Genomic DNA, 121896 nt, shown 5'->3' with positions numbered 1-121896 from the left:
CCAGTGTATTTGCACTCAGGGACTCCATTTGCATTCTAGGCCTCCCCCAAAGCTGAATTCCTTACCCCTATGTCTTGACCTGTGGCTAGGACCTATGCTCTATCCCCAGTCACTTCCCAAAATTGATTATACTGGCCAATGTCCTTTATCCTTTAGCCTTCAGACCTGGCTTCCCTATCATTCAGAATATTGATACCTTATGCCTCTGAACTTTAGCTTAGACATAACTACCTCAGTTTTCCATCCCATGAAGCCTATAGTGTCTTTTCAAGACTAAGTTATGGCTTTCCTTGAAGGCATTAACTGAAGTATTTAAAGGGCATTACTCAGATAAACAGAAGGCTTTCACTTTGTTCAATTTGTTACTAAATGTCATCAGAGTTCACCTCTTCTGAATCAGTTTATAAACTTAAAACCTGTCAAAGGAAGCAGAATACTCACTGGGAAGTATATTCCATCAAGGAAATTCACATGGAAATTATTAATATCAGAATATTCAGTGGTTAATATTCACTTTGTTTTTATAAAAACAAAGCATTAGTTTGGGATGTTTTAAATCTGACAGTCTGATGGTGTTGGCAAATGGATATTCTCTGGGTGTATTCCCATGATAAACGCAAACCCAGTTAGGGTACAGAATCCATGTTCTATAATGACAGGGAAATGTTTTGTTCAACTCCTATAATAGTGAATAAACAGTTATAGTCTGTTCATTTGGAGGATACTTTTAGAGGTAGTTTCACTTGCACTGCTATCTTCTGTGTAATGATTTAAGTGTAATACCCATTTAAGGGTCCTGATATCTTATGAATCTCTGACAGATACCCACTTTTGGATAAGTAATTCATAATAGATTCAGAAATTAAAAAATGATTTTATATCAAGATGATTCTCCAATTATTCTTAGGAGCTGAGTGTTAAAACAGAAGCAATGAGCTGAAATTCTATGTAGCCCCACACACCTTTCTTCTTGGCCGTCATTTGTCTGGTCATGGGCAAATAGAGTACTTAAATTAATACAGCTCTGTTTTTTTAAAAATATATATTATCAGGTAAGCAGGATGTAATGTTAATAGTGAGGGGCTAGAGCTAGTATAAGGGTTAAGGGTTAAGGGTAATTGCATGGCCCAATCACACTTCAATTTTCAGCAATGCATAAGGTCCCTGGAATAGCCATTGAGCACTGCTGGGTGTGCCTCCCCATATCCCTCCCCACCCCAGTTCACAGAATAGTGATAAGTGGTTAAAGTGCAACCCATGGGACAAACGCTTGAGTTAGGAAGTTTTAGTATGATCCTATGTTAAAGGACATTTCAAAAATCATATGGAATAAGGTTGGATTGAGGGAGCAAAGGTGGGTGGGGCTCAACACACCAGAAAATAAAATGTAGATCCTTTAAGTAATGAAAATAATGTGATAATGGTACAGGAATAAAGACAAATGATTCTCTGACTACCAACAAAGATGATCACTCAGCACAGAGCCAGGAGTAATCTCTTAGCATCCCAAGTATGGCTGCTGAACTATACAAACAAATACACACACACCCCCATATACATATATCATATATATACAAATAGTATATGCTGACACTTTTGGCAAAAATAAAAAATGAAACCATTTGGATATGCGTAAAGTATGGATGAGAACACAAAACCAAGAACTAGTTATTTATGTGAGGGAGTGGGGTGACCCCAATGACTTGGGCCAAGGACAGAAGGAATCTGGATATGCTACTGGATAGTTACATTTATGGGTTTTTAATTATGTGAATGTGCTATTTACTAAGTATATTTAATAAAAACCTTCAGAGTCAACACAAATCAAAGGATGGAACTCATTTTCTTTGAATAATAAGAGGTCAACTTCTAAAATAAGTGTAACATGTTTGAAGCAAAAACTCTGGTATCAGGATATCTGATTTCCAATTTTAGCCCTACAATCTAGAATTTGCAACTGTGGATAAGTTACTTAGTCTTTGTTATCCTCAGTTTTATTATTTATGAAACAGGTAATTGTAACTTTGAGTTCTGTCATGAAAATGAAATAATGTATCCATATCCTTTACTATGATGGCTACCAAGAATTGCATTTATAATGCTTAATTATTTTCTCCCTTCTCCAAAAATTATAATCAAATCTTAAAAAGGAAGCATTTAAAAGGGGGAAGCATTTACAAGGAAGAGAGTGAGCTTGCAGAAACATTAACTTTAATTCAATTTCTCAAATCTGGTGGGTACAATAGCAAATTATTTGGACATCTGTTCAATATCAGAGATGCACCTGTAGATGTTTAGAGTACACAGATGTTTGTGTCTGTCTGTTTTGTTTTACCAAATTATTTCCATGGGATGCTGCAGTCAGTCTATGTATTTTGGTGATTACGATGCGCTCAGTCTGTGTATTTTGGTGAGTAGCTATGGTTTCTGCAGGTACTTCAGTTTGTAAACTGCTGAGAGGTTTACTGTGAACTGTTTCCAAATTTCCAGCTGAAGGCAGTGCTGATGAAGATCAAAATAGCTGTTCTTATTTACAATGGCACCTAGGTAAAGTTGGAAGATATGGCACAGTACTTCATATACATAATTGTCACACTCATTACAAAGTATTGAATAATTCACAACTTAAAGATGTCAAAAAAAACATTTGATTAGTACATTTCAGAAATTTTGAAATTTTTCACCCTCCTCATAACCTAGGAACCAATATAGAAGAAACATGTACATTTGACCAATTTTAATATAAGAATATTCTTAAATTACATAGATGCCACTTAAGGAAAAATAAATCATGCTCTTGACAGAATATTTTCCTTTTCTTCACTTTCATTATTTCATCAGCTGGTACAATCATTTCTGTCAGTTATATTATCAAGTGCTGGATTTTTAAATTAGGTGATGAGATAAAAACAAAATGCCAAGACATATTACCAGCCAAGTATTTTCACAATGTAATCATTACCCTCTGAAATCATTTTACAACAAAAGGTATGTGAACTGGAAAAATAGTTTATATCACAAAGATTATAAAATATCACCAGGCTCAAAAACAACATTCCTACAGTTTATACAGTCATTTAAGATATACACACATACATGAAAATGTAGGCTACCCTTCACAACTTATGATAAAATTAAGTCAAATTTTAGCTTAAGAATACTTCATTTACTTATTTTCTTGGTAGAAAAGTTTAAATCCTGAACTTTACAATAGACCCTTTTAATTTTCCAGAACACACACACACACACACACACACACACACATATACCATATATATATGTTTTAAATAAATCACAGTAGAGCAATCAACAGAAATGACCAAGGATTTTCTCTAATCTAAAAGCCTTTATCTGTAAAACAGAATAAGTCTAAGATTTTTAAACTTAGAATAATAACAAAGTGCAAAACTTTCACATTTTCTTAAACTTTTAACACCAAGAATAAATCATATTAACTTACTAGGAAGGTTATTCACTTATTGGACAATTTTCTAGTAAGGGTCCACCTTCCTTACATATAATCTTTGCATCTCTAAAAATGAAAAGTGGAGAAGGCTAAACTTTAACCAGCCTTTTCCATTCAACCAAACAAAAGACACCTAACAATTAGTAACAATAAGAAGTCCCTGGGTCTATAAAGTTTAGAAATAAGGTAAGAAAATAGTGATATCTTATTACCTTCTCCAATCACATCCTCCATAAGGTGACTAAATTTTTTAAAAAGAGGGGTGAACTAGCTAAATGAAGCTTAAAATACACCACTAAGTCATTAATGAGTACATTTCAAACTTTGGCAGGGATGAGACGGGGGTTTAAGAGCACTTATTTATAAAAGACTGAAGAGTCTAAGGAAAAACTATTTAGTACCCGCATCACTTATACACAGACACATTCTTCTAAATTAATCACACTGTATCTATGAACATCTTTATAAGAATATTTTAAATATCAAGTACATGTAAATCCAGGTTTAGAAAAGAACAGTCTAGGAGTTATGAGCTATCTGTTGATACATGTCACATGAAATTCTACATGAACTAGATTATCTACAATGAACTAGAATGAAAAGGTTAGGAAACAGTAAGCTTAAAGAAGACATACTCTCTAAGGAAGCATAAATTATAGAAGAAAATCAAGTTGAGAGGATTGCATAGATTGTATTCTAACATAAAATTCTTTAAGAACACTTCAAAATGGTAATCTTGGTGTATATAACGATTTTAACTGGCATTATAAATCCACATAAGAACCATCCATATGTTCTCAAGATAGAAACAAAGTATTTATGCCATCTTTGCTTTCTTAAATGGAAATTTCTAGAATTGAAATAGGGACAGAATATATAAAATAAAAAGAAACATAAGATCAAAGATTGACATACAGGTTCTAAGTAAATAATCTTGATAGCATACCACCCACACATGAAATCTGGCGGGGTATCTTAGGGCACAGTACTTATTTACTGTTAACAAATTAGGCCCTAGGTCCTATACACCAAAACAAAGTAACAATAACATAGCAGCAGCAATTCAAAACCTGAAATCAATGAAACGGAAGCCCGGGGATTCTTACATAACTTGTCTAACTACACACTGAAAGGGCCAATGACCATACCGATAGTTTTGTATTACAAAAGATGACACAAACATAACTTATAGTAGGCTGAAAATAAACTGATAAATTTTTATCATTGATAACACCTTAAGCAACATTTGTGCCTTAGCCCTCCCTTTCTAGTCAGACAATAAAGAGTGTTAGAAGATGGAGATGCACAGGCATTTAAGTTTGACACTGGAAATAGCAGATAAAAGGATGAGAGCAAAACTGATTCTAAACAGATACAACAGCAGAGTACTCAACAAATGGAAACATGAAATTAAACACAATTAATATAACTTAGAGGTTTTAAAAGTATATACTTCAATTATAAATAGCTCTAATTTATAATCTACTAAAAACCATAAATATTCAAGTGAACATTTGAATTTTCTTTTTGACTGGATTCTTGAAGTCCTTGAAGATTAGTCTCCTTTGAATGTCCAAGACTAAAAGGCTTCACAGAGTCAGGTTACGTCTCTACCTAGACCTACTAAAGCTTTTATTACCTACTGTGTTGTAATAAGACTTTAAAATTCTGTAATTCTCTTATACTTGTAGAAAGCCTATGGAAGAAAAAAAAAGCAATTAGTATATCTAATGTGATATGTATGATTTCAAATTATTGATAGGTTTATGGGCTTTAATGTGAAAGCAGAATTCAAAATGAAAGTAGATAGCATTCTTAATGTTAAAATTTCCATTAACTTTACATAGACGTGATGTAATTACTTATTAAAGACCAACACGGCACTAAGATTCTCTAGTCTGGATTTAGATGGGGAAAAGGAAGCCAGTCACTTAAGAGCTTCTACATTAATGACAGGAACAGGGATATGATAAATTCAAAGCAATAAAGAATTTCAAATCAAAAACATAAACAAAAAAACTGCTCTCTATGGTTTCGGAATATTTTCTTTAAACTCTCAAAAGTTGTGGAAATAGTAGAATATTAATTACACTTTGTTTGTTTTGCTTTTGGGGCCACATCTGGCAGTGTTCAGGGGTTACTCCTGCCTTGGTGCTCTGGGTTCTCCTGGTAGTGGCTCCAGGCATCCTATGTAGTGCTGGAGCCACAACGCAGGCCTGCTGCATGCAAAGCATGCGCTCAGCCCACTGCGCTCTCCCTCCAACCCCAGAAAATGAATTCTTATTCCAATCCTCAAAATATTAAATGATTCAAATGTTTTTGTTAGAAAAAAAAGAGAATACGATAATTTAAGTAAATGTATAGGGCCATGTGCTATACCTCAAAGTACTTATTTAAAAATGTTGAAAAACAGACAGAAACAATATGAAGATACAGAAAGAGACTCAGACCATACCTAGAGAAAAGAGCTTCATAAACGGCATAGATGAGTGTTTCCCAAAGTGGGTGTGCCTGCCCCTGGGACAATCCAGGGATGATGGGAATAGCCTGGGGTGCAGCTAGGGACTTTTGATGGTTTGCTTACGGAAGGTATATTTCCAAGGATCACTGAGTGGGGTTCTGCTGTTATTTTTTCTAAAAACAGGGTGGTAGGCTAAATGAATTTGGGAACTCTGGCACAAATGTTCAGAATGAATAATGCATGCAACTTCTGTATTAAAAGCAAAATCATGAGAATCCAAGAAGTCAAAGGTTATTATACAAATTAACAACAGGGAGCTCTCTCTGCTTCCTCTTACCAAGGGAGCAGAAACTGTCCAGCACGATAAAGAACAATTATGAGGGGCTGGAGTGATAGCACAGCGGGTAGGGCATTTGCCTTGCACGCGGCCAACCCGGGTTCAAATCCCAGCATCCCATATGGTCCCCTGAGCACTGCCAGGGGTGATTCCTGAGTGCATGAGCCAGGAGTGACCCCTGTGCATTGCTGGGTGTGACCCAAAAAGCAAAAAAAAAAGAACAATTATGAAATGAAGTGGAGAGATATATTTCATATTAATACGTTTTTCAAAACATATCTTCTATGTTCTCTATTATAATCCTAAGATAAATTTATTTTTATTATTTATTTTGGGGCCTACAATGCTTGAGGGCCCCAAAGCTATCCTGGCAGAGGGGACAGGAGTATCAGTAACTGTACCTGGGGGCCATGGATGCGCCAGGTGTGCGATGTACCCCTAGCTCCCTGGCCTGAGATGAATTATCTTAAAGAGCTTTAAAAATCATTTCAGCTGTTATTATTGTTACCTTACTATTTGTTTCTTTATATTCCACATATGAGAGAGATCATAGTTTGTGTTTTTGGTCCCAGTAGCTATAGCACAGCGTTTGCCCTGCACGAGGCCAACCCAGGTTCGATTCCTATGTCCCTCTCAGAGAGCCTGGCAAGCTACTGAGAGTATCCCGCCCACACGGCAGAGCCTGGCAAGCTACCTGTGGCATATTCAATATGCCAAAAACAGTAAGAACAAGTCTCACAATGGAGAGGTTACTGGTGCCCGCCTGAGCAAATCAATGAACAACGGGACATCAGTGCTACATAAGTCAAAATCAACTACTTCTTCTAAACATAACAATGCATGTCAAGAAAACAGAAGAAATAATCTCTTAGTAGGGTTCCTATTTTCAGTTTCATAGGCAGGGGTGTAGTTTGGATGACAGGGCTTATTCCTAGCTTAGTGTTCAGGGATCACTCCAGGCAGTGTTGGGGAACCACATGCAGTGCTGGAATTAAACTAGAGTCAGCAGCATGCAAGGCTACCGCCTAACCCCTATACTATCTCTCTGATCCAGATCCCTTTTTAACAGACTTATCCTTGCCTTTAATTTCTTCCTAGAACAACACAGTACTATTTCCTTTTATTTTGTTTTCTCCTCCCTATTCACTAGTTAGATGTTATTACATGATCTCTTAGGCAAATTCAAATTCTTTTTGTTTTTTGCTTTTTGGGTCACACCCAGTGATGCACAGGGGTTACTCCTGGCTCTGCACTCAGGAATTACTCCTGGCAGTGCTTGGGGGACCATATGGGATGCCGGGGATTGAACCTGGGTTGGCCGCGTGCAAGGCAAATGCCCTACCCGCTGCGCTATCGCTCCGGCCCCAAATTCAAATTATTTTATAAACCATTTGTGGTATAAAAAAAAAAGCAACTATATATCCCAATGGACTGGAGCAACAGCACAGCGGGTAAGGCATTTGCCTTGCATATGGCCAACCTAGGTTCAATTTCTCTGTCCCTCTCGGAGAGCCCGGCAATCTACTGAGAATATCCTGCCCGCACGGCAGAGCCTGGCAAGCTACCTGTGGTGTATTCAATATGCCAAAAACAGTAAGAAGACTCACAATGGAGATGTTACTGGTGCCCACTCAAGCAAATCAATGAACAATGGGAGGACAGTGATACAGTGCTGTATCCCAATATGGAAATACTCCAGTTTGATCCCTGCACTGCAGATGGTTTCCCAACAGTGCCTGGAGTGATCCCTGAACATAAAGCTAGGAATAAGCCCTGTCATATATATCCCAATATGGAAAAAAAGATAGGATTAGAATGAACCAGAGGAAATAATGACTCCTCTGCTTAAAGAAAAAACAGCTGAAAATTTTCAATATCATTTTTATTTTCATCACCTTCTTAGCCAAGCATTCCTCAATCTTGCGATTGTGCTTGGATATACTGTAAATAAGCAAAAAGAGTATCGGGAGAATATTGTCCCTACAAAATTGAGAAGACAAACTCAAAACCACCAGTGATCTGAAATAATCTTTCCTATAACCTATAGAGAAATGGACTTCTCCTTATATGATCACTCTAAGTCATATGACTACAGAGATGTAATGTCTCTGTCAGTAAAACAGAATAGAACAAGCTACCTTAGTAGAAAAAATTGTATTTGTAATTTGCTGAAACCAGTAAATTAGCCAAAAGTTTTCACTCAGTAAACAGTTCTTACCTTCCAAAAGCATTTAAAAGAGCAACTATTTCCTGCCGAGTGAGTTGGAAGCCTTTAGATGGGCTGTGTTCTGGAAGCTTCTGTATTTCTTTTTCAGAAAACAGTATCTTCAGGGCAGTTCCTAAACCTTGAGTCTAAGGAAAGCAGCAACAAACGTACAATTAAATTTCTATAGTAACGACTATAAAGGCTTAACAATATACAATCATTGTGATGAAAATCAGGAAAATCCGTATCATCTAAACTCCCCCTACCCCAATCCCCTGGCCCAAAGCTGTTTTCAAGGGGCCCAGTGGCTACTTCTGACTCCTGGAAATACTCAGCCAGCCAGACCGGCTGTTCAGTGCTGGAACCTGAGGATACAGCACTGCTTAGGGCTACTCCAATGGTGCTTTGGTGCCACCAGGTCACAACCAGCTGTACTGGGAGCTTTGAGGGAGCTCTGAGCCAGTGATGCTGAGAGGGACGGGGTGAGACTCAACAGGGTGGGTGCATTCCCTCTACTATCTTCTCAGCCCTTCAATAAACTTCATAATTTACTAATTATTAGAACAAGAAAGAAAAGTCTGATTTTACTGTATTCCATTAAAATCTCTTAACTTGTTATTAGTTGTTATCATCCTTATAACAGATGAAGAAATAACCTAACACACTGAACAGTGATTAAACAACCTGAATTTTATACTATATTAATCTATAATATATTACCATATAGAGTAATGGACCTGTTTTTTTGTTTTGTTTTTTTTGCTTTTTGGGTCACATCTGGGGATGCACAGGGGTTACTCCTGGCTTTACATTCAGGGATTACTCCTGGCAGTGCTTGGGGGAACCATATGAAATGTTGGGATTTGAACCCAGGTCGGCTGCATGCAAAGCAAATGCCCTACCAGGTGTACTATAGCTCCAGCCCCAGTAATGGACCCATTTGGCAGAACATTCTTACTTCATGACTCTGAAAACTAAAACCAACTCTGTGCCCATAATTTGACAATGAATTCTTTAAACATTTGTTACTATATGTAAATTACTAATATAATATGTATATAAACAACATCAGAAATAAAATCAAGATTGTGCTAATGGAAATAAATGCAAAAACAAAAATCACTTATGCAGAATATTAATAACATCATTATAATACACATATGACAGCTTAGTATTAATCTTTTCATCAATAAAACATAATGTCTTTATAAACAAATTCAGTTAATAATGCGGATAATTTCATAAAAATTCCTTGGTGAAAAACAATTGTAACATTAGTTTCAAAACAGGCAATATCAAACAAACCTGTAATTTCCCCCATAACCTGCATTTGTCACATCCAACACAGTCCATTATACGAGAGATATTCTTGAAATGTAACCGGAATTCCTCCTGGAATGCAGAAAACGGTCTCATTACAATTAGACTTTACTTATCAAACTGCATTTGTCTGAATTAAGTGTTTAATTTTTAAATTTATTTTATCTAAGGTAATAAGTTTAACATGGTGTGGCCACTTATGATCTTGGCGTACATCTGTACCTCACCTCACCACAACTAAATTAATGTGTATTAATGATGAGTTGGAATTTTCAATTGAAGAAAATAGTTGAACTTGTAAGAGCGCAACATGACAAAAAACGAGTAATATTAAAGAAAATGAACAGCTCCTGCCGCTGCCGAGATGTGATCCCGGGGGCTGCACGCGTGTGCGGCCTCTCTGCAGCTGCACGAGCATGAATCCAGACCCAGCTAAACCACTTTCGACATGGGAAGCTCCTTGCAGAATGTCTCCAGCCTGAGAACTAAGCCTCGACCCCATGCCGGCCCAGGAGGGGAAAGGTATTTCTCTCTCTTGCCTCTCCCTTTCTGGGGATGAAGGGCGTGGGGACCACCATATTATGACGACCACAGATGGGGTTTACATGCTTGCAATGATCCAATATCCGGAAGAAATCTCCCTGGACTTAGTTGTTAAAGTACAGAAATCCAACCTCATTTCTCTTCACAACAGGTCTGACTCTAGTGGGGTACTCCTAACAATAATGGTGAGGTTTGTGTTGAAATATTGAATGTAACCAAAGTAAATAGAAAGTAAAGTGAAATTTATCAGTTACAAGGCGGGGAGGGGGTGTGGGGGTGGGCGGGATGGGAGGTGTGCTGTGGTTTTTTTTGGTGGTGGGATATGGGCACTGGTGAAGGGATGGTTGTTTCAGCATTGTATGACTAAGACTTAAGCCTGAAAGCATTGTAATTTTCCACATGGTGATTCAATAAAATAAAATTCTTATTAAAAAAAAGAAAGAAAGAAAATGAACAAAATTAAATCTGCACACTATTCAATAAAATTTTCATTGTGAAATTTTCATAACTTCATGCAATGTGCCAAAATGTATACTATGGGGGGAAATAAATTAATAAATAAATGATATTGGGGCTTGAAGAGATGATGCAAAGAGCTGGAGCACATGCAAATCATGCAGAGCCCCTGAGTTTAATCCTCAGCACACATGGGTCCCCCAAATCTTGGGAGCCACCTCAAAAAAAGTAAAGAATACATGATCTTTTATGTTTCTGGTATTTGATTTTCTATTTGGTATTCACATATCATAAATGGTCTAAATCAGAAAGATTGTGATTAATTGGTCAAAGTAGAAACTTAGAATGGAACTGAGAAGTATGAGTAGAATTAAAGTATAACTACTGAACTTATCCCACCCTCTTCTCCAATCAAAAACATTTTACCTTTAATGATTTGGCCCCCTTTTTGTCACCTGCAAACATGGATTTCTCATCAAAGTGCATGGGAAAGGACCTGATGAAATAACAATGTTTATAGTAAGTTACAAACAAAATACTCAAGTTTACTTTATAGAGTTTTTGTAAAACTTTTATCTGTTAATTCACTATTTATTCAATGTGTAAGGCTTAGCAATGTAAAAAGGTAATAAATAGTTCATATAATCTGTTCAATAAAAAACTAAAGCAAGATCTGAATATCTTTGATTTATACTAATATTTCATAGAAATTGAATGATAAAAAATATAAAACTTTAATGTGGGGGCTGGAGTGATAGCATAGCGGGTAGGGTGTTTGCCTTGCACACGGCCGACCTGGGTTCGATTCCCAGAATCCCATATGGTCCCCCAAGCACTGCCAGGAGTAATTCCTGAGTGCATGAGCCAGAAGTAACCCTTGTGCATCACTGGGTGTGACCCAAAAAGCAAAAATAAAAAACTTTAATGTGAGCAATATATAACTAAATATTTTAACACACTGTAAAACTTAATGTATAATTTACTTAAACATTTCTTAATTCATTTTTATACTCCATGCCTATTTTAACAAGCAGTAAATTTGTTTAATTTAGATGAGTATTTTTTAAAAGATTATAGTCTAGAAGAAAAGGTATTAATCTCAATGCTAGAACACTTAACAATACCATCTGAATTTAGACAACCACTAGAGCAATACAAAAGTCAGTAGGAAAAGAACATTAAAATAGCACCAAATTTTGCCATGACATAAAATTTAAAATTATAACTTAAAATAAAACATATTCTTAGGTGAAGGTTTCTACAACAAAACTTAATTTTTAGCCAACATTTTTAGAAAAACTTTAAATACTTCTGTTATACTAGCTCTTGCTTTTTCAGTTCCAAAATTCCCTTTCCTGGTTTTTGTTTCATTTGGGGGCCATATCTGGCAGTATTCAGGGGTCATTCTCGGTGATACTTGGGGAGCTGAATCCCTACGTGCAAAACATGCATCTCTGCACTCCAAATTCTTTAAGTGAAATTAAGTCAGTTTTAACTGTATCTCCAAGGACTGTTGCATTTAGCACTACATCTTGTTCAAATAAAGAGTAGAACATTCAAATACTGAATAGATCACTAATAATCAATTCTTACTTTGTATCTTGAAAGATATTTAGTAGAAGGGTTTTTGTGTCAGCATCATCTTCTACATTTCCAGTATAAAGATCGACAATTGAACGCTCAAAATATGGAGCCACCTTTGATAAAGCTCGAAGTTCAATTAAATATAGAAAGTAGAGATTCTTCAGTCTTCTTGGGCCTTCTCCCTTGGTTTCCACAGGATCAAAGCGGCGTTTAAATTCTTTGAGATTAGGTCCCCACCTAGGTTTACCCCAGGTTTCTAAAGAGAAATACATTACATATTTTAATATATAAATTTTCCTTAAGTTCACTGATTTTTATAATGATTGCAAGACAAAAATCTCTTTTAAAAATCTTATTACCTTCCAAAAGATAATTTGCACAAAGATGTAAGTTGATACTAGCATGAAGTCCTGATATAAGTTTATAGAAGACTCTTTTCTCCAGACATAAACCTATTCAGAAAAATATTCAAAAAGAAATCACATCCATTTATGTAACAGACATACTGAATCATAATTTATAAAAGATGCTCAACACCAATCATCAGAGAAGCATAAATCAAAATCCCAGTGAGGTATTTCCAAATACTGCTGGAATGGCAATGATCAACAGACAAGATAACTAGTGTTTTAAGTACGTAGAAAAGGAACTCTCATGAATACTGTGGGGCTGTGAGTTGGTGTAGCCATTACAGAAAAACAGTGTAACGGTCCCTCAAAAATTAAAAAGAGAAACAGAACATGATAGCAATTTCACATCTGGGTATTTATGTGAGAGAACTGAAAACACTAAACACGAAAAGTTGCAGATTGCCCGTCAATTGCAGCATTCATTTATAACAGCCAAGATATTGAAGTAACCTGTGCATAAACTGATATACAAATGTGTAAAGAAAATGTAACAGAGGAATATTATTTAGCCATAAAAAAAGAGATCCTGCCACTTATGACAGGATAAGTTTATCTCAGGATAAACCCTGAGAGCTCTCACACTATGTGAAATTAAGTCTGACAGACAAAACTAAACATCAGGTGATCTTACTTATATTCAAACTCTTTAAATAAACAAAACAAAAATGGAGCTCATAAGTACAGGTAACAGGTATGTAACTGCCAAAAATGGGGAGTGCAAGGGCTGTAAAATATGTGAAAGGAACCAAAAGGAACAAATTTACATTATAAAAATAAGAAAGTTATGGGGATTCAATATACAGTAAGGAGGTTATATCTGATTATATTTCATCATCTTGAAACTTATATTGTCAAAGTATGTAACTATATGTACTGCATGTGCATATATTATATATAAAAGCATACAGTTAACTGAAAACAAAGAGAAATCATGTTTGTATGACAACCAATAGACATAAAGAGAAATTAATTATATAGTAACTTTGTAGAATTACAAGGAAGTTGTGATTACAAAATATCAGTTTTCTTTCACCTAATTCGCTTATCTTTTGTCTTATCTTAACTTTTGGTGTTGTTAATTAATGGCAATTTGGTAAAATTTTAAAAGTGTATCATATATCCAGTTATTAACCAAAGTTGTTAAGGTCTTACATTTCTGCATTTAGCATTTAAAATTTTCAACATTATGTAAGCACGAAAGTTTGTAAGTCTGTAACTGTACCTCACAGTGATTAATTTTAAAAAGTTTTTTAAAATTAAAAATAAAATAAAAAGTTCAGCATTAGAATATATCAGTGAAAAATATCAAACATATTGAATTGATATTACTTTATTCTTTTAGGAAAGTTTAGAATATAGTAATAATGTTTAGATGCATGTTTATATGCACCTGAATTAAAAACAACTAAACTTAAATGTACCCTTTCTCAATTTATTATATTAAAATTTTATTATATTTTTCCTTTCCAAAATAATATTCAAATAATTGTATCTCAATATGTAATTACCTAAAAAATGTTATTTTCTTTCAAACTGCCAAAATTAATTATCTTGGTAATGAATCCTGGAACTTAGAAAGACATGTTAAATAAATACATTTTTATAAACATCCAATAAATTTAAAACACATTTAAATTTACCTTCTAGCCAGGTGTAGAATGATTCTCCTAAAAGAAAAGCCATATACACAGCATTCGGTTAGGATATTTTAAGTGGCCATCTATAAATTAGAACAAATAAAGTCTAAAAAATATTTTTATGACAGATGAAGAAATGTTTCTATAAATGAACATTTTTACATGAGATATATGCATATAATCCTAGAAAATTTAGCCCCAAAATAACCTTAGGAGAATGGTCTTATAAATGTGATATTTTGATTAATGAAATTACTTTAGAAAAATCTTTAATCAAAATGTTATATAAATCTTACTAGAGGCTAAAACAACCATAATTTGGGGAGAGAGAAGCTCAAAACTCTTATATCTGTTTTTGCAAATATAACTATAGCATATTTAGCACATAACTATAGCACTGTTGAAACTTTTGGAAAAAAACTAATTATACAAAAATCAAATTATTTTCATTTTTCCTGAACCAGGAAAATTAGATATATTTCCTCAATTATTTAAAGCTAAATTTTAAGAGATAGCTTAAATCTCCTTTAATTTTTAAGATAATGATTTCCCCCAAAATGTCTAAACAGAAAGAAGCCTGTCTTATTAATGTATTAATGCTAAAAGAACTATGTCTAGACCCCTACTGTTCGAAAATCAAAGCAGAAGAAAGTTAAGCAAGGAGTTTAGAGGACAAATATAGTAGGGGCGTTATCTTTCCTCTTAAAAGTCTTCATACTGTGGTGCCAGAGCAACAGTATAGCAGGCAGGGCACTTGCCTTGTCCATGGTCAACCTGGCTTCAATCCCTGGCACTCTACAGGATACCCTGAACATCACCAGGAGTCACAAGCACTGAGCAATGCCAGGTGTGGCCCAAAAGGAAAACAATTATTTTTCTTACTGCTTACAGAGTCTTAGAGTCATGCTTGATTTTTATTTCTCAATTTCTTGGTCCATGCCTTTTCTTCCAAATAGCACATACCATCCAACTTATAGGCCTAAATCTGTCCTGTCATTAAAAATTGATTTCAAATGTCACCTCTTCCACTAAACTTTCATTTACATTCCAACAGAACATTCCAGTGATATATGATTAGTCTTGTCTTTAAAGAACTGTATAGCACTATGTATAGTTATACTCTGTATGTAGTACTTCATCTTTTTCTTAGTACTTCATCTTTATTCATAATGCTTAACACTACTATAGTTCCTAAAAAGAAGGCATTGTTTCAAAATTATTTCTATTCTACACAATGCCCATCATATGCCCTCTTAAAAATTAAAAAAAATTATTTTATTAAATCATTGTGAGATATAGTTACAAGCTCTCATGTTTGAGTTATAATCATACAATGTTCAAACACCCATCCCTCCACCAGTGCACATTCCCCATCACCAATCTCCCCAGTATACCCCCCTTTCTCACCCTCCCCCTGCCTCCCTGGCAGAGAATTTCCCACATACTTTCTCTCTACTTTTGGGCTTTATGGTTTGCAACAAAGATACCGAGAGGCCATACTTTAGGTCCTTTATATATTTTCAGCACACATCTCCCATCCTGACTGACCCTTCCAACCATCATTTTCTTAATGATACTTTCTCTATTCTAGCTGCCTTCACCCCCACTTACAAGGCAGGCTTCTAACGCTGGCCCTTGTGTCTACCATCCTTGGGTGTCAGTCTCATGTTTATTTTATACTTCACAAATGAGTGCAGTCCTTCTATGTCTGTCTCTCTCTTACGTGTCTTTGAACACAGAAAACATCGACTTGAAATAACTTTTAGTTGTGTGGACCTTTTGACCCATGTTCACTCAGTGATTGGCAGTAACCAATTGTTGACAAATTAGTGCTTCTTAGAATAGGTATCATAATAGAAAATAAACTATAAATTTTAAAATAGAAATAAAAGTAGAAGACAAACTATCTGGCAAATTATTCTGACTTCTTTCTGTTTTTCAGGGCAAAAGGCAAATAAATTATAGAAAACGGAAAACCTGAAGTGCAATTTTGCTTTCTAAACTCAACTCTTAGGTAAAATAGCATTTATATATTTTCAAGCACAGGATACTTTTATATTATTAAAATAGATATTTATAATTTGGGGGGTCACCATTAATTGGTAGCTATTTTCAAGTGGGACAGAAGAAAAACTTCCTTTTTTGATTAGGGAGAGCAAAAGTTCTCACTGGGTTTCCAAACCTTGGTGCTGTCAGGAATATCCCAGCACAAGCAGCAGAATAAGGTTTAACCCCACGGCCTGGAGCTTGCCTAGCTGCTTTTTAAGCTACAGAACTATTTTCTGGGTACCCATCCGAAGCCCCAAACAGCAGAGCTGTCAATAATGAATGCCTCATAGCATTCAGAGAGCCCGGGGCTGGAACCTGTGGCCTTAAGATTGTCAGGTCAGTGCCTTCAGCCATCTTCCAGAGCCTGAGAGAATACCTTAATTTTTATTGTTAAAAACAATTTCTCCACACTAGAAACAAACACAAGAGTTTTCACTTACCATCATCTTCTCCTGAAAGAGAAAACAACAGATAGTTTTAGAAAATGTCTTGCAAAGTTCAGATTCCAAACCTATTAATTTTTATGAGGTTGAAATTTACCATGTTTTAAAGTATTAACTAGTCCATGAACCTTAGTATTCAGTTATCCTGAAAATAATATTTCTTAAGGATATTTCCAAAGATATTTCCAAATTGTCTTTAGAAAACAACTGAAAATAATCATATTGACCACTAGGGGCCAATAATTAAATACACAAAGTCAGTCCCTTTAGTTCACACAACCCTCTCTGAATGTTATTTTTCCATGATGGAATATTTTTCTCTCAATTCATGGTTCCTGGTCAAAGAGATATTTCAGTGACAGAGCATTACGAGATACTGGGTTTGATCCTCAAACCTCATCCCCCTGCAAATAAGAAATCAAATCCTCTTTTATCTTTCTATCCTCTTTCTACATAGTACTATCCTTACTTCATATTTCCAGCAGATTAATCTCTACTGTAATATGGAACTGAAGATTTCTTAGACTTGATGGTTCTACTAAATGAACAACTGTATTTTTCACTTAAAAAGTGCTTACAAAAAGTATTGAAGAATACCCTTTAAACTATGTGCTATGGAAGAAAAAAATGGAGGCAGAATGGGAGTAGGAGAATCTTGCCTCTTGTACTTTATATCATTTTTACATTCCTTGATTTCTATAAAAATTCTGAGTAATAAAATAGCTAAGGGCCCAGGAGATAGTGTCATCGTTAGAGCCATGAAATGCATGTACCAGAGTCTGATTCCCGAATTCACAATGTACCCCAAGCATCATCAGGTAGAGTCCTGGCAGCACCACCAGAGTGGTCTGGATGATCCCTAACATCATTGGGCAACATTGCATTTTAGACCTCTGCATTATTTGCGGGGGTCTGGGGGGAGAGGAGGTCAAGGGGAGACACCTGGCAGTGCTTGGGGCTTACTCCTGGATCTGTACTCCGGGATCCTCTTAAAGATCTCGTGGGACCATATGGGGTGTCAGGGATCAAACCTGGGCCAGCAGTGTGCAAGGCAAATGCCCTACCTGCTATGCTATCTTGCTGCTCCCCTTGGACCCTTCCTTGACCCACTGGCCCTCTTGGTTAAGAATTGCTGGTGGGGGCCTCTAAAGCCTCCTCAGAATGGCTTGGGAGCACCCCACCCCCCAAAAAAGGTTGAAAACAAAAAAGTTATGAGAAGAAAATAGTAAATTAAAAAAAGACAAGTAATAAGAAGTCATGCCCTTTTGTCATGATATAACCCCTTTCTCCTGACCATTTCAGAACAAATTTACAAAAAATACTGGCCACATTGTGACAGAATGAGCAAGTACATTCAACATTCTAAGTCTCTCTGGTATTCAGAAATATCCAAGGATGTGAATCTACTCTGGGGTATTTCTTAAAATCAATTTTCTGCTAAAAAAAATGAGAAAGCAAGTTAATTGTCAAGTATGGCTAATTTTATGCTGAATAACTTCCAACTATCTACAAAGCAAAGTCTTCCCATAGAAATAATGTCAGAACACAGAAAATATGTAACTTTTTTCTACTAGTCACACTTTAAACAGTAAAAGGGGAGAGGGGTAGATCTCAGTAGAGCGTCTGCCCTGCTGGCATGGGCTTGCACACTGGCTAGCCGGCTCTGCCACATGCTGAATGTGATCCCAGTGGCATTACTGTTTGGGATCATCCCCAGCACCACAGTGTGACCTGTGTGGGCCAAAAGGTACGCAATATTGGCAAGCATCCAAAATTAAGTGAGCAAGCACCGTAAGTAAGATTCCTACTGAGCACTGCAACCAAGTTATGTGTCTCCACTCATCACAAAACAACATCAGAAAAAAAAAAAAAACAACATCAGAGGGGAAGGGAGGCAGGAGAGAAAGTAAAAGGTACATACATGCATTGTAAGAAAAATATTGTGTGATGAAAAGTAACCCTACCAAAAAAATGAAAACCTACTTAGAGATAAAATGTTACTATTTTAGGACTTTTAAAACTAAACTAAAATGAAATAAAATGTACCATTTAGTTTTGTATTAGCCACATAAATGTGCTTAATTACTCCATGCGCCAAATGGCTTTCTCTTGGACACTACAGGTGAAAGCAGTGTTGCAGGTAATCTAATCTTCTGAAACCTCCACATCTTTACTACTCAAACACACTACATGTGTGTTTGAGTATCAGCACCCTGGGTATCACCTGAAGTTGTCTCTTGGACTTCACACAGGACCCAGAGAATCACAAGCTGATAGATTCACAACCCTAGGCTACTTGCACATACACACCAGGGTTCCTAGAAAACACTCCGTCCAAGCACTAGTTTTCAAACTTGGCTACAAGTTGGAATCATTTGACGAGTTTAAAATATACCAAACTCTGGGTCCCAATCCCAGAGATTCTGACTTATTCGGGATAGGATATGGACATACCAAGAAATCTCTGGTATATGCAGATTACTCACATATTATAATTTATCCTAAGGCAGGGCATACCACATATTAGGCCCTCAATGGATAAGAGTAGTTATATAAAACATGTAGAAAAATTGAAATTTAACCGAATGTTAACATTTTTGATCATTCAAATTAAGTAAAATATAGAAATGATTAAGGTTTATATTAATATGAAACTAAATTTTCCTCAATTTTACTTACAAAGCCATTTTATGGTTACTCCCATTAAGTATGAAAATTATGAAAAACATACCTCGGCTGGGTGCCAAAGGATTTAAAGGACGATAAACAGACCGAGGCCTGTAAAGGAAAATAAAAAAACCTCAAATGTAAATTGGCTTGACCATCTATGTTTGGTTTTGAAGCGGGGCACATCTGGCTGTGTGCTCTGGGCTTACTCCCAGCTCTGTGCTCAGAGATCGCTCCGGACAGGCTGGAAGACCTTATGGGGTGCCTGGGATCAAACTTAGGTCTGACACATACAAGGCAAGTGCCCTACTGGATGTACTATTGCTCAGACCCCCTATTTATATTTGTACAGGGGCCACACTCAATGGGGATGAGAATAGCTGAGGTTAGTGCTATTCCCAGAGATGCTTATCTGGCAAAGCAGGCCTGATGGTATGGTGCTGGACCCTACAGTGCTCAGGGCCACACCTGGAAGTGCTCAGAACATGTGTAGCAGGAAACTGAATCAGACCCTTGCACACACCAGGCATGTATTCTCCTATCTGAACCGTACCCCAGCCCCCAGCTTGGTTTTTAAAATCTAATTTTATACAACAGAAACTAACACACATGCATGCTCCTCCTCCCATCATCCTTTAAGTCACTGTTCCCTCTTCCCCAACCCCATATAATTACTTGAAACAGTTTTCTTCATAGATGCTATTCCACACTCTCCACGCAGAAGACCCTTTATAGCCAGTGTAACGCTCTGGGTTCAGCAACAGGTCCACGTACTGAGCAGTTGGAGATCGCTCATCTGAACAAGAAATAACTCATAAAAAACACAACTCACGGTTTATCTAACATGCAACATGTAATGCTACACTTTTCAAAAAATCTCTAACTCAAACAGTAGTGGTTAGTTTATATCTGACTGTTCCTGACCTGAATTTATAACAAATTGGGCTTTGGAAAAAGAACAACTCCTTGCTTTTCTATGGATAGTTTCATGCTCTCAAGTAGTATGACATCTATCATTTTATTGGAAGCATCAATAATTTTGTAAATTTTGTAGTACTCTAGATTAAAAAGACCTAACAGCATCATAGCCTGAGTATAGCCACCATCATTGTGAAAGAGATCATGTGGCTCCAAAGAATAAAATATGTACTATATGTTCATTTACATTAGTAAAATTTGTCAAACCTTGTCCTGTATAGACCCCATGACATTAGAGTGAGAAGTTCGTGTGCGTATGGTAGAAAGCAGACACAGATTGAGTCTCATATAAACATACCGGTGGTGCAGTATATATTTATATCTGGAGTCACCTATGATATTATTTCAATTAAGTCCTAGGTGTTTGTATGTATCAATCATTCCAATAATTCTCATTGGGTCTACCATCCTCTTCGCTCTTTCCCTCAAAAAAAAAATTCTTTCTTCCTCTACAAAGCTGCTCCAAAGCTTTTCTATTTGAACACAATAATCATTACGTATGAATTCAAAACATGAATAGAAATATCCAACTTTGAGGATTCAACAACATAAATTTATGTTTTATCCTCAAGTACACATTTTTCCTCCAAGTGAATTTTCTTTTCATTTCCTTAATATTGGTGTTATGCTAGGCAGTCACACCCAGAAACTGCCCCCAGCAGCATGTAATCCCATCAACGGCTAACATCCAGAGACTATAAAAACAAGCTCATGGAAGGAGACATCTTATAGCCTAGTTCTCCAAGAGGGAGAACTACCAAGAGTTTCCTGCCCGCATGGGAGAGCCTGGTAAGCTCCCCGTGGTGTATTCATATGCCAAAACCAGTAACAATGATGGGTCTCATTCCCCTGATCCTGAAAAAGCCTCCAATGCAGCACTGTTGGGAAGGAGGAGTAAAGAGAGGCTTCTAAAATCTCAGGGCTAGGATGAATGGAGACGTTACTGAGATCGCTCGAGAAAATCGACGATCAACAGGATGATGATGATGAGGAGGAGGATACAAAATATTTCTAGAAGCTAGATATTCCTTCCCACATCCTAACCCAAATGCCTCTCAGAACATAATGGCAGCATAAACTAAGTGTATAGATCTTTTTACTTATGGAGGAAAGTATTAAAATATTAAGCCAAGGACTTAATATTGAGTCTATAGTATTCTACCACCATATTTACTAAACTGTTAAATCACAAACAGCATATGATTTATTTGAATAAGTTGGATCAAATATCTATAGTTTATAACACTTCCTAGTAGTTTTGAGATACAGTCAGATCTAAAAACTGCTGCTTTAAGTATTTCTAATTTATTAGTGATCATGTCTTAATGGAGAAGTGAAAGTAATCACAAAATTCAGATCATTAATGGACTAGCTATAATCAGCAAATATTTATTGAGTCTGTACCAGGCATTGTCCCAGGAACTAGAGATACAGCATGAGTCGAAGAACAAGACCCTTGCTCTCAAATATTTCTCATAATGTAGTTGGAGAAGATGGAAACAAATAGGTACATCGAGCAACATGTTAAAACATTCTGAGAGTTTTTGGTGCTCTGAAAACATGAGGGCAGCAGTACATGCAAAATAGAGTGTGCCAGTTAGTTTATATTTTGAGGTTCTCAGCATGAGATGATATTTGAGCAGAAACCTGAAGCAAAGGAAGAAGCCAGTCATGCATAAAGACAATAAAATATAAGTATAGGGAGAACAATTAACTAAACCAACTAAATTATTTAAAAACCTGTTTGAATTACAGAGATTGACATTCCTTTTAAACGGACAGTGCAGTCTATGGCCATACCACCCTGAACGCACCTGATCTCGTCTAAACAGACAGTGCAAACAACAAAATATTCTTTTCTTGTGGATTATGGATATATTCCAATGAATTGCAGAATATATTCTTTGGATTTTTTCGTCTAAATTTTAATCAAAATCAAAACTCAAAATTTAATGATTTTAGATCTGAAGTATCTAAACTGACTCTACAACTACTCTACTATTTAAAAAAATTATATGTATAAATCACTAGAACGCACAAGAGGCTACCAAGTGAATAATGGTGACTTACCAGCAGCATTTATATTTAACAATTACATAAAATTCAAATTACTCATCATTTAAATGACACAATCCTAAATTCTTAAAGGGTGATTTTATGTAAATTATTAAAAAAAATCTCATCTATTTCTGTGAGATGATAGAAGCTGATATTAAGTAGTTAATATAACTTAGTGATAACCACTGATTGAGCAAACCAATTTAACCATAGCAAAGGATCACCTTGCAACTGATGACTTACATAACTTACTTAATTATATATAATTTATTTGTTATTTATAAATATTTAATACATCATATTAAAATTATATGAAGTGTTTCATTTTTGTTTAAATTTTTTAAATTTAAATTTAAAGTTTTTAATTTCATATAACATATGTATTTTAATTTTCTGGGATCAAATCTAGGGCTTCACATGTGATACATATACTCTACCACTGAGTTGCATACCCAATCCCAGATATGTGGTTTTCTTTTTGGCAGGAGGCCTGGGTCGGGGGGTAGGGTGCTGAGGGAAGGTTAAGTACTCAGGGCTTATTTCTGTGTGCTCAGGGATCACTCTTGGCATGCCTGGGGAACATATGTGGTGTCAGGGATTGAACTAGGATCAACTGCATGCAAAGCAAGCATCTTCACCCCTGTAACAACTCTCTGGTTTCATCAATGTCTTTCCTCTTAAAAGTTTGTTAAATAAACCCAGTTGAAAAAATTTTAACTTAGTCAACAGATATGTAAAATGGTAAGTTTGGAAGAACGTAAGTATCAAGCATTCTATAAATATTACCAGTATGACAGCAAAAGAGCACATGAAATAGTGTGCCAACCTAGTACTTGACATAGGTACAATACATTGCTTCTATCAATGATCTAAGTATCATTTGCTTAGTAAAATTTAATTATTAAATTAAGTTTTTGATTAATAAAAAACAAAAGAAACTACTTTCTTAAACCACAGTTAATAACATTTTTCTCAATTTATCTATTACTATTATCTAATACTATTACCTAATACTATTGTAGTAACTTATTCCATTAAAGACTAGACTATTAATAACACAAATTTCTGTACAGATCAATTCAAAATCTTTCAAAAGCAGTATGTCAATGCTTTTCAAGGCTTGAAGATTTCAAAAGATTTAGTGATTTTTCTAATTATTCACACTTGAACCGTAAATTATTTCCAACACCAAAAATATAATAAGGTAAAATGTAAATGAAGGTTAAATGAGTGACATACCTACACTGAATAATTTAGTAACATTATCTTAGAGATAAAGAAATTTTAGTGATTTCAATTATTTCTCATTAAGGAAAGTGATCACTCGAAGTTGGCATGGATTACCCCCCTACAATCTCCTTGTACTTCTGGAACTTCTGTTCCAGTGGTCACACTCATGAACCCCCTGTAGTGCCATGTAAGCTCATTCACTGGTCATGATCCAGGGACTCATAAATAAACCTCGAAAGAAATCAACAAGTTCCAGAAGAGTCTCCCGGATGCCCACGCAAGGTTTAGTCATCCAGGTGGTGGGGGCTGGGTCACCCAGGGCCCACCCAAACAGACACATGGCTCCTGTACTCCACAATCACCTCTGTGCTTCTGGGCAGACCCCACTGCTCCGAACAAGCCTCATACTGAAATTCATCTGCTGAAAAACTCTATATGTGGATTCAGTAGCTCTGTTACTGAAACCTCCAAGCTTCCACAGAGCTGGAATGGGTGCCCTCCCTCTATCTCCCTGTAGTTCCAGAAGCCCTAACAGTCATGCACACATCCCAGAGCCACCACCCAGTTAAAAATTTAACTCCAGCTGTATCACCCATTAAAAATTTTGGACTTCCTAGAGCAACATCTCAAACTCTACAACACTGATAAACTAGTAGTAGCACACACTAGATCGAATGGGATGTAACATAGAAACCAACTAATCTAAATTAACAAAATATAAGCACAGAAGGTTTAACCTGCAACATCATTTTAGTAATCTCTTATACAAGGACCTAATGGCTTCAAGGTGAGATAAAACAATATTCACTATCTTTCTTATAAGGAAACACTTTTTGATCATTCTCTTATCAAATTACTGATAACAAGCAATATTAAATAAATTACTGAGGGCCTGCAATGGGGGCAGGATTAAGGGGTGGCTGGAAAAATTTGGGACAACGGTGGAGGGAAGGTGTAATAGTGATGGGATTGGTGTTGAAATATTGGATACTTGTAACAAATCATGATGAACAACTCTATAAACCACAGTACTTATATTAAGTGTAAGGAAAAAATTTGAAAATATAAATTATAAATAAATTTTAAAAATTAAAAAGTGATTATTAATGATGACAGTGTCCTGTCTTTGTGTCACTCCAGGGGAATCTGAAAAGAGGGAAGGAGGGGAATAAAATTGGGTGCTCACTAAAATTTGGAGGTGTCTTTATGTTAATGTGGTGAGACTTCCAGTGAGAACATTTTTATAATATGTTCCAAGAACTATAGCTGTCATAGAACTGAAGGCCCATAGGACATGGTGTGCAATTAAAAGAAAGACAGAGGTTTGTATTTAGTCAGACCTAGGATTGAACTCTCTCTTAAGTCTTGCTACTGTGTGACATGGGTCATGTCCGTCTTTTTGAGATTCAGTTTTCTCATATATAACACATTAAGATAGTTTAAGGATCAGAAATGTAACTATGGCATTAGCAGAACATCTGAAACATGACATTATGATTGTTTGCCACTATGAATGTTAAGATCCACACAGCAAAGTCCAGGTGTATTAAAGCTGTAATTCTGATTATATTTTCTCTGGTTTCAAAGTTTTAAAAAAGGTAAGTCAAATAATTGTACTATAAAAGTTTATTTTATTACCATCAAGTTCACAAAAGTGATCTTGTGAATCATCATATCTTGCCCAGTCAATGAAAGCTTCTTTGCTTTGATTACTATGGGGAGGAAGAACAAAAAAGAAAAATGATTAAATATGAAGTTAAAATTCTTAACACTGTATTCCATATAACTAAAAATAGATCACCTGAGGTCATTTTATTACAGAACATGACAAATCTGCTTAGTAGTGACATGACAATGATGAAGTCATATGAAAACATATTAACTTTGGTGATTTATATTTCATATTAAAACCATTAATCCTAGTTCAGTAATAACACTTTGACTAGAAAATTAATTTGTATGTATAAAATGTAGTTAAACACAAAGTTTAAGTTGGCCTTTTCACAACTGATTTAGAAACTGTGGTAGTTTTTTACCTTACAATATAAAATTAATTTAGAATTATTCTAATATTAAATTGCTTCTTAAACTTTTAAGACCCAAAATGCCTACAATTACATAACTAGTAATGTCCTATTCAATATGGTAACACAAGTTACTTATCATAGTATATTATTCACATGCCTTACATATTACAAAATTATTGACTTGAGGTTCATATGACTAATAATTTGGGTGAGCCCTGCTAGCACCCCCACCAAAAAGAAAAAAATTTTAATTAAAAAAAATCAAAAGAAAATTCTGAACTGATAAAGGAAGAACTACATTCATTTCAATGAATTGGACCTACAGTCACTTTAACTATATTTTAGTTTTGAGGGTCCTATCTTTAATACAAAATGGCAATACTATAAGAAAATTATTATTACTCTTCTCTAATCACTACATTAAAGGAAAAAACAAGGTAAAAATTTTTGTACCAAGTATAAGACAGGTAATTCCTCACTGTAGTATTGTGACAGCCAAGAACTGATTTTGTACTTGAGAAACTGCTGAATATAATGATTACAGGAAGTTATAAGGCTGGTTGCAATACATCAACTTTATATCAATAAATTTTTCCAATTCAATTTACTGTGGGACTTTTTTTCTCCTATAGGAATAATTAATTTAACAAAAGTTAATAAAAATATGTATCATAGTGTCTCAATTTAAACATGATAACATAAAACAAAAATGCCTAAGTTCTAGTTATAGATAACTAATCAGATAAGTCTTCCATAAAAAAAAACAATAAAGAACAAAGCAAACATGTCATAAACTCCTATTTTCTTCCTAGACACTAATTTAGAAGAACTTATTTGATGAGATTTTACTATGTTTCATCTATTCCTGCCTATAACCATGGTAGTGGAACATATATTCTAATCCTAATGAAACTGGCAGGGCAGAGTGTATTTCATAATGAGTTAGAAGAAACCTTAGAGGTCATATAAATTTTTCAAAACTCAAACTGAAGATGGATTCCAAGCTACTAATATAAAAATCTTGGGAACTGAACACAGGCTTTCCTATAAACATGATACTGCGTTAAAGCAGTAGTCTTTGTTTGGGGCCATACCAAGAAGTGCTAAGGGGCTACTCCCAGCCTGGTGCTCAGAGAGACGATGCAGTACCTGGAATTAAATCAGGCCTCCTACCTGTAAAGCATGTGCTCCAATCTGCAAGGCATCTCTCCAGTCCTAGAGTAATGGGACTTTGAAGTGGAATACTTCCATTTTGGAGGGATAAGAAAGGATAAACTAGAGGGACTGCTTAAGGGCATGAGAAAACTTATGGGTAATATATACAACAATTTCAATGGTGCTCATTTTTTAATATATTATTAAATTGTACATTCTGAATTGGAGCAATATTATTATATGTCAATTATACTTCAATAAAGCTGCTTAAAAATTACAGTTCCAGAATCAGAGTGATAATACAATGGGTAGGACGTTTGCCTTGCATGCAGCCAACCCAGGTTTGATACCCAGTATCCCATATGGTCCCCTGAGATCTACCAGGAGTGATTCCTGAGCACAGAGCTAGGAGTAAAACCTGAGCACCACTGGTGTGACATCCCCAAAAAGTTACAGTTCCAAATATTGGAGAAGTTGTGGAATGTTAAACTCTTGTACTTTACTAACGGCAATGAATATAGATAGTCATTCTGGAAAACCACAGGTTATTACTGAACATCACTCTCCTAGATAAATTCTACAAGGAAATGCATATCAAAATACACCACTATCTATCAAAATAAATGATGAAATATCCCCCGTATGTAAAATATCCAGATTTCTACAAAAGGACTGTAACACTGTGGTACATTCTTACTATACAATAGTAGATACCAATTAAAAGTAACATATTCCACATTATTCCACTTATTAAGGTAGACAAAACTCATTGATCCTAACATAGCTCAAAGCCATGACTAAAGTTGCTGGGTGGCATATGACTAGGAAAACAAACTGTGTATCTGGATGCCTGACATCTTCAAATGGATATCTCAGAGGCAGCTCAAACTGATTAAGTCTAAGTCTGATACCTCACATCCAGTTCTTTGGCAAGTCCTATTCACTCTAATTTCAAAATTTATCCAGGGCCAGAGAATTAGTCTAGGGATTAAGGTATTTCCCTTGCATGCAGCCAACCTGGTTTAACCCTAAACCAGACTGTGAACCCTGGAGCTACCCATACGCATGGACCCAACAAGCACTGTTGGGTATGGCCCAACCCCATGCTAACATCTCCTAGATTTATCCAGAGTCTTACACTTCCACTGTTAGGCTGGTCAAAATGGGCAATAAAAAGACATGAGTCTTATCTAGAACACTGTAATAATCACACAACTGACTTCCACAACATAAATCCTGGCTTGCTCAAACGCTCAAAAACCTTTAGTGACTGTAATTTCCACTCATTCTATAAAAATCTCTGACCCACCCTACCTGTATCTCCAACTTAGCATCTTTTGACCCTATCCTCTAGTCATCTGTCCTTGATTATTACACTTTTAGTCACACTTGCCTTCCTGTGGTTCTTCAAACAGTCCAAAGCATACTCACATCTCAGGTCTTTTTACACATTTATACATGCCTGGAATACTATTCCCCCACACTGCCAAATTACAAGTCTTTAATTCATGAGCTCTTCACTCAAGGACAGTAACACTTTGGCCTTCCTCGATCACCAACTTTACAGAGTACAACAGAGGCCATGGGTTAGCACAGTAGGTAGACCATGTGGTCCCAGGGTTGATTCCCAGCACCACACAGTTCTTTCCAAGCATCACAGGTGTGGCTCTCCCAGCCCGAGATTGCTGTTGGTTGCTGGGTGTAGGATAACATTGGTTTGTCCTTTCTGCCTTGCTACAGGGAGCTTAGGATTTTTTGGTTGCTCCCATCACAGTACTCCCATTCGTCTGTGTTTATTTGTAACTTCTTTCTTTGTGCTCTGTTGACTTGTAAATATTGTTTATCTCTTCTCCCTAAGTCCTTTGCATAGTTAATTCAGAGAAATGTCCATTTTGTATGGACACAAGAAGACAGTTAATGCTATGCTTTCATAACTTGGGAGTTAATTGACTCTGAATGATATTTACCTCCTGGACATCTGTTCTCTCGACTTAAGCCTCAGTTGCCCTTACTTCCTAGCACCCCAAAAACAGGGTCCCGATGAGGGACTGGATGTACCCAGGGCAAGCTGTTAGCCATGTGCTACCTTGGCATCAAAATGGGCCTGGCGAAAGCACCATAATACTTAACTATAAGTTAAGAGCATGGTCATGGCCAAATGCTGTCATGATCCAAAAAGCAATAACTAATTTCAGACCCTGCTAAGGTTAGAAATGATTAATCTGGCCTGAGCACTGTAGTCTGAGTCTGTGGCAAGATGTCCCCAGGAGAGCCAACTTACAAGTTCAACATATCTCTTACTGTGTCCATACAAAATAACTACTATTAAGAAGTAGAATTAAGATGTTAATTAAGTTACTGGACTAAGAAAAGAAGAAAAAACCTTAAGTGGTATTTTGCAGGTGAGCAAAGGAAGGGCTTTCTTATGCTGATTTTGCTGCAGGATGGGGTGCAGCGTCTACCCCCAATGCTATGGAGTTGGGAAGAAGAAGCAGAGGGAGAGACAGAGGGAGAGACCGGGGCAGCAACATGGAGCGCGGAGTGACTAGCCAGGGGACAAAGGGAGAAGAATGTAGGGGAAGAATGCAGGAGCAGGTGCGTGGAGAGACGAGAGACAGGGCTGAGAGGGAGCGTGGAGAGATGGGCAGGAGAGACAGGAGGAGACAGGAATGAGGGGGAGTGTGAGACGAGGATGGGGGCTTAATGAGACTGGAACAGGCGCATGGGGAGAATGGAATGAACGACAACTGATCCATCAACTGGCTTTGCCCTCTCTTCCTCCTTAGTCCTTCCATGGCAGGGGCCGCCCCCCCAGCTCCCCCCCCATCTGGCGAGCGACCCAAGACCACGGAACCCAGGGGGTCAAGAGGGAGAGCTGCCCGGACCCTCCCTAGCTGCCCCAGAGATGATACAGCTGGGTATCCCTGGCACTGCAGGGCCTGAGCAGCATTATAACCCAAACCCTCGTGCTGAACCAATGGCCTTGTTGGCTGAGAATCACTAGTGAACCCCCTGGATCTTCTGAATAGCACCTGGGATGCCCCATCCCAAAGAAAAGATTCTTCACACCTAGACCTCTCTATACTCCTTCATGCTTCATTTTTCTCCCTGGAAATCACAGTATTACTTCTTTGTCATAAAATTTTAAATGTTTACTGTGTATCTCCCCTAAATAGAATAAAGCTGCACCAGGGCAGGAATTTATCATATGCATTGCCATACTCCTAGTAACTTAGAATAATGCTTGACATATTATAATATACTTTTGTTAAATGAACTCAGATGTTCGGTAGATTTAAAAAACAGCTTAAACTCACTAGTAATAAAGAAAACATATTTAAAAACTATATATTCTTTTACACTAATCAAACTATCAACTTTTGGCAGGATGTGGATGACAAAACAGGTTTTCAATGCCAGAGACATATTTCCACACAAGGGCTTTGGAAAGCAAATAGGCAATTTCAAAAACAGTTGTACATGGGAAATAAAGATTTAGCACTTTTACTTTGTGCTCATGCAAAAAAATAAATGATGAATCAACCTAAAAGTTTACTGGTAGGTAAACAAAAATGATAAATTTATATGATGAATATAATTCATTAGTAAAAAGAAGAGACAAATCTCTATGTTTTGTCACGGACAGATTTGAAAACAAAATGTACAGTGTGCAAGTTTAGTATATGTGTTACCAAAGTGAGAATGTGTAAGAAACTGCAGAATATTAAATGTTGTACTGCATAAACTTCACTTACATAAAGGAAAAATAAAATTGTGTATAGACATACACACAAAAAAACATGAATTAGATATACATTCAAATCACGACAGCAGCAACCATTACCAAAGAAGTAATAAAAGCAGGAGAGGGGAACAGGGGGTTTCTGTTTATCTTTGTTATTTTTCTCTTCTCAAAAACATGATAGAGGAATCAGAGTGACAGGACAGCGGTTATGGCGTTTGCCTTGGAATGTGGCTGGTCCAGGTTCAGTTCCTGGAACCCCATATGCCCCAGAGCCAGGTGGGAGTGATCTCTGATACTGGCATGATGTGGTTGAGATCTGAGGTAGGAGAAACGGTACACATGGAATTTGATCATGGCTGACTGTAAAGTTGTGTGCTGTGAATAACTGTAAATTACAGTACCTCAAGAAAGAAATATTTAAAAACAAACAAATCAAAAACATGATAGAGGGACCAGAGAGCTAACACAGGTTAAGGAACTTGTCTTGCATGTGGCCAAGCCCAGTTCACTCTCTAACACTGTATGGCCTCCGTAGCACGAGAGGGAGCAACTCCCAGGAGATACTAGGAAGTATCACCTAGAACTTCTGGGTATGACCCAACTTCCTCCCCAAACAGTAGAAAACATTAACATTATTCATTTGGAGGATATATAAATGGTTACTGTATTATTCTTTCTATATTTATATACTTATTTCTTCAACAAATAAGATAAAAAAGAAATAAAAAAATTTCTGTAATATTTCTTTCCCACTTCCATATGTTCAGTCATCATATAGTGCATGAGATTATTTACAAATTGTTTATGTTGGCCTTCAGAGCAGTCCTAAGCTTAGCTCAAATAATGAAGAAACAGTACAAAAATATGTAAAACAACAATAATATTAATATTAACATTACTAAAACATAAGATATGGGTGATTACTATTCTTAAGACTTAAGGGCTTCAAGGTTCTTTCCTCATAATAATCAGGAAGTATAAACACATAAAATCTTTTTTTTAATAATTTATTTTTTAATTAGTGAGTCACAGTGAGGGTACAGTTTCACACATTTTCATGCTTGTTTTTCCCTCATGCAATGTTCGAGAGCCCATCCCTCCACCAGTGTCCATTCTCCACCACTTATGAACTCAGTATCTCTCAGACCTCCCATCCCATCCCCCCTACCCCACTCCGACTCTGTGGCAGAGCATTCCAATTTGTTCTCTCTCTCTCCTTTTGGATGTTGTGGTTTGCAATAGGGGTGTTGAGTGGCCATCATGTTTAGTCTCTAGTCTACTTTCAGCGTGCATCTCCCTCCCCACTCAGGATTTCCAATCACATTTTACTTGGTGTTCCCTTCTCTATCTGGGATGACTTTCCCCCCAGCGTAAACACATAAAATCTTGTCAGCTGAGCAATCTTTGAAGACTGGGCTCATAACCTTACTAGCTAGCTGGATAATCTAAATTTTAACTTTTTGCATCATTTCAGATCCAGGCGCTAGGTGGAGCTGGGGATCAAACCTAGGGCCATATACATGCAACAGTTGTACTCTACCACTTGAGCCACATTCCAGGTCTCTAAATCTCAACCTTTTAATAGAATCACTTTTGATTCCATGTACAGAGTTCATGTACATTCTAGTAGTTAAGAGAAAATCATCCAAGACAAGGAAGCAAAGCAGTTATAAAACTGAGGACAAAAGTTAACTTCTTTCTTTTAAAAACTGGCTGAAATGTAAATGTTTTGTGAAAATAATAAGAAAAACAGAAGAGGGGGTACGGTGCTGTCACAAGTCAACCTGTACACGGAGTGAGTACATCAGCATCCTGATGGTGCCTTCAGGCTTCCTCATAACCCCAAATTGCCACTGTTCCTTTGGCCAGACCCCAACAACTTGGGACCAACTTTCCCAAGAAAATAAATGTCCAAAAGCTAGGTATGTGGGAGCCACACCCACAACCACCTCCGGCTTAGCTATACAAGCTCATTTATTGGCCTTATTTCAGAGACCCATAGACAAATTTCAAAAGAGATAAAAAGCCGCAGTTAAGTTCAAACCCACGCATGGCTAAACAGACTGGGGTAAATTGGAGGGGGATGGGTTGGCCTGGTGGCCCGCCCAAGCAGAGCCCCCAGAAACCACTTGCTTCCACAATCCAAAATCACTACCATACCCCTGGCCTGACTCCACTGTCTCAAGACAGACCTCACCAAGATATAATCTGCTGAAAATTTTGGTATGCAGGTTTGTGACTGAAATCTCCAGGCTTTCTCAGAATTGGGGTGGACTACTTCCCCCCACTTCCCAGTACACATGGAAGCACTGGCAGTCACTCCCACAAAACACCTCCAGCGCCATCCTGTAAGCTCTACTACCGGCCTTGCTTTAGAGACCCCTAAATAAATCTCAAAAGAGACCAAAAGCCGCAGTTAAGCTTGGACCCATGCGTGGCTGAACTGACCAGGGTATACTGGAATGGGAAAGGTTGGCCTGTGCCTGCCCAAGGAGAGCCGCTGGCAGCCACTTGCTTCCACAATCCAAAATCGCTGCCATACCCTCAGTCTAGTCTAACTCTACCATCTCAGGATGGACCTTACCAAGATATAATCTGCTGAAAATTTTGTAATGTGGATTTTAGTGCACCAACAGCCTGACCCAGAGACACAGCAGCAAGTCTCGGAAGACACCACAGTGCCGGAGATCTCTCCGGGCCCCATACCGAGCCAATTTCACCCAGGCACCCCAGATGGAGCAGTCTCCCTGCCTACTGCAGATGGAATCCTGATGACCAAGAGCTTCCACAAGCAAGGCCCAGGTATGCAGGTTCCAGGACTAAATCTCCAAGCCACATGGTGGTAGAGGACCCAGGCTGTCCCTTCTCGATCCCCCTCGCCCAGCAGACTGGCTGTCACGCCCACAATTTGCCTCTGGGCACCATCTTAGCACACCAACAGCCCTGGCCCAGAGACACAGCATCGAGTCCCCAAAGATACCACAGCACCAGAGCTTTCACCGGGCCCCATACCGAGCCAATATCACTGGGGCACCCCAGATGGAGCAGGTGCAATCTCCCTGCCTACTCCAGATGGAATCCCGGTGACCAAGAGCTTCCACAAGCAAGGCCCAGGTATTTGGGTTCCAGGACTAAATCTCCAGGCTGCATGGCAGCTGAGGACACAGGCTGTCCCTCCCCACCCAGCTGACTGGCTGTCTTGCCCACAATTTGCCTCTGGGTGCCATCTTAGTGCGTCAACAGCTCTGGCCCAGAGACTCCCAATTGAATCCCAAAATGGGTTGGTGCCATGCAGAAATGTCTCTGGAACCCAACCATTTACAATCTAGAAAGTTACATTTACAATCGCAGCCATGTGAGCTCTCATGATATTCAAAATAAGCAATGGAAAATAAATTATCTAGTGTTTGCCCCTGGTAGGTAGGCTTGAATGGTGGTGGGAAAATTCAAGCAAAACATAATGCCCCAAATTAGAAAGAGAGTATCTGGGAAATTGTCTGCCATAGAGGCAGAGTGAGGACTGAGATGTGGGTGGTGGAAAATGTGCACTGGTGGAGGGATGGGTGTTCCATCATTATATGGCTGAATCTCAAACATGAAAGCTTTGTAACACTATCTCATGGTGATACAATAAAACAAAGAAAAAAAGAAAAACAGAAGATTTCTGAATATAATTAAGAGACTATACTCTTAATACTATTAAAATAAAACTTGCCTTAATGTGCTGTTAATTGCTCCCAGTTTACTAGCTTGCTCACAGTCTTCAAATTCTTTGGTATTGTTTGACACTTTCAAATACTAAAAAGGAAGTTCAAAATAAGTTTAGTAAAATTTTTTTTCTCTTTATTTCAAGTCCCAATAGCAGAAGTTACTCTGTCAATGATGATATATACTAAATATATGAACATCCTATAATATAAAAATTCTGAAATTATAATAGAATTTTATTTTATTTTATTTTATTTTTTTTGGTTTTTGGGTCACACCCGGCAATGCACAGGGGTTACTCCTGGCTCTTCACTCAGGAATTACTCCTGGCGGTGCTCAGGGGACCATATGGGATGCTGGGATTAGAACCCGGGTCGGCCGCATGCAAGGCAAATGCCCTACCCGCTGTGCTATCGCTCCAGCCCCCTATAGTAGAATTTTAAAAGGCCAAATCATTCTACTTACTTAAAAAGCAAAGACATTAAAAATATAACACTGTGGTGTGAGGTGATATCTCATAGTTAAGCCTGAAAGCTTTGTAACTTTCAACATGGTGATTCAATAAAATAATAATAATAATAAAATTTTAAAAAATAAAAGCTGATTCTCTAAAATATATATATATATACATATATATATAAAACACTGGCATGAGAATGAGAATGTAAACTTAGAAAATTCTCTTGGATAACTAATTTGATAATATTATTTAGAGTTGTAAAAATGCACAACAAACATTTACATATGTAAAAATGCATAACAAACAACATGTCTGAAAACAACAAACTGAAACCATTTTCAGACAAATTCACAAAGAAAGCTATTTAACTACTTTAAAAAAGTTATTTACTACTTTATAATGCAGCAAAAGAAGCATATCAATTATAGAACTGAGGATAAATGATAACTTCTTTTTTCTAAAAACTGGCTGAAACACAAATGTTTCTGGAAAAAAATAACCCTCATGAGTTGGCAATATCACTTCAAAATAGATTTACATGTGCGAATAAAACAAAACATTAGTGCATCAAAATAATAGCAAAGAATTGAAAACTGGAATATCTAACAAAGTATGGAGATTTATTTTTTAAGTATCATAAAATATACATCAACTTTGAAAGGGTGACATACTCTGAGTGGTAAGAAACAGAGTAAGACTAGGAAGCAGTCCAGAAAGTATTTCACTTGTCTTTTTAGATCTATTTTAGATCTGATTTTAGATCTGAAATTAAAATAAAAGTGATCATAAACCGAAGATTGTGTACAAGAAAAAAATACATAAAGAGGTATGATCGTCTTAACTGTGCATGTGCAATAGTGGAAAGCTAGAATAAACAGTTACAGATATGGCACATAATAAGATATGGCATGTTTCAAAAATGACAATGGTAAGCTCCAAGAAAGGAACGTTTTCATCCCATTTAAAGTACTGTGCTCAAAGGATTCTACACAATATAATCCTGGATATAACACGTTGATTAGCTGAAACAGAAGACTGCAAATACATGATAAAAATACAATCTATTGAGCAGACCATATAGCATTAGTTCTATTTTACAAGTTTTTTTTAGAAATTTTAAAAGAAGAAATAAAAGCTTTCAAAAATAAAATATATAACTTAATTGTAAAAATAGGCAATAGCTCCTCTTGCTGCCAAAATTAAGGATTTGGGATCCTGAGACAAAATGTGTCTATTGTTAGCTATCCATATGTTGATTCTCTTCTGAAACTTTTACCAATAAATAGGAAAACAAATCTTTAAGGGAGAAATGTACTCACCTTATTAGAACTTCCAGCTTTAATTCCAACTGGAATTTTACTCTTAAGAGAACAACAAAAAATTTAATTTTTATATAGCTTTGAAATCTTCATAAATAAATAAAGCTATTTATCTCATTCAAAGACTATTTTATTCAATGAGAAGGAAATATACACCCATTCAGATTCTGTTTTCACACCTGAGGTAAAAAGTCTTAAAGAGTTACCCCAATCTAGAAATTTATAAATGTTATATTTAATTCTGCAAGTAAAATCAATTTATTCTATAGATTGCTATAAGTCAACAGAAAATTAAATGATATGTACAAAGTCAGAGTATCAAAATCAGCTCTAATAACACTCGAAACATTATTTTTATATAATTTTAAAAAACGCATTTTTTCATACTTTGCCACAGAAATAGCTCTTAAAAGTATGAAATTATTTAAAGTATGTAATTTTAATTTATGTTCTATATTGCCATAAATTGTACACAATTTTATTTTTAAATGAATCACTGTGAGGTACAGTTACAGATTTATAAACTTTCATGCTTACATTTCAGTCATACAATCATCGAGTACCCATCCCTCCACCAGTGCCCATTCTCCACCACCAATGATCCCAGTATCCCTCCCCCCACCCCCACTCTAGACCCCAACCCCACCCCACCTCTGTGGCATTCCCTTTTGCTCTCTTTCTCTCCTTTTGGGTGTTGTGGTTTGCAATATAGGTATTGAGTGGCCATCATGTTCAGTCTATAGTCTACTTTTAGCTTGCATTTAGACTAATACAGAAAGCAATATGGGTCCCAACAGTATAGGGGGTTATGGTGCTTGCTTTATGTGTGGCCAAAACAGTTAGATTTCTGGTATCACATAAAGTCCCCTACTCCTACAGCTAGGAGTAATCCCTGAGCACCACTGGATGGTGCCCAGAAAAAAAAAAAAAGAGAGAGAGAGAGAGAGAGAGAGAGAGGGCAAGAATAAATTCATAAGTTCTTTGGTGCATATGATTAATCTAGAGATTACCAATCTAGATAACCCAGCACTTACTAAGAACTGCATGCATGCTCAACTTCCTTTTTCACAAGCCAATAACTTTAGACTTTCAAAATTGAAGTAACATTGGTTTACATGCCTATATATGTTTAAGAAATTTGATTTCAGATCTAAACAAGTCTACATATTTGTGTGTGTGTGTGTATATATATATATATATATATGTGTGTGTATATAACTTAACAAATACAAGTTTTGTTTGCTTTTGGTTTGGGGGCTATACCCAGCCATGTTCAGTGTTACTTCTGGCTCTGCCTTTACATATCACTGCCGGTGGGCTCGAGGGGCCATATGCTAAGGACTGAACACTGAACCCAGGTCAGCTGCATTATCTGACAAAATTCTCCAGACCCAAAGACACTGGGGGACACAGTGAAAAAACCCAATGAAATGGAATGTCTCACCAAGAATACTTTACTCAGCTAGACTCTCATTCATACTTGAAGGAACAATACACAGCGTCACAGACAAACAACAACTCGGGAGCTTCATAGAGTCAAAACCATGGTTACAGGAAAAACTAAAGGGCTACTTTAAGACAAGACAAGCCCTTCAAACACACCAATCTTCTGTATAAAAATGGGACAAAACCCCATAACAATAATCTCTCTCAATGTCGATGGGCTAAATGAACCATTTAAAAGATACAGAGTGGCAGGATGGATCCAAAAATTGAATTCTGCTGTCTGCAAGAAATACATCTGAATAGTCTGAGCAAATGCAGATGTTTGCTCACAGCTTAAGATCTTTGAAAATGTCTAACAAAAGGAGCCCAAACTAGGCAGGAGGAAGGAGATAATAAAACTTAGAGCAGAAATCAATGAGCTGGAAATCCAAAAAAACAATATGAAAGATCAATGAAACCAAGAGTTGTTTTTTTTTTGAGAAAAGAAACAAGATCGATAAATCACTAGCAAGACTCTCACAGGGAAAGAGAGGGAAAGAGGGAGAAAGAACCCTAATAAACAGAATCAGAAATGAAAGAGGGGACATCACAACAGAAACCACAGAAATTCAAAGGATTATTAGAGATTACTTTGAGAATCTGTATACCACGAAACAAGAGAACCTCAAAGAAACTGGATAAATTTTCAGACTATAATCTCCCAAGGCTAACCCAAGAAGATGTGAAATACCTGAACAGATCTATCACCATCAAGAAAACTGAAGTAGTAATCAAAAGTGTCCTCCCAAACAAAAGTCCTAACCCAGATGGATTCACTAGTGAATTCTTCCAAACCTATAAAAAGGACCTACTCCCAATCAAATTGAAGAAACAGAAACACTTCCAAACTGTTTCCGAGGCAAATATCACCCTGATACCCAAAGCAGATAGAGACACCACAAAAAAAAGAAAAAAGAAAGAAAGAAAAATAAACTTACAGACCGATATCCCTGATGAACACTGACTCAAACAAAATACCAGCAAATAGAATCCAACGACTCATCAAAAAGATCATACACCACGACCAAGTAGGATTCATCCCCAAGTATGGCTTAACACTCACAAGTCAATCAACATAATACACCATATCAATATAAGAAAAGATAGACAAAAACATATGATCATGTAAACAGATGCAGAAAAAGCTTTTGACAAGATCCAGCACCCAATCATGGTAAAACTCTCAACAAAAGAGGAGTTGAAGAAGCTTCCCTCAGTATAGTCAAAGTCATCTACCACAAGCCCACAGCAAGCATTACTCAGTGGGGAAAACCTAAAAGCCTTCACTCTAAGATTGGGAACAAGACAATGTAGCACACTCTCACCACTTCTATTCAATATAGTACTGGAAGTATGTGCCATAGCAGTTACGCAAGAAAAAGATATCAAAGATATCCAAATAGTGAAGGATGTAGTCAAACTCTCACTAAATGCAGATGACATGATACTAAGAAAATCCTCAAGACTCGACAAAAAAGCTTCTAGCAACAATAGGTTTGTATAGTAAAGTGGCAGGTTACAAAATCAATACCCAAAAGTTTCCTACAAACAAATAATGAAAGTGAAGAAAGAAATATAAAAAATAAAATCCTGTTCACAATTGTGCCTCAGAAAATCAAGTACCTTGGAATCAGCTTAACTAAAGAGGTGAAGGACCTGTCCAAAGAAAACTACAAATCACTAATTCAGGAAATAAAAGAGGACACAAGGAAATGGAGACACATCCCCTGCTCATGGATCAGAAGGATTAACATCGTCAAAAAGGCAATACCCACTCCACACGCCTAAAGCATTATACAGATTCAATGCAGTCCTTATAAGGATATCCAGGACATTTTTCAAAGAAATAGACAAAATGCTTTAGAAATTCATGTGAAATAATAACCCCCAGGAACAGCTAGAGCAATCCTTGGGGGAAGAAAGATGGGCAGCATCACCTTCCCCAACTTCAAACTCTATGAAAGCAGTGGCAATTAAAACAGCATGGTAGGGGCTGGAGTGATAGCACAGCAGGTAGGGGTTTGCTTTGCATGCGGCCGATCCGGATTCGATTCCAGGCATCCCATATGGTCCCCTGAGCACGGCCAGGGGTAATTCCTGAGTACAGAGCCAGGAGTGACCCCTGAGCATCGCTGGGTGTGACCCAAAAAGCAAAAAACAAAAACAAAAACAGCATGGTATTGGAACAGAGACAGACCTGCAGACCAGTGGGACAGAATTCAATATACTGACACAAACCCTTGAATATATGATCACTTAATTTTTGACAAAGGAGCAACAAATGTGAACTGGAGCAAGGAAAACCTCTTCAACAAGCAGTGCTGGGGAAAACAGGACAGCTATATGCCTCCCCCCACCCAAAAAAAGAACTCAAGACCTCTGTCTAATGCCAGGTACAAAAGTCAGATCAAAATAGATTAAAGACCTCAATATCAGACTGAATCCAAAAGGCACATGAAAAATGCTCTATATCACTAATCATCAGGAAGATGCAAATAAAAACAACAAAGAGATATCACCTTACACCACAGAGACTGGCAAACATCAAAAAGAATATAAACAACCAGTGCTGGAACAGATGTGGGGAGAAAGGGACTCTCATTCATTGTTGGTGAGAATGCCAACTGGTCCAGACATTTTGGAAAACAATATGAGTATTCCTTTAAAAACTAGAAATTAAGTTTCCATGCGACACAGTAATACCATTTCTGGGAATATTCCCCCAAGATGCAAAAATACACAGTAAAAATGACATTTGCACTTATATGTTCATTGCAGCACTATTCACAATGGCCAGAATCTGGAAACAACCCAAGTGCCCAAGAACAGATGACTGGTTAAAAAACTATGGTACATCTACATGCACAATGGCACACTATACAGCTATTAGAAAAAAATGAAGTCATGAAATTGACTTATAAATGGATAGACATAGAGAGTATCATGCTGAGTGAGATGAATAAGGAGGATAAACATAAAATGACTGCAGTCGCTTGTGGGATATAAGGAAAAAATACATAATATGAAACTAACATCCAAGAGCAGTAGAAACACAAGCCAGGACAAATGGTCCACGGTTGGAAGTCAATCTCAAGGGCTGGGGGAGAGGGCAGTTGGGATATAGAAGGGACAATTATAACAATGATAGTTCAAAGGGATTGCTCTGGGAGATGTGTGATGAAAGTGGGTAAAGGACCAAGCACGATGGTCTCTCAACATCTGTATTGCAAACCATAATACCCAAAAGACAAGGGGTGGGGGAAGAGGAAGGAGAAGAAGAAAAATGCCTGCTACAGAGGCAGGCTAGGGGGGAGCGGGCAGGAGGGATATGAGGGCTACTGGTGGTGGGAAATGTACACTATTGGAGGGATGGGTGTTGGAGCATTGCATGACTGAAACCCAATTGTGAAAGTTTTGTAACTGTATCTCATGGTGGTTCACTTAAAACAAACAAACACACAAACAAAACCAAACAGACCTAAATCCAGGGCCAAAGAAGTAAGGTGCCTGCCTGAAAGTGGCTGACCTGAGTTAGATCTCCAACACCCCATAAGGTCCCCTGAGCATCCCAGGAGTGATCCCTGAGCACAGGGTCAGAGGTAATTCCTGAGCATACCCAGGTGTGGCCCCAAAACAAATAGTTCAGAAATATCATAGGATTATAGCAAGTGGGAAAAAAAGGAAGTAAAAAAAATACTGAATGCTTTCTTTAATATATGTAATATTAACAATCAAAGTAAACAAACTGGCAAAACACAACAAAAAATCATTCCTACACTGTGAAAACTATGGTGGCTGCCAAAGTGAAAAGGGAAGGAGTTAGAAGGATTAGGTAGAAGAGGTAATTTTAGTAATTTGAAACTTTGCTGAAACTTTGCTAGTGCTGTGGAAAGACATACACATATAGATGAAAGACATACACATATAATGCTGTGGAAAGACATACACATATAAAAGTATCTTCAAAGCCATTTTGGTGGCTAATATAAAATAAATCTTCAATCTCTGAAAAAAGCTAAGAGCAAATGAATTTTATGACAAGTCCAAATTTTACCAACATGAGCATAAGAGTCTACATGTACCTTAAAGCCCAAAGAAAGCCATTTCCCCCTATTATTTGTCTTTTAAAATTTATTTTACCTCCGGACAGGGCTCTACATGACAGTCTTTTATTGAACAATGACCATCTTCTGCCCAGAAAGGACATGGTCGCTTCAGATTGACCTTGAGAGAAAGAAAGCACGAACGTTAGCAACTGTATCTTAGCATAGACATGTTATTTACTTACTGGTTTTGGTTTGGGAGCCGTATCTGGTGGTCTGCAGGGCTTACTCCTGGTGCTGCACTCAAGAATCACTCCTGGCCAGTGCAAAGGACCAAAGGTGGTGCCAGGGATCAAACCCACGTTAGGCATGTGCAAAGCAAGCACCTCACCTGCTATACTCTCTCCAGCCCAGCATCAGCAACGGAAATACCATGGTGTCATCACCACTGACTTGGCTAGGAGTGAGAACAAGTATTTTTCTACTCTACGGCATACGTGTATATCTGTATATAGATAGTACAGAATTCAGATTTACTGCAACATTTCAGACATAAGGTACAATACTATTTTTTTTAAATAAGTGACTGCTATTACTCTTCTGATACTTCAAAAAGGAATAAAGTCATCCAACTTACACAGCTTATCTGAAGACCCTGGAAAGCATTTAGAACTACTTTAACTGCACTAGTCATGGTACACTCACACATTCATTTATATAATAAATATGTACTGAGTGCCCATGTTTTTTTTTTTTTTTTTTTTTAATCACATCTGGGGTTGATCAGAGCTTACTCCTGAGCTCAGAGACAATTCCTGTGAGGTTCAAGTCCCAATATGGAGTGTGGAGATAGGGCTTGGGTTGACCACATACAAGACAACCACCCTACCACTGCGCTTCCTTGCTTCTGAGCACTTACAATTAATCATGTGGAAGCTCTAGGGGGAAAAGGAACCACAAAAATCAAAAACCCCTCCCTGATCCAACATACAACAATTAGAGGAAACAAAATTCATGTTTATTTCATTACAAATTACAGTTAGTACAGCAAAGGAAAATCCAGTTTCTGACAGAAAATAATGGGGATGAATGAGAATATTTTACAAAGAAAGAAATTTGGAGGAAGCCTTCAGTTTGAACAGGTAAAAAAGCTTAGTTCTTAGCATTGAAAAATACCTCCTTAGATGACTTCTAGAGGAAAACAGGAAATGAGGGCAGAGAAAGGCAGGAAGCAAGAAATAGATCATGCTGGACATATATGTACTTTTTTGTTTGTTTTGGGGTCACACCCAGTGGTGCTGGGGCTAAAGGGAACTACTCCCGGGAGAACATGTTCTTTTTTGAAGAGAGAGACAGACAGACAGCACAGGGGGGTGTTGGGTGCTTGCCTTGCATGCAGCTGACCCCAATTTGATCCCCAACACTGCATATGTTCCCCTGTGCACTGCCAAGAGTGATTCCTGAGCAAAGAGCCAAAAGTATGTCATGAAAGCAGCTAGATTTGGCCCCAGCATCCTCTCAAAATAAGCCTTGATTTTCTGAAAAAGTGCAAGGGTTAAGGCCTTTTCCTTTCATACGGTTAACCCCAGGTGGACTCCTGGCACCACAGAGTCCTCTGAGCACCCAAGAGTCACCCCTAAGGAAAGAGCCAAGAGCAGCCCCTGAGCACTGCCAGATGTAGCCCAAGACCTCCCTCAAAAGGACAAACAAAATAAGATGTTTGATTTTCAAATGCTTCACATAACTGGAAGGTAGTAAATCAACAGAGTTCCAGATGATTACTTAAGACAAAAAAAAATCAAAATTTTGCTCATTTCCTCCTCTTCCTATCCCCTTCAAACAAATCATCCCCTTCTTACCACTTATCTCTTGGCTAGACAATTGAGGTCTTCCTGCTTCTACTACTCTCTCTTCTTCACACAGCAACATAATTGCCTCTTTAGAACATATTTTAGATCCTATCAATCCCTATTTAAAACCTAACAGTAGCTTCCCACCATCTTTCTGCGTGGGAGGTGGTGGGGTGTTTGCACCACACCCAGGGGTCCTCTGAGGACCGTGCAGTGCCGGGACAGCACCCAGGCCTCCTGCAGGCTCTTAGCCTGCTGAGCTATAACTCCACCCTCTCAACTATTAACCTTTAAAATAATAAATAAAGACTACTTTTGAACAGCTCCATAAAGCCCTCCACCATTTGGTCTCTTGCCCATTACAGTGGCTGTGCTCTTTGCCTGCCCTGGTGTTTCTGCAGATGTTTTTACAGCTCAATCTATTCACCTCATTCAGGATTCCCTCAAGTTTCACTTCAACAGAGACTCCTTTCCTGAATAGGGAAGGGAACTTACTGTCTGTAACCCCCATATATGGATCAAGTTATTACTTCGTTATTATCTTACCCCTACTGCATAAAAAAAAGATGTCTAGAATACATATTAGACACCTCAGTATGTTAAATAAAGTGAACAAATAACTACATTATAGACGATGAGGCAAAAATAGGACTAGATGAACAGCACAGGGAGAGTGGACAGCTCCGACTGTGATGGGGACAAGGAAGGCATTCTTTTGGTAGGACATAAGTTTCCAAGAGAAAGATATTCCTCGTTTGTTTGTTTTAGGGCCACACCCAGAGTATACAGGGCTTATTCCTGGCTCTGCGCTCAGGGATCACTCCTGGCAAGCTTGTGGGACCACAGGGATCAAAGTCAGATTGACTACAAATAAGGCAAGTGCTCTACCCACTGTACTCTCTCTCCTGCCCTAGAGAAAGATTTTTAGGCAGAAAGACAAGGGTGTCTAAAGACGAAGACACTTAAAACAGCTGGGTATGAGGGAAACCAGAAGTTCCCTTGAGTTCCTGGACTGTATATCTAACTGCTTCCTGGACATCTTTTTAAGAGACATCCACAGGCACTTCAAACTTTTGAACATGTTCAAAATTGTGCCTCTTAGTAATTCCTGAGTGCCAGGAATAGGCTGTGATAGACACAGGTCACATCACCCTCCGGGACTCAAAGGTTTATTATCCCAGCTTCTATAAATGTTGCAAACGACCAACCTCAGCTGGAAAGAGCCAATTTGTCAAAGGTCACCATTAGGGCTTTGAGGCAGGGATAGCTGATGTAGGGCTATAAAGGTCAAGATACCTCCTCTCTCTCAAGAAAACAGCTATGGCAGTTTATACATCTTGAGAATTCCCCAATGGGTCATGGTCACTTCCCTAGTGAGGCTTCAATTTACAGCTCCTTTAGCCCAATCCTGACTTCCTCCCTTTCCCTTCTTTTCCTAAATAGCTGGTTCCCAGAGATTTCCCTAATTAACCTCTTCTACATGAGTCACTACCCAAGCTGGCATCCCAGAGATTCCAACCTGTGACAACTTGTTTAGTGAAAAAAAAAAGGGGGGGGAGTATTTTTATTAGGATACTATGTTCTAAACTGAATAAGGCTTACTGGGGAAAGAGTGGGGGAGAGTGTATCTAACCTTCTTATAGTTTCAGACTAACAACAGTCTGTGGACAAGCAGTTGAAAACCAATAGTCTTGTTGGTTCAATATGAACCACAACAAGATGCTAGGGGGCCACAGAAGGAAGTGAGAAGTGAAAAAAAAAAAGTCAAAGTAACCGAGAAAAGAAAACAGTTGAAAATTGTTGAGAAACACTGACCTAGAAGACAGAAACGAAATTACAAAGGAGGTTGACAAATTAAGTCCAGGGCATTTCAACTTCTGTGGAGGGAAGAGCCTACCTCAAAGCCCACACTGAAAGATGAGGAATTTACCATTTTTAGAAAGAAGGTCCAGGTTCATACTGTTCAAAAGGAGTAACAGGTTTTTCACTACAGCACTTAATACATTCAGTGAGAAGAGATGTGTAGTTAGGGAGCTGAGTCAAAATGGGTCTTCAAAAGGGTCATAAAAGTCAACATCTACAGATATCTGTGGGAAAATATTTGGAATTAATGGAATAAAACACACAACCATACCTTATAATAACGAAAATAATCTCTCTCTTGCAATTTTTTCATTTTGGGGAAGATTTTGAAAGTGTTGAAGTTGTCAATGCTATTAATATCACACAAGCAATCATCCAGGACTCCTGTGACCTAAAATAAAGAAGGATTTGAAATTATTTGAAATATGTAAATTAACAACGGTTCAACCATAACAAATCTGAGCTATTACAGAAAGAGATACCTTGTTCATTCAAGATAGCTAGTATTTTCGATTTCGATTCCTAACAGAGAGCCCGGGGACAGCTCCAGCTAGAGTATGACTCCCTTGGAATCATGAGGCCCTGAGACTGCTCGGTCCCTGACGCTCTGCTGTTGGGATCCCCAACGCCATAAAAAGTGTGATCTCAGCACACCACAATCAAGTGTGTGTGAATACTACACTAGAGGATGTGAGCACTGCCATCAGGCGTAAGACCCTTGGCAAGTACTAAACCAAAATGTGCATTACAGCCATAACCACAGACGTACACCTCTGGGTAACAGCAGAGAAGACAAAAGGAAAGGGTACTGAAAAAACTATGTAACACCAGTCACTTTTTATTACTGTCCATTAAGTAAGAAATAGTATTAACTATGGCATATACCATTTTGAAAAAAGAAAGCTATAGAATGTGCCTCCCTTGTCTGGGAGATAAATATAAAATCTGGGTAGTCAATGAAATTCTAGAGCAATTTCTTCCAAGACTAACTTAAAAGTCACAGACTTATACTTTATACCATAATACTACTATAGTGACTCTATTTTTCTTTGAGATTGCTATTTATGTAATACTTATATGAAATGCATGGTGTTACAAGAATGACTTGCATATCCTGACTTATTTCTTAAATATCCTAAGAAACAGCTATTATCTTGTTTTATGTGTAGGGAATTAAGATAGCAAGTAAAAAACCACATTTTCTAAACTAGAAATCAAACTTAATCCCAACTTTAATCACACTTTAAAATACATGTTCTCTTTTTCAAAAAAATTATTTTTGTTTTGTTTTTGCGGTTCACATCTAGCTTTTGCTCAGGGATTGCTCCTGGTTCTGTGCTCAGATATTGCTCCTAGTTCTGTGCTCAGAGATCACTACTGGTGGGCTTGGATATAGGTTTCCAGGGATGAAACCTTGCCTGCAGTGCTGAACACACGCAAGACAAACACAATACTCATTGTACTATAGCTCCAGCACTACACGTTCTTATTTTTAGGAATAAGTACAGGGATTAAGGTGCATGTCTGACATTGGGTCGCTGTGATGTACAAAATCATATGATTTCCTAAGCACTGCTGGATGCAGCCCTGAAGAGCCCTTAGCACCACCAGCTGTGGCCCTGGTGGCCCCTGAACAACAATGGGATAACAATCCCTGGCACTGCAGGGCCTTTGCAGCGCAGCATACTTGGGCCTGGTACCCAGCTGCCAGCCTGTTTAGCTCTGTGGGGGCTCTGAACCTCCTGAGCACTGCTTGGGAGGCACCCCTGAGCCCATGCCTCCCTAAATAAAATGCATGCTCTTACCCACTATTGAAAGTATTTATTAGCTGAAGAGAAATTGGTATTTTTGCAAGGTAAGTTCAGAGCCTAAATTATTCTCTAAGATTCTTCAGCTAAATTTTAAAATGGGACTCACTGCTGATCGGCATAACGTGGACGGATCATCAGGAATTTACACTGAGTGTGTGTGTGTGGGGGACCATTAATAACAAAAATTTAGGGATGAAAAATAAATAGAATATTATTTTCTAGTGATTTAGGATCTGGAATAAGGAATGGAAGCTGGAGAAGGGGGTGCTGTGAGAAGCAGGTAGCACTGTAGCACTGTCATCCCACTGTTCATCAATTTGCTCGAGTGGGCACCAGTAATGTCTCCATTGTGAGACTTGTTGTTATTGCTTTTGGCATATCGAATATGCCATGGGTAGCTTGCCAGGCTCTGCCATGCAGGCGGGATACTCTCGGTAGCTTGCTGGGCTCTCTGAGAGGGACGGAGGAATCGAACCCGGGTCAGCCGCATGCAAGGTAAACGCCCTACCCTTGTTATATAGTATTGTGATTTATAATATAAAAAACACATATTTGGTCTTCCCTTTTGGGTACAGAACTCCAAAAAATCTAGAAATCACTTAAAGGATGAAAATGATAAAGCTATATATTTTTTGTGTTAAGAAATTGGATAACTTTTGGAACATATCTAAGGAGGGGCTGGCTGCCAGGAGAACCAACTGGAACTTTCAGAACCCACCCCCCGACAAACCCAGTCCCATCCATCCTTCACCAGACAGGAGGGAACTAGAGCAAGCACCTGGAGGCTCAATCACCCATGGCCAATGATTTAATCAAGCATAAGGTAATAAACCTACATAAACCCCCAAAAGGACAGAGTTCAGAGAATATCTGGGTTGCTTAGGATCCTTCTGATTATGAAATGTCTTGGTATACTCGTGACTTGGTATACTTGTATACCCTGTAGCAGCAGTATACCCATGTAGCATGTAGCAGCAGTATACCTATGCTGCTACAGGGGTAAAAGTGGGGGCCGTGCAGAGAGACACGTGGTGCTGGGATTGAACCCAGCTTTTCATACATGCGCAGCCTTTGTTCTAACATTTGAGCCACAGTTCAAGCCCCTCCCTGCTATTTAGTATCATTGTGGTGACAGAACAAACCTATGCATGTGATAAAAGTATCTGAAACTTGGAGGAGTATATGTTTTGCATACACGAGGTTCTGGGTTCAAAATCTCAGGCATTAAAAAAAAGTTTAGAATATACATACATATACAAAAAAGAAGGAGAATTGTGCATAAATAAACTGCATTAATATTGATGTCCTGGTTCTAATATTGACTGTATTTTTCAAAATGACACCATTGTGAGAAACTGGATATATGGTATATGACATTCCCCGCTATTAAGTTTTTACAACAGTATGGAAAGTTACTTCAGTGAAAAATTAAATTTAAAAATTAAAATGAGGGGTTGGAGAGATAGTACAGTGGGTAAGGTACTTGCCTTGTTACACTTGTATACACTGCTGACACAGTTTGGTCCCTGGCCCCATATGATCCCTTGAGCCCCTTCAAGAGTGATACCCGAACAGACCTGAATGGACCTTAAATTGACCCCCAAGTTCTGCCAGAAGTGACCTTTGAGTACCACCTAATATGTCCCCCAAACAAAACAAATTTAAAATGGAACTCAGCCTGATTAGTCACATGATCCCTAGGAAAAACATATGCAAAGAATGATCCAAAAAATGAAAATCAGTCTATCCCAGTTGTTTCCTTCTCATACCTTCCCCACAGGAATACAAAGTGTTCACAAAATCTGAACAACACAGAGAGTTTAAGCTATATTAATTTGAGATAAATAACAAGGAAATCATCATCAAGAATTTTGGCTCTGTGAATCTATTTACAAAGAAAACAAAATCTTACCAAGGTTAAATGATAATCTTGTCACTATAAAACTTTATTATATTTCTCTACCTTATTACAAAATTTCAAACTCTAAATTCCTAAAGCGGGGAAAATAATAGAGCAAACACACACACAAAAAAAACTTGCAAAAAATGATTAAAAAGCTTCATCGAATGTCTATCCTTTCTTATCTTGAACTACTGTCATTTACGAAGCGAATCATTATATGTAATTCAGGTCTGTTCGGGTATCACTCTTGAAGGGGCTCAAGGGATCATATGGGGCCCAGGGACCAAACTGTGTCAGCAGTGTATACACAAGACAAGATCAGGCGCGTTCAGGGTGGTATGGCCGTAGACCATTATATGTATCAGAAATACTTGAACTGTGACACAGGCTGGGCTCATTAAATATACCATGTACATATTTCCAGCTCTTAAAGACTACTTCTAGTATGACAAAACACAGTGTTTAATCCTCCACCTGCCCAAATTAATATTCTGGTTCTAGAGTCACAACATGTAATGCTCAGGAAGTACTCCTGACTTAGTGCTTGGGGGTGAACGCTGGCAGAGCTTGGGAGTTCATGGTGAGCTGAGGACACCCCCGGGTGTTCTGCACACAAAGATTGTGCCTGAGTTCACCAAGCTATCTCTTCAGCCCCAATCAAAACATGTTTGAAATATAAAAATAAAATGATTTTTAGTATTTTTAAGCATTTAATTACATTTCTATCCCTCCCCTGAAGATAATAAACCTTATGTTTGATAACTATTTCTACTTTTTAAAATGATTTAATCACATGACATATCCCTAACAATATACTTACAGGTTTCACTAAGTTTTTAACTTAATAGAATCTTTGTAAATTCTTCTGCTATGTGTTTCTTTTGTTAACAATTTGATTATGGCATCTATTCAAAATAATAAGTTTCAGAGTGTCTCACTCATTTTCCCTGCTGTGTTACGTTATAAGAGGGTATTACAACTTAATTTTTCTATTGGTAACCCAATGGCAGGTAGAATTACTACTCCCCACCCAAAGATGGCCATTCCCTAATTCTCAAAACCTGTGAGTGTTATTTTACTTGGCAAAAACAAAACAAAACAAAAAGACAACAACCCTGTATATGTGATTTAGGGTCTTAAAATGGCAAGATAATCTTGATTATTCAGATGGATTAAAAACAAACAAACAAACATAACAATCTCTAGGCACTTGAAGAAAATCAACAAACAATTCTATGCTCAAGTCTTAAGAAAGTGAGTCTTAAGCTCTTATGTAAGTGAATGGCTCTCACCTAGACGTGTGGTTACAATCATTTTGCAATATATGCAAGCATCAAATTCTACATTACAAACCTAAAACTGTACCAATTACTTCTCAATAAAGAATATCACCTCAAAACAACAACAAGAACATAACAGGATGAAGTTTGGCCAACACCTTTCTTCTAATCCTACAGGACCCATAATCCTATAGGACTCATATTTAATCTTAAGAACTGTAATAAATTTATTTGCGTGTGTTTTTCTTTTAAAGCTCAACTCAGTTTACAGTAGTTTATTATAGTTATAAGAAACTAATGCAACTACATATTCATGTTGTTTCCAGATTTAACTACAATACAATAGGGTATATTTTGTATAGGATATATGCTTCGGAGTGAATTTACTATACATACAAGTTCAATTAACTAGAGAATGACAAGTCTATTTCAAAAACTGTACCCATTTACAATCCTACTATCTATAAATGGGAGTTATTAAGTCATTAATTTATGACTTATGATTAAGTCATAAGTCTAGTAAGCACGTTTTCTTGTAATAGGCAAATATTCTAGTGTTTTGTAAGACATTCTTAAATACAATTATATAATAAACTGATTAAAATTCCAAACCTTTTTGTTCTTTTTCGTTTCATTAAGTAGTTATTACTTTCTCTCTATTCTGTAGCACTGTAGTCCTATTGTTCATCGATTTGCTCAAGCAGGCACCAGTAACGTCTCCATTGTGAGACTTCTTGTTACTGTTTTTGGCATATTGAATACACCACAGGTAGCTTGCCAGGCTCTTCTGTGTGGGCAGGATACTCTCGGTAGCTTGTCGGGCTCTCTGAGAGGGACGGAGGAATGGAACCTGGGCCGGCTGCATGCAAGGGAAAAGCTCTATCGGCTGTGCTATGGCTCCAGTCCCTCCATTCTACTTTCTTAAATTCCAATCAGAAACAGTAGATCATCTTACTCTCCTTTCCATATTTCTTAAATTCTCATTTTTATTTTTACATACAATTTCCAGGTTTCATGTTGAATAATTTGCATTTATGTTTTATTCATTACTTGTTCATTGAAAAAAATTTGTTTTTTTTATTTGGTTATATCACACCAGGGCTTACTTTTGTCTTTGTGCTCAGGAATCACTTCTGGCAAGGCTCAGGGTAGCATATGGGGTGCCAGGAATTGAACTCGGGTCAGACACCTGCAAGGTAAATGCCCACCTCATGTGCTATTGCTCCAGGCTCCTGATCATTAAAAATTTTGTACTTAAGGTCTAGCATATAAATTAGAAGAATGTCACTGTCACTGCTGTGATACATACTTTGCATGTGGCCTAGTTCAGTCAATTCCAACACCACATGGTCCCCTGAACACTGGGGATTATGGACCTGGAGGCCGCTGCACACTGGTGAGGTGGCTCCTGCAACCTCAGGAACTTGATGCTGAGCAGTGACACAATCTCAAGCCCTCACAACTACTACTGTGGTTGGCCAAGAATCTCTGGGATGGAGCCATGCACCCCCAGCACTGCTTGGGAGAGCCTTCCGAAAATAAAGAAATAATTAAAAATTATAGCACTGTAGCACTGTCGTACCACTGTTCATTGATTTCCTCGAGCGGACACCAGTAACGTCTCCATTGTGAGACTTGTTGTTACTGTTTTTGTTATATCGAATACGCCACAGGTAGCTTGCCCAGGCTCTGCAGTGTGGGCCGGATACTCTCGGTAACATGCTGGGCTCTCTGAGAGGAACAGAGAAATCGAACCCGGGTTGGCTGCGTGCAAGACAAAAGCTCTGCCCAATGTGCTACCGCCCCAGTCCAATTTAAAATTACAGTTACAGAAAATTTCACAAAAATTCCTGCGGATGGAGGAAAGGACATATTCTAAGCATTGAACACTAAGTAGGAAGGGCTGTAGGCAATAAACTTGCCCAGAATTTTCCAGATACAGTAAGGGAGACTATGTCAGAAGTTAAAAAGAAAAGTGAGACCATTATACATATTTTTGCTTTTACTGATTTCAGTTGTTTCCTCATATCAACAAATCTCCAACTCTCTGATACCATGTAGGTGCCCAATTCAATTCTGATGGGAGTTAAAGAGACAATACAGTGAGCAGAGCATTTGCCTTGCATGCGGCTGACCCAGGTTTGATCCCCAGTATGGACCCTACGAGCAGTGATCCCTTAGTGGAGAGCTAGAAGTAATCCCTAAGTAATCCAGGTCTGACCCCCCAACAAAACAAAACAAAACAAAATCCAAAATCAACCCCCAAAATATCTTGAAGATATACTACATCTTGCATGTGACCAAGCCGGGTTTGATCCCCAGCACCCCACAAGGTTCCTTCCACAAACCCTACCAAAAATGGTCCCTGAGCAAAGAGCCAGGAATAAGCCCTGAGCATCACCAGGTATGGCTCCAAATCAAACCAAAAACATTTCCGTTTTGACTCTATTTAGAATGAGAGTAGACCCCATATGTTAAGGACTCAGTGATACAGACGCACCTCCACTTTAAAAGTCAATCCAAAGTCACTAATATTTCAACTGGTTATAAACTGGGGTGGGGTGGGTTGTGCGCGTGTGTGTGTGTGTGTGTGTGTGTGTGTGTGTGTGTGTGTGTATTTCAGGTGGTGGGGGAGCTTCTCAGGTTCAATAACTGCTAGAATGGTTTGTAGAACTCAAGAAAACACCTGTCTACAGACAAATGAAGTCAATGAAGTAAAATAAATCAAATAAAGAGAGTCATAAGGCAAGGTATATGAAGGAACAAAAAAAAAGAAGAAAGAACAAAGAGCTCTCCTCGAGTAATCCAACTAGAAAGCTCAGGCCCATGAACTTGCAAGCTTATTAGGTTTAGTTTTAAGAGCTTTCTGAGATCAAGTTACAATTTATCTCTCTGAATTTTGAGGCAGTAGGTAGGGCTGAAAGTTCCACAATCCTCTAATCACCTGGTCTTTCAGGTGACCAATCTATTCTGAAGCTACCTAAGGGTTCCCACATAAGGCACCTCAGCACAAGCACAGATGGGACTGAAAGGAGCTCTGGATGGATAACAGAAGTACTAACACTGCTATTCCTAGGAAATTCCAAGTGTATTAGAGGCTCTTCCAGGAATAGAGAACAAAGACCACATAAATTTTTGTAGTACAGTACAGTAAGTAAATACAAAGCCACTGGAGAATTTTAAGTAGAAGGTAAGAGAAATGCGGAGTACAAAGTATAAAGTCAGAGGGTTTCTCTTGATAATGAAGTCAGGGAAGACAACTATTTATGGATAAGTGGACAAATCAGACAACGTGACACCTTAGCAGAAACCTAAGAAAGTAGACAAGTCACCCACATGAATACATGAGAAAAGTGTGCTAGACAGAGGAATCTGCTATTATAAAGCCTCCAGTCATATTTACCATATTACAGGTAGGTCAGGGATGAAAGTAGTGGAAATAGCAGATTTGAAAGAATGAAAAAAAAAACTGTTGGTTATCAATCCTCTATTTGAGGATGTTAAAAAGGTTGACCATTTTCTCAATTCTCATGGAATTGAGAATTCTAGCCTTGCACGTGGCCGACCCGGGTTCGACTCCTCCTCTCTCGGAGAGTCTGGCAAGCTACCGAGAGTATCTCACCCCCACGGCAGAGCCTGGCAAGCTACCCGTGGCGTATCTGATATGTCAAAAATAGTAACAAGTCTCATGATGGAGACGTTACTAGTGCCCGCTCGAGCAAATCGATGAGCAACGGGATGACAGTGACAGTGACAGTCTAAAGATATAAAGAGTCAATTACGTAAGTGTTATTTAAAGCAAAGGGGCCAAATTCGATAACAAAAATACAGAGTTAAGAATACTGATTTGAATCCTGAGAGTCAAATCATTTTCAATGTAGAGTGGAGGAGACACAGCAAAACACACTAAGACTCTTTTGCAAGACATAAAAAAAAACCCACAGCTATCAGTGACCCTGACTAGAGCACTTTTGGAGGTGTGGTAAGGGCAAAACACACAGAAGAGAGGATGAAAATAAAAGGGTTAAAGAAACCCTTGGGGGGGGGGGGCCAAGAGGATTGTTCCACTGTTGGAAGCCTGCTACAAGGGCTGGGGGAGAGGGCAGCTGGCACAGAGAAGGGACCATTAGGACAAAGACAATTGGAAGAGATCGCTTTGGATGGGAGATGTGTGTGGAAAGTGGGCAAAGGACCAAACATATCTCTCAGTATCTGTATTGCAAACCATAATGCCCAAAAATGGGGGGGAGTGGGGAGGTAAAGAGGGAGGGGGGGAGAGAGAGAGAGAGAGAGAGAGAGAGAGAGAGAGAGAGAGCAGTGCCTGCCATAGAGGTGGCAGGAGGGATAGGGGAGATACTGGTGGTGGGAAATGTATTACACTGGTGCAGGGGTGGGTGCCGGAACATTGTATGACTGAAACCCGATCATGAAAGCTTGGTAACTGTATCTCATGGCGATTCAATTAAAAAAGAAAAAGTGCCCTTGAGGATGTGAAGGTGATCTAACAATATCTGTTACCCACGGATCACCATGGTTGTTTCAGCTGACCTGACTGGTGAGATGAGTGTCCTACTCCTCCCTCACCACTCATGTGCCCCTCCTGAAGCTGTGGGTGTGATGGAGGGGGATGGCCTTTTCTTATTAGAGGCTGCTGTTCTATCGCGGGCATGTGAGTAGCTTTGCTCCCCTGTTCGAACTGCCAAATTAACTCCCAAAGATCATCTAGTGAGTTTTCCTATTATGAGGAACAGAAAATGGGAGCAAAACCAGAAGAGACAGGTGGGTCTGTAGAGAATTTGAAAGTAGCAGGATTTTTTCATTATTATTATTATTATTTCAATTATTATTATTATTATATTAGCAGCATCTTTTAAGTACATGAGCAGGAAAAATTAATACAGAAGAGAAAAGAAAAAGTTGTTCAAGTAATGCTCTTGCATGGGCAAGTACAAGGGTATGGGGCGACCTCGAGGATTACAGCCTGCAATGCGCACTAAACCACATATTCTACCCCGAGTCCCCAGCCTATAATGTCTAACCTGATGCACAGAGCTTGGGACTGGGGGAGGTTAACTATTTATTCTTCTTAGCCTTTTAATTTCAATAATTCTTTTTTTTTTTCTTTTTGGGTCACACCTGGTGATGCATAGGGGTTACTCCTGGCTCTGCACTCAGGAATTACCCCTGGCCGTGCTCAGGGGACCATATGGGATGCTGGGATTTGAACCCGGGTCGGCCGCGTGCAAGGCAAACACCCTACCGGCTGTGCTATCTCTCCAGCCCAAATTTCAATAATTCTTCAGAGTTCATGTTGGAAATATATTCCTGGAGAGAGATTGAATATTAGCGCTTTAAAAAAAAAACACTGGGAGCATATCAACCTGGAATGGCTAAAAATTAAATTTTCTTCTTAATTTTTTTCCAGAACACACAACATGAATGTAGTCTGCAAACCTGTATAGAAGCTGGCTCATGACCACAAATTCTCCAGAACATCTCTTTCTTCTTCTCTAGCTTTCACTTTCCCCTTCTGAGCAAGGGGGGGTTCATTGTTCATTCACTCATTATACTGAGGATGTAACTTTCTCGAGTGCAAGTGTTATGGTGGGGTCTCCTTTTACTTTCCTCTCCTTGGAAAGATAGGTTTTATTTCTTGTTCATGCCACTGCATTTAGATATTAAAGCAGAAGCTCAAGATCTTCAGGGTTTGCTTTTTTTCTGTATTTTTGTTTTGTTTGGGGGCCACACCTGACAGTATTCAGGGCTTACTCCTGGCTCTGGACTCAGGGATCACTCCTGGCTGGCTGGGGAACCATATGGGATGTCAGGAATTGAGCGCAGGCCGGCCATGTGCAAGGCAAGTACCTTATTACTTGCTATGCTATAAGATCTCTCTGACCCCAAGATCTTAAGGATCTGGGGGAATCATTAGGGTAATGGTACTGAACAACACTACTTCAGTTTTAAACTTCTCTCTCTCACTCTCTCTCCTCTCTCTTCTCTCTTCTCTCTCTCTCTCTCTCTCTCTCTCTCTCTCTCTCCTTTCCTCCCTCCTTCCCTCCCTCCCATAGCAGAGGTTCTATTATTTCATGGGACCCAGAAATGATTTTTTAAAAAATATAAATGTAACTAAATTTTTTTACACAATTAACTCTTGTAGCTAGTTCTTTAGTTCATATGCTTTAGTTCTTCAGTTCTTAAGCTTTGCCATATCACAAAGCATATTTGCATGTAACTGATAATAGGACGTGAGATATACAGATGCCTATCATTTTATATTGTGCTTAAAAATAAAAATGCTGGGGTGGGGAAAAATTAGAAATGCTTATGCTTTTATTACAAAACAGTCAAATTATCTTGACAGTTAATTGTGAATAGAAATAGGTTTCAAGAAAACATCATTCTTTCCTTTATGCTTTACTATTTTTCTTACAATATAGTTTAAGGGAGAAAGTTAGATACACTTTTTAAATTGTCTGAGTCTCCCTCTGCCTTATTTTCACATACAAAGCAAACAAACAGAGATGTTAGCAGCAAAACTAGAAGGGAGCTTGGCCAGTCTTACTCTGTTCACCTAACAGGCGTGATATCAGTCATGGAAGCTCTTTGAACTTTAGTTGCCCCAACAGTCTCACTTTTGAGAGACATATCAAATAACAATAAGATCATGCATGTTTAAGTGTATTACAGGTAAAAGTACTAAAATGACCAAATACCAAAAAAATAATGAAATAAAATGATCAAATACAATATTATAAAGTACCACAGGAACCAAGAATCAAACACATTTGCTTTTGAAATTTGGCAGAATGCAATTTTGACTAAGCACAAGTATTCAACTGTTGAATTATACATTTTCATCAAAATTTCATTCACATGGACAGAATAAAATTTTAAGAACATAAGCAATAAGACATTAATACAAATAACATTTCTAGAGTGGCAACAAAGTACTCAATACATTGCTCAAAATAAAAAAGAAAATGAGAAAAAAATCTCAGTTTCAAAAGCTCTAAATGCAAACACACACACAACCAGTAACTAGAAAATGACTCTGCAACGACAATTCATAAAGTTTGCCACCAGCAGACAGGCCCAGGTGTACATTATATAAGAAGTGGGATTCTAAAAGTCGTTTTCCAAATATAATAACAATATTACATCCATTTACAATGTTTAAAATGTCGATGGGGGGGAAGGCGTGGATGAGCAAGAGAGATGGTAAAGTGGGTAGGGTGCTTGCCTTGGGGTTGATGGAATCCGGTATCAAACCCCAGAGGCCCATACAGCCCCTTATGTCCGTCAGGAGTGAAAGCCGGTTGTGGCCCAAAAATCAAAATATAAAAAAAATTAAAAAATAAATAAATAAAACAAAATGCTGATTCCTGTGTCACATCCAGACCCAGGAAATCAGAATAGAGAGGTGGGGGGACTACAGAATCTGCGTGATTTTTTTAAAAATAATTTTAATGTTTTGAGCCACACTGCCCTGTGCTTGGGGCGGTGGCGGGTGGGGAGGTGCTCCTGGCCGGGTTCTGGGAACCACTCCCTGCGATGCTGGGGACACACAGTGCTGGGGATACATACACTCCAGCCCTTCAATCTCCTCCCCGCCTGAGATTCTGCATTTTTGTCAAGTCCCTAGTCCCAAAGCAAAAACCTTGCCCTTTAATTTTTTTTTCGGTTCAACACTGATTTAAAATATATCCACCCAGGGGCACACATGGCATAGTCAGGCATTCAGAAATTTAGCGCATGGGAGAGGAGTGAACAAAGTAAAAAAGAAAAAAAAAAGTAACAAAAACATGTTTGCCCAGCTATTATCTCCATGACCTTCCATTTTCCCGAGCTGCGAGCATTAATTGCCTCAAATGCCAGCTCCCGTCATTATCAGGCCACCTGAGGACCCCCCCCCCGCCCGCACCGCCTCCCCCCCCCCCCCGCGCAGTTTTGCCACTTTGCAGCAGGTGCAGACCAGCCCTGGCACCCGCCACCTGGCAGCAGTCTCCTCCAATTCTACTGCGCCGGGGAGGGGAGGCAGCAAACAGGAAGGCGAAAGGTTCTGGACTCCCTCGATGTCCAGTCCGTGGAGGACACGGCTGTCACCTACACCTACACCGCTCGGGACAGACCCTGAGCGCCAGCTCCACCTCCGCGCCCGCCCGTCCGCAGCGGGGGCTCCCCTCGGGGCGGTGCCGCCGCGCGGCCGTCGGGGGTCCGGGGGACGGCGGCGGGACACAGCCGAGCCCCAAAGTTGAAGGGAAGTTCGGTCCCGTCCGTCGCGGACCCCCTCGGCGGCGGCGGCGGCGGCAGGGCAGCCGCGGGCTCGGTCCCCTCCGCACCCGGCGCGCTCCCTGCAACGAAGCGGCGCGGATGAAGGGGGGGGTTGCATGCCGGCCCCCCCCCACTCCGCCACGCTCCTTCCAGCAGCAGCAAGGAGGGAAAAACAAAAAAAACAAGCACCTCTGGGGACCCGCACCATCTTCCTCTTTTGACTGCCCTGGTCCAGCCGCCCTCCCCGAGCGTGGCACCGCGAGTGGCTCGCAGGACGTTTCCCGGGCGAAACCGTCAGGGCAGGAGCCCCCCGAGACCTCCCGGCTCGCTACAAACCTCCTCAGCGTCCGGCCGCGGCCCGTTCGCGGCTGCCGCGGGCGTTCGATCCGGAGTAGGGGGGTGAGTGGTGGTGGTGGGGGTGGGGGGGTGGGGGTCCCCGCCCCGCCGGCTGGAGGGCTTACCTGGACCTCGACGACGCTCGGGAGGAAGCTCAGGGTGACCAGCAGCTGCACGGCGACCGCCGCCCCCTGCCCCGCGCCGGCCCGCCGGACCCCCCGGCTCATGCTGACCTCTTCTCCCACCGCGGCCGGCCGGGCCCCTCAGGGCCGGGGAACGGCGGGCGGCCCGGGCGACGACCCACGCGGACGGCTCCCGGCGGCCGAGAGACTCCAGGGTCAGAGGTCTGCGAGCCGGCCCCACGCTGGGTGCGCTCTTCCCCGGCGCTCGGGCGCTACCGGTGAGGCTGGAGAACCCAGCGCCCCCACTTCATCCCTCCGGCGGCCCCGCCCCCGGCTTCCACGGCGCCCGGCCACGCCCCCCGCCTCCGCGCGCGGGGCCTTCTGGGAGTTGTAGTCTTCCCGCGGCCTCCCGCACGCCTCGTGCGGGAAGGCGGGGCCGGCGGCCGGGCAAACCCGGGAACTACAACTGGGGACGCCGCTCCGCCTCCTCGGGGCCTCGGGCTCGGCGGCGGCCAATGGAGCGGGACCACGCGGGCCTCCAAAACAAGGAGGCTCCCGGCGGGTGGAGCGGAGCGTCTTCGCCCGCGGTAGGCCACGGTCGCCGCGCCCCTTTTCCCGGGCAGTTAGTTACTCCAGGACACGGAGCTGGAGGCCTCTTTGTTTGGGGGCGTTGTCGGGGGTTCGCCGACAACGCACATCCACGGGGCTGTAGGGCTGGCCCCGTTTCTAGGCTAGTTTGGAACGGAGGATGGGAGATGTTGGACTTCCAGTGGAAGCGCCTGCTTTGTCTTTGTCACTTTCTCGGTAGCCTCAACTCTGCAGCGGGTGTCTCTAGGCTGAGATTGGTTGGAGGTGGAGTCATCCTCTGCCCCACACCCACCCCTGTGTCAGCGCAAGCAGACAGCATGCAAGCTCAAGAATGGGGTTAGCATCTGCCTTGCACGTGGCCGACCCGGGTTTGATCCCAGGCACCCCATGCGGTCCCGTAATGCAAGCCTTCTCTTCCTGACCCTCGCGTCGTTACCTCCCTCTTTTTATTCGTTTATGACAATAACACGCACTTATTCACTTATGCACCTCTATGATTACATGCGCCCACCGAGATAACCCAGGAGAATCTCTCCATTTCAAAATCTTGAATTACACCTGCAAAGTTCTTTCTGTCGTGTAAGGTAATGTGCTCACAGGTCTCGGAACTGAAGCTTGGGACTCTTTGGGGGAACACTTGGTGCTTTCTGTCTCTTGGAGCACTTTCATAATTTGTAAGGCCAACGTAATTTGTGGGACCTACACCGTCTGTGATGTTAGTGCAAAACTAAACGCAAAACAGTGCAAAATAAAAATGCATAACACCGGTTCCAAAAACACTGGGAATTTCAAAGACCATGAGAGCAAGAATATTAAACCAAGTGTACTGTTGTGTCTTGCTAAACACAAAGCCTGTATCACAGCACAGGTTACTTGCCAGACCTTGTCATCTTTAGCAACTGGGTCTTTTCTGCCTCCAAATAGATATAGATCATCCCTGGCTAAAAAACCAAAAGCAATTTAGCTCGATTTTTCCAATGACTTTCCCATTTCTCTTTTTTTCACTGCCAACCTCTCCCATCCTCCCATGCCTTCTTTCCCTCATATAAATATGCTCGGTATTAATCGTTCCACTAAAGCTTTTATCAAATCATTGGACTTTTCTCATGATTCCTTGTCTCAGTACTCAATGTTTTGGGTAACATTTACTTCCTGGGTGAAAAAACGTGCTATAAAAAAATAGAATATTCCTGGAAATATTTTGTTGTTAGAAAAATTGGCTTATAAATTTTCTCATAAATTTCAGGGGTCAGAGATACTACAGCAGGTAAGGCACTTGTCTTGCATGTGGATAACCTGAGTACAATCCCTGGAACCACATATGGCCTGTTGAAACCTAGCAGGAGTGATCCCTGAGCACAGAGCCAGGAGTAAACAAGCCCGCAGATCCTTTTTTTAAAATGCTTTTTGGGTCACACCTGGCGATGCACAGGGGTTACTCCTGGCTCTGCACTCAGGAATCACCCCTGGAGATGCTCAGGGAACCATATGGGATGCTGGGAATGGAACCTGGGTTGGCCACATGCAAGGCAAACACCCTACCCGCTGTGCTATCACTCCAGCCCCAAGCCCTCAGATCCTTTAGTGGAGCTTTAATTTCAAGTCTCAAGTCCTCAAGTGCTTGTAATAACAAGTATAGTGGAACCTATGGCTTGTGGTATGATCCTTTCTGATTTGTCACTGAAGAATACTGTGAGTGGTCAGTTGAAGAAAAGGGTGCACTTAAATCCAAGGCAGGAGACAGAGAGCTTTTATTCCCTTTTGCCTCCCTAATAAATAAATCCAAGAAAGTAATAGCAACAACCAACATCTTCTCTTTGCTTTTGTGGGTCTTTGTTTTGTTCTGGGGTCACACCCTGCAGTGTTTACTCTGGGTTCTGTGCTCGGGGGTCACTCCTGGTGGGATTGGAGAACCATATGGGATGCCAGAGATGGAACCCAGGTCAGCCGCATGCAAAGGTATACTATCACTCTGGTCCCTGTGGTTCTTTTTATTGTTTTGTTTGTTTGCTGACCACACTCAACAGTTGTTGACACACAATTTCTGGAGAATGAATGAAGTGTGTGTGTGTGTGTGTGTGTGTGTGTGTGTGTGTGTGTGAAATTAGAATGATTGCTTGTTATGTGATGCTCGCCTATGCAAATGTGGAAATCTGTCAGGGTGTTATCAGGAGATCCTTCTTTGTGATCAGGCTGCCCCTTCTCTTTATTCTTCCATCCTGGCTTCTTTTACCTTTGCCTTCACTGAAATCAGTAACACTGAAGCAACACTGAAGCCCGTATCGTGAAGGTATCCGTGGGCAACCCTGCCTCAGGCAGAGCTTCACAGTGACATGCAGTCTGGACCTTTCTTTCCTTAATTCTTAATGCTTGCAAGTTTTAATGAAAGAAAAGTGAATATACTCATCTCCTCTGGTGGCAAACCACAAAAAGTCAGCTTCAGCTGATTTTCTTAAAAATAGTAAATGGGAAAGAATAAGTATAATATCCAGAACCTGAGATTTCAATACTCACATTTTTGTAAAGTCCATCAGCTTACAGTGACTGAAGTATTTACTAAGGTTCTGCTCATGGACTGATCAATTTCAAAGCTCTTAGTCCTTTGCACTCCTCTCAAATTTCAGATTTCTTCTAAGGGTTTGCTTGGAAAGTGGCGGGGGGGGGGGGGGGTTGTAAAAGGATGACCTAATTATCTCAAGCGTTGTAGTCAGAATGAGTCTCTGGAATCCTATATCAGCTCCGACTAACGACAGTCCTTTAGCACTGTCCGTCCATTGCTCTGTGTTAGGAGTTAGCTTCTCCCGTCGTGCTGTGTGATGAACTGTCCTAAAGTTTTATAGGACTCTCTTGTGCTACATTCTCTTTTGCAGCTCAGTTCCACTGAAGAGCAGTCATTGATTGATTGGTTAATATGATTCAATTGAGGGTCTCAATATCTCTTAGAAGACATCTATCTCAAAACCATTCCCGGATGTGGTACCCATGAATGTTTCTTATAGATGACCAGGAAGTGGTTTTATTAAAGCAAGGGATTCTAGCTCCCTAAATGAAGGCCTATTTGGGGCTGTCAAAAAATTACAGCATATGGGGCTGGAGCAATAGCACAGTGGGTAGGGCGTTTGCCTTGCACGAGACCGACCAGGGTTCGATTCCCAGCATCCTATATGGTCCCCTGAGCACCACCAGGGGTAATTCCTGAGTGCAGAGCCAGGAGTAACCCCTGTGCATCGCTGGGTGTGACCCAAAAAGCAAAAAGCAAAAAAAAAGCAAAAAAGCAAAAAACAAAACAAACAACAAAAAAATTACAGCATAACAAAACAAAAACCTGAGGGAATAACAGACTTGTCAGAGGGCTGTTTTGAAACCAACTCCTGGAAATCCATTATTTCAGGAATTTTTCCCCCTCCCCCCACTCTTGGAGCACTATTTAAATGTCTATACTTAAAGGTTTGTGAAGTCAAGTCTTAAGAATTATCTTGAGTGGATTATATATAATGCTTAAGAGACTTTGAGAAATAAAAAAAGTCACTAAATATTTACATTTCCAAGATATCATCAGATATAGTGTGTTTCTTTGATGAATTTGTGGTTTGTTAAACTTGTGATTTCTAATAAAGGAGGACATCACTGATGAATGGTTCTAAATAAAAGTTAAGGTAATGGGGTGGAAATTTAATAACATCAGTAATTTTCACTCCTGATAGCAAGCTGAATTGTGATTAATGAACCTGCTGAGTAATGGCAATCTTGTGTTTAAACAACTGTGTTTGTAGATCAAATTGGTGTGTTAACAATTGGCTGTGGCAATTTTTTTAAAGTACGTTTTCGCCTGTAACAGTCATAAGGGTTTTTTTTTGGGAGGGGAAAGGGGTTGTTGTTAGGATTTATGGATTTTAGTGAGGGGATTTCATTCCTTTTTCTTTTGACATGTAAGAGGGATTAAAAGTAATTAAAATGAAAAAAAGACTTGCCTGAACTGCATGGCTTGTTATTAGTTATTTACCTAAAGTATTTATTGTTTTTCTTTAATATTTACTCAGCTGTGACACTCTCAAGTGTTTTCACTTAACAGCATTAAAATTGATAAGCCTGAGTAAATTAGAATTCGTTCATTTCTAGAGGAGTCCAAATGGTGATATATGCCCTTTAGGTCTAACTTTCTTTATCGAACAAACACCTTATGGTATCAAAGTCGAACCAAAGAGATGGTGTAATCAGGTAGGAAATTAATAATATAAATAATGGGGAAAACTAGAAACAAAAATCAGCCAATATCCTCCTCCACCTAATTTCTATAATGCAAAAGACACAGTGTTCCATAGACAGGTAAAGACAAGGTTCTATGTAACTACCTGCATATTAAGACTTTCTTTCTTCTAGCCACTCTCCTACCACAGATATCAAGCACACATGGCAGTGACAGTAGGAAGCAGAGAGGGAGAAGGTCATGGGGCTGGAAACTACATGCAGTAAGGAAAAGTTGAGAACATCCTAGGTTGGTCTTACATAGCTGCTAGAGGACTTTCTGTATCATCGCTGAGTTTTTTCCAGCTGTTAGTTTGTGCTCCTGTCTTTGAAAACCTTAAGACATTTAGTTTCTCCAGATTCTCTTGCTTTTTCCTGAGTCCAGTCAAGTTTATATTGGTTGTGTTGAGTGAAAATATTTTTTCCCACTCAGCGATCTTTTACTTTTAGCTCACACACATGCACACACACACACACACACACACACACACACACACACACACATACGTAGCAGTGCACTGTCGTCCCGTTGTTCATCAACTTGCTTGAGCAGGCACCAGTAACATCTCCATTGTGAGACTTCTTGTTACTGTTTTGGCATATCACATATGCCACAGGTAGCTTGCCAGGCTCTGCCGTGCGGGCAGGATACTCTCAGTAGCTTGCCGGGCTCTCTGAGAGGGACAGAGGAATGGAACCTGGGTCAGTCTCGTGCAAGGCAAACGCCCTACTGCTGTGATACGGCTCCAGACCCAAGGGATGTTGGTACTGTCTCATAAATATATGTTCATTAAGTATCTTCTACATGAGCAAGGTGACCAACTGGAATGTAGAATGCCACATTAAAATCTATGCTTTTTTCTGAGAAGACAAAACGTAGTAGATACAGAGCACACAGTCCGCAAGGCATTTTAAGTGCCTCTTATCTCCTACCTCTTCTGACAGGAATTGCTGTGGAGTTATCATTGCGGTTATCCACAGTCACTTGCAGGAGCAGGAGAGGCCACCGTAATAAACTACATTTGGTGTCATTTATATATCGCACCAATGTCCCTAGTCTGCAAATGGCACCAGAAAACAGAGAAAATATCAGAAAACGATTGCTTTTAAGCAATCAGAAAGCAGAGAAAATATCCAGTTCTTTTAGAGATTTCAATTGCTTGAGGGTATCACTCCCCAATTTTCACAATGTCAGGCTGGAGATATAGCTCAAAGGGCTAGGCAGCTGAATTGCTTGTGGGAGGTCCAGGCTCTAGCCTGGGCACTGCATGGTCCCCTGAACAACACCAAGAGTGAACTCTAAACACTGAACTTATAATAACACCCCCAAAACACAGAAATAAACAACATAATCTTAAAATCAGATATTCCTAGTCTATGGTGCTTTTTCAGACATCCTTAGATTATCATAACACTGGAGTGCTAATCTAGTATAGAATACAGTATAATTTACCAAATAATTCCTCTCATCAAGTACCTTCATGATAATTGTATAAGCGGCACCTTTGAAAAGTTACTTAAACAAGGGTATGGATGGTATCGAGCTATGAGAAATTCTCAATTTTAGATTATAAAAGGGGGGAGGATAAAGAGGTGAACTAGAAGTGACATGGGGCAGCGGTCAAGGTTCTTGGGCTCTTTGGTGGTGATCGGTGTAGCGACGTTGTACGTCAACACCATAAAGGCTATTACAATCGTATTACCTAAGCTATGATAAAAATAATTTTAAAAATCTTATTAGTAAACATAAATAAAATGAATTATTTATCAAAACAACTTCTAGACTTTTAACAATAAAACAACATTTTAGAATTCAGATGTCATACTTGTTCAAAGGTGAATATTTACATTTACCCTTCTTTTGTGAAATATTTTAAATCGACTAATATGTGGAAAACAAAGTTTCCTATCCCCTTTCACAACAAGACATACCATTTTCCATAGTATCAACATCCCAAACCAGATGGTACATTTCTTTTCTTTCCTTTCTATTTTCTTTGGGGGGTGGGGTGGGGGAAGAAGTACATACCCAGCTCTGCCAGGGCTCTGTGCTCAGGAATCACTACTGACAGTGCTCACGGAATCATATATGGTGCCAGGGATCAAACTAGGATCGGCTACATGCAAGGCAAGTGTTGTACCCATGTACTCTTTCTAGCTCAGAATGACGCATTTCTTAAATCACACAACACAAAAAGGCCATTACCACTCATAATCAATAGTTTACATTAGAGTTCACTCTGTGCTCATCATTCCATATGGTCTGAGAAATATATAATTATTACGGCACAAATGGCTAAGCGACTGGCAGCTGGGTTCTTGGGGGTGGTGAGTAAGAATAGTAAGTAAACCACCAGCTGCTTTGTATGTACAGCTCCATGATGTCAACAGCAATTTCTGTTTAGAGCAGGTGCCCCCGCGGCTTCCTTTTAGCAGTAGTTTTTCCTTTTGAGACACGAGCAGTTTCTCTCCTGCAGCAGCTTCTTCCATGAGAGTCTTTCTCTTCCAGGAGGTAATGCTCAGCAATGCATGACCTGTAGACTTTAAGTATTCCCAACCCTGTTGCCTAATTTGAGATGCCTGATATTAACAAATATGTGAAAAAAAAAACCCATCAAATTTAATACGCAAAATAACGAGGTGGATCACCTAGAGACCAATCAGATTGCAGGGATAACAGGAAATCAGATTCCCTTTCATGTGCACCACCCAGATGGTATACAGAGAGACCTGCCTCCTTCACTTCCTCAATAACATAATGAAAAGTATTGACCATTGTAGTAGTGTCATGCAGGACAGTTTCACTAACCTTAAAAGTTCCCTTTGCTCCACCTATTCATTCCTCTTTCTTGTGAAATAATTGTTTAATAAACCACCTACCTTGAAGTTTATGTGACAGATGGAAAACTTTCTATTAGCTAAAATTAATTCTAGCTCTAGAACTGTTAACTGTGATAATGGAACCACAGTCATTGTCACTGTCATCCCATTGCTCATCGATTTGCTCCAGTGGGCACCAGTAACATTTCCATTGTGAGACTTGTTACTGTTTTTGGCATATCAGATACGCCACTGGGAGCTTGCCAGGCTCTGCCATGTGGGTGAGATACTCTCCGTAGCCTGGGTCTCCGAGAGGGGTGGAAGAATTGAACCTGGGTCAGCTGCGTGCAAGGTGAATGCCCTACCCGCTGTGCTATTGCTCCAGCCCGAAATTTTAACTATGTAGATGAAAACAAGTAGAATATTAAATCCATTGACCCGAAATGGTTTCTCTTCACTGCATGGTGTACTTTCAAAAGAAAAAAAATAGTAAGTAGTAGTGTCTATTTATCTTATTAAACATGAAATGAGTATCAACTTGCTTATTACCATCTGACAAAAATTCCACATCAGGAGGATTTTAAACCATAGTACTTCCAGGTACCATGAACTAAGAGACAATTTGTCTCTAAGAGCATTCAGATACAACTTTCCTTGGGTAGTTTTAAACTGACCCCTTCCAGTTCAGACTTCCTGCATCACTCTATGTCCTCACCTCTGAAGATACCGGTGAGTGATTCAGACCCGAATTAGCCTAGGATTCTCTGCAGTTCAGCCTGCTGCAAGGTGGTATTTGTGCCACAGGCATGGCCCAGATACAGTGTATCTATGCAAAGAGGAAAATCTCCAAAGTTTTTCCTAATAACTGCAAAATCTCTTGACTCAGGGAAAAATAATAATGGAAACCTACTAACACAGTCTTAAGTGTCATTTTGTATGTTGTAGCAAGGTAAAGTAAAGCTCTTGCGCCAGAACTAAGTGGATACCACTTAGAGATTTTTTAAGGGAATTAAGTAATGAATGTTAAGGTCAGATGACATTTTATTAGGGGTTTATGCACAGCAGTGTTCAGAGATCACTCCAGGCTCTACACTCAGGGACCACACCTGGCAGTACCTGGGACACTGTATGTGATGCTGGGATTCTGACCACTGTCTCTGCCTCAGGTACGTGTAAAACAAGGGCTTTAACCTCTCTGAACTGCACTTTTGCAGTTTTAAAACTCCCTGTTTTCAGTGATTCCACCTAAAAAACAGAGCTGTCACAAGACATTTTTTTGACCAATGCCTAAAGAGACTTTTTCTAACATATTTTAATATTTTTAGGATAATCCCTTTCCATTTTCAATCTGAACATCAATGTCAGCAATTTAGCAAATGACCCATTATCCCATGTTCTCACATCTAATAGTCTGAGCTGGCAAGTAGCTATAATTGAAGATAGAGCGAAAGGAACAATCATCAGCTATATTTTGTCATTTAAAAATATAGAGTACACATAATCGTGTCTGGGAAAAAGGAGATGTAGTATACTGTGACAAAAAATTATTGATGCTGCAAAATTACTAGAAATGAACCCAAGCCAGCTTAGCAGAAGGAGGAACGTGCTGGGAGGTTGCAGAAGTGGCTTGCCCAAACCACAAGAGCAAGGATACAGCCAGAATGCAGAAAAAAAACAAAATCAGAGATAGAAATTCTCAGGAACAATCAAGTTTCTAATATTTTACCTTATCTAGTTGTCAACATTTCTTTTTCACTACACACTTTTTCTCTGCTTATCAATCCACATAAACAGAACATCCCACTCTTTTTCTCTAAGATTTACTTCTTTTCTGTTCTAGAACATGAAAATAATTCTTTGGTCTGAACTGAAATATTTTAGAATCTTCTTGAGTCGAGAATGCATAGCATAAATAGCCATGTGTTATAAACATAAATGCATTTATGTGAAGTTTATGGCTGGAAATGGGCAGTTGTCAGAACATTTGGGACGATGTTGATCAAGGCAATTCATCAGCTATATTCTATACTTGGGTTCATGAAAAAGGGTCATATTTGCAATACTTCTTTTCTATTACCCCTCGTTCAGGGTTAACCTGTAATTTCTCAAATGTATTATTTTATAGTAAGACTGGAGTAACCATTTCTGTTCTGAGCACCTCTAATAAAAAGAAAATGGAATTGTTAAAAAGTGACAACTTTAGAGGCTGGAGCAATAGCACAGCGGGTAGAGCATTTGCCTTGCACGCGGCCAACCTGGGTTCGATTCCCAGCGTCCCATATGATCCCCTGAGCACCGCCAGGGGCGGTTCCTGAGTGCAGAGCCAGGAGTAACGCCTGTGCATCGCCGGGTGTGACCCAAAACTTAAAAAATAAGTGACAACTTTAAGTTTGTGTAAGAATAATGAAGGACCATTCCTGACTTTTTCTGGCTTTGCTACTGAAACACTATATATAGCATCAAGTTTGGTATAAGGATTCTCTTGGTGTTGTCACTATTATACTAAGAAATCAAGAATCTCTTGAATACCTTTGAAGTGAGGGAAAAGAGATGAGTTTCAAGAGAATGGACAGCACAGTGCCCTCAGAGTTCAAAATAACACACAGACTTAACTTCTCTGTCTCTGTTACAGAATCAAACGTGTTGTGGTAGTAGCAAATGACAATTCCCAGGAGAATTTAATATTGTTAGGGATCAGTGCAACCGAGCAAATGAAAGTAAAACAAATAGCTAGATAAGCATATCTGCATGACATGAACCATGGCATATTTCATCAACCCTAAATAGAGTTGTCAACCAGTTCTTTATACCCAGGAAATCAGTATTTGCAGAGATGGCCAGTATGTCACTCTCACTAATGTCTTCCAACTTGTATGTGTTGTTTAGAATAGGATTTTCATTTATGATTGTCTATGAGTCCTTATCACAATAAACAGACATCTTCCTCTTGGCTTAAATTCTTTCTCATATTTGGCACATTAATAGAAACGGTAACAAAACAACTCACTGTTGTTTCAATTTATAGAGAACAAAAATTCTACCAACAACTACCATATTGTCTCACTATGCATTTCTTTCAAGTCTGCTGCTTCAGGTCTCATAAGAAGTCTTAGAACACACTACACTATTGCACATGCTTTTGCCTTATTCTATTTTGATCTTTTCTATCCACGAATTTTTACTCCATACATCTATGTTCAGGACCTTGCTTAACCTTTCCCATATACTCTGTGAGTCTGTCTTTCTCCAGAGGAAAGAGAAAGTAGTCTTGCCAGCCCACGGTTGAGGAACTCTAATATAATCAGATAGAAACTAAACAAAACAAGAGCTTAGACAGGCAGGAAAAGGAAACTGTCCTTAATACTGAGAGGAAGTTGTTACAGCCAATGGAATAGGAACCAAGTAAAATAAAGGCACTAAGAGGCTAGAGAGGTAATGCTGGTTGATGAGCAGACTACAAAGGATAGTTGAGCTTTCCCCTGCAGCAACTGTAAATTACATTACTGTGAAATGTAGACTAAAAATCCAAGACACCTTGTTTAGACAAAAACCTTAAAATCAAACTTAAGTGGTAGTATTACAGGCTCCAAGTAGAAACTAATTTAAATGCTTTCTTGGAGTAAACAATTCTGTACTTCACAGGTTAGCTAGTCAGTCTCTGAACTTCTGAACACAAAATTATTGTGTAATATATGGTTAACATATTATCACATTAAATAAAAATCAACTTTCAAAAGTGAATAAATAGGAGTTGGAGCCATAGTGCAGAGGATAGGATATTTGCAGGATATTTGCCTTGCACACAAGTCTCAGGTTCTATCCCCAGCATCCCATATGGTGCCCTGAGCAACACCAGGAGTAATTCCTGAGTGCAGAGCCGGAAATAATCCCTAAACATCACCATGTGTGCTCCAACCACAAAAATAAAATAAAATGAATAAATAAAAAATAAAACCAAAAGTGAAAACAAAACCCCAGTAAGGAACCATGAAAGTTAAAATTTAAAATAAAATTAGTGAAAGATATGATTATGGTCATTTCAAACAATTAAAATGTAAACTAGACAGATGGAAAGAATCAATCATAAGATAATTCTGAAGAAATTACATATTTTTTTCAGTGTAAAAACTGAAGATGGATAATATGGAAAAGTGATAAGAAAGATGAAATCTAGAATGAGAAGGTGTACAAACACAGAATCAAAATCCCAAGAGGAAAGCAAAGAAAAAAATGAAAGAAAGGCAAATTCAGCTAGATAATAAGCAGAGATTTCCTAGAAAAAAGTAATTTTATTCACAAGTGTAGGAACCAAATGCATTTCAAGTAGGATGCATAAAAAATGCAAAAATCAAAATGGGTCAGAATAGAATATTGAAGGCTAGCTAGCTAGATAATTTTGACATTGTTGCTGAGACTATGAAAGGGAATAAAGACAGCCTCTTGAACAAATGGTGTTGGGAGAATTGGATACCCACATGTAAGAAATTAAAGGATTTGGGGTACTCGATAATTGTATGACTGAAATGTAATCACAAAAGTTTGTAAGTCTGTAACTGTACCTCACGGTAATTTATTAAAAATAAAAATTAAAAAAAGAAATTAAAGAATTCATATTTTACACCTTACATAAAAGTCAACTCAAAGTGGATCAAAGACGTTGAGATCAGACATGAATCTAAAAAGTACACTGAGAAAAATGTAGGCAGAATGCTCCAAGACATGGAACTCAAAGGAATCTTTAATGATAGTGATGCCATTGGCAAAGGCTACAGAATCAAAACTAAACAAATTGGGCTACATCAAATTAAAAATTTCTGCACGGCAATATATGTTATATATATTGGATACTGGAGCAATAGGACAGCGGGTAGGGAGTTTGCCTTGTACGCAGCTGACTTGGGTTCGATTCCTCCATCCCTCTCGTAAAGCCTGGCAAGCTACTGAGAGTATCCTGCCCTCACAGCAGAGCCTGGCAAGCTACCTGTGGTGTATTCAATATGCCAAAAACAGTAACAACAAGTCTCACAATGGAGATGTTACTGGTGCCCGCTCGAGCAAATCAATGAACAATGGGACAACAGTGCAGTGCTGCGTGTGTGTGTGCGTGTGTGTGTGTGCATGTGTGTGAGCTAAAACTAAAAGATTGCTGAGTGTGAGAAAATCTTCGTACTCACCACATCAGATAAAGTGTTGATAACTAGGATATATAAAGTACCCACAAAGCTAAAAAAAAAAAAACATCTAAAGCCCCCATCCCATCAAAAAATGGGGAGAGGAAATGGAAAGGTACTTCTCTGAGGAATAATGGCCAACAGGCACATGAAAAATGCTCACCATTACTTACTATTAGGTAAATTCAAATCAAGACCGCAATGAGATAGCATCTTACAAGTGAGAATGGCACATATCAAAAAATAATGGGCACAATCTTTGTTGTCAAGGATATGGTGAAAAAAGGAACCCTTAACCACTGTTGGTGGGAATATTGTCTGGTTCAACTCCTATGGAGAACAGTATGGAGGGTTTCAGTAAACTCAGAATTGAACTGCCATATGATCCAGAAATTCTGCTTTTGGGTATCTATCCTCCAGGATTGAAAAACATTCATTTGAAAGGATATATGCAAACCATTATTCATTGCAGCACTCAGTATTAGCTAAGATTTAGAATCAACCTAAGATGTCCAATGACAGATAAGTGGGTCATGAAAAATATGATATATATGTGTATGTATATATATACACATACAATGAAATTTTACAAAGGTATGAGGAATGACAAAATCATGAAATTAGCTGCAACGTTGTTGGAGCTGGAGGACATCATATTTAATGAAGTAAGGATAAACACTGGATGATATCACTTACATGTGATATTTAGTATAACAGGATTAGGGAATGCAAAGGTTTAAAGGGATCATGCCTAGGTCATCTCTGGCCCAGAATATAGGGAGGATGGGGAAAGAAGTAGACGGGAGGAGGAAAAGAGACAGATGAAAAACAAGAGTAAAGTTAAGTAGCTGAATTTGTTGGGACTGGATCCTTTCTATGTTCAGTCACTTTTTTTTTTATAATTTCCATGGTTCATACCAGTTTTATCAGAGGTTCTGACTATGATAAAACACTTCAAAATAATTTAGTTTATATCTAAAATAATCCATAATCCAACTTCAAAATTTAAAAACCATAGTTTGTGTGAGAAGGATTGCAAAAGTCAGCCTTGTGGCAGAATTTTCCAGAAGACAGCAAACTTTGACGTCCTTGAATAGGGACTGTATTGATCCCAAGTGAATTCTTGGTCTCAGGCCAGGAGGCCAGTATAAAAGCAGGCATTTGAGAAATGTTTCTCAAAGGAACATGAATATTAGCCATATGGAGAAATTGACAAAGTGGTTGTTACATTTGGAGTTTAATATTGTGTTCAATATTCTAGTTGATGAGGTAGGCAGTCAAAAAGGAAGAACGGAATAAATGTATACTCATGGTTCTCTACCTGCGTGCTTAAACAATATGCTTGACTTTGAACCCTACAAATTGTGTAATTATGGAGATGAGCAACATGGACAAAGTTTATAGAAATAGCAAAGTATTACTCAGTGTAGTACATGGATTTAAGGAAATTGCTGACTCTTATTAGTCAAAAGCAGTTTGTGAGAGACAGTAATTAATTATTAGAGGGATTGTTGTTCATATTTCATTCTTGTATGCATGAGTCACTGGGTTTAAACCCCATTATCATAATGAAATAAAAGATAGGTTAAATGAATATCTTTTAAAATAACAAGTTTGAAGATGTTCACTTTGAGGCCATTTTTAAAAATGTCTCCTCTCAGGAGCCAGACAAATATACTTAGGATCCTAAGGGTAGACATTCAATTGAAAAGAATAAGGGATAATGGAAGAGAGGAAAATGAAAAATACTTTATAATTTTATAATTTGAGCAAGGCTTCATCCTGGCATTGGTTCTATGCATCTAAATTCGACCAGAGAGTATAGGAACAAAAGTATTCACAGTATTATTGAATGCAGGATAATAGTTATTAAAAAAATTATATTAGTTTCTGGGCTGTCCCTGGTGTCCTCAGGGATTACTCCTGGTTCTGTGCTCAGGAAGTACTCCTGGTACTGCTCAGGGTACCATATGAAATACCAAGGACCAAACCTAGGTTGGCAACATCTAACACAAGCACCCTTCCCGCTATACTATCTCTTTAGTGCCAGAGTTACTCGAAACTTTAGGCGGAACTTTAACAGTTTACTCAACAAAAATTTGCAATAAATTATAGTGAAATACAGAATTTTTAAAACACCTTGTTATTTTGAAGCCTTCTACGTCATCAACACTCACTTTTATTTAGACTGTATAGGAAATTTAGAAATGACATATTTGTCTTTTCTGCCTACTTAATATTTGCTGAGGATTAAATATTGCCTCATAAAGAATCTCTCACTTGAGGATTTTCATCAGCTTTTCCTCCAGAGAAATCACCTTAAGCAGTCCAGCCCATTCTTTCACCCCATCTAATAAATGAGCTCCAATTGAAGAGGCTGGACTTGAACCCTGGCCACCCACTCAGTGACTGAGGTATTGGAAGAGCAAATCAGAAGCCTAAAACCTGCAGCCTCTTAGCTACCTCTCCTCCTACGACCAGGAGAATGCTTTCAGAAGACGGACTATCTCCTTGCAGAGCACAAGATGTACCGAGGACCTCAGAAGATGAAAGACCACCTTTTGATCAGAATCAGCCTTTGATCATTCAGACGGCCAGAAAAATCTTCCTCCTGTTTCCAGGAGCTCTAGGTGAAGAAAGGAAAGTCTAGGCTCTCAAGGCTTCCTCCCGGAGTCTCCTGGGTAATTGTACTGTGGCGGTAGAAACTGTGGGGAATCTTTAAACACTTAACACAGGTAGACAGCAGAAGGGAGCCCACGATCTGCGCCAGACAAAGGAGGGTGCCAAAGGGCCTGCAAATGCAGAGGAAGATGCGGCGACTGGGAACTAGGTTTCTCTTCTCAGTTTCCTCAAGGAGCTGCAGATTCTGCCCACAGCAGTCTGACTAGCCCACTGTAACTGCGCCTTTCGAGATGTGCTTGGGATTGGAGAGAGAACCTAGTTCAGGAGAAAGCTGTCTCAGGCTTGCTAAAGCCTAGCAAGAGTGAGTTCCCTGTTTCTTTTACTGCTTTGGGCCAGTGTCGGGGTGGGGGCAAAAAAGCACTGTCGGTCCCGTTGTTCATCGATTTGCTCGAGCGGGCACCAGTAACATCTCCATTGTGAGACTTGTTGTTACTGTTTTTGGCGTATCGAATATGCCACGGGTAGCTTGCCAGGCTCTCTGAGAGGGACTGAGGAATAACAACACCCGGGTTGGCCGTGTGCAAGGCAAACGCCCTACCCGCTGTGCTGTCGTTCCAGTCCAGGGGTGGGGAAAACATCTTAAGTACCTTTCTCTATCAGCCCTATGAAACAGTGGGTTCTAATCCTGTGTTTATTAAGATGGATTTGTGATTGCGCAGTTGAAATCTCGCTGCACTGAGCAACAGGCAATAAGTTCAATAATTGCTGGCTTCGAAGTGTTCACCAGGCTTCATAGTGCTTTCATGGATCATGTCCTCAGAATGACAATAGGACGCACAACACACCCTTTCTTCTGTTTTTGAAATGACAATACAGAAGCTCAGAAGTTCTTCACCATTCCCCAGCAGAAGGAAACGAGAGGCTGTATGGGCTTCAGTTCAGTAAGATGTGACTGCACCCAACCATTGTGTGTTCCTGGGGTTTACTTTACATTCTCTCACAACTCACAAGACCTCATATAAGTCATTTGCCTGTGCAGGCCTTCCTGTGCTTATCTGTGAAGGATCATTCCTGTTTTTGAGTTTTGAGTTGCAGTTTAATGCCTAGTCATTGAACTTGCTGTTTAAAAGATAGATATTGAACTAACAGCTGTTATCGGGACCTGTTGAACTAATAAAATACTTTTGAGTGAACTTGCAAGGTCAATTGTTTAGGAGTCCTCTTTCTTTTTTTTTCTTTTTTTTAAATGCACTCAGACGAGGAGTCCCCTTTTGATCTCCAGGTTTTACTGACTAGTTAACTCAAGCCTGAATTGATCTCCTCCTGAAGCACCAAGTGACAAACTTAGAGTTTTCTTTTCTTTTGGGCTAGAGATTGTTTTTAGTTGTTTCTGGAGAAGCTTTCTCTCTTCCTTTCCCTTTGAGTTATGGAACCCATACGAAGTATTGCCTTGCCTCTTCGAATGTCTCAAATGCAATCCCTGAGAGACCTATTTGCCAAAATCACCCCCCATTGACTCCTATGATACACCGAATTCCAAAGCAACTATCATTATGTGTAGCAAAACTGTTTTATGCAAATTGCTTACGTTAAATAATCAGAAGAATCCAAAGCTGTTATGAGAAAATCTAGGCATCGAGTAAATAGACCAGAAAACTGCATTGAAAATGAGAAAGACTAAAGTTTAAATCCTACAAACAAAACAAACAAACAAATAAAAAAAAAAACATCGAAGGGATCATAGATTGAGCACTCGCCTCGTTTGTGTGAGGTCCTGAGCTTGATCCCCTGGCAGAGCAGGATAAAATTATGGAGTCACTTCTCCATAGTTTCCCCATCCATGTTGCCTGGAGGCAACCAAGGGCCTTGGTAGTGTTTGGCTACCATGCAGTGCCAGGGATCAAGCTCAGGACCTTGCACATCATAGGAATATGCCCTGTGCTCTGCCATTTGCACTGCCCCCCGCCCCCCCCACGACTGAAACAGGAAAATTAGAGGCAGGAATTCTGAGTGACCCATTCTAGGAACTGGCCAGTCATGAACGGGTCAGAAATCACAAAGTTACGACAAGCACAGAGCAAAGAAGCAAGTATGATCAGGTTGCTTGAGAAAGAATGAGGTCACAGGATCAATTAGTAAATGTGTTTTTTAAACAAAATTTTTGGGTCACACCCAGCGATGCACAGGGGTTACTCCTGGCTCTACACTCAGGAATCACTCCTGGCGGTGCTGTGGGACCATACCGGGTGCTGGGAATTGAACCTGGGTTGGCCGCGTGCAAAGCAAATGTCCTACCTGCTGTCCTATTGCTCCAGCCCCTTCAATTAGTAAATGTTTGTATGGAATTTAAGTTGTATTGATCACTGATGGTACCAATTATTCTGTGTTTGCAACCTTTGTTAAATGATGTTAAATGAAAAATGTCTCTTCCTAGCAGCAGTGTAGCCTATAACTAGCCAAAGAAGCTCTAGGTGAACTGTTCTGGTGATAGCCAGGTCTAGTATGCATGTGTAAATAAAGTAGGAGCGTAGGCCAGAATGATAGTATGTGGGTAGGGCACTTGCCTTGAATGCAGTTGACCTAGGTTTGATCACGGACATCCCCCGTGGTCTCCTGAGCACTGCCAGAACTAATTCCTGAGTGCAGAGCCAACAGTAACCCCTGAGCACCACTAGGTGTGGCCCCCAAGCAAAACAACAACAATAGCAACAAAAAACTGGGGCCTATTCTCTTTTCCAATTATTTATTTATTTATTTATTTTATTGAATCACAGTGAGATAGTTACAAGCTTTCATGTTTGGGTTACAATCACACAATGATCAAATACCCATCCCTCCACCAGTGCACATTCTCCACCACCAATATACCCTGTATACCCCCACTTTCCCACCCTCCCCCTGCCTCCATGGCAGACAATATTCCCCATACTCTCTCTCTATTTTTGGGCATTATGGCTTGTAACACAGACACTGAGAGGTCATCATGTTTGGTCCACTATTTACTTTTGGCACACATCTCCCATCCTGACTAATTCCTCCAGCCATCATTTTCTTAGTGAGCCCTTCTCTATTCCATCTACCTTCTCCCCTCTGCTCATTAAGCAGACTTCCAGCTATGGGGCAATCCTCCTGGCCCTTGTATATACTGTTCTTGGGTGTCAGCCTCATGTGATGCTATTCTATACTCCATAAATGAGTGCAGTCCTTCTATGTCTGTCCCTCTCTTTCTGACTCTCCATATCTATCCATTTATAAACAAATTTCATGATTTCATCTTTCCTAACAGCTGTATAGTATTCCATTGTGTAGATGTGCCAAAGTTACTTTAACCAGTCATCTGTTCAAGGGCACTTGGATTATTTCCAGATTTTGGCTATTGTGAACAGTGCTGCAATGAACATATAGGTACAGATGTCATTTATACTGTGCTTTTTTTGCATCCTTGGGATATATTCCCATAAATGGCATTATGAGGTCATATGGAAGCTCAATTTCTACTTTTTGAAGGACTGTCCGTATTGTTTTCCAGAAGGCTGAACCAGTAGGCATTCCCACCAACAGTAAAAGAACATCCCTTTTTCCCCACATCTACGCCAGCACTGGTTGCTTTTGTTCTTTTGAATGTGTACCAGTCTCTGTGCTGTGAGATGATATCTCAATGTTGTTTTGATTTGCATCTCCCTGATGACTAGTGATGTGGAGCATTTTTTCATGTGCCTTTTGGCCATTTGTATTTCTTTTTTGAGGAAACTTCTGTTCATTTCTTCTCCCCATTTTTTGATGGGATTGAAGGTTTTTTCCTTATATAATTCTACTAATGCCTTGTATATCCTGGATATTAATACCTTATCAGGTGGATGTTGGGTAAATATTCTTTCCCATTCTGTGGCTCTTTCTGTATTTTGGTCACTGTTTCCTTTGAAGTGCAGAAGCTTCTTAGTTTGATGTAGTCCCATTTATTTACGTTTGCTTCCACATGCATGGTCAGTGCTGTTTCATCCTTAAAGATGCTTTTAGCTTCAATGTCATGGAGAGTTCTGCCTACATTTTCCTATACGTACCTTATAGATTCATGTCTGATATTGAGGTATTTAATCCACTTTGATCTGACTTCTGTGCCTGGCATTAGACAGAGGTCAGCACTCATTTTTTTGCATGTAGCTATCCAGTTTTCCCATGGGGCCTATCCTCTTATCCCTTCAACTATCAGTCAATTTCTCGGGCAGATTTCTGTAATGGCAGAACCTTAATTCAGTTGGTGGTATATATAACTCCAATTCCCAGCTCCCTGACCTGACCCAGTGATTTGAAGAAGTCAGGTACTGATTAGAAGCAGGATCATCTGCCATACTTTCATGCAACTCAAATGACTGACTTGTAACTTCTGGGAAAGGTTAGGGCTGCTCTTGCTCTAAAAGTGTCGGGAGTTGTGTGTTGCCTTTGACGGCCTTGCAGAGCAGTTAGCCTAGCTTCCACATAGAAACTTTACTTGTGCAAAGCCTAATCACAAACAAACCCAAAGAACAAAGGTGCGAGTTCTTTGTGCTATCGTTTAATTGTAGGTTAACTGAGAAGAAGCCAACTTTTGGTCTCAAAATTGTTCCAGTTCTGGACCAGAGAGATAGGTAGGGTGCTGGCTTTGCACACGGCTGACCTGGCTCCTATCCTCGGCACCTCCTATGGTCTCCCGAGCCCACCTGGAGTGACCTTTGAGCATAGAACCAGGATTAAACCCTGAGCACTGGAGGTTGTGGCCAAAAAAAAAATCCCCCAACACCAAAAAATTGTTCAACTTTGTAGGATAACATAGCCTCAGTAGTTTAGGTTTATTGGGTTACTCCTATTCCTATTCCTATTCCTATTCCTCTTTGTTTATTTGTAGCTTCTTTCTTAGTGTTCTGTTGACTTGTAAATAATGTTTTTCTCTTCTCCTTGAGTCCTTTGCATAGTTTATTCAGAGCAAGTCCTTTTTGTATGGACACAGGAAGACTTAACAAATGTTATGCTTTTGTAACCTGGGAGTCATTTGACTCTACATGATATTTTCCTTCAGGGCATCTGTTCTCTTGACCTAAGCCTCAGCTGCCCTTACTTCCTAGCACCCCCAAAGCACGGTCCCGACATGGGACAAGAAGGACCCAGGGCAAGCGGTGAGTTGTGTGCTACCCTGGCATCGAGATGGGCCTGGCCAAAGTGCCTAATGCTTAACTATAAGTTAAGGGCTTGATCATGGACAAATGCTGTCATGATCCAAACAGTGATACTAGATTTGGACCCTGCTAGGGTGAGGAATGATTAATCTGGCCTGAGTGCTGTGGTCTGAGCCTGTGGCAAGATGTTGCCAGGAGAGCTGCCTTGCAAGCCTCAATGTATCCCTTGCTGTGTCCATACAAAAATAACTAGTATTAAGATGTTAATAAGTTCCTGGACTAAGGAAAAGAAAAAAACCTTAAGAGTGAGGAAGGGCTTTGGAGTGCCCTGCCTCAGGAGGGCTTTCTTATGTTAATTTGGCTACCTGGCTGGCTGTAGCCTAGAGGGCAAGGGGGGAGAGATAAGAGGAGGAGAGGGAGAAGCCAGAAAGAGCAGTAGATCCAGAGAGAGGACGGAGCTGGGAGTGCGGGAGATGAGAAAGATGAAAGATTGAATAAAGGGTAACTAATCAGCAACCAGCTTGGTCCTCATTCTTCCTTCGCCTGTCCTTGACCACCGGCCGTCCCGATCCAGTCCACACACTGCGGTTCCAGAGCACCGAACGCGGGTGGTGAGACAGAGCCGCCCGGAGAGCCTGCGAGTGCACTGGCCCCTCGGCGAGCTTTAGTTTTTTACACAACTTCTTTGAGAAATATTCTATTTATTATATGGGTTCATTATATGGGTTCTAAATATTATATGGGTTCAGTAAGTCAGCCCAGAGTGTAGACAAAGCTACAAAACTAGCCTGCTTGACTTGCAAATTGGTGACCTAAGGTTATTTTGTGTGTGATGGTGGTAGGGAAGGTTTGGGTCATAGATCCTGTGGTGCTCAGTGCTTAGTTCTGTCTCTGTGCTCAGGGATTACTCCTGACAGTGTTTGGGGTACCAAATGTGATGCTGGGGATTCAAACTGAGTTAGGCCACATGCAAAGCAGCCACCTTAACCCCTATACTATTTCCCTAACCCTACAGATCTTTTCAAATGAAGTTAAACATTTAGCAATAAGGAGAGTTCACTTTTATATCCAAGTTGGACAATTTAAACCTGACATGTCTCACTTGCTAACCATCAGTAAACTCAGTAGATGCTGCTGCCATTGGAATGGGCATCACTCCCCTCCGACCACCCCTGTACCCACCAGGTGCAACCTATTGTACTACTTCCCAGTAGTATATGTCCATCCCTCCTGGGCTCCTAATAACAGGTGAACTGGTCACTCTATTTTAGCCTCTTAGTGTTTTTCCATGACATCAGCTCCTACCAGGGGCTGAGTAATTTTCTGATGGAAAATTACTGTTCACTTCATTTACTTAATTTCCAGGTTAGAACCCCCTTTAGCCTTGTAAATGCAAATATCTCCTTAGAAGCCATTAAGGGAAGGACTGAGAGTTAATAATGAGAGTTTCAGGCACCGACGATCCATTTTCTCAAATGGCCTTTTAGCAGGCTTTCTTGATAATAAATCATTTTCAGAGCATAAAAATATATATTCTCAGACTTTAGTTTTTCAACTTTACATTTTCATAAATGAACCTTTTGAAAAAGGAGTGTATCAAGATACATAAATCACATAGTCGTATGCTTTAAATGTTGCCTATAGAAAGTGATCATGCTGATCAGCTTCTGGGTAACTTATTCATAGTTTGTTTCTTGAGAACCCTTACATGGCAACCACATAAGGAAATAAGATAGAAGCCTTCAAGGGAGAATTTTTCTTATGAAACAAATTTTCTTTATCACACTTCAAAATTGTGTAACGTGGTATGGAGTTTTAAAAATTATTTGATACTTCTAAGATAACATCTACTCTGAATGACTTTTAGATGTATTTCATAACACATTATTCTTGACTAAATCAAGATCTCTGAAAATCCTAGAATCTGTCTCATACATAATGAAAATTCTTTCAGATGTAAATGAATATGAATCAAGAGAGTAGTATTATCATGACCAAAATTGAGAGTGTTAGCATTACAATTGATCATTTCTGTACTAGGAATGAGAAAGCATTGCTGACAAGCAGGTGTGCTCTCAGGTAAAAAAATAAAGAAATGTACATGTGATCTAAAGTGTTTATCTTTGCAATCCTCATCCTTGTACCATATTTATACAATTAAAATACTTTATGCTCTTTCAAATATTTGTTAGACAACTCATGGTATTGATTATTTTAATAAAAATAGTTTATTTTTATAAAAATACTTTATTTTTATAAAACACTATGCATCAGAAAATAGCAGAAATCTCCCTATACCATATAGGACTCCCACCACTCTGTGTCACTCATCATCAGTGACTTTTAGCAGTCTCTGTTAGCACTACTATGGGACATGTACTAAGGCCAACAAAATTTGTGCCCTCTCGTCCTGGAGAAGTGCAGGCTGTGCTGACCTTGCAAGAGAATGATCAGGAGTTCAAATCTTTAATGTTCCAAGTGCACTGAGAATATTCTGCTGTCTCTGAACCCTGGTACACAAGCACTTTCCAGTGACACCACAGCCAAAGATTGTAAGCACTGAAAAAATGGGTTCCAGTCCTGGCAAATAACATAACCCAAATTATGTGTGAGTAGGCTCCAAGAAGTGTGGCTTCTGGTGAATACATGTACAAGCACTGCAGCTAAGCAGTGAGCACCCTAAACTTGACTTGCGTGCCTCAACTAAAAGTATGAGTCCTGGTGAGCAAATGTGCAGGTCCCACAACTGAAAGAATGCAAATCTTGGTGAGCATGGCAGCTGAGTGTTTTGTCACTGCAACCTGGTGAGCACGATAGCTACAGATGTGTGAGCACCATGGTTAGGCATGTAACCTCTCTCCTCTTTCTCCCCTCCCTCCTGCCCCATTATACCATCACTGCAACAGCATTAACAATTAGAACAATGAAGAGAAAGGAAAGGGAAAGGAGGCATTTAAAAAAGAGATTTTCTTTTTTAAAACTTTGCCTCCTATGTGGGGCAGGGCAGGTAGGATAGAGAAGGGACTACTAAATAGCTGGAAATGATCCTCTGGACAATACCTGAGTGCTGAAGTTATAGAGGAAGGACAGGGATGGAAATTGGTAGGGGGAAATGTGTACTGGTGAAGGGATGGAATGTTGGAACATTGTATGACTGAAACCCAATCATGAACAACTTTGTAACTGTATATCTCATGGTGATTCAATTGAAAAATAAATAAAGCACTGTAGCACTGTTGTCCTGTTGTTCATCGATTTGTTCGAGCAGGCACCAGTAACGTCTCCATTGTGAGACTGGTTACTGTTTTTTTGGCATACCGAATATGCCACGGGTAGCTTGCCAGGATCTGCTGTGCAGGTGGGATACTCTCGGTAGTTTGCCAGGCTCTCTGAGAGGGACGAAGGAATTGAACCCGAGTTGGTCACATGTAAGGCAAACGCCCTACCTGCTGTGCTATCGCTCCAGTCCAAATTTAAAAATAAATAAATAAAAGGAAAAGATATTTGCATCCTGTCTTGGTGTCATTTTAATTTAGAATACATGACAGTAAGTCTATCTAGATTATGATCTTTGTCACCTCTAATTTTATCCTGTCCCCAATATACAAAAATCTCTCATTTCTTTATTTCATATTTTCCCATTTGCCACCTTATGCTAAAAGGAGGATTTCCTACCCTGTTTAAGCCAGGAGTCTCCAAATATTTATTTTGGTAATAGCTTTATTGAGATACAGTATACACTCAATAAGGTATATACTATATCTCAGTAATTTCCCCCTGAAATGCATAATTGAATAGCTTTTGGTAAAATTATGAAATCATCACCATATATTTTTTTAGGGGTATTGAATCATACCATACAGTATTCAGGGATTATTCCTGGATTTTCCAGTAGAGCTCAGGGAATACCACATGTGGTGCTGGGGAGTGAATAGGGATTGACTACAATAAGCAGAGGCCTCTCCCTTTGCACTCTCTGCCTCTGACAATCAATGTTTAAATATTTTTCTTTTCTTTTTTTTTTATTAGTGAATCCCCGTGGGGGTACAGTTACAGAGTTATACATTTTTGTGCTCATGTTTCCCCCATACAAAGTTCGAGAACCCATTCCTTCACTAGTGCCCATTCTCCACCACCAGTAAACCCAGCATCCCTCCCACCCTCCCCAGTCCCATCTCCCCCCACCCCACACTGCCACTATGGCAGGGTATTCCCTTTTGTTCTCTCTCTCTGATTAGGTGTTGTGGTTTGCAATAAAGGTGTTGAGTGGCCATTGTGTTCAGTCTCTAATCTACATTCGGCACGCTTCACCCTTCCCCCAAATGACCTCTGACCACATTTTACTTGGTGTTCCCTTCTCTGAGTTACCCAGAATGAGAGACCAGCCTCCAAGCCATGGAGACAGCCTCCTGGTACTTATTTCTACTATTCTTGGGTGTTAGACTCCTATTCTATTATTCTATATTCCACAGATGAGCGCAATCTTTCTATGTCTGTCTCTCTCTTTCTGACTCATTTCACTTAGCATGATACTTTCCATGCTGATGCACTTATATGCAAACTTCATGACCTCATTTTTTCTAACAGCTGCATAGTATTCCATTGTATAGATGTACCAAAGTTTCTTCAGCCAGTCATCTGTTCTAGGGCACTCAGGTTTTTTCCAAATTCTGGCTATTGTAAACAGTGCTGCGATGAACATATAAGTGCAGATGTCATTTCGACTATACTTTTTTGCTTCTCTGGGATATATTCCCAGCAGTGATATTGCTGGATCAAATGGAAGCTCAACCTCTAGTTTTTTGAAAATCGTCCATATTATTTTCCAAAAGGGCTGAACTAGTCGGCATTCCCACCAGCAGTGTAGAAGGGTCCCTTTATCCCCACATCCTCTCCAACAGTGGTTGCTTTTTAAACATTTTTATTTTCATTGCTCAAGGAACCTCATAGTCATTAGTATTCATCGCTCATTCCCTTCCCATCCCCGCAACTCCCTGAAAATTGCTAACTATGTTTTGTTGGAAGCTTCGCCTAATCTTAATATTTTATATGAATGGAATCCTATGTAATGTGTAGTCCTTGGAAATTCCTTTCACGTAACATAATACTTTTAAGTTTCATCCATCTTAGAGTATGTATTTGCACTTCATTCTGTTTTACTGCCAGATGATGTTTCCTTTTATACATATATCACATTTAAACTTCTAAAGATGCCAAGAATTTCAGTCAAGTGACACGATGAGAAATGTGTGTGTTTCGGAAACAGTAAACTGTTTCCATCATTATAAAGAACAATTGTCCCTTTCAGTATACCTCAGATGATTAAACCTTTATTGTTGGTAGATCAGACCATTACATTTTAAATGTTTGTGTTCTGTAAACTTTCTTGCACAGTTGCCAAACAGACACATCTGCATTCAGAGGCAGCTTTGCAATTTTATCCTTCTTACTTTTCATGAAAAAGAGGGTACTCTTCGATTCTTCATGAACAAGACAGCCATTAATGAAATATTTCGCAATATTTCACAATCAATTTTGTTTCGCATGGAAATAAAATCTTAAAGCATATTGTTAAACAAAATGTCAACTTTCCCTAACACAAACAATATAATGCCATGTATGTATGTACATTTAAAAAATTAAGCAGTACCACGTATTTACTTTTATATTTATTACGCTTAAAGCATTTAAAAAACAGTCTTAGCTAGGGTTCTTTTTAGAAGTATACAAAATAACTCTAAATTAGATTTTTTATCAGGGAGTATATTTAAATTATATTAAACAGATATAATTTAAATACACTATATCTCAATCTAGTGTATTATAGTCAAGAAAGTGCTGAACCATAAACTCAAAATCAAATCAAGCTAGCATGGAAGTCCTGATTGCAGGAACATCCTTGGGCTCTGACATTTTGTGTGGCTTCTTTTTACACCTTCACTCTTTTTTTTTTTTTTTTTTTTTTGCTTTTTGGGTCACACTTGGCAATGCACAGGGGTTATTCCTGGCTCTGCACTCAGGAATTACCCCTGGCGGTGCTCAGGGGAGCATATGGGATGCTGGGAATCGAACCCAGGTTGGCCGCGTGCAAGGCAAACACTACCTGCTGTGCTATCACTCCAGCCCCTACACCTTCACTCTTTTGTGGGGTTTCTCCTTGGAAATAAAAACTGAAAGAGCAGTTTTCTCTGTCTCAAATTGAATCTCACTCCTGGTAGTGGAAATGGGCAGTCCAGCATGATCCCTTTTAGTACTGACTTTGCAACTAGTAAGAAAGCAGCCCCAGATCTCTGTCAGTAGGGTGCTAAATAATTAGGACCCGGAGACTGTGCCTGAAATCTACCAGGGGCATAGCAGTCAGCCCAGGCTCCTCTCAGAGTGCTCCCCATCAACAGCTAAGTTTTGCAGGCCGTGAGGCAAGTCCTTTGTGGGACATGCAGGATCTTTTTTACGAAGGATTTCACTTAAGGACAGTTTCAATCCACTCCTGCCTTCTCTCTCTGTCTCTGTCTCTGTCTCTGTCTCTGTCTCTCTCTCTCTTTCTCTCTCTCTCTCAACCTCATTGCAAGGGCAGAAGAAAATGCAAGAAAACAAGTAGTGTGCTTTTGTTATTTTTAAACAAGACAGCACTGTACCACTGAACCACATCCCTGGCCCGGTCCTCTTTAATCAGGCCAGATTTGAGTTTGGCAGCTCTCCCAGGCCCTCTGGTTTCTTTCCGCTTTTGCTCTGACAGGCATTTCCTCAAATAAGTATACTGCATATTTAATCCTATCTTATCATCTGATCTTGAAGAAACTGGACTAACACAGCTAGTTAGAGAGGGGGGGATGAGGCTAGTTCTTTAAATGATTAATGGTGGTGCTACACACACACACACACGCACACACACATACTCTGTATTCCAACAACAGCTGTATTTCAGTACTTTACTCCCAGCACAGACACATTGCCTAAAGTTTCCCAGTGCTGAAACTTTTCAGAAATTTTATTCTCTAAATAAAGGGTCTGTTTCACAAGCAGCAGCTCCGGATCTTATCTGGGCCGAGGGCGCGCCGGTACCGCCCCCATCCCATGATCGCCTATGAGCCACAGCATTGCAAAGTTCCTACCTCTGGGCAGAAGTCTTAGGGGGTGGCTCTCGCCACGTGGATGATGCCGCCGCCGCCATTTTCGGAGCAGAAAAGCAGGGTGGAAAGGGAAGACCCTCTGCTCGTAAAGACTATGATCCAAGAGGTCTTCTAACCCATTTTGGCACCCAGAGCGGCTTCTTACAGACATGCATCTAGACTGTGATCTGTACTACGACTATGTGCAGCTTGGGGAGGGATTTTCCCTTTCTTATTCTATCTTAGGACTTTCTTTTACAAACTTTTTTTATTTTAATGAATTATTGTGAGATACAGTTACGGACTTGCAAGTTTTTGTGATTACATTTCAATCAAACAAGGTTCAAGTACCCATCTCTCCACAAGTGTGCATTCTCCACCACCAATATTCCCAGTGTCCCTCCCGCAACCCCACCTCTTCCCACCCTTTGCCTCCATGGCAGACACAATCCCTCTTACTCTCTCACCTTTTGTGTATTATGGTTTGCAACATAGGCGCTAAGTATCCAACATGTTTGGTCTATAGCCTACTTTCAGCACGCATCTACCATCCTGAGTGATCCCTTCAACCATCATTTGCTTAATGGTCGCTTCTCCGTCCCACCTGCCTTTTCCCCCAGCACATGAGATCGGCTTTCAAGACTTTCTTAATATTCTTTTCTCTCTGTTTTTTTTTTTTTTTTTTGCTTTTTTTTTTGGGTCACACCTGGCGATGCACAGGGGTTACTCCTGGCTCTGCACTCAGGAATTACCCCTGGCTGTGCTCAGGGGACCATATGGGTTGCTGGGATTTGAACCCGGGTCGGCCGCGTGCAAGGCAAACGCCCTACCGGCTGTGCTATCTCTCCAGCCCCCTTTTCTCTCTGTTTTTTGAATCACCTTGAGATACACAATTGCAAAGTTGTTCACGATTGGGTTTCAGTCATACAGTGTTCCAATACCTGTCTAGTCACTAGTGTACATTTTCCCCCACCAATGTCCACAGTTTCCATCCCACCATGCCCCACCCCAGCCTACCTCTATGGCAGGCTCTCTCTCTCTCTCTCTTTCTTTCTCTCTCTCTCTCTCTGTCCCCACCTAAGTATTATGGTTTGCAATACAGGTACTGACTTGTATATCCCTTTGTCTCCTTTCCTTAACATTCATAATGATGAATTTAAACATTGCTCAAACACTTATTGATAAAGGGGAAGATAAGCACGGAGAAAAGGGAAATGGAAAAACATTGGGGAAGTGCACACTGAAATAAAGTTTTCTCAGTTAATACCGCTAGTACTCATCTTTCTCCTCCTTCACCACATCTGGCCAGTTGTTCTGCTGGTGAGGGTGAGGAGGTGGGGAATTGGTGGGGAGGGGCTATATTTGCTCAGATGTTTATCAGCAGATGATGCTAGCACATGATGGAGAGTAGTTTCCAAGTACCTCTGCTGCTAGTAACCAAGAAAGAACTACAGGCTAGACCTCAGATTCTCCCCCATTCTCTCTATTCCCTTTAACCACAGTGTATTTATTTTAATAATTTGGGGTTGTGGGGTCAATAAGAGAAATTTTATTTAAAATGGAATCAAAACAATGAATTTTATTTTCTCAAAAGTCCCAGATTTTGATCAGAGCATCTGCTCAACGTCTCTCATCTTCACTGTGCTCTCTCCTCTGAGAATCAGCCGAGAACCTCACAATGTGAGGATTGGCTGCTGCCTATCAGATGCTGTGCAAGCTCTAACTTATGACAGGCAGATTTGTGTTTGCACCTTAGTGGAGTGGTGCAGCTTTAGAATCTCAGATAAGAGCTGGGTAGCAAGGGGCAGAAGAATTTGTCCCACAATGACAGCTGCAAACCACTTGCTTCCTTCCCTGAGAGTCTCAGTTCTGCAGGTCTAACGATTTTATCAACATGTTTGCTCTCCTTCCCATCCCAATCCCCAAACTACAGTATGTTTGTCACTGAAACAGAAGCTGTCGCTGCCAGCTGGCAGTGTTTGTCTTTTTGCATAACCAGAAAAACAGTAAAAAAAAAAAGGGAATTAGAATATCAGGGTTGGCATATGTGTGACCCTGAGTCTCTCTACAGAGGAAAGAGAGTTTCCCTCCTTGCAGACAGTCTTCTCACTGCCTAGACCTTCTCTTCCTCCTTTGCATCGTGATCCCAATTTCCTCAGTCACCCATTTATTACCCTCTGACTCCTGTGATTCCAGAGAGAATTCATTCCCAACAATAGGAGTGGCTTTGATTAGTTTGAGTCACATTTGGTGTTTCCGCTGGTCTCACAATAACAGAGCCAGAAGCCTTAGAGACAACCAACATATGAAAGCCCCAGGCAATGAATATTGGCCCAGGGGTGGAGAAGTGACCAAAGCTGGCCCATTCAGACTCGTGAAAACTTTTTTTCTATGACTGAGTGGAGCTCGAAAATGTCTTGCCCTCAAAGCTACTTGCATTGCCAGGAAGATAGTCTCCAAAGTTTTCTGCCATATTGTTTATATATTTAATAAGGGTTTTTGGAGTCAGAGAGGTGGCTTGAAGTGGTAACTCATGATTTTCTATGTGTGAGGCCCTGAATTCAATCCCTAGTACCTCACGGCCCCTGTGTATTGCTGTGAGTAACTCTGGAGGCCTCTAGCACTAGCCGGAAGGGCTTTCTTGACAGCTAACAAGGGAAAAAATAGTTATTTAGTAAAGATTCCTATATCTTTATCCCTCTATTTATTCACCTTACCTAATTTATTTTAAAAGTATCCTGGTCACGGAATAATTGTTTCCCCAAATTAGTCAAGAGTGTTTGAGATTTCTGTTGCTTAAGACTTAATCTGAGAATCAAACACCTGTTTGAGCAGTGTAGCAGATCTCTTGGGAAAGTATTAATCATTGTTCATCTATAGGTAATCAGGATTGACCATTATTAAACAGTTTAAAGGTTTAGAATCTTCAAACAATCTTCCAAAAATTCTTTATGTGTTGCACCATGTTTTATAGTCTAATGGAAGAAAAGAAAAAGCTGCTCTTCCCAGGAAGTAAGAATTCAGTCACTGGGGCTGGAGCAATAGCACAGCAGGTAGGGTGTTTGCCTTGCACTCGGCCGACCTGGGTTCGATTACCAGAATCCCATATGGTCCCCTGAGCACTGCCAGGAGTAACCCCTTGCATCGCCGGGTGTGAACCCCCCCAAAATATAGAGAGAATTCAGTCACTGGCATGTACTTAGGTAGAAGCTGGTCTTCTCAAGATAGGAATCCAGGTCAGGGGGTTCCAAGCTAATCATGGTAACTAGCACTGCCCAGTAGCACCGCTAGTGATCCAAGGTCTATATCATTGAACTTTCAGACCATCATAAATACTGCTACTCTTACTGAGCATATTGAGTTGGTGAAGGACATAAGAAGATTCATATCCAGACCCCAGGTTGGCGTATCTCCTAAGTTAACGCTTCCTGTGCAACAGGATATAAATAATTCTCCTAACTCTTTGATGCACATAGTAGGGACATGGGTGGGAGTAACATTCTTAGGGCTCAAAGCCACTATCCCCATTGTTCCACATCTAGGCAAACTTCTTCCACAACAGGGTTTTACAGTTTTGGAAGAATAGTCATTGTAGACGGCAACGTTTCGTTGTGAGAAGCAGTGCTGCTCAGGTAGGATGTTTAGCAGCACACTTGGCTTCTACCCACAAGAAGATAGAGAGAGCAAAAGGGAATGCCCTGTCACAGAGGTGAAGGGGACGGGGTGGGGGTGGTGGGAGGGATGCTGGGAGCATTGGTGGTGGAAAATGGGCACTGGTGGAGGGATGGGTACTCGATCATTGGATGACTGAAACATAAGCATGAAAACTTGTAAGTCTGTAGCTTTATCTCACGGTGATTCACTCATAAAAAAACAAAAAATAAAAAATAAAAGATCTACAACATTAAAAAAAAAGATAACAGCAACTCTTCCCATCCTGACTGTGATCAAAACTGCCTGTAAACACAACTACACTGTGTGATAACCACCGCTCTACTGCTCTATCACAACAAAGGATTCATTTACTTATACAATGCTTAGATTTCACCATGGGCACCATCAAATTTGTAATAGATTTGTAATATTGTTGACCAAAAAAACCACTAACATTAAACCAACTCAGTGTTAGTATACTGAGCTGGAGACTGTGATGATTATCCAACAGCAATACATTCATCTATATCATAAATTATGTTCCTCTGGGTGAAATGACTTCAAACTTCAAGTCCCACAGAAGAGTCTGTGAAGGGAATGGTGTGGAGGAAAGCTTGACACTCTGGTGGTGGGTGTAGTTAGAATAGCATATACCTGGAGCACTATTGTTTGCCGTATTGCAAATCACAATGTCCAAAGAAAAAATTTAAATACATGCCAGGACCATTGGAACTTAGTAATGTGCCTGTCAAGTTGATAGGTGGGGATGGGATGGGTGTTGGGGGTGTGGGGGGATTATGGGAACACTGGTTGAGGAAAGTTGATTGGTGTTGAAACATAATAGGCCTAAATCTCAACTATCAATAACTTTATAAATCACTGTTCTTTAATTAAATAAAAAAATTGTAAACAAAAATAAGAAACATGGCATGTCCCACAAATATTCTCTCATCTTTTGGGGGGTATCGGGGGTGGGGGTGGATATTTGGCAGTGCTCAGGATTTACTCCTGTCTCTGTGCTCAGAGATTACTCCTGGTAGGGCTCAGGGGATCATATGGGGTGTAGGAGGTCAAACCTGAGTCTACAGCATGCAAGACTAGTACTATAACAACTGCACTATTTCTCCAGATTAGTAGAGTCCCCTTCACCGCAATTTGAGTTGTAAATTCTTATTTTATTTCTTTTCCTGTTCCTAGTCTATTATTCCAGAAACCCTCCCCATGCCAAGCTATATGGAGACAGAAACTGGATGATACATCAAGCAGCTACTACTATTGCTAACACATTTGCTGTTGGTCTCATTTGTACTACTGCATGTCAGACAGTGTTCTTTCCATTTACAAGTATTAATTTATGCTAATCTTCCAATAACCCCATGGAGTTAATACCTGAGCTACTAAGTAGTTAAGCAAGTTGCCAAGAATTTCATTGCAAATCTGCAGCAATTCAGCATGGGGGTGGGGGTCATTTATATTCTAGGTTATCCCCCCCCCCTTTGAGCTGTCTCCTCAGAACTCATTTATATTCTTTAGTATAGAAGGTAATTCTTTAGCTAAAAAAGAGGAAAGGAGTGACAGGGGACCTGTCTTCTTTCTCTTACATCCTCATCAAGAAATGAATGATGAGGAGAACTTGTGTTCAGGCAGACAGTTCTATAAACTCTTTTCTGAGTGCTTTAATTTGATTGTTTTTTCAGGAGCCCTATTTAGTTGTTATTCTGATTACTGGTGAAATCATGGTTTAAGTCTACAAGTGTATATCTCTAGTTAGCAGTTGTTAATAAAATTTTTTAAAGTAAAAATGATTATTGATTCAGGTACTGTTAGAAGATAAAATTCTGTGTGCAGTACTGCAATGGAAAAAGATTGTTTGCCAGATAAAGGCAGAGAATTTTCTTTAAGATTTGGTGATAGTTGGACTATAAATCTTTCTATCCATTCAATGAAGCAAAGTATTGCATATGGGAGAGGGAATTTGTTTTAAAATCTATGACATGAAATAGATTACATTTGGGAAGTCCTGGTATGTGGTGATTTCACTACAACTATGAAAATTCCCTGTCATAGAGATATTATGAAGATATGCACAGATAAATGTGCAGATGTCTCCAATTTACAATGCTAATTCATAGTCCCCATCTGAGCAAATTCAACGATTGTGTATTACTTCCTTACTGCTTTCACTTAACATAATGGCCATAAGTTCTATAATGTTGTTCAAGATTTGTTTCATGTTTTTTAATAGCCTAAGAGTATTCCATTAGGTATACATTTCACAAGCTTACCGACTTTACTCAGTCTTCCAGGAATAGGCATTTCAGTTGATCTTTGTTCTTATGACATGCTACTTAATAGACTGTAATACTCTTAAAGAGAGAATCCCTTACCCATTTGATAGCTCCTTGATCATTTATCTATCACAAGAACTATGAACAGTTACAATAAAAATGTATTAAATTGTTGATGTTAATTGGGATCCAAGGAACATTCCAGTCTACCATTCTAGAATTAGTTCCTCTTACTGAGAACATTATAAACCCTAAATTAAAGAGAAATTATAAGCCCTAAATGCTTTAATTTAGTTCTTATCTCTTTGTTTGTTTTTCAGCTGTGAAGACTTACTCCTGGCTCTCCGTTCAGGGATAATTCCTGGCAGTCCTTGGGGGACCATATGTGGTGCTAAAGTTTGACTAAGGTCTGCCACATGTATTGCAAATGCTTAACCCTCTCCCCCACCTCCTACCCCAGGCCCTTTGTTAGCTCTCCAGCCTGTTATTTAGTTCTTATTAAATTTGAAGTCATTTGACTAAAAATAGTCATTGCATTTCCATGATAGGACCAGAAGGTCAAGGGCATAGGCACTTTTGAGAAAACAATTCTGAACTGTCCTTCCACTTGGACTGATGAGAAGGAGAAGGCTGAAAATGTTTATCAGTGACAGTAATGACACAAAGAGACAATTAACTTGCCCTATAAGGGCTGAACATATTCTGAGTTTTAGCATTTTGAAATTTCAGGTAAGCTCCTTATCATTGGCATTATCTCTCTAACCCCATAAAGTTCAATTTCTGTTGTGAGCAAAATGTTCTCTCATAACAATCTATTTTAAATGCATATTTGGTTGCTATTGCAGTGGTCTTGGTACTATCTAGGCCACAACTTGGTCGGGGGTGGAGGTGGGGGCAGAGACAGGGCACCTGAGCAGCCACACTCAGAGCATGTGATGCTGGGAATTGAACTCAGGGTCTCACACAAACAAGACATGTGTTCTACCTTTGAGTCTGCTTTATTTTTTGCCCTTGTCTGGGAAATCTTATCATAAATTCCCAAGTCTAGGGTTATAGTTTTGGTATAAGAAACTATTATGGAGAAATATTTTGTGCCAATGTTAGGGAAATAAAAGTATAAAATTCACTCATTGTATATATTTAATCCGATTATCCAAACCTTAATACATATGTTATGGTGATTAGTTTGTCATCTATGACTTTATTTATGCCTCTGCTCTATAATTTCGCTCATACGTAGGTGGCATAAATTCATGTTCTTGGCAGAAATACTCCTTGTGTTGATATTCTTTTTCAGTTCTATTTTAGAAGCAATATATTTTGTGATTTTAACAGACTTATCTGAACAAAATCTGAGTGTTGTTCCTCCATTATCCAGAATCACTGTCACTGTCATCACGTTGCTCATTGATTTGCTCAAGCGGACACGAGTAATGTCCATTGTGAGCCTTGTTGTTACTGTTTTTGGCATATCGACTACACCACGGGTAGTTTGTCAGGCTCTACCATGCGAGCGAGATACTCTTTGGTAGCTTGCTGGGCTCTCCGAGAGGGGTAGAGGAATCAAACCCGGGTCAGCTGCATGCAAGGCAAACGCCCAACCTGCTCTGCTACCACTCCAGCCCATATCCAGAATATTTCCATGAATTGAATTAATTGTGAATTGAAGTAATTGTAGCTGTTCTTGAAAAAGTAGGTAGAAACTACTCTTTCATTAACAAAATATATTGAGCAAATCATAAGAATTAAAACATCTAAATGATTATCTGACATCTTGGTAACAATGCGTGGGCTTCAGTTTGTTCAGTTTTCTCTGAAGCACTACTTTAAATAACTAACAAGTTTTTTAAACAAATAGAAACTTTAGAGCACCTTGTTAGAAGTGTTAAGATGATATGAATTAAATTGCACTGTGTATTTCCTTTTCCATGACGTAAGTAATGTATTGCCGTTCTGCCATGACCGCTTTGGTTGACTTGTCATTTAATGAGTGAGGAACAGTTCTAGTTCAAACCAAAAACATTGATTTAAAAATGTAGTACATACTTTGTATTTTTAGCAGAAGGCAAATTTTTATTAATGAACCAGCTGGAGAGAAGAGAACTTCAGTTATTTTTCTCTTAAAGTTATGTCTGTGACTTATATTAAGGATAATGATACATGATATTGATGCATGACATGATATTTTCTGGCCTTTTCTGAAGGTACTTTCCTTTTAAAAAAAAACTAATAGGTACAGAAAATAACCAGAGTTAAGGAAACCATTTTCTCTGGAAACATTTTTTCAATCTAAAATTTGCTTTATCACATAATATGGAATAATTAAGAATCACTAATTAAGTAAATCTATATGATGAGAAGTATCACATGGTGAAAGATATTTTTACTTTTTAAACCTTTTCATTGGTGCCTTCCCGTTAGGGACACAGGGCCACTACCAGTTGATGTGGCTTTGATGAGGCCTGGCAGTGCAGAGCTGCTCAAAGGGGCCACAAGCTCTAGAGTTGTTGCTCTTAGAGTCATTCAGTGCTGGAACCTGAGCTTGGGGCCTCAGAGGAGTAAACATGAACTCATCTCCATCTCCCCGACCTGGAGAGAGTTTACTAAAATAACTAACATGTTGTGCTGAGCCACAGTTCTACATGCCAGACATATTGCAATTCTGCCTCACATCTTCCAACATTTATTTCTGTGACAAAATCTTCCAACATTTATTTCTGTGACAAGATCAGGAGGCATGTATCAGGAACTGTAGCACTGTAGCACTGTCGTCCTGTTGTTCATCGATTTGCTCGAGCGGGCACCAGTAACGTCTCCAATGTGAGACTTGTTGCTGTTTTTGGCATATCGAATATGCCATGGGTAGCTTGCCAGGCTCTGGTGCGGGCGGGATACTCTCGGTAGCTTGCTGGGCTCTCCGAGAGGGGTTGAGGAATCAAACCTGTGTCCTAATATGGACAGGAGCGATAGCACAGTGGGTAGGGCGTCGTGCAAAGAAAACACCCTACCCACTGTGCTATCGCTCCAGTCCACATTAGGAACTAGAATATTAAATTATTTTTCGTAAGTTCTATCAACTGTTCTACTCTAGTCCGCTCCACCAAAGGGCCTAGAAAAAAATCAGTGAGAACTACCACCATTAACGTTTAAGCTATTGAAATGAACATCAGAGAAAGTCGCAGAGAACAAGGTCATGGAGACAAGATAGGAAGAGGATCACTGCACAGTTAATCCAGTCTCAGATGGCTGTGTAAGGTACTGACCAATTTATTTCTTTTGTCAATTTGTACCTGAGCTATTGGGAGCCCCCTAACACTGGGTTCACACTGGCTTAGAACTCACCAAACTTGACCCCTTGACTCAAATTGAACTACATTAATTATTCCATGTAGTTGCTTCCTTTTCCCTTTTGATACTTCTTCTCTAGGAGTCAGAGCCTCCAATTCATAAAAATACATGGCACACAGATTTCTATTCCCCCATCTGTGTATCCTATCTCCCCTCATGAGAAGCTCTTTTCCAAGTTCACGGACCAGAGAGATAGTATAGTGGGTGAGGCACTTTCTTTTCACTCAATCAAATCTGGTTTGATGGCGGGCATACATATGGCTCTCCAAGCACCTTCAGGAGTGATTCCTGAGCACAGGGTTAGAAGAGGACCTCAGCGCTGTAAAAACAGCAGCAACAAATACAAAGAACTAAAAAGAAGACGGTTTATATTTCAAAAGTACACACAAATCCTGGGCGCCAGTTAGAAAGACATCATGGTACATATTCTGTAAGTCTTTAAAATAGTCCTTTTCACTTGGCCCTTAATGGGTATTTGACAGGATTTTCATTCCTGGGTATGACTAATGAAAGTGTCTACCAGCGTGAACCACATTCCTGGGATGTATGTGATCCCAATGTAAACTGGGTCATGTATGCTGCCTTGCATTTCAGTCCATCTCCAAATACCAGCTATTTATCTACTACCTTATGTGCAGGATTTCTAATATTACGATCTGAGTTTTAGTATATGTAATTCATAGATTTAAAGATTTTTATTGAATAACTGAATTACAAAGTTATTTATGACTGACTTTCAGGCGTACAATGTACCAACACCAATCTCTTCACCAGTGTCATCCTCGCAGCCTGCCTCTATGGTAGGCATATTTTACCTCCTATAAGCACCTGTCTTCCTCCAGAGTGACCAATTCCCTTCATTATTGTTGTAGTGTTCCCTCCCTCCCATCCCCAACCTCCTCACTGAAGACCAGTTCTCATTAATGCATAGATTTCTCCCCCGCTTCATTTCATTTTTTTAATTTATTTTTAAGAATTTTATTTTATTGAATCACCCTGTGGAAAATTACAATGTTTTCAGGCTTAAGTCTCAGTTATACAATGCTGAAACAACCATCCCTTCACCAGTGCCCATTTCCCACCACCACCAAAAAAAAAAAAACCACACACACACAGTACACCTCCCATCCCGCCCCCCCGCACCCCCCCCCCGCCTTGTAACTGATAAATTTCAATTTACTTTCTATTTACTTTGGTTACATTCAATATTTCAACACAAACTTCACTATTATTGTTAGGAGTACCCCACTAGAGTCAGACCTGTTGTGAAGAGATATGAGGTCGGTTTTGGATTTCTGTACTTTTGCAACTAAGTCCAGGGAGATTTCTTCCAGGTATTGGATCATTGCAAGCTTGTAAACCTCATCTGTGGTCCTCATAATATGGCGGTCACCACGCCCTTCACCCCCGGCAAGGAAGAGGCGAGAGAGAGGAAATACCTTTCCCCTCCTGGGCGGGCATGGGGCCTTGGCTTAATTCTCAGTCTGGAGACATTCTGTGAGGAGCTGCCCATGCCGAAAAATTTAGCTGGCGTCTGGAGTCATGCTCGTGCAGTTGCGGAGAGGCCGTACACACATGCGGCCCCCGGGATCACATCTTGGAGGCAGCCGCTTCATTTTATTTTGTGAGAGCACCATGATTAGAAAAGTTACTCATTGTTCGGTTTTAGACATACAAAGTTCCATCACTCATCCCGCCACCAGTGTCATCTCCTCTCCACCAGTGTTCCTAGGTTCCCACTCACATTCCCATCCCCATCCCAGCCTGTCATCTCAACGGGAACCTTTTTAAGTATGTTTATTTAAGTTTTCATCTCATGCTTTCAGTTGTTGACTCTTTGGTATGGGTATCTAGCTCTATCATTCTTTAACACCACTAATGTACATTGATATTTGCCCCCTACTCCATCTCATTTGTCTCTTCTCATCTAGCCCTCCACTCATTGTCTTCCTTCTTAGTCCTATAATTTGGGACAAAGTGTGATCTAGGCATTCCCCCTTTAAATCAATGCATTTTCTCAACCGGTCTTTTTAAACAAAATTTTCAGTCTGATAATGAAAATTGGACAGAAAAACAATCATTAAATATAGATTATACCCATTAGATAAATTATGTGTCATGTATCTTACATGTATAATTATGCGTATATACCTGATAATTATATGATAAGATGAAGCGAATTATCTGTAAACTCATAAACAGATGCAGCATCCTGGAAAGTAAGTGCAGGATGAGGGAACAGTGAAAAATTGTTTTTCTCATATTGCTGGTTCTGATTCAACTAGAGCTCATTCGGAGTTGTGACCAGTCACTGGAAAGTTCTTATGTGTGCAGCGGCTGTTGTGGGGAAAGAAGAAATAGTATAAAAAGTCCCTCTGGCTCTCATCTAGTCACAGTGAGAACAGAGAATCACTTGCACATTGGGAACTATCACTTATTCAAAATTTTCTGTGTGCCAAGTGTGTTCTTATATCTGTCCTACATGTACTGAAAGATTTGTACCCCCTAGAAATACTAAGAGTTTGCTTTCCTTGGAAAACTTATTCAGGGTCACATTCCCAGTTAGTGATAAACTTGAACTCATCACGGTGAGTTTCACTCTGGGGTCTACACTTTTGTATGGCGTTATCTCAATTTCTATATTTTACTCTGGATACTTTCTTTCTTCTAAGCGAGTAGTGCCAAAAAGATAGAAAGTACTTAATTTCAAAATATTAATGACTCCTAGTCTATACTAGAGTTGATTTAGAAACTAGTCTAAATTAAACTAAGCTAATCTAATTTCTAATTTTTGTTTCCTCTCCAGCATTTAGCAAACAGGGAAGTGCATCTTATCTTGTCTTCAGTGTTCCAGTTACTTAATTTGACTTATGTAAATGGTGATTACAAGAGTATCTAATTCCAAAAATGAACTGAAAGTGAGCAATCTAATACTGCTGTGATTCACCCTTTCTTATTCCTGTCCTCTCTACAAACTAGCCTTTTCATTTCTCATTGCAAAATAGCTATATCTGCCTCCCGGTCATTGTGACCAGGATGTGTGTACCCATCCGTTGGCAATCTTCCATTGCTTCCTTAATAAACTAACCCACAGGGTAGGAGGGAAATTCTTGGAAATCATTCCAAATGTTAAATAAATGGAACTTGGTTGGCTCAAAGTGATCAGGTGCAAAGTCTTGTACAGTTTTTCCATCTGGGGTAAGATTATATCATCTAAATGTTCTCCCTCAGCAACTTTGCAGTTATAAATGAGGCAGCTTTTTGAGAAGAGATAGGTATTAGAGGTTGCAGTAGAAGATGTATGAATAACCCAATAGTTATCTAATACAAAAGGTTTTTTTGAAACTCAAATGGAAAACAATTTTTAGACTCCTATCTATTCCTGAGATTTTTTTAGCAGTCGCTCCTTACTTGTCTTTCCCAATGATTGAAGGCTCTTTCAGAGTCAGGGGAATGAGAACTATCATTAATGTTTTTGGCATATCAAATACACCACGGGTAGCTGGCCAGGCTCTGCTGTGCGGGTGGGATACTCTCAGGGCTGAGTGTAATAGAGACATTACTGGTGCCCGCTTGAGTAAATCGACAAACAACAGGATGACAGTGATACAGTGATCTATTCCTGAACCCCTAAACTTAGGCTTAGCTTTTAGAGTTCACTGAGTAAACAATAATTATTTGATAGCAGGATAAAAAGATTTTTTGGCTCCAAAGGCCCCAAATGACTTATGTTATCTTAATAAGAATGCAAAAAACCACAAGAAATAATTTTAAGTCATGTTTTGGCTAAGTAATTAATAAAGATGTGATTTGTGAAATCAATAACAAATTTGGGGAGGAAGAAATAGAATTTTTGGAAATAATTGAAGTTCAGTTAGTATTAATTAAAGATATGTTATTACAACTACAAGACATTATATTTAATTCCTATAGGAACCACAAGAAAATACCTAAAAATACATAAGGAAATAATGAGAAGGCAAACAAAATATGTCACTATAAAAATATCAACACAAATGAAAGAAAGACAGTAAAGAAGTAAAGGGCAACAATACTATACAATAAAAAGAAAATAAATTTTAAAAATGGCAAAATTCAATCCTCTGTCAATAATGACTTTTAATGTTAAACTTACCAGAATGTATGAAAAATGCAAACACAGTACAGCATATAACTATTTGTTGCCTGTAGACTTATTTTGGAGCTAAAAAACTAATGAAATTTTACACATGAAAAGTGACAGAACAGAAAAGGTTTCCATGCAAATAATAACCTTTTCCTAATGAACTAGAGTACAAATACAGAAAAATACATTCTGTCAACAAAAACTGTCATTTACAAATAGTTTCTATATAATAACTTAAATAACTATAAAATATATACACTAAAAATCATAACCCCTAAATATATGAAGCAAACATTGACAGAATTGAAGGGAGAAATGGACAGGTCTACAATTATGGTTGAATACTTCAGTACCCCCACTTTTAATAATGGGTAGACTAGAGGAAAACTCAAGAAAAAAAAACTTGAGCAACATTATAAATAATGAGGCTTAACAGACATCAGAACATATATTATTCCCAACTGCTCATGGATTATTCTTAGAGGTAGATCACACAATAAGCCCTAAAGCAAGTCTTACATTCTAAAAGATTGAAATCAAAGTATCTCTTCTGATGATGATGGACTAAACAAAAATCAATAGCAGGATAAAAATAGAAAATTCAAAACAAAACTTTTAGGATGCAGTCAAACATTGCCAGAGGAAAACTTACAACTATGAAAATTCTACATTACAAAACAAACTCAACTTTATACTTTAAGGAACTAGAAAGAGAAGATCAAATGAAGCACTAACAGAAAAGAGAAACTATTACAATTAGAGCAGAAATAAATAAAATAGAAAAGAGAAAAAAGAGAAAAGCACTAAATTTAGGCGTTTGTTCATGAAAATGTTTATCAAAAGCACCAAAATTTAACTACACTGGTCAGATTATTACCATCTCTGATTTACTTCTTCCTAGGTCACAGCAGCTTCCATGTTCAAAATCTGTCTTCTTTGCAGGCCCACATCAGGTCACTTGCTGGTTCTTCTCCATCTCTTCCACACTCTTCAAACACCTGCTAAGTACCCACAGGGTCTCACTGTGAACCAACAAAATCCCACCAGGAGATTTTAAAACCTACCTCCATCCCAGGAAGAAAATTCCCCTAACATAGCAGTTGTTGCCAGAAATTGATAGACACATAGAGCCTGATAATGAGCAGCATACCCGATCACTGGTCACAACATCCAAAATTTGAAGTTCCACCCCTAGTACCCACAAATCATTAGAATTAATGAGAGAACAAAGGAACTCACAGCTTTGGCAGATTGGGGACAGAAGCCCAGCTAAGTCCTCAAGTTTATCAAAACTCTTTTTTTTTTTCTTTTTTGGGTCACACTTGGCGATGCACAGGGGTTACCCCTGGCTCATGTTCTCAGGAATTACTCCTGGTGGTGCCCAGGAGACCATAGTGGATATTGGGAATTGAACCCAGATTGGACGCATGCAAAGCAAACACCCTACCCGCTGTGCTATTGCTCCAGCCCCAAGTTTATGAAAACTCTTGACAGGCCTGAGGATGACGTCAGAAAAGTAGTCTCCTCTAATATAAATGAAATCAAGAAAGCACTGGATGAGAGGTTTACTTAGCTCGAAGAAAAAATGATGAAAAAATTTATTCAACTAGAATTGAGGAGATACAGAATACGGTAGCAAGTCACAGCAGTGGATTACAGAAAGCTGAAAACGGAATCAGAGTGCTTAGAGACAGAACAGAAGACATCATTCAAAAAGAATTGGCAATAGAAAAGAGATTTTTTTAAATGGAAGAAAAAATAAAGCATTTAGTGGACAATAGCGTGAATAATAATCTCTGCATTGGAAAAAGAAGGGAAGAAGATGGCCTCACACGCTGGGGGAAAGTCATACCAAATGGAGAAGGGAACACCAAGTAAATTGTGAGTGGAGATACCAAGTGGTAAGGGAAATGCGCGCTGAAAGTGGACTAGTGTCCGAACATGATGGCCACTCTATACCCCTATTGCAGACCACAACACCCAAAAGGAGAGAGAACAAATTGGAATGCCCCGCCACAGAGGCGGGGGGGGGGGTAGGGGGATGGGATTGGGGGATGGGAAGGATACTGGGTTCATTGGTGGTGGAGAATGGACACTGGTGGAGGGATGGGCTCCCGAACACTGCATGAGGGAAAAACAAGCACGAAATGTTTGAATCTGTAACTGTACCCTCACTGTGACTCACTAATTAAAAAATTTTTTTTTTAAAAATAGAAGGGAAGAAGAGTTAGTGGGAGAGACTGTAGCTGAGAACTTCCCCAACCTGAAGAAGGAGAACAGTGAACAGAATCAAGAGTCCAAACAACCAACAAGCAAAAAAAAAAAAAAAAAATATATATATATATATATATATATATATATATATATATATATCAAGACACATTGCAAACAAACTGGCAAGAGATACATAGGGAGTAAGATTACTGGCAAAAGAGATTTAAAAAATAAAACAAAAACATGAACAAGGGAATAGCATAAAAATCAAAACAGAGAGTGAAGAAACCCAGTGGACACCACAACACCGGAGAATCCTCCAGGCCCCATACTGAGCCGATATCTCTGGGATGGCCCAGATGGAGCAGGTGCAGTCTCCCCGCCTTCTCCAGATGGAATCCTGGAGACCGTGAGCTTCTACAATCATGGCTCCCATATGTGGCTATCAGGACTATTCCTCTGAACTGCATGGTGGCACTGGAACCGGGCAGTTCCACCCCAGCTCCCAGTCCGCCCCTGATGCCGTGCGAGCTTTCCTGATAGGCAAAGTGAACAATGGAAAATAAATGATCTAGCGTCTGCCCCTGCCCAAAACTAGAGAGAGAGCGGTAACACGCGGGGCCTCATGAGATGGGAGGTGGAACCAGCCCCTCTCCCCACCCTGATGAGGCCCCAAGTTGCTGCCCATGAATGGCTCCTGGCTCCTGAACAGCCATGATCCTAGACGCACACAAACCAATCTCAGAACCCAGAGGCTTTTGGCAGAAATCCCTCCAGACTCATTACTAAAATATCAGAAATCCAAAATTGCACAGCCACTTTGCCGCTACATGACATCATATGCTCTTCATAATCAGCAACAGAAAACAAATTATCTAATGATGCCTTTTCGGCAGGTCTGATTATTGGGGAAAATTCCAAATAATAATGGTGGGTCTTTTGTCGAAATATTGAGTGTGATCAAATTGGAGAGAGTAAAGTGAAAATCATCTGCCACATAGGCAGGGGGAGAGGTAGGATGGGGGGGTGTACTGGGGTTCTTGGTTGTGGAAAATATGCACTGGTGAAAGGATGGGTGTTTGATCATTTTATGACCGAGACTTAAATTGGAAAGCTTTGTAACTGTTCTCACGGTGATTCAAAAAATAAAAAATAAATAAATAAAAGTAAATCACAACAGATCTGTCACAAGAAGGGAATGGAATAACATTCAAACTACTATATAATTTTAAACAAGCCTTCAATCAAGAATCCTTTACCCTGCTACTCTAGGATGCCATTCAGATTTGGGGGAGAGGGGAAAAAATTCTGAGACAAACAAGAACTCATATTTGCTACATAGAAACCAATTCTGAGAGGAATATTGAATGACCTCCAATAAAACACAACAATAGTTCAAAGGACTAACACACATGCTCTGCATGCAGGAAATCTGGGTTCAGTCTCCTGCACTGCCCATGCATCCCCAGGACAGACCTCAGAACACTGTTCAGAGAATAACCCAAACACCTCTAGAAGTGGTCCAAATATAGCAAAACTTTGTTGCTATCCTCCAAGATCTCTATATTCTAGGGGTTGCTTCAGCTTCACACCTTGTATTCTGATATCTGAGTAAAGAGCACTGTTTTCTCAAATGAGGGCTTGTTGCTTGGTTGTCAGGTGATAGAAAATGAATGTGGATATAACCTATTTCACTATCAGAATGACATCAGCCCTCTCTGGTAAATATTTCTTCTGTGTGTAAGGTAAAAGAAATATTTTCTGTATACACAAATGAGTAAATGTTACAGACAGATATATACATGAATTTAATATTTTTTAGAGCTGGAGTGATAATACTGTGGGGAGGGCATTTGCCTGGCATGTGGCCAACCTGGGTTTGATCTTCATATCCCATATGATGCTCCGAGCACCTCCAGGAATTATTCCTGAGTGAAAAACCAGAAGTAATCGCTGAGCATCATCAGGTGTGACCCAAAAAGCCATACAAAAAATTAGATATTAGGAGCAATAGCACAGCAGGTAGGGCATTTGCCTTGCACACGGCTGACCTGGGTTCCATTCCTCCATCCCTCTCAGAGAGCCTGACAAGCTACCAAGAGTATCCCACCTGCATGGCAGAGCCTGGCAAACTACCCGTGGCGTATTCCATATGCCAAACACAGTAACAACAAGTCTCACAATGGAGACGTTACTGGTGCCCGCTCGAGCAAATCGATGAACAGCAGGACGACAGTGCAGTGCTACTAGAAGATATATGGAGTATGCACAAAATTTTAAATATAGTAACCCCTAGAAGAGACACACTTCTTTCTATGCAATATTTCTGCTGCCATACTAGTTCAGCTGAATTATATTCTTCATTTCTGAATTTATACCTATGCTTTATATATATCTAGAAAAAATCCCATTGAATATATTCAAAAAAAGCTTAGTTTTAATAGAAATGTCTTGATTTCTTTCTACTAATATTGTGAGAAACATTTTGTTCGGATATACCAATTATGAAAGAATTGCTAGAGATCATATAGATTTGTTAAGAAAAATTAAGCACAATAAAATCCAGAAATGATATGTTTACAAAAATTCTGTATAATAAAAACAAACTACTGCAGAATATTAAATTATACAAGTTGGTGAAAAGCTTGGACAAAAGTGAAACAGAGAGAAAAATGATTATAACTTGTTTCCATTGCTGCTGTGTGTCCCCAGTAAAAATCTGGAGTAACTTCCTCCAGATTTTTACTGGGAACACCATTATTTGGAAGGTAGATTGGTGTTAAAGTGTTTAGGTTTTCCCTAACCTGTCCATGGTACTCTGTTTCTTTTTTTTCTTTTTGGGTCACACCTGGCTCTGCACAGGGATTACTCCTGGCTCTGCACTCAGGAATCAGTGGTGCTCAGGGGACCATATGGGATGCTGGGAATCGAACCTCGGTCATTCGTGTGCAAGGCAAACACCTTATTCGCTGTGCTATCGCCTCAGTCCCACCTGCCCATGGTACTCTGAATTACCACTCGCATCCTCCATTTTACTAAGTAATTTCCCTTTTCCCCCACAGTTAAAAGAAAAGGCTCTCTTCTTCCCTGTTTTAAAGAAAGCTCATAAGGGGAGAAGAGACATCAGGGCAGTGATGGAGGGTTAGTGACTCCCCAGGGTCGAGTGATGAAGTAGATTGCAAGAATAGAACAACAATGTAGGACCTGATGTAAACCACATTATCTCAATATAAGCAGAGGGGGGGTTTCTATTGCCAGAATTTCTACTCTAAAACTAAAAAAAGTACTTATTTTTTTGGTTAGTATATACAGGTGTTGATCAATAAGGGTGAAAACATGAAACTTATGTTGTAATGCAATATTATCATAATATAAAAAGTATTTAAAAATTTACACTAATAAGAAAAAAGAAAAATATACTAATAAAGAAAAAGAAAAATCTCAAATTGCAATATTAGAAGAGGGCACTTTAGGGCTGGAGTGATAGTGCAGTGGGTAGAGCATTTGCCTTGCACACAGCTGACCCAGGTTTGATTCCCAGCATCCCATATGGTCTCCTGAGCACTGTCAAAGGTAATTCCTGAGTGCAGAGCCAGGAGTAACTCCTGTGCATTGCTGGGTATGACCCCAAAAAAGAAAAAAAAGGGCACTTTACTGCAGATTTTACCAAAAATTATAAGATTTCTAGAAGAGTATTGGGAGCAATCATTTGCCAATATTTTGGCTAAAGTAGATGAAATCAACAAATTCCTAGAATCATACAACCTAACAAGACTAATCTTAAAAAGTAGAATATATAAACAGGCCCATTTCTAGTAAGATCTAATCAGAAATTAGAAAACTGAATTTTACAATGCCTTAATAAGATTATAGATGATGACTAAGGGAAACTGATGCCTGGAATGCAAAGATGATTTCAAAATTAACTCAAAATAGAATTATCACGTGCTCTCACAATTCCATGTCTGGGCATACATCCAGAAGAACATAAAATAGGCACTCAAGTATACTTGTACACATGCTCATAGTTGCATTCACAATAGCAAAAGTGTAGAAGCAACACAGGCTCCTTTATCAATATGTGAAAATGAATAATCAAAATACAGTACATGGATATAATAGAATATTTATCATTCAAGAATTGCAGTCAGTATATGTTTATTATCAAGTTGACTTTTTAATCAGTAAGAACCCCTTCAAGTCCTTTGAGCCTGTGTTTACTATGAATCTCAAAAAAGTTCTTGGGTTTTTTTGTTGTTGTTGCTGTTGTTTTTTTGGAGGGCCACACCCCCATGTTGCTGCACTCAAAAATTACTCCTGATAGTGGTTGGAGGACCATATGGGATTCCAGAGACAAACACAGGTTGGCTACGTGTAAGGCACCCGACATGCTGTACTATAGCTTTCTTATTTTCTAACATATCTATCTACCTTGTAACACTGTCGTTCCATAGTTCATTGATTTGCTTGAGCGGGCACCAGTAACGTCTCCATTGTGAGACTTGTTACTGTTTTTGGCATATCGAATTCGCTATGGGTAGCTTGCCAGGATCTGGCGTGCTGGCGAGGTACTGTTGGTAGCTTTTGGTGCTCTCTGAGAGGAACGGAGGAATCAAACCCGGGTCAGCTGCATGCACGGCAAACACCCTACATGCTGTGCTACCCATTTATCTTTTTTAAAAAAACTTAGGGCTAGGACTAGTCATTACACCAGAGTTCTGATTTCTTACTGGGACATGGCATTTATAAATACCATCTATAAATGGTATTTATAGATGCTAAAGAATATCAGTAATTTTAGATCACTTTAGGAAATCATTTCTATTCCTATTCCCAATTCAAATTTAATGTTCTAGAGTTTATTATTGTTCAAGAGAGTCTCTTGCCCGCACGCCTGGCTGTCTTCCCCAGGGCCCCTCGGAGGGGATGGGCTCCAGCTTCCCTCCCCACCCCGAGCAGAGTTCCCGGAGGCCAAAGACCACCGGAACCTAGCCACAGCCAGGCTGGAGGCCCCTCTCCACACGTTGGGACGGGCCTCACGCATGAAGGTACCGGGAGAGGAACCCAGGTGTGAGTAATCCCATCAACGGCCAACATCCAGAGACTTAAAAGCGAGCTCCCAGAAGCGCGGCCGATTTGCGGTATCTTGTAGCCTACTTCTCCCTCTGGGAGAAACTGGCAAGCTTCTGAGAGTTTCCTGCCCACATGGGAGAGCCTTGCAATCTTCCCATGGTGTATTCATATGCTAAATCCAGTAACAAGCTGGATCTCATTCCCCTGACCCTGAAAGAGCCCCCAGTGGGACATCATTGGGAGGGCTGAGTGGAGAGAGACTTCTAAGATCTCAGGGAAAAGACAAATGGAGAAGTTACTGAGCCCGCTCGAGAAACCGATGATTAATGGGGTTTCATGATCGTGATTTGTTATGTTTTGGTTTGGAATAAGTCATGTGCCAGGGTCCTGCATGCAAATAATGCACTACAGCCTTTTGAGCTATCTTTCTGGCTCTTGATTTTAAAAATTTTTATTTATTAATTTTTTACTTTATTTTTATTTACTTTCATTGCTATACTAGAAATGTAAAAAGACTGTTGGAGCTATAGCATGTTACCTTTTATGAAGATTAGGGCATAACGGAGACACAAAAAATATTAAGCACTTCAAGAATTTTCATGTCATACTTTTGCAGGGGCCATTTAATCTCTCTGTATTGTTCCAATTCTAGCATATGTGCTGCCGAAGCAAGTGCTTGATTTTATTTTTATTTATCATTTCTTTCATACTGAAAATTTAGGTCTAGGTGCTATGTGTTTATACATTTTAAAAACCTTTTCCATGAAGGTATATAGCTTATGAACTATTTAATTAGAATGTTTTCAGTACAATTTTTATAAAGCATTTAGTTATACGAACTACTTCCAACCCATTATGACATAAGGAAAATTCCCCTCCTGAATTGATGTCAATGAAAGTACGGAGAAATAGGAAAACTACATGAGAACTTTCTAAAGGTAGTAACTTTTGATAGGAAAGAAACCATAGTATGGATCATTTTAAAAACCATACACAAGGACATGAAATCAATACATATAAATCCATCACAATTATCTAGACAAGCAATAAAATAGATGAAATAGAAATTTAAAGAACAATCAATCCCAATTAAAATTGCAAAAAAAAATTTAAAAATTACAATTGCATAAAAAGCTGGCTCAAAGCTGTGGCGCATGCTGCCTTGCAGATATTTTCTTTACGATCCTTGTTTAGTTTTTTGGCAGCCAAGTGCCCCCAAGCACTGATGTAGCCCTGGAGGTCCTTGAGCACTGACAGCTAGAGCAGTTCCACTCTGTACTGCCAAGTGAAACTGTGAGAGGTGGGGTTGGAGCGATAGCACAGCAGGTAGGTGTTTGCCTTGGCATGAGGCAGACCGGGTTCGATTTCCAGCATCCTATATGGTCCCCTAAGCACTGTCAGAGGTATTTCCTGAGTGCAGAGCCAGGAGTAAACCCTGTGCATTGCTAGGTATGACCCAAAACCCAAAAACAAACAAACAAACAAATAAATAAATAGAAAACACAATGAAATAGAAAAGCCTTCTGTGCTCATGGATTAGAAGGATAAGCGTGTTTTTAAATGATGACTTTACCTAAAGCAATCTGTAGATTCAATGCAATCACTATTAAAATGGCATTGCCATTTTTCAAGGAAGCAGGATAATTCTAAAATTTTTTTTTAGCCACAAAGACCTTACACAGCCAAAAACAAGTCTAAGAGAAAATGATGCATCGTGCTCCCTGACATCAAACTATATTCACTGTCACTATATCACTGTCATCCCATTGCTTATCAATTTGCTCGAGCGGACACCAGTAACATCTCCACTGTGAGACTTGTTGTTACTGTTTTTGGCATATTGAATATGCCATGGGTAGTTTGCCAGGCTCTGCTGTGTGGGCGGGATACTCTCTGTAGCTTGCCGGGCTCTCTGAGAGGGATGGAGGAATCGAACCCGGGTCGGCCGCATGCAAGGCAAATGCCCTACCCACTGTGCTATTGTTCCAGTCATTAAGAAGTTTAATTATAAGTACTTAAAATAGTATATAGGAATGAAACAAACATTCAGGCCAAAAAAATAGAATAAAAATCCCAGAAATAAAATCAAAGACTCATAAAAATTTAATCACTAATAAAAAACCCAAAACTGTACAATGAGAAGACAAATCTTCAACAAATGCTATCAGGAAAACTAAATTGTCATATACAAACTTTTTTTTTTTTTTTTTTTTTTTTGCTTTTTGGGTCACACCTGGCGATGCACAGGGGTTACTCCTGGCTATGCACTCAAGAATCACCCCTGGCCGTGCTCAGGGGACCATATGGGATGCTGGGATTTGAACCCGGGTCGGCCGCGTGCAAGGCAAACGCCCTACCCGCTGTGCTATCTCTCCAGCCCCTCATATACAAACTTATGATACTTGATCACTATTTAACATCACACATGAAGAGCACCTTTACTAAGTTAAAGACTTGGATATCAGAACTGAAACCCTAAAATCTATAGAAAAAATATAGATGATACACTCTAGGAAACATATTTTTGGAAGCTTAATTCCAATGACAAGAAATACAAAAACAATTACAAACATATCAGTAGTGTATATAAAATTAAAATAGTTTTAAACAACGAAGTAACTATCATGAAAATAAAGCAACCAGGTTATTGAGAGAAGATATCTCCACATCTTATATGACAATGGATGAATATTACATATGTAAAGATTCAAGGAGCTCACACAAATAAACAACCCTATTTAAAAATGGGCAAAAGGCACGAGTAGACATAAAAATTCACTTAGTTCACAGACACAGGAAAATATGTTCAAAGTCATCCATTAGGAAAATGTAAATTAAGACCACAGAGTGATATCATATCAATAAGGGCCTACGTGAAAATTATTGGAAAAAAATCGGTAAAGTTGTAGAGAAGAATGCTGCGTATACTGTTGATGGAACATAAACTGTAAAAAGTACAACCTCTCTAGAAAAGGTATGGATAAGACTTTAAAAACTGTAAATGAAGAGGTTGAACACCCCAGCTCTTGTCTCATTTTTGTACTGTAGCAAAACTTCTCTAAAGGGAGGGTCTTGGGGCCAGAGCAATAGTACAGTGGATAGGGCACTTGCCTTGCATGTGGCTGGCCCAGGTTTGATCCCTAGAATTCCATATGGTCCCCAGAGCCTGCCAGGAGTGATCCTTGAGCACAGAGCCAGCCCTGAGCACTGCTGGGTGGGGTCCAAAAACAAACAAACATAACTCTAAATGGAGGAGATGGCCTTGTAGCTTAGTGGTAGAACACTTGACTAGTAATACCCTCAGGATTTATCTGGGAGATATAAAACTCTAATTCAAAATGACATTTGTGCTGAGATGCTCATAGGAGAATCATTCACAATAGTGGAAACATGACATCAACCGATATCATCATAGATAAAGAAGTTACGATAAAGTTCTGATATCGGTTCTCAATGAAATACTATGCTACCATTAAACAATTATGCCATTTGGCACAAAATAGATGGAACTAAAAGTGATTATGCAAAGTGAAGTGAAAAAATGAAAAAATAACTGGGTGGTTTAATTAATACGTGAAATAGAGAATTACTAAAGCAAATGAATTGTAAGTAAATAACAAGTCTAACTTAACAATGAACTGTTTCATCAGCCTGGGATATAGTTCAGTATAGGGCTCTTGCTTCATAAGTATAATGTCCTGGGTTTAGACACACACACACACACTCACAGACTCACACACATTAAAAATCTATTTCGCTGTAAAGAAATTGGAAAAGTTATTTACAAAAGTGTAAAGCAATCCATCACAGTTAGCAACTCAACAGTCCAAAGAAAAAGTAGTTCTGTGGTTTGGAAAACCCAGAAGCAACTAAACCAGAGTGTACTTGAATGTATACTACTAGAATTAAGTGAAACTGAGAGAGTTAAGAAAGATAAAGGAGGAAGTACATAACACCCTTATAAAATCCCCTTCTCAGAACATTTATTCATAACTCCTTTATTATACCTTTAGTCTTTATATGTTTCATTTAGTTAATTTTTGTAACTTCCATTTCTCAATCTCATACATTCCAATACCCAGATTGTATTTTCCTTCAAGTATTTACCATCTTTGTACCAGCTTCTTCTTTTTAAATTTTATTTTTATAAAGTTGTTCACAATATTTGTTTACATGTAATATTCGAACACCAATCTCACTACTATTACACCTTCCCACAACACAACATATCCCACAACATATTCAGATGTTTCCATCCTGAACCTCAAACCCTGCCCCCAAAACAGAATAGAAATAATTTATTTTGTACTGCTTGTTATGAGTAATCCATTAGAAATGAGACAAAAAATAGTTTCCTAGAAGAAAGTATGTGAAGATTGTTATATTTCACCCAGGAGAAATTAAGCTCTTCAATAAGAGATTAGTAACATATTGTTAAAGTTGAGCCTTGGGTGCTCATAGCTATATCTATATAAATGTATTTTCCCCTAAAATTGGTTGCCTAGGGCTGGGGTGATAGTATAGCGGGTAGGGCATTTGCTTTGCACATGACCCACCGGGGTTCGATCTGCGGCATCCCATACCCTGAGCTCCGCCAGGAGTAATTCCTGAGTGCAAAGCCAAGAGTACCCCCTGAGCATCGCTGGGTGTGACCCAAAAAGCAAAATAATAATAATAATAATGATAATAATAATAATAATAATAATAAATTGGTTGCCTTCTACTTTAAATCCCATCAAATGTGGTGTGCTACTACTCTTGGTATATTGGTGGTGTAAAGTATGAGGAATATGGTGAGGCTAGTCCGAGCTTGTGGAGAGCAATATGGAGGATGCAGGAGCATGGCTGCAGTTAGTTCTGTAGGTTTTTGGCTGCTGGAGATGGATCCATTGGGGCGGGGAGGAGCCTCGCCTGCCCCTCTCTGGGGTGCCCCAAATGAAACAGCCTGGAGCGGGGTCCGGCAGCGTGGCGATCGCAAATCCTTCTGTGCTCTCTTCCGAGAGATTTATATTGAGTCTCTGGATCTCAATTATATGAGATTATATGACACTAGAGGTGGCTTGTGAGAGTAACTGCCAAGCTGCCGGAAACTGGGGGACATGGGGAGAGGTCACCCATTTTCTGTTCTGTTGAGCCTGGAGTTTTCAGTCACAAGTCCTGCATACCTGGGTTTTTCTTTCTTTCTTTCTTTTTTTCTTTTTGGGTCACACCTGGCAGTACTCAGGGGTCACTCCTGGCTCATGCACTCAGAAATTACTTCTGGCAGTGCTCAGGGGACCATATGGGATGCTGGGAATCGAACCCAGGTTGGCCGTGTGCAAGGCAAACGCCCTACCCGCTGTGCTATCGCTCCAGCCCCATACCTGGGTTTTTCTGTAGATTCACTCATGGGTGAGGCTCTGTCCGAGCTTGTGGAGAGCAGCCATGAGTATGGAGGTGGTTCAGTTCTGGAGGTTTTCGGCTGCCAGGGCTGGCTCCATTTGTACTAACTTCTTTGGTGAAATCTGATATCTGGGTCATCTAGGTATCATACTTTTTAGCCAACAAGTCTAAACTGTTTCTCTGTTGAAAATAGATATTTACAGGAAAAGGGTTTAAAACCATACTCTAAGGTATGATCTTTATTTCTAAAATATGACCCTTCTGTTCATGTTGATATCCAGTGGATTGTAAAAGGCAGGGCCAGAACCCTATCTCCAAGAATAATTAACTCTCTATAAACTCCTCAACCCCATAGCGCTCTCTGCTAAGCCGTCGTCTGTATTTCCATGGGCATATTCAACTTACCCCTTTGCTAAGAATTTGTAGGAAACTCTCCTCTGATTTCTGTTTGTCGAGGACTTTCATACAATTCCAAGATGCATTTCCAAATACATTACCAAATATAGCCTTTGATTTGTGTGCAGTTTCCTCCTCTCTCATCTTCTGTTTGTAGAGTTCAGACACTTGAGTAACCCCCGTTGTCTGACTCTTACTTTACCTCACTACCACCTTGCTAGGCATGGATTCCAACTTCCTGTCCTGTATTCAGAAAACTGTCCCATACAGTGCTAGGGCAGTTTTAGGGGACACTTAGTGTGTCTTCTCTTAGAGATTGCAATTTATGTTGCCTTTTTTTTTTTAAATAAAACCTGTGTAAAAGCAACCTGGAAAAATGTTGCCTCACTTTTTTTTCAGTTTTATAAAATTTTATTTATTTATTTATTTATTGCTTTTGGTTTAAATATTTAATGGTGCTCGAGGGCCACGTCTAACTGTGCTAATGGCCAGTGCTGGGAATTGAACGGATTTCACATGTAAAATGTATGCTCCAGGCTGGAGAGATAGCATACGGGTTAAGGAGCATGCCTTAGACAAGGCTGACTTGGGCTTGATTCCTGGCACCACATAGATCTCCAAAGCATTGCTGGGTGCAGCCCTGGAGGCCCTTAGCACTTCAGACTGTGGCCCCAGAGACTCCCTAATCACTATGGAATATCCCAAAAGTGCAGGGCCCAAGCACTGCCACATCCTCGGCCCTTGCATCGAATCATTAGCCTGGCTGAGTGAGGATTACTGAGAAGACTTGGGCTTCCTGAGAACCACTTAGGAGGTCCAGGAAACAAATAAAAAATCATGCACTCTAGCTTTTTGGACTATCTTCCTGCCCCAGAATTGACTCTTGTCATAAGAAGGAGAAGGAGAAAGAAGTTTCTGAGAAAGTATTATTTTATTTTTTGTTGTTGTTTGGTGTCATCAGATATTGAACTCAGGTACTCACTCAAGCAAGGCAAATAATGCTCTACCACTGAGATGAATCCCTGGCTCATTATTACTTTTTATGAGGTTTTCTTTGGGCAAGGGTGGGGGCTTACCTGGTCATGCTCAGGGGTTACTTCTGGCTTTGCACTCAAAAGTCACTCCTGAGGCTGCTCAGGGGACCAAATGGGATGGTAGGTATTGAACCAGGCTTGGCAGCGTGCAGAGCAAGTGCTTTACCCACTGTACTATCTCCTGCCCCCATTGTCACATTTAAGAAATCTCAGTGAGTTTTGATGTTATTAAAATAAGTCCACTATAGCTGCAGATAGTATGAAAAAGGCTTCACTGAAGTACAGTACAGCAGTATAAGGCAGAAATATAGTCGTTTGATCCCTTAGTTCAAGACTTGAACACCATCACCGAATCACACTTTTCTTTTTCTTTATTTTTTTTCTTTTTGCTTTTTGGGTCACACCTGGCTCTGCACAGGGATTACTCCTGGCTCTGCACTCAGGAATCAGTGGTGCTCAGGGGACCATATGGGATTCTGGGATTCAAACCCAGGTCAGCCGCATACAAGGCAAACGCCCTACCCGCTGTGCCATCGCTCCAGCCCCCGAATCACATTTTTCTTTAAGACAAAACCTGAGTCTAGGATACACTCTATGTCTCCTTGGCTGTTACCTGAAGAATGCAGAGAAGCCCTACCCAAGGATGACAATTAGCATGAAACATTCTGACAAAATGTTAAGAAGATTTCAATTGTATGTTGATTCAGAGACTCCTGGTAACAATATGATCTAAACTAATAACTGCAAGTTCATCAGTGTTATAGGTTTCTAAGATCTATGTGACAAAAGCTTTGAGGAAAACCTAGAAAAGCTGATGTTCTTTGCATTGCATATCAGTTAAGATCAGTTTGGAAAAGGGGAAAAAATATCCTATATAATCATCGGAAGTCCAGTTTCCTACTTAATTTGCAAGAATTCAGTTATTTGGACGGGGGTGGGGGTGGGAGCAGGTTTTGTGCTCAGGTGCTATTCCTGTATTCAGAAGTGACCTCTGCTGGTGCTCCAGGTACCAAATATAGTGCCAGAATTTGAACCAGGATCAGCCTCATGCAAAGCAAGCACCTTACCTCTTGCATTATCTCTCCAGCCCAATAAATCAGCTATTCTTAAAAAGTTCTTATTTCCCATACCCTTGGGGTCACATATTCGCCTGGATATGGGGCTTGCTATGGGTCAGACAGTAACTTGTGATTCTCATATATACTTTTTATGCTGCTTTCCAAGGACCATATTTCTTTAGTTATCATGTTCGTGTACATTCTGTTGGTAGTGTTCACTGTGGGCTGCTACAGTACCCATACATGTGCTTGCCATGGCTAACACGTTCTGACTGTGGGGCTCACACATCTCTTACTTGTGGCACTTGTACATTCATCTGACTGTGATATAGTCAGAAATTACTTGCAGTGGCAGTGATCACAGAAAGCTGAGTTGCCAAAATGGGGGCTCAGTGCATGCAGTGACAATCAGGGATGGAACTCGCAGATTTATGCTTGCCAGAAATGGTAAATGCCCGAGGTAAATGCCCTAAGCCACTGGTCTGTCCCCTATCCTCCAAAGAAATCAGTTCTTTGTATATTGGCAAGTTTTTTTTGTTGAATGGTACTCACCAAAGGAATTCATTTTTTCACAATGGCTTCTGCAATCTGTGCGTGATATTCTTCTTTGATATTCCCAGTATATATGTCTACTGACATATGAAGTTATGAAGAAAAGATAATCAAAATCCAGATTTTATTTTGAGGGGGAATAAGTCAGGTCATACTACTACCAACACTATATAAAAGATGAGGAGATACACCAGGAATGCTCTGTGCCTCCTCTGAAGGGTAAGGAATGTATACAGGAGTGAAAGAGTGGAAATGTGAAATAGAAAGAAAGCAAACTTGTGAATCAGGCTGGGAAAACAGGCCAAGGCACAGGGCACAGAAAATGCCTGAAGGACGGCTCCTTTGAGTGGCTACGGCTTCCTACCAAAGACATTCCCAGGCCTGTTTTTTCTATTCTTCTGTATTATTGGGGAGATCCAATCGCTTACCTCCACTGTACTCATGAGTGCGGTCCACCTGCTATGGACTGAATATTTCCACCTCCCCAAATTCATATTTTGAAATCCTAACTCCTAAGATGATGGCTTTAGGAGGTATGGCCTTTGGGTGGCACCAGCTGATGGGGAGGGAGGTTGTGGAGGGTAGGGAGGCATGATCGGATAATAAAGATTGTGCCCTCCTAAATGGGAATCGTGCCATTTTAAGAAAAGACACAATCGCTTGCGCTCCCTGTCGCCTGCCATGTGAGAATACAAGGACAAGACCTCCTGTATTCCAGGAAGGGGCCCTCTCCAGACATAGATTTGCTGGCACCTGGATTCTGAATTTCCCAGCCTCCAGAACAGTGAGTCATAAATGTTTATTGCCTCAGTCACCCACTCTGTAGTAATTTGTTATAGCAGCCTGAGCTGATTAAGACCACTCCAAGTCCTGATTAGTGCCTGGTCCCACAAACTCTACCTTGAGACAGAAACCAATCCGGAACTGACCTTTGCTTCCCTTGCACTTGACTCAGCCTCCTTCAGTGAAGGTTCAAACCTCCCAAGAGATACTTTCCCCTCTCCCCCTCGGCAAGCAGAGTACTAAGGTTCCTATGGAATGTGCTTCCTCCACGGTACTGTGCCTGCAAATAGGACTTTAACAGGCTAGTGCCTCGTGGTCTTTGGAATATTAGCCCTTCTGAGAAAGTAATTTCTGTTTGGCTGGTTCCTGAAGGGTCAGCTGCATTTATAAAGCCTAATTTTCCACCTTCTAATCATGGACGCACAGCTGAGACAAAATCCCCAGGTGCCCAGTTCTCACACTGTTTCTTCATTCTCTGTTTGGCTTGGAAGTTCCTCATTGGGAAGTTCTGTTTTAATCAGTTCTTGACAAAAGCTATGCCTGGGTACAAAGTGCACTGATAAGTAATCTTAACATTGGGGAATAGTTTTTTGAGTTCCAAGGGTGTCGTGTGTCTGCATGTGTAGACAGGCCTACCTACACATGCTAAGCTTGTGGTAAAAGTGTGGAGAGGATAAAGATCCCAAATTCAGGATAACTCTCAGAAATAGCTATTTATCTTATTCCCAATTCCTAAGTTATTGAAACAGGGTCAGAGAGCGAAAAAGAGCAAAAAGAAGCAAGATTTGAGTGCAAGTAGCTTGACATCCTAGCCAGGCTTAACCCATAAGCCTATAAATTTGGCTATAGCTTTAGGTTCTCTTGTAATTTTGTCCTAGCCTTGAAGAAACTATTTTTTAATCTTAACTTCAGGCTCTTCATCTGCAAATTAATCATGTTTCAGGGCAAATTACTCCCAGACCCTTCCTGTAAATGCTGTACCTCTAAATTTAAGGGACTGCTTGGCTTATCGAGAGCTGTAAAGGGTCTGAAATTTCACCTTACCTGTAAGCTTAGAACCTAACCTGCCAGAGTTTAGTGGATACCAGTAAAAATCACAGATGTTTAGGTTTGAAACAAAAGACTTTATGGCTCATGGCTCAAGGAGTAGCATGAGCTTTGTGTTCACATCATATCCCTCAGATATGATGGGAGAAGGTGTGGACATGAATAACCAGGTGGATGTTACCCACATCGTTGGACTGCATCACACTGGTGATTCACAGTATGGATGTAAATTTAAGAGGAAATATCCTGGTTGAGGGTAAGGGGATTCTGGGTAAACCTGTGAACAGGATTATTGCTTAAGGCAGGACAAGTTGATCAGATATCACCTAAGGTCAGGGACAAGAAATCTTCTCAGGTATTAAGCATGGGGAGTTTTCAATAGCTCAACAGGGTTCTTTCTGCAATTGGTATAAAGGGCAGAGTACAAGATCAGAACCAATTAGAGAGCAAACCCAAAGGACTCTGACTCAAGTTTAATCAAGGGGTCTTTGTCATGACCTTTCCATTTTTTTCAATCTCACAACTCACTAATTCTATAATCAAATAAACAGAGTGAGAAGTATGAAAACAACAATTATAATAGCAACTGGGGAGATAGGGGGTGCGTTACAAAAATTTACCTAATCATATTTAATTCATTATGTGACCGTTGAGTTACTAGCACCACTTATCCAAATTACCAAAATTAAGATGAATCATAATTTTCAAACATTTTTGTGTAAAAGCCCTTGTGGAATTTTCAGATTTGTGTTATCCAATACTTAGCCAGTAACCACATGTAGCTATTGATCAAACATTGCAAGTAATTTGCAACTTAGGGGAGTGTCCAACCTGAAAGTCCATATCATCAAAAAGACCATGAAAGAGAAAAACTTATAATCCTGAAGTGAGTTGAGATATCCAGAATGACCTTCTCCTTGTAAGGAGAGAGTGAATTCACTGTGGATAATATCTATCTGCATGCCTTCCAGTTTCAAAGGAAAAATGACCAAAATGGGGCAGATCACAGCCATTGCTAAACTGTGTTTGAAATGCATTCTGACTTATACCAAGGCACTGAAGTACATTCTTTTAAAGCTTCTTCCCTTGAGTTTGTAGCATGATTCCTCCCCTTCCAAAGCAAATCCCACACCTGGCCTGAAGACCAAGGACAAACTACCCCAGTATTAAAGACCAAATTGATTTATTCAAAGCAACTTAAGTGTAATCTACTGTGTAACTTGACACTGTTATAGGTGCTGGTGAAATAATAATGAACAAAATAGGCAAAGATCTTGCTCTCTGGAAACCCAGATATCAGTGGTCTCATTCCTCTGAATTTTTGTCAGATATAGTTGTTTTCTCCCTCCCTCCCCCCTCCCATCCTTCCTTTGTTCCTTCCTTTGTTCGTTCCTTCCTCCCTCCCCCCTCCCATCCCTCCCCCTCCCATCCTTCCTTCCTCCCATCTTTCCTTCCTCCCATCCTTCCTCCCTCCCTCCCTCCCTCCCTCCCTTCTTCTCTTTCCTTCCTTCCTTCCTTCCTTCCTTCCTTCCTTCCTTCCTTCCTTCCTTCCTTCCTTCCTTCCTTCCTTCCTTCCTCTCTCCTTCCTTCCCTCCCTGAAAATTCCCTTAAAGGATTGGTTCTATTTTCTAGTGGGGGGGCGGTGTTGAGGGGGACGGATCTCTCAAGCAGGTGTTCAAGAGGCCCAGGGGTCCTGTGAGGCTATTATTGGCCAACTGGGCCAAGATCTCAATGCAAGGGCCCAAGGACACAATGCTGCTCTTTCCCTATGCCACCGAGGATTGCTCAGATCACTTTTGTGGTATTGGGGTCTCCAGGGCCAGACTCAGGGATGATGCACCCAGTGATGCTTGGAGGCCCATGTGTTACTGGGAATTGAACCCAGGGCAGGTACAAGATTGGAATTGATGTATTGCTACTGTCCTTGCTTCTATCATCTGAACCAGAACTTTACCCAAGAGGACAGTAACACAAAAGTTTGCAAAGCAGACATTCTTGCATTAAGAAAAAGGATTTCAATGACTTAAAGAAAGCCTGCTGAGCTGTCCAGAATCCCACAGGGCTGCCAATAAAGTAGAATTTATTAGTTCAGAGGTTTTTGTCTTGAAGAACAATGTGCAAGTTCTTTAGTTGATGACCCTTCTTGATAAAGACTTGATAACGACATTGATATATTCACAAATTTAAAAAATTGCACTTACTTTGTGCCGCCACGCGAGATCGACCCCGGAGGCAACTGAACTACTTTGCACACGAGCGGCGCCCCCAAAATGCCTCCAAACTGTGTGCTCAGAGCTACTGGCCCAGGCGCTGCCAGCGGGGTATGGTCTTTTCTCTCTCAACTCTTTCTTTTTGAACGCAGCGAGGCAACAGCCGGTTTTTAGACTATGCAGGAAGCCCGGGAAAGCCGATGGGGTGGGACTTCCGGATCCGCCCTGTGCCGAGGATATTTAAGCACAGAGCCATGTGGGGACGCTCCTTTGTGCCGCCACGCGAGATCGACCCCGGAGGCAACTGAACCACTTTGGACACGAGCGGCGCCCCCAAAATGCCTCCAAACTGTGTGCTCGGAGCTACTGGCCCAGGCGCCGCCAGCGAGTGATGCAATTACCAAAAGAATTTTCCCTGGACTTCATATAGAAATCCAAAACCGCGCGGCTGCGATAGCTAATATCTCTTGATTGTCAGCAACGTGTAAAAGTTCCTTTTTTAGCAGGGCTTACTGTGGGGGGAAACTCCAAACAATAGTACTGAGTTTTTTGTTGAAGGGTAAAAGATTGTAGCGATAGAATTTTAGGCAGAATTTTCCCTAGACTTTATATAGAAACACAAAACCGCGCGGCTGCGGCAGCCTAATGTCATCTAACCATCAGCAATATGAAATGGTTCCTTTTTAACTGGTTGGACTTTGGTGGGAAATCTTAACAAGAATAGTAAGTCTTTTGCTGAAATATTGAAGGCAACCAAAGTGGTAGCCATCTCTATAGACTGAACTAAGCCATATCCCCACGCTGGCTGAGAAGAAATATCCTTCTTTCTCGGGAAGAAACGCGGCATGGCGTTAACCATAGTATGATGTCCATTAAGCTGACATGGACCTGGTGGCGTGGGAATGGGATACAAGGGAATAAATTATTATGTATTTGGAACAGCGGGACGCTGGTGGAACCTCGAGCTGGGGCCGATACCAGCGTATTACTTTTGGTTCCAGAAACTGCTGGCAGACATTCTACCAGACTATCAACTAAGCCAGAGCCCCCACGCCGGCTGATGATGGGAAATAACCATCTTTTTCGTTTTTTTTTTCCCTTTGTCAGGCAGCGTGGTGATTACTAAACAGGCGTGAACTCGGTGGCGAGGGACGAGGGACAGGGGGGGGGGAAATAGAAAAGTTATGTAACAAACAGCGGGACTTAATATCTCTACATTCTCAGCAATGGAGAGCTATCAAATGCTTCCTTGACAGTAGGACTGTCTTTTCTTTTTTGGGGGGAAACCCTAGCAACAATAGTGAGTTATGTGTTGAAACATGGAATGTAACCAAGATACAGCATAAACGAAGTGAAATTTATCACTTTCAAGGGCAGGAGGGGGTGGGAGGTATAATGGGGTGGTTGGTGATGGAATATGGGCACTGGTGAAGGGAAGGGTGTTTGAGTATTGTATAACTGACATAATCCTGAGAGAACTATGTAACCCTCCACATGGTGATTCAATAAAATTTATAAAAATAAATTGCACTTAACTTCTCATAATGCAATCAATGATATTACTCTACTAAACATTTGTGCTTGGGACAGAGAGAGAGTACAGAGGTTAAGGTTCATGACATGCATACAGCTGATCATATTTAGTTCCCTGATATCACAGGGTATCCTGGAGCATCAACAGGTGCATCCCTGCTAGAATGACCTGAATAATTCCCAGCACTGGATTCTTGGGTATTCACAGATGAACCCCTGGGTGGGTAAAGAGGCACTGGGAGAGTGTGTGCCACATCTCTTAAGTAG

General features: G+C 39.7%; 1 protein-coding gene and 1 pseudogene across 1 annotated transcript; both read right to left on the bottom strand.

Annotated features, from left to right (window-relative positions):
- Nucleotides 1-2189: 2189 nt before the first annotated feature.
- On the bottom strand, nucleotides 2190-59569 carry ERO1B (endoplasmic reticulum oxidoreductase 1 beta). Its single transcript, XM_055147495.1, has 16 exons — nucleotides 59230-59569; nucleotides 45772-45891; nucleotides 41885-41968; nucleotides 36260-36301; nucleotides 34488-34570; nucleotides 25484-25557; nucleotides 20255-20375; nucleotides 19644-19690; nucleotides 16910-16921; nucleotides 14424-14450; nucleotides 12733-12825; nucleotides 12383-12629; nucleotides 11216-11285; nucleotides 9776-9862; nucleotides 8483-8616; nucleotides 2190-5162 (listed from the first exon to the last, which is right to left on the bottom strand). The coding sequence occupies exons 1-16, from the start codon at nucleotides 59329-59331 to the stop codon at nucleotides 5102-5104; spliced, it is 1404 nt and encodes a 467-aa protein (XP_055003470.1). The 5' UTR covers nucleotides 59332-59569; the 3' UTR covers nucleotides 2190-5101.
- Nucleotides 59570-108205: 48636 nt separating this feature from the next.
- On the bottom strand, nucleotides 108206-108306 carry LOC129398980 (U6 spliceosomal RNA; annotated as a pseudogene).
- Nucleotides 108307-121896: the final 13590 nt, after the last annotated feature.

This window comes from Sorex araneus, chromosome 9 (genome assembly GCF_027595985.1).
Source record: "Sorex araneus isolate mSorAra2 chromosome 9, mSorAra2.pri, whole genome shotgun sequence".
Lineage (NCBI taxonomy): Eukaryota > Metazoa > Chordata > Mammalia > Eulipotyphla > Soricidae > Sorex > Sorex araneus.
Note: the sequence above shows the minus strand (reverse complement) of the source record. Positions and strands in the feature narration are given on the sequence as shown.

What these genes read in the sequence shown, in the direction of transcription:
- ERO1B (XM_055147495.1), bottom strand. Translation starts at nt 59,331, where the DNA reads ATGAGCCGGGGGGTCCGGCGGGCCGGCGCGGGGCAGGGGGCGGCGGTC. An exon ending in ATTATTTTCGTTATTATAAG is followed by an intron (nt 41,969 to 45,771) that starts GTATGGTTGTGT and finishes CTTTCTCTCAAG; the next exon opens with GTCAATCTGAAGCGACCATG. An exon ending in AGGGGGCCAAATCATTAAAG is followed by an intron (nt 9,863 to 11,215) that starts GTAAAATGTTTT and finishes TCTGCATTCCAG; the next exon opens with GAGGAATTCCGGTTACATTT.